We start from the raw sequence: 144,179 nt of genomic DNA, 5'->3' as shown, positions 1-144,179 counted from the left end.
TGCCTGACGTTGTAAGATATCCATTTTTTGGAGCCAGCGATTAGGCATCCCTCCCAATACGGGCGCCGAATAGTCAAAAAGTGAGCGAAAGCAATTCTTATAAAATAATAGCATAATGGAGGGGTGGCCCCCCCATTTGGTAGTGGCAAGCCCTTTCAAAATGTTGATCAATTTTTTCCCTCTTGTGAGCAAATATGTAAGATGTGGTTGCCAAGTTAATTTACGGTCGAAATGAATACCTAAGTATTTACAGGTTTGGACCACCGGAATGTGATGTAAATGAGTTAATGTATTGGGATAGCGAGTAAGCATATACGGATTGAAAATAATAATCTGTGATTTCTCCGGGGAAAATGATAAGCCGCGGAGCGCTAATTGATCACGTAATTGAATGATAAATTTGCGTAGGTCTAAGATGCCTCGAGTGGCATCTGATGTGCTATTGTAAAAACAAAAATCGTCAGCATATTGAAGGATATGATGATTAGAATTTAGTGTTTGATGCAAGTATTGTGTATATATATTGAAAAGAATTGGGCTGAGTGGGGAGCCTTGGGGGACACCACTCCGGATTAATCGTGGTCCCGTAACGTTATGGGGGAACCAAAAAACCAATATTCGTTCGTGATATAAATGCCATATTAAGTGAGCTACCACCGGATGAATGTGGAGATTAGCAAGAATTTGGTATAATATGGGAATTTGGACCGAATCGTAGGCGTGAGCAACATCTATGAATAAACTAAAGCAATATTGTCGCAAGAGTTGGCTATTCTGAAGTGCCACTGTAAGGGTACATATAGCGTCTTGGCTGCCAAGCCCGGTACGGAATCCCATTTGAGAGGGAGGAAAAAAATTTCGTTTCTCTAAATTCCAAGTTATTCGGTGTTGTAAAGTTTTTTCGAATAATTTAGCCATTACTGGTATAAGAACAATAGGGCGGTAAGACGTGGCATGGGTAGCTGGTTTAGTCGGTTTTAATATTGGAATGACAACATGTTGAGTCCAACCTCGCGGGATTTTACCCCTACGATAAACAGAGTTGAAGATTGCCGTGAGGATATTAAGTCCTTGTTCTGGGAGGTGTTTGAGGGTGTCGTAAGTGATGCCATCATATCCTGGGGCAGTAGAGGGGGTATTCTCTAGGATATGTTGAAGTTCCGATATTGTAACAGCAGGGAAATCTGCTGTGAATGAAATGTTTGTCTGGGCTAGGGATAGGGGAGGTAGGGTAACCGTAGGAGGTGTGAGGAGATCCATAAATTCAACTTCCCAGGCATTATTAATCGGTCGGGGGCGAGGAACATGGGGGTGTCGTAGAGAGTTGAATTTGCGCCAAATGACTCCGATGGGGAGAGTCACATCAAGGGACTGACAGAAAAGTTTCCATGCCAGTCGTTTGGCTTTGGTATATGTATTTTTTGCGAGCGTCTGAAGTTTGTGGAGCTCCAGCCATGTTTCGGGCGTGGGGTGTTTGGCATAAAGTTTTGTGAGTGCTGTTTTTTTTTTTTTTTTATGGCGGCACACTGATTGTTCCACCAATGAATCTTAGGAAATCGGTCGTTGGAAAAGAATTTTTGGCGCGTACCGCTCCGATCAAGAGCTAACGTAATCATGTGGAGGAATTTGGTATATGTCATAGTCCGGTGGGAGGGTATATCATCCGTATAGTATAATTTAAGAAAATAAGAGCGAAAGGTATTCCAATTAATAGACTCACGTGTCCATCGACGGACAGGAATGTCAGTCACGCCTGTTTTCGAAAAGGTATTGGGTAAACAAATAAATATCGGCGTGTGATCACTCCCTCGTAAGTCAAAATCATTGGTCCAGTTGATATGAGAAAAAAGGTTTGGAGACACTAATGTTAAATCGATTGCAGTCGGACGGGAACCATTGTGTGGATAGTGGGTGGGGGTACCGTCATTCATTATAATAAAGTCGTTCTCAAGGATCCAATTTTCAATGGTGTAACCTAATCTATCGGTCATGACATTGCCCCACAGCTGGTGATGGCTATTGAAATCTCCGGTTATGAGATAGGGTCCTGAGAGTAAGGCGAGAAGGTCAGTGAGGGTGGATAAAGGGATGTTCTGCGAAAAGTGATGGGGAGGAATATAAAGGGAGAGGAGTGTGAATAGGTGTTGATGAAAATGAATACGGACAGCAACAATTTCGACGTTATACTGGTGAATTAAAGGATGAGAGGGGGGAGAGAGAGGGGGGAATGTGGAAGATTTTCATGTACGTAAATAGCAACACCTCGTTGTGTTGCGGGGAAAGGGGGACCATAAGAGATGAAATGTGGTAATCTGTAGTTCTCATATCGAGTTCCTTTCACCTCTTGTAAACTGAGGAGATGCGGTTTATAATCCGCCACAAGTTTCTGTAATTCGCATTTTCTGGCCGAAAAGCTGCGGACGTTCCATTGAATAAGAACAGGAAATGACATGGAGGGGGAGGGAAAAAAGATAAATAAAGAAGAGAGAAAGACTCATGGAGGCGGTCTATGCCGGAATAGGCGAGCGTCCGTTGTAATACATTCATTTTGTTGAGAGGATAAGAAAACAAAAAAAGGAAAAAGGAAAAAAAAAGAAGAAAATCGAAAAAGGGTTGAAGGTAAAAGTTTGTTGTAAGGCTATAGTTGTTAGGAACACCTGGGTGGCGAAGGATAGGTAATCAGCCTGCTATGATTGATAACAGTTGGGTCGTGAGTGCTTGTATTTGCTGGATGAGAATCTTTTGTTCGCGTATATTTGATATTTGGGGCACTGATGCCCATAAGGTCGTTATGAGGTCCAAGAGTGATTTGTAGATCGTTTGTTGTTCGGAATGGTGGACTTGCAGTGGTTCCGAAGGCGGCGATGATACCGGGTCCGGGGGGGCCCTCCGGGCCGGATGAGCGTTACGCCCGATGGGGGGAGAGGGGGTAAATTCATCTTCCGATGTCGATGAACTAGAAATGGTTCTTGTTTTTTCAACGTTGGTGCTGGATGCCTTGACTTGTAGATCTGCATGTTGTTCCTTCGAGGAGGAATGGGGCACGGGATTATTATGCTTGCCAGTCCAGCGGCGGGGAGGAATTTTGTTTTTTGAACGAACTGTCTCCACTGCCTGCGGCGTGGCGGTCTGTCGACCACTTGGGGCGGAAGGGTCAGAAACAAAATGCTTCTGTAATGTATGGAAGGGGTTATCCCAAGCGCCGAGTTGACGTGTTCCGGTCGAGAAGGTCGAGGTGGGTGTGGGAGACAATTTGGGAAAGTCACGCTTGTTTAGCATGGGATTCAAAATATCTTCCCGAGTTAGGGGTGGGTGGAAGGTGCCCAGAAGTTTGGCCTTTGCTTCATAATAGGAAATATTTTCTTCCGCCATACGAGTTTGAATGGTTTGTTCTCTTTGCCAGAAATCGCATTGGCGGTCACGTGCCCCATGGGGGCCCTTGCAATTGCTACAGTGAGGGGGGTTGGAGCATCCTTCCCCGTGTCTTTCTTGGCCACAGTTAGCACATTGTGGTTTAGACCGGCATTGAACCTGGGAATGATTATATCGAAAACAGCCAGAGCATTGTAAAACCGATCGAACTCGCGGTTTGACTGTGAAGATTTCCTTATTTATCAGCACTTTTTCGGGCAGGTGTTTGCCGTGGAAGGTGAGGCAAATCAACTTTGTGTCCACGAGTTGGAAAGTGCCATCCTCTCGCCAGATTTTTTCTTTAGGCGTTTAGCGCAAGTAACCCGAAAGGGAGAATCGATGCCATCGAGGATGTCCTGTTCTGTCACGTCAAATTCTATCCCATACACTAGCCCTTCCCGTTGAATCAAGCTATGTGGTATTTTGGCTCGGACCCCCAGGGAGTCCAAAAAGGTCCCGTTCCTGACGAAAGCGTTTGCTTGTTCTGCTGTTTTGAAAGTGGCCCGTACCCTGTTTTTGCCACATTGTTCCACTAGGCACACTGGAATGTTGGCCTTCCGGAATTTATTACCTAGGCTGCCACTAGAAAGTTTACCGATGTTTTGGTTCTGTCCTTCTAAGAGGACCACAAATGGGCCGGTGGTGTCGGCCGAATACCAAAGAGTGGGGGGTCGGTGATCCATTTGAGTGGGGCGAAACATTTTCTCTTGATTGCGATCGGCTTCACTCACCTCGTCCAGTGTCCTTTTACCTGAGCGTTGTACAGAGTCGGTCATGGAAACGTCATCATCAGGTTGGATTAATGTAAACTCCGTTGTGGCCAGGTTGACTAATCCTTCCGCTGCCGTCTTCTCCCTCGAGTCCAACATTTCGGCATCCTGGGTGGGAACCGGCTGCCCGCCGGAAGCCACGGTGATCTAATGGGGCGCTGTCTAGTTTGAACACCAAAGGAAAAAATACACTGAATCGGTGCACTACACACTATAAGCAATTAACGTTGACAATAAAGTCGACGAAATTGATCCAATCACTCGCGAATTGCTGCTCCTTCGGATATGTACCGCTTTTTGCTAGTGAACCTATCGCCACGAGCGCTCGTACCGAGAGAGAACTATGAAACGCCAAAAGTGTCTCTTGGCACAGACTGTTCTTATCCAAGATGGTGAAGTAAACCGTGTCTTGGCTAGTATCTTGAGATACGTTTATGAAACAGCATGGCGTCTTAAGAGAGGTCTCAAGACGCTTTCCTTTCTTGAGAAACGACTATGAATACGGGCCAATAGTGTGTTGTAAAAATGTGACTGGTCTTATGAGTAAACTTAACATAGAACATAATCCCGATGAATGGCGGCTGTTCACAGATGCATCAAAACTAAGTCTGAAAGCTGTGTTAGTGAACAATGGAAATGTGTTGCCATCAATCCCAATCGGTTATGCAGTGCACTTGAAGGAGACATATGCCAACATGGAAGAACTGCTGAAAGCCATAAATTATAACGAATACAATTGGAATATTTGTGGCGACTTCAAAGTTCTAGCCATACTTCTTGGCCTGCAGCTCAGCTACACAAAATACTGCTGCTTTTTATGCAAGTGGGATAGCCGTAATAAGACTTCCCACTACTTAAGGGAAGACTGGCCACTCCATAAATCTTTGGAGCCAGGAACAAAGAACATTCAATATGTTCTTTTGATTGCTCCCAGCAGGGTTTAACTTCCTCCCTTACATATTAAACTAAGTTTAATCAAGATCTTCGTTAAACGTATGAACCAAGCCAGTGATGCATTCAAGTACATTCTGCGTAAATTTTACGAATTAGTGAAACTAAAATCAGGGAGGGAATATTTATTGGCCCTCAGACTCGAGAACTCCTCAATGATCCTGAATTTGACGCACTGTTAGAAGATATGGAGAAGATTGCATGGGACTCTTTCCGAAACGTAGTGACAATTTTTTTGGGAAACGTGTGGACTCAGAATTATAAGGAACTAGTGGAGCACCTAATATCTTCCTACCAAGCAATGGGGTGTCATATGTCACTAAAAATACATATGTTACACTCCCACATAAACTTCTTCCCAGGAATGAACATGAGGAACAATTTCCATCAAGTTATATCTACGATGGAGAAACAATATTAGGGCCAATGGAGCAAGTCTATGCTTGCTGATTATTGTTGGACAATCGCCAGAGATGTTCCAGAACCACAATACAAGCGACAGGCAAAGAGGCACCGTTTTTAATATCCATGTAAGTAATGTTTTTATAACTTCCATTTTGTACACGTGTTAATTTCCTATTAACACCACATAACACATATTTCTTTCGATTACACTTAAACTCGAACCAATCCAGCATTTTTATTATTATTTTCGTATTCAGCATCCTCAATTCCATAAAGAAATGTACTTTTAATTTCCGAAGCATGAAAAAAGTTAAAATTTGTTGTCCAGTGTTATCGTTGCGTTTAATCTAACTTTATAAATATGTGACGTTAGGGATAACTTTTCAAAACTGTCATGAATTTTCAAGAATCTCACTTACTATTGTCAATTATAATCAACTTTATATGCTATTTCGAGCGGGATACATAGTTCCGAAGCACTGAAATTGTCCCCTCTCCCTAGGAATCGAACCCTGTCTCTTTAATGATAAGACGACTGCATTAGCTACTACACTCGTATCATCGGTGAACAGCCAGTTTTTGTAATGTTAAGTTATTCTCGGAATCATAACTAAATGATAGCAAAAAACAGTTAAAAAATCATACAAGCCATTAAAAATATTCTTAATGCCCATTAGAACAATTTTTGTTTTCAGAATTTAAAATAGCGAAATGATTTTTGGAAAGGCAGGCAAAGAAAATATTATAACATCCTAAAACATGACAGTTGGGAGAGGGGGGGCACTTGAGCCCCTTTCCCCCTCCCCGTGGATCCGCGCCTGATGTGTGTGTGTGTGTGTGTGTATGTGTGTGTGTGTGTGTGTGTGTGTGTGTGTGTGTGTGTGTATGTGTGTGTGTGTGTGTGTGTGTGTGTGTGTGTGTGTGTGTGTGTGTGTGTGTGTGTGTACATATACATATAAGTATAATGATGCATGCTTTTCATCGATCCACTCTTGGACCCCCCCCCCGAAAATAAACTCAGGAGTTACGCCTATGGATACCACTGAGAATACTATACTCTCTGGTCAGGCACGTATCCAGGGGAGGGGGCTTAGGGGGCTCAAGCCCCCCCCATGAAAGTTTTCGGTTTCTTGTAGTGTGAAATAAAATAATGTGACGATAATTTAAGGTAATGGTAAAGTTCTCCCCTGTGCTTAGCACCACGCCATGAAGGCGTATAGGGGGTGTGGGGATAACGTCCCACACTTTCTTCATCCAGTTGTGAGAGGGGGTGATGTGATCAGCATCACGCCCCTGACCGCCTTTACATCCCAGGGTTTCCCCCAGGTAGCCATGTTATTCGACACTGGGTGGGCGCCGGGGCCACTTCCAACAATTATCGATGCAAGACAGAGAATGTTCTGTAACCCTGTTATTGATAATAGCATGTATTCAAAGTTGGGTGACAGGGAGCCAACCCCATTTCAAGATTATTTTTTTTCAGTTTACACTAGATAAAATTAGGTTTTTGGCTTCTTGAATAATGTTACAATAATTTAAGGAGAGAAATAATTATCGAGCCAAGGCGGAGAATGTTCTATAACCCTGTTATTGTTAATAGCAAGTATCCAAGGTGGTGATCAGGGGGCTCGAGCCCAGCCCCCAGGAAATTTTTCTGTTTACACTAGATAAAATTAGGTTTTTTGGCTTCTTGAATAATGTGATGATAATTTGAGAGAAATACTTATCAAGGGAAGACTGAGAATGTTCTATAATCCTCTTATTGTTAAATGCGTATCCAAGGTGGGGATCGGGGGCTGCAGGCTCCCCCAGGAAATATTTCAGTTTACACTAGATAAAATTAGGTTTTTGGCTTCTTGAATAATGTGACGATAATTTAAGGAGATAAATAATTATTGAGGTAAGACTGAGAATGTTCTATAATCCTGTTATTGTTAATAGCACGTATCCAAGGTGGGGATCAAGAGCTGGAGCCCTCGACCCAACCCAAAAAAAAAATTTGGTTACACTAGATAAAATTAGGATTTTTGGCTTCTTGAATAATATGATGATAATTTGAGAGAAATACTTATCAAGGCAAGACGGAGAATGTTCTATAACCCTGTTGTTGATAATATTGCACGTCCACTTTTATTGTGCTTTCGGTGTTGTCACAGCGAACTTGAGCACTATGTTGAGACTTGTCAGCATTTGGAAGCTACACAACAAAAGTAGTGCCACACGTAGTACGGTTTTTTAATCTCTGGAAAGCGCGCGAATAAGGGGAGTCGAACTACTGGCAATATTAACGAATAGTTTTTATCTGCGGAACGTTCTAGAATATAATGCGGATATAAATACGCGGCTCCAATTTCCCGGTTGATCTGTACCACAGAATCTGTTATTGAGACTTCAGAGGTAAGTGTGACAATTCATACACAGTCTATTAGTGAGTGATCAGTCAGTGTTTGTTTGTTTGTTTGTTTGAGTTGGTGTTTTAAGTCCACTTTATGCACAGTAAGGCTAATCGGGACTGGACCTACAGTTTAAAGTGGGATCCGAACCACTTGTGCCTCCACCGGGTATTGAACCCGGGACCCCTTGAGTACAAGGCTGCGACGGTCAGTCAGTGTCCATTGGTTGCTTTATAAGATCTAGTGATTCGAAAAAAAAAGGACTAAATACCGTATAGTAACTAAGTATACTACTAGTTCCAGTTCGGGTCCAAAGCTGAAGACATAGACGACAGCTGAACTTTCGGAGCCTCGATGTAGTGCAGTAGCGTGCCCAAAGGGGGGGGGGGGGGTTGGTGAGTGTTTTAACCCCCCCCCTTTGGCTCATAAAAAAAAGAACGTCAAAGGTAGGGAAATATGACAAAATGAGGTCTGACTACCAAGAAAAAATGGGGCCTCCCCGATGGCGCAGTGGTAGCGTCCTCGCCTTGTAATCAAGGGGTCCCAGGTTCGATACCCGGTGGAGGCACATAGTGGTTCGGATCCCACTTTAAGCTGTAGGTCCAGTCCCAATTAGCCTTACTGTGCATAAAGTGGACTTAAATCACCAAATCAATCAATCAAATCAATCAAACCAAGAAAAAATGTACGTAACCCATCCCTTTCGAAAATCCTGGGAACGCCACTGATGTAGTACTATTTTGGCTCGAGGGCCGAAGAGATCAAAGATCTCTCTCTCTCTCTAAAGTGAATATTTCAGCAGTGCCAGGTATTGGAGCGGTTTATTAAAAAAAAAAAAAAGGTAAGCTGCACAGATCAACTGAAAATCAAAATTTTGAGAGATGATTTAGTTGTGCCAGGACCAAATTTCGTGTATGCAATCCGAGAATTTAATGGCATAAAAAATGGCCGAGTCTGCTGACACGTGCATGGCAGCAGTAAGAATAAGCGTCAAATTTGCTGCTGCCACGTAATTCGTCTGCTAAGAGGATGTTACAAATCTTAAGAACAGATTAAGACGAGAGAAATGCAAGTTAATGATTAGTGGGAATGAATGTACAAGTAATTTAGAACCTTTTTCTTTAGAAAGCATTTAGCGATATTATTTTAATGCGAACAGAACTTAACCTAACTACGAGAGCATTTAGGTTTATTATTAGAAGAATGCTGAGGGACCTAATCTTAAAACATTTTTTGTGAAAGTAATCGCTACAACTTCACAGTATGCGTTACAGACGTAATTGCATACATAGCATGATGAAATCACGATAAAACAAAGACCGAGTCTACTGCCACGCGCATCTTTTTGAGGTCCCAGCAGAAAAAAAACGTGGCAGCAGACACTGCCTAAAAAAATACTTTTGTTTAAGCCTACTGGGTTTGACACACCCTCAAACACTTAACTAGCATATAGAGACAGCCCAAAATTTTATGTTTATGTCGAGAAGAGAAAGCAAGAAGATGTTGCATATGTAGACATTTTAGCGCCGAATCAGGGCTCTACCAAATGAGCCACCGAGCCACCCTTGATTCGACTGATTTTCCGTTAAAATGTCTACATAGTACATGCCCTGTGTATGCCAAATTGTAAGTTGTTGCCTGTATAGTGAACAAGCACAGAAAATAAAGGAGAAAGAAAAAACTGAGGGACATTACCATCGGTTGAGGATAAATTTTTCTTCTGTGGTCAACTAGAGCTACCACTTCGAGGGGACGATGACAGTGCCAGTGGCCTACTAAGGGAGATTTCACACCGTGTCGCCTGAGGATTTCACAAGTCGAATGTAGGTTTGTGCGGCCATTTGTGTCGCTACGGTGTGAAACGTTGCTGTTGATTGGCTCATGCCAAACGACATATATTACTTGTCCCTTCCGTTTGAAATCTTCCTAAGTCGTGAAGATCCAAGTCACAAGGATAGGCAGCGGCGGCGCCATGATTAATCATCTAGGGGTGCTGAGGGGTGCGGAAAGAAATTTAGGGGGTGCGATGCTGAAAAATAAAACATGAGACACGGATGCAACCTTTCAAAACTGGGCGAGCAAGGTGCCTAAACGGGGGGGGGGGCTTTCCCCTGGACATCCATGATGATATGTATTAAGTCTTACACTCCAAGAAAGTGATCGTACAGTGTAAACATTCAGATACACGTTGCAGTCTTATTGAACTATGTGAAATACAAAATGAAATTACCCTTGCATTTAAAAATACAAGTTTTGAACCTTATCAATGTAACCAATGGAGGTACAAAATACATAGTACATGGAATGGACGTGCACACAAAGGAAAGAGGGTCAATCCCTGCCCCTAATCATGGATCATCCCAGTAGATTTTTCCACAGAGGGGCAGAACATAACTTACATTAAGCTATAGGCAATTATCGAAAACCACAAGCAGACGACTTGAAGAAACAAAAGAAGAAAAATTCATAACAACAATGCTGACGAAAGAAAAAAACGGCCATTGATTTTTAGAGAGTCTACCGCCAGTACAGGAAAGTATTTATATCGTATCGGCATCTCTTTCAGTACTTACCTGTTGCATACAATAATAACCTTCTTACTTCAGTACCTAACATTCGGCGCTCAATATGACATGACATAATATGACACTCTAAGGGTTAGTGTTTTCAGTTGAACGTAGGGGGTGCCGAAGAAAATTAAGGGGTGCCCAAGCACCCCTTCGCGCCCTCCTGGCGCCGCCCCTGAGGATAGGAAATTAGGGCTTTGTTAAGGTTAGTTGCGAAGGCAGACGACAGCACCCTAAAGGATAATATCCAAACCTGCATGAAGATCGCATCTTACTTCAGTCTTCAATACGAAATGATAAGAACTTCTGGTGAGTTGATTTTAAAAAATGTATTCGAGATAAAGAGTGACGAGCCCAGGATTGTCGGAAGTGAGAGGGGTTACGCATACAATTTTTGGTGGTCAGTCCTCATTTTGCCATCTTTTCCTGTCTTTGACGTTCTCACATGAAATATTGTATCAAAATTAGGATTTTTGAAGACATTGAAATGGGGTAATGACCAGGGCCGGATTAACCTATGGGCAACTGGGGCAATTGCCCCGGGGCCCCCACCAAAAGGAAGCTGTGAAGGGCCTCCACCAAAGAAATCTTTTAACCAGCTGGCTATGCTTGTGAAAAATTACGTAAAAAGTTGTATCTAAAAAAAAACAGCTCTGTATACTTTATACCATGGATTGATTTGGCTGTGGTGTGGCAATAAGGCGCACTTATTCAAACAATCAATTCTCAGATACGATTAAGATAATACATAATCCTAGGAAGTACATAACTTTCTTTCGTCAATAACATCGTATTAGAATTGTGAGTTTTCTAGGGAAAGAAATTGTAGAGATACTAGCCCGCTCTCTCGGTGCATCAGTGAACTACGGGACACCTAACTTTAAGCAGCGGTTTTGTGAACCGCGCTAACATAAGCTAACGGACGGCGGAATGAGTCGCTTGTTTCCTTAAGACTCTGTGACTCACCCAATTTTGGTACTACTTTACTATACCGGAGACACCTATCAATGATTTATTTCGCAATTTTTTACATTGGTAACGTACTATTCTGCATTGCGGAACATTTTTTTAGGTGAAATAATGAATTTTAATTAAGAATACCTAAATTTAAAAAAAAATTAAAAACATTTCACAAATTTTTTTAACCAAAAAAAGTTGAATTTTTTATATAAAGAGTAATTATTAAACCATTGACGTAAGCCCAAAAATTCACGATAGCCCCACGTACCATCACGGGGACGAAGTATGCCTACTAGGTTAGGTTAGGCCTGTTAGGTTAGGTTCCATCCTTTCGTCCAATTTAGTATATACGGACAACATCGGTTTTTCTCGATGACGTGCAGAAAGCAAATGGCAGCAGCAACAATAGCGCGTCGGAAATAGATTTTCGTAGAAAACCACATGCATTCGCATTAAAATGGATCAAAACTACATTCCCGAACATCAACAATGCTACAGAAAATGATTTGCGTAAGTACTTTCTCCTGTAAATTTGAAGAAATCCGTCTCCGGTATAGTAAAGTGTTAGAGTGCATCACACATAAATTTGCCGTTGCGTAGAAACGAATTTTCGTTTCGTCTCCCTCTCTCTTAGCATCACGTGTTCTACTCTGCTCGAAAACCTTCGCTATTGTTGCCATATTGTCATTCCATTCCTGGACACACTCGCGCAAACATCATTGAAAACAATTGAATAGCGCTCCAGCTCGCGGTTCCCACCGTTCGGCAGGGACGGTAATGTGGCAATATAGCACGGCGTAGTGGTTGCTTCTTTTATGCAGTGCATGTTCATTGGATAGCTAGTAACTAGTGTTGCCAACTGTAATAATGAAGCACTATTTCTGTCACGGAAGGGGAAAGGCAGGTAAAGTGGCGGTGAGTTTTGTTGGATTGGAAGCACCATATTTTTATTTTATACTAAGTATTTGACCGGTTTGACGTTGTGTGCGTGTATTGCGTGTGTGTATGTAAAAGTGTGTGTTTGCTAATGAACGTTAAATTCGATAATGCCTCCAGTTCTGTCGAAGTTGAAATCAAAAACCTTGCATAGCCAAGCTCGGGAAATTCTAAGCAACGTGCACGAGTTCATGAAGGAGGAAGCCAGTCATGGTGTTAGCATCCCAATAACTTTAATAAATACTTACTTTTACATATTTCAACAGGTTTAATTCACAAATTGTTCATATTTCATAATTTTGTAATTATTCAAAATAAATAAATTATGTGGCACCAACATCATTTCAACTCTGGCTCCGGCACGTGTTCTTGTAGAAATTGCATAGAGGAGGCTGTCATTTTTGCTGCTTAATGCGATACATATTGTTTTCTGTGTTAAAATTGCCATGCTTTGATGGGTGACCAAGTTCATAGCAGGGCCGGCGGAAGGGGAGGGCGAACCGTGCCATCGCCCAGAGCGGCAAAATTTGAAGAGAAGAAAAAAATAAGCCTATTGAAAACTGTGATCGAGCGAGATATTCTTTTGCGCTGAATAGTATTGAAATAGCATAAGAAGTCTCATTATTTATTTTATATTTTGATGTTTTAGTTAGGAATATATTGATTTTCAATTTTCCGTTGCTGCGTAATGACCGGGGGGGGGTCGAAATAGAGCGGCATCTGCCGCCACCTCCCAGAAAGGCAAAATGACTAGCGCCGGCCCTGGTTCATAACAAAAGAAAAAGCCGCGCAGCTTATCGTCTAGTGGCAGTATATGTACTTGTTATTGTTGTGGAAGCCGGCATCCTTTGTAAATGTACAACAAAGGCAACCGACTGTCGCCGATATCAGAGAGGAAATAATAATACTGCTTGAGGAGGAGTGTTATCGTGCAATTGTAGCGGTTTAACACGTTGGCATGTTATTATCTGCCGTTGCAGTTCCATACCAGTGTATACGGGTTTTGGGAGTGAAAAGTTAGAACGCCACCAGTGCATTAATGCAATGAAAAATAATATTTTTTTTATTTTGTTTGAAATCACTCAAATAAGGAATCGTATGAAGAAGTCTTCTTTGCAGCATTTTTGGTAATTTTACTTATGTGTTAGTTCATATTTTGCGAATTTTTAGTCCATATGTATGTAACTACATACAAAGCCACTTGTTAGTATATATTAATCCTAGTCCTGGTATAATGCATGACGTTTAAAACTCAACGTTAGATAGACCTGAATTCTCTAATTTTATTGTTGTACGTAACAGCTGTGCATCGGCGCACTGCAGCGATTTTTCTATCTGCTCCATTAGCAACACTGCTTCTTTAGTTGTTTCGCGCATCGCACGGCAGAAATATCTGCGCTGGACTCTACCCCAATTTTTAACAATCAATCAATAAGTTAAGACTCAGTGATCGGATTTCTTTTAAAGAAATACCACATAATGTTGGTAGCCAGGGATGTGCTGCAGCACAGCAGGCTCGGAAAGGCTTGTGCGAGCCGTTTGTTCAATCAATATTGTTGTTCTGAAACAGTAATTCAATTTGCATGTATGTGTGTATTTATTTATGTATAAGCACCAGTTAAACTAGGTTCTCATAAAGTAACAATCATACGATATGTATTCTGAATACATGGATATTTGAATATGTCCTTTCGTTTCATTCATAATCAATCATCTTCTCATTCTCATCATCGCGATTAACTTCAATAGGAAGAAAAGTGACGTTGAATAACGGAAATAACAAATAATCGTAAAAAGTTGGCAATGCTGTTCCAGTTCCTAACAATAATGAAACGTACTACTACTCTATCAATTAAATATTTTGGTTATTGTGTTTTAGTTAACTTGCTGTTGAAATGTCGTGGATTGTCAGTGGCGACGTGTGAACGTTTTACTTGAAATTCACTTAGCTTCAGGGTACCTATATGTTGAAATGTTGCATGGGAATTTTGCATAAACGTTGATACCTCTTGCTCTTGTAGTTCGGTAAGAGATTTTGTGATTTTAAAGTGTTTTATGGGGAAGTTCGAGGAAAGAGATCAGTATTACAATTTTACATGTACCTATCGCTCAGTAGATATGAGTACAAGGGCTCGAATGGAAGAGTAGGCTTAAGCACACGAACGACAAACAGCCACACAGCCACATTTAGATGCATAATTTTACTGCTGCTACAGTGCTACAATTTTCGTCCTGTAACTTTATTTCACTGCGCTATTCTCCCTGCAAACCTATCTGCAATATGTTCGATTGTGAATGACTACTGATTCTAAAATCAGGTCTACCATTTCAACTGCTTAAAATTGGTGTTTAACATATTGAGCTAATAAAGCTCCAAGTAAAAAATAATAAAAAATGGGGGCCTCCACAAAACATTTTGCCCAGGGGCCTCCACAAGCCTTGATACGGTCCTGGTTATGACCCACCAACCGTCCCTTGGGCACGTCACTGGAGATAAATGAGCAAGCATTTGATCATATTGGGAGACGAAACATTAGATGTGTTTAGAACGGAAGGGTTTCCGCTATGCATTAATTGTTTCGCGATTCAGCTGTATTCGAGAAGATTTCCTTTGTTTCGTGCCGATATATTATGACAAGCTGGGATAGACAATTTTGAACACTTGCGAGTGCTTAGACCTGAATATGAACAATTTAGGGGATAGGCTTTTTTTAAGAGCTGCATACATGGAAGGACAAGACACAGTAGTGGTGTTCAGGTTCGAATCACAGAGAAATATTCTAAAACTGTCTGCGTCCAGTTCGCAGCCCACAGTTTGAATCTCGCGTTCTCGAGTGGATTGTCCATCCCACGCATGTGTAACAGCTTCATAAAAACACTCAAAGACACCATAGATGTTTTGATGCCTGATGAGAAGAAATGGACAAACATACATAGTGAGATGTTTCCGGCACACAATGCAAATGCATGGAAACAGAGGAGTTTTGTAGTAAAAAATGTTCCGATTTCACGTTCTGATTAAAATGACAGCTTTAAACAGTGGCGACGATTTAGGGGATAGTTGCTCCCCATTTCTTTTGCCTCCACACTATGGCCTCTTAATGTCTACCAAGAGAAAGTAAACTTTCCTTGCACCTTCCCCCTCCCCCATTTTGGGACCCAATTGCCACCACTGTCCTTAAACATACAAATGTGAGGTTCTATCTATACCCCTTAAAAATGGTGTTCAACCCCCCCCCCACCCCCGAAAGGAATTCCTGGATACGTGCCTGTTTCTGGTGATACATATCGTATCACGCCGAAAGCGTGACTCGATAGCCTAATCACTTCATAAAGGGGCCCGGTTGAAGAAGCTGAAAGAGCTTCTTACAAGCACATAATACCAGCAGTCTTCAGCGGATGAAAATTTAGACAGACGCGGACTGGCCAACGGCTTTAACGATCGGCCCGTTAGATATAGTCGTTTTTACGTTCAGAAGACACAACGGCGCTTATGGAGAAACCGCACAGTGTTGCCAATACAGCGCTAGCTCATGTCGCCGGGAAATGATGACCTTCCTTCACAATGAAGGTGTTACGTATTTTGTATATATAATGATAATTATATGTAATATTAATATTATACTGTGAACGTTACAGTTACCCTTTTTACTATGATCCATTGCGATCACTACACACGCGAGTGTAATGCACGAATATGACACTTCAGAAATCACTTTAAAAAGTAAAAATCACTGAGCGCTCACACAACTGAAAACACTTTTTCGAGAGAGGAAAAAAGTCTAAACAGACCAAAACAGATCTCTCACTCAAGTAAGGGGAACCTGGCACATGGGTTAGATTCAAGTTGCAACCCAAACAAACAAATGAGTTATGGCCCACGTGAACTGATAAGACGTGAATGACTCAAGCAAGGCATGTCATATTTCTATCTTGAAGCCCCATATTTTGTCCCGTGTTGGAAAGCCTTTCAAAGGTTAATATGGTGTCTATGAATTTATGTGTACGTTGGAAACTGAAAGGTGATCTTCATTTCAGTATTAATGTCGACAGTAATGTAAACAAAAACAACGTGTATTTGCGACAGCACTAATGTTGCTCACAACAGCAGCATTGGAAATAATTGTCAATTATTAAATTTAAGTAATTTCAATTCTATTATAACAAACTGCATGAGTTCATATTTTTACTGAATGGAAATAAAATAACAACTGGAAAACTTGGTGGTGATTAGCCGGAATGCTGCGGTGAGTCAGCTCAAGATGGCCAGACAACGTCTCCTTACTTCGCGCGCGGTTCGGGTTAAAAAGAAACTACAAATGCATGGAAGTAATATTTCTGGGAACCTTTGAGTGGTTATAAAAAATAATTTCATTATTTTCTCCACAACTTTGTCGCTGGAAGTTTTTACTTGGAATTACAGAACAAAAAATGGCCAGCGACGACATTTTCTACTGCACGAATATAAAAAATCTCCACATACTTTATTTGAATATTTTTTAAATCAAATATGATTTAAAGTATTGATAAATTCTGAGTACCACCGTCACCTATGACAATTAAAAAACAGTGTCAATTTTTTAATAATGAATGCTTCAATTTTACGGCATGTTTCAACGTTAGGAATGAAAACAATGTAAAAATTGTGTTTTCACATAAAATTTGCGTTTTTAATTTATCTAAAATTATGTAAGCAAGTTCCAGTTTTTTGTGTTCACCATCGTATTCTATACAAAATTTCCTGCAAAACTGCCGATTTTACTTAAGCTAAATTTGTAAATCCAGAAATTTCACAACAGCGCGCTCGTATTTCCCATAAGAAAAGCATTGCCCATAAGAGCCCATTGTGTCTTCTGAACGTGAAAACGACTTTTAGATACCGTAGCTCCGAAGTAGTAATCGCGATAGAGCTCTGTTGTTGTTGTAAAGAGAAAGAAAAGATTGTCGTCGGAAAGTTACAGTTAGAATACAGAGACTACGCAAGTGTTAGGAGCACGGAGTGACGCTCCCTTGAACGTTTTTTTTTTTTTCAGGATAGGATCTCATCTACTAAGACCAGCGGAGAAGAGCATCTCTACGGAACCTTCAGGTACGAACATTACTTTACCAAGTTCTCGCCCAGCCTGTCCAGTCTGTAGAAAAGTTTTATATTAAATGTTGTTAGTGTTTAATCATATATCTCGGGTGTCACCCCATCCATCGCCTTTGTGTCCCTCTTGCTAAGCAAGCGAGTTGCTTCCTTAGATTTTGTACGATATATGGTGCTGATTGTTGTTATTGATGGTGGTACTACCGTCCTGCACCCCGATTTCGAACACTGTTTATCGTCATTCATCTTCATCGTCGCAATTATCCAAATGAGGCAAGAAAAGTGACGCAAATGTAATAGAAGAGCATTCTAAATTAACTATGTGTTTTCGTAGTTACGATTACAGAAAAGCAACGTAAAAGTAGGATTTGATTTTTTTATTTGTTATTTTAAGTCCACTTTATGCACAGTAAGGCTAATCGTGACTGGACCTACAGTTTAAAGTGGGATCCGAACCACTTGTGCCTCCACCGGGTATCGAACCCGGGACCCCTTGATTACTAGGCGAAGATGCTACCACTGCGCCATCGGGCTTTCTTCTCTTGTTTCCTTCTTTCTTTCGATGCCCTAAAAGTAGGATAAATACACAATTTTGCAAAATATATATTTACTGAAGAAAACTGTAGTTTACTGCAGGAAATTAAAAACTCCGCGTACTTCCACGTAGTACACCCAATTGTCAACCTCACTTCCACGTAGTACACCCTGCAGACGAACGAAGCTCTGGCGACTTGCAGTATGGCCAGTATAATTTTGTGTGTGCTGTCCTGTTTTTTGTCCTTGTGTGTGCTGAGTGCCCCTTTACAGCCTCAGCTTTTAACGAGAGTCAGAATATTTTAATATTTTAGTAACACGGCACTGCAATTATGCTAATTTAGTTATGGTTAGTGTTGCCCACGAGACGAGACTTTGGCCTGTCTCGTCTCGTGGAATTGCTGTGAAATGCTGTCTCGTCTCGAAAATATTCGTTTGTCTCGGGACACATGATCAATCTCGTCTCGTCTCGAATTTTTAAAAGCCTGTCCCGTCTCGTCCCGTGGGCAACACTAGTTATGGTAATGGGCTGGACCCCGTATTTGTTAATATGTGACGGGTGCTGACACCAAAAATTTTAAATTCAAATTTCAAAATTAATTTTGATGGAAAAACCTTCCATCGAGTGGCTGCAAGAAATGGAGCACTCGTTTATGTACTGGAATTTTAAGATACTTGAGCTTTTACACAGTAACTATTAACTAATGACTTTTTTGTTGTCGCTTCCAAGGCCTACGCTAAGTCTTGTGGCTAGCAGAAAGCCCTGCCTGCACGCCTTGATGATAGATGACGCCACCGTACGTCAGAGGCCGTGTTCACTTCAGTCATAGTATATGCTTCAGCATAGGCGCCGACTCTATGGGGCTTGGGGGGGGGGCTCGAGCCCCCCCTCTCAATGTTAACGATGTAGGGACAGAGCCCCCCCAAATAATTTGCTTAAGAGGATCTAATGTATTACTTTGCTTCTCTTGTAAAGTTTACTCTGAATTGTGCCACATGAATTTAACTTTAAATACACATTTGAAATATTCTAGATCTAGACCATCAACGCTGGGGGGCTGAGACCGCTAAATCATCAACTTTGGGGGGCGGGCTATGACCAGACACAGCAAAACACATGAGGGAGGTTATCTAAGTGTCCCCCTCCGATTTCCATGAAACGTGGCAGGTCTATAGAGTGGCCCAAAAGAAGAAATACGTGTTTTTTTTAGTTTCGGCTAAAAAACGGGTTTAGGGGGCAAACCCCCTCAAATGTCAAGATGAGGACAAATTGAAGTGGGGATCTGACACCTGTGTCCCCCTCCGATTCCCATGAAACTTGGCAGGTGTATAGACCCATACAGCACACAAAGTTTCAGACATATTTCAGAAATATTACAATCTCTCATTTATGTTTCTAACATTCTGGTTTCGCGTTGACGTTACAGAAAGCATCACATGCAGTCCCAGTTTTGTTTCTGAAACATTGCAATGTTATAGTTTCATTGTCTAGTTTCTGCAACGTCTCATTTTTCTTACATATCTGAGAAATGTTTCAGAGACATTTCCGCAACGTTGGATTCAGTCATCATGCATGCGTGGCGGCCATCCAGGACATTTTCTGCGGCGGCCATGTTGTTACCTTCAACGCTGACCGGGAGTCGTTCACATCTTATGAAGAATAATGTTGTTTATTGCGTGGTAAGTTGAATATTATTAATGCCAAAGTGTGTTTAATTGTGTTATACTTATGCACGCTATATATTTAATCCGTGTTGTGTAACGTGTGTGAAAAAGTGAGTGGAAACAAGGCAGTTCAAGCCAGTGTTTAAAGAAGTATTTTGTTTTGTTTGTTTAATTAAAATATGTGGACGTAAAGAAGCACTGAACTTCTCCACTTCATGAAACTATAATCGCGAGAAATAAGTTGCCTGCGTTGTGTGTAGTGAGAAAGTGAATGGTCGAGACGCAAAGTATTTCCCTGCATGTTTTTACTGTTAAAAATAGCTATATAGTTCTCGTTTACGGTATATGACCCCCCCCCCCCCCGTAAATTTTGCACAAAGTTTGTCCTCTTCTTTTTAAAAAATGTTGTTTCTCACTTCCCTGTGCGTAGTGAAGAGGCGTAGAATACCACGTAAGTTGTTGCGTTCAGAGCCTCTATCTAATACAAATTACGAATCAACTGATTTGTTCTGTGACATCGTTACGTAATGTAAGTCTACGGCAGCACCACAGCCACGGTCATACTTGTTAGATCAGCTCTCGATTGGTTGCACAAGCTATCAAGAATAAAATTATCCTATGAAAAAACCTTTAATAATAGCTCAAATGAAGGGTGTTAGGTTACTCATGTTAATAATCTCTCTCTTTCCCTCTCATGTAGTCTTGCATAGTTTTGTTTCTCATGAGGCTTGTGATGCCCTCCATATATTATTTTCATATTTTTTTCGTAATTAGGTAGGTAGAATTATAGATTATTGACAAGAATAAAATAAAAGGTTAAAATGTAATTATGATGCTGCACGATTGCACAAGTTGCAGATGTTGTATTTAACTAGACATGCTAAAAGAAAGATGAAACATGAATTTTTTTCTGCGGAATGCAGAGGAATTTTTAAAAAAGTAGATGGAAACACTGATTTTCACTAATATTAACGATTTGGATGTTACATGACATATTGAGCATTCACTAAAAACCTTTATGCTAGTTCTGAGCAAATAATATGAAGTAAAAGTAATTTTTCTTGCCAAAATTCAATCTGTTTTACGGCATTCTCCGAGGTTACATTTATAAAAAAAACTGATTGGTGCTGACATGAAGAATGTAAATTCTTGATGTTGCTTTGCAATTTTCTTCAAGGCTATGATGTTTATGACTCCCACAGTTAGTTTTTATGCAGATTTAGCAGTAATTGAGTATTTTATGGCTGATTTAAGATTAGTTTCTTTTGCAAGAATGATCATTTTTTGACAAAATTTGGATTTCAAGTTACAGTAATACAAAACTATGAAACAATACAAGTTTAATATACTAGATTTGGGTCATTTGTGGTTCAATTGTTATTATTAAGTTTGAAGAGGTAAAAAATGGGTAATATTTAGTTGTTTTATGCTAAAAATCCATTCAATCATCATTTCTTTGTAATTAGGTAAGTAGAATTATGGATTATTGACAGAAATAAAATAAAAGGTTAAAAACAAATTATGATACTGCACGATTGCACAAGTTGCAGATGTAATATTTAACTTGGCATGCTAAAAGAAAGATGAAACATGAAATTTTTTTTCTGCGGAATGCCGAGGAGTTTTCTAAAAAAGTAGATGGAAACACTGATTTTCACTAATATCAACGACTTGGATGTTACATAACATATTGAGCATTCACAAAAATCTTTATGCTGGTTCTGAGCAAATAATATGAAGTAAAAGCAATTTTTCTTGCCAAAATTCAATCTGTTTTACGGCATTCTCCGAGGGGACCTTTATTAAAAAATTGATTGGTGCTGACATGAAGAATGTAAATTCTTGATGTTGCTTTGCAGTTTTCTTCAAGGCTAAGATGTGTATTTTACTTGTGCAAAATATTGTTTTTTGAAATGAAAATTCTGACCAGAATTGATATTTATGACATTATTTCCTTTCAGGAAAAAATGAATGTTACTGCACTCCAACAAGAGGTTATAGCGGAGAACCTGCAATGAAATACTTCTTAACAGAACAGAAGCAATTGTATTTTGACAAATTTAGACAAATAAAGAATATATTTTATGAAAAAATATTATTTTTACGTATAATAATAATGCATGTCCAATTTTTAGAGTTCAATGGTGACATGGATAGTGTCTGATCACTAGCTGGTGTAAAAAAAATGTATCAAAGTATGCTTATTTATATTTATTTGGTTCTTTGAATTGATGTTTTAAGTCCACTTTATGCATAAATAGGGTAATCGGGACTGGACCTACAATTCAAAATGGGATCCGTATCACTGCAATGTGCCTCTACCAGAGTTTCGAACCAGAAATCCCTTCATTACAAGGAGCTTAATTCAATTTCTCAGTGTATTCTGAAACTGACCAACCCATCTTAACCACTATAAGAACGTTGAAAGTCAAACATGGGTGAAATATAAATGATTAAAAAATAATAGAAATGAGAACATATAATTATATCTTTGAAGTAATAATTCAATGGAAATTGCTCACAAGTAACATTAAGAGAATTAATTTCTCTAACTAGGAACCACAACCTCTGATACACACTGCACATTTAATATTATAGAGAATGTCAAAACGTTTCATTGATTTATAAATTTTTAGTTATTATTCAATTATATTATTCGTATTGTTACTGCCTAAAAATTGCTAAAGTTTAGCTTGTCTCCATATTGCACTTGTGAATTGCTATTTATTTCCCAGTTGTGGTTACTGGTTCATTTACTGAATTTATTTTGTGGTCAAAGTGTATCTACATTTCTCCCATTATGTAAGTGTATAGGATATTATTACATTCATTTTGAATTTTTATTTGAGATACGTAAAAGGTGAGAATGTCACATAGTAAATTTTAGTATCCGAAAGTTATATTTGAAGACATGTGCTCAATTGTGATGTTTGAAATTAATTTGGAATATTGCTGTGTAATTCTGAAAGTTCGAACACCATATAGGTTGAAAACCATACATGTGGAACATGTATTCTGTCCAGGAAAAATGTTTTTATTCATACAGACACATTAGAGTAGAATTTTCAGATGACCGTGACTCATAGAATCATGAATGGATTTCATACAACACTAAAATGCTTCCAGCTTCTCATCTATTAGTAGAGGGGACGGGAGCATTATGCTGATCACAGCACTCAAATCCCACCTTCTTTGTTGGTTGGTGCTTTAAGTCCACTTTATGCACAGTAAGGCTAGTCGGGACAGGACCTACAGTTTAAAGTGGGATCCGAACCACTTGTGCCTCCACCGGGTATCGAACCCGGGACCCCTTGATTACAAGGCAATGACGCTACAACTGCGCCATGGGAGAGGCCCCACCTTCTTTGTAACAGGGTGCAACAAACCACGGAGAGCTTATTATTACATGTAAAACTTTACACACATTTGAAGGTAGTTTAGGATTTGGTGGCGAATACGAGTATTTTTCTTTCTTTTTTAGTTGTAACTGTTGTCTGGTTTGAATGAATGTGTATTTCGTAATTTTATGCACCCCCCCCCCTCGAGAATAATTGTAGCAATTGAGATACGTATTCATTTGAGGAGAGGTAAAATAAATATAATTAAATATCATTCCTAATTAGGTATCAAACATTGTGAATTTTATTTTCAGGAAATGATTTACAAATAAATATTGAAATAAAGGGGCTTAACACCAATAGGCCCCCTTAAATATTTCACTCGTGAATACAGTACTGATTCCATTCAATATAACCGTAATGTAAAATTATATCACTGTAATGTAGCTGAAATATCACAAAACCTTACGGAAATGTATTTGTAATGTTACACTGACATGTTTCTGCAATGTTACATTGACACGTTTCTGTAATGTTGCACTGATATGTTTCTGTAACATTACGAATGTTATGTTAGATTCGCGGACATTTTTACATTGCTGAAACATACCTGAAACATCACAGTAATGTTTCGCAATGTTGCTGCAATGTTACAATGTTTCACGAGTTACGTATCCGTAACATATCTGAAACCATGTATGACATTCAGAACGAGATCATTGATATATTAGGGAAATCTGTTTTGCGCTCCGTGGTAGCAGATATTAAAAGTCGCGAATGTGAACAATGGACATCTCCACTTTGACATGAAAAACGTTTTAAATCCATTCATTTTACAGATAATGACACAAACATGAGATGTGCAAAATATCTCGGCGATATTTGTTTTGGTTCTCGAGAAACACGCCTTCAAACACCGCTGAAATTCACCTCCTACGTCACGGATTTGAAAACGTCCTCTCCACAGACACGAGGTCCCCTGACGTCATCACATAGAAATGCGTGCAGGCAGAGCTTCTGCTCGCCCCGTCAACGTAGCATGAGCCTCGGAAGCGACGGCAAACCCACTTGTTATTGTGTAAAAACAAGTATCTTGCAACTTCCAGTGCAAAAATCTGAGCTCCATTTCTTGGAGATGAATTATGCCCTAGCAGTACAGCAGTATTTACTATAATTCAGCCACTCGGTAGAGGGTTTTCCCATTAGGGTGACAAAGCAAGCCTTGTAACAGTCAATGGCTGAACACGTGAACAGCCTTGTTCATTGCGAATAGATAGATTGGTTCTGACTGGCAAGAACTTAATGTTATAGGAATGCCTTTTCTGGAATTACAATTATTTTCGTCATAATATTTTCTTCGCAAATTTTAAGATAATACTTTTAGAACACTGGTTTACACGCCAATTTATGCAATATAAGAGGTGATACGGTATAAAAAGGTACGGTGTTTTTTAATTTCCTGCAGTAAATGACAGTTTTCTTCAGTTAATATATATCTATTGCAAATTTTTGTATTTAGCCTACTTTTACGTCGCTTTTCCGTTCACTTAGTTTAACCGCAACGATGAGAACGCATGGTTAATTTAGTATGTATCTTCTCTAACATCACATTTCTTCCCACTTTTGGCTAATCACTACAATGAAGATGAATGACTACAAGCAGTATTCGAAGTCGGGGTGCAGGAGTTCACCCCCACCACACACACACACTACCACCAACTGTACAATCTAAGTATCACCCAAACTGCCACGATACGAGACGAACTTTTTCTTCTGTCCCATCTCATTTCGAAAACATTCACTTGTCCCATCTCCTTTTATGAGACAAGACGGAAAATGTCTCGTCTCGTGAGCAACACTAACATTAACAATAGAAGCATCCCCTTAGCTGTCCCCAAAGTCTCGAGCAAACATCCTCCCATGTAACAATTTCCAGTTCAATGAAATGTCACTCACAAGGAAACAGTCATGCCCAGGTCGAGAGTCAAACCTGGAACATGGTTTGCATATAAAAGCAGGATAATAGACTATTCAGTTTTCGAGGGCTCGTACCGTCGAAACCAGGAGTAAAAAAAAATATATATTAAGAAAGTTTTTTTTTGTATTTATAATGATAAGTCTTTGCATACGTTGTTAATTCTATATTTTTCTAGACTTGAGACGAGAACGAGAATTGCCCTCCCAAACCGAGACGGATGTTTATAAATTGAGACGAGACTGTCAATGAGACATTTACAAATAAACACAAAACAGACATTTACAACTCTAAACGAGAACGAGACCAAGGCTGCCATGTCTCGTCTCGATAGGATCCTTAGTGGTGAAGTTGTGAACCAACCAATTAATGCGTTTCGGGGTAACGAGATGAGGCGACTTTTTTCGCAGTACAAAATTCAAAATATATCGTACCATTTCAGTATGGGATATTGTTATACACATGGGCCTATATATAGTTCACGGAGTAGGGGGGATGGATCAACTTTTGGTATGATTAGGGTTGCTTTATTTCGTAAGTGAAAATCCAGGACACAGCTGGCTGGAAGCTTGTTGGGGAGCAGGGGGTGCTGGACCCGACAAAGTTGTGTGTATGTAGTCACGAAGTCACGCTAGTATTGATACTTTTCTGTTCATCTTGTGTCACTGCGTTTTTAAAAACCAAATATCTTTAAGATGACTCGAGGGGGAAAAAAATACTGATTTGACAGTCTCAATGCAATTTCTTATCGCAGAAATTACGAAACTATCAGGAAATTGCAGACATTGGTCTGCAGTCCCATCTGGTGTGTGCATGGACGTTCGCAGGATTTTTTCCAGGGAGGGGCAAAGAAGGTATTTTTTCCAGGGGGGGCCAACATGGCATATTTTCCCCAAGTGTTCATCCTTCAAAAAACATTCCTTAAATTTGAATTTATCATGTTCGTGAAATAATTAACACATTATTGTGGCTGAAATTAAATTATATGTGTGAAATATGTAATTTTTTGTTGACTTTCGTTTTCCAGGGGGGGCCACGGCCCCCCCTTCCTGACGCCCATGGGTGTGTGGAATTACGAAATTTCCTTCCCATCCGTATCCCGTCCTATTCGTCTCTAATTTAAGAGAATGAAATAAGTCCGAATAAATTTTTATGAACAAGCGGATAGAACAGGTAACTCTGGCAATTTTATTGAACCAAAAAAAGAGGGGGGTTGGACCCGTTGAATCTCCCTTAAATACGCCCTTGGTTATACATATTATTTCCTTGTAATAATTATACATAAACTAAGTATAGATATGTACTGTGCATCTAACGAAATCTTCTCAGTGTATTTTCTCTTATCTGCACAAAAATATTTGATCATAATTTGCGCAACAGAAATGGAACACAAACTGAAATTGCTTTATGGAAAAGAAAGTAAAATAGGCTTTATAAATAAAGTGAAGAATGTGAAAATTCTTATTTTGCACTACATAGGTCACGGTAAATTTCGATAAATATAAATTTAAAAAATATTTTTGAGTGTCTGGTCATCAACCAATTTTATAAGCAATATTTTTCGCATAGCCTGAGAACACACACGCAGCTGAACCATTTCATTTATCTTGCACGTGAGCAGCACTGATATTTCATAGAAGAATGATCATTACAAAGCATAGCTTTCCTATCTCCTATCGCTCCTTCTTCCATTATTTAAATCGGTACAGATTTGTAAAACTGCTGCACGTGTTCGCTCACCGTGGGCTACCCATCCGGAACTGGATGCTCGAAGCAGACGACAAACGAGCTCTCTCTAAGGCGTGACGTATTAACATGGCGGCGGCGTGTTTTCAGCGCAACGCTAGCCTCGCAACTTTGGAAGTCTCGTTTCTGCCTTAAACTGGACGCAGAGAAGCGCGAGAACTTGCAGGGGTCATTTTTCCAGGGTGTAGTTTTTAAAATTGTTGTAAAAAAAATTGAGTGGAAATGTCCATTGATATTTTTGAGGAATTCATGGGCTTTTACGAGATTCCGAACACTGAGGCCAAAATTTAAAAAAAGGGAGAGAGTGAGTCATTCAATAATTTATTTCAGTGATCAGAGCCCACCCAATAATTTTGACAAGTGCGCCCCTGTGCTTCAGTGACGTAGGAGGTGTAATTTCAGCGATGTTTGAAGGCACAGACTAGATATGTAATAGAAGGCATATTTCTCAAGAACCAAAACAAATACCGCGGAGATATTTTGCTCACCTCATTTTTGTGGTTAAAATGAATGGATTTAAAATGTTTTTTATGTCGTAGTGGAAAAGTCCATTCTACACAACACAAAAATTCAGAGTCTTGTTTTGTGTTATCTTTTATTAATTCCGAATGTTTAAATAAAATGTGATGAAATACTACATACATATAAAAATTTAAATTGCAAATTATACCAAGAGTGCAATGGTCTGTGACTGAACAGCTGACGTTCTTCAGGTTTTTCAGCCATTGCCAATCTATGTCGTGACGTCACGTCTTGGTGCCAACTGCCGAGATCTGGCGGTAGTTATTGGCAAAAAGTATACCTCTTTGGTTATTGGTTCTACCTTTCATTTAATATACCTTGCTTATAACTACCTCTGCAAAATGGCAGCCGTTGCGAGGTCGGAAGATGAGTTGGGTCGCAAGTGGGACCGGTGTGTAACAGATGCAATAATAAAAACAGGCAAGTAGATTAAATACTAGTGTCGTGTAAGTTTCTATAAACACGTATGTATAAGAATCCAAATACCGAAACTTGAACTCAAGATACAGTAGCAGATTTGTAGACACTGGCAATTAATATTTGCATTTGTAATGTACATCGCTTTGCTGCCACTTTAGCTACTCGCTATGGTGATAATGAGTAATGATTAGGTGAAATTGATGAAATAACATTTACGAAGTGCATCTGTGCCTGGACCGAACCCAGGAATTTCGATAGCGAGATCGAAAGACTACCCAGCGTGCACGGCCACCGAGGCGGCTTACACCTTCTGAAATAAACATAGCATCATACATTTCAAGTAGTGTAAAAAAAAAGGTAAAGTGCTCCACTGTGCTTAGCACCACGCCATGAAGGCGTATAGGGGTGTGGGGGTAACGCCCCACACTTTCTTGATCCGGTCGTGAGTTGGGGTGATGTGATCAGCATCACGTCCCTGACCACCTTTACCCCCCTGGTACCCATGTTATTCGACGCTGGGTGGGCGCCGGGTCCACTTGCAACGTTAGAAAAGTTCCCGGATTTGAACAGGCCGTTTATCGAACCCTTTAGCATGACAGTCAGATGCGTTACCGACTGAGCCACCTAGTAGTGTTTCAAAATAAAATTTAAACCAATTTAAAATATTTTTGTGGATCATCCAGTGTGCATTTATGAAAGAAGGGTAAAAGTTGACTTTCCGTCGGACACCTATAACTTCTGAGTTTCGTCAATTTTTGATATTCATACTTACCTATCTGCTTCGCGGAACATTCCGTGAATTGTTTTGGTGGGCTATCCATCCCGGAATCGGTGCGAAATGTAAACAAAAGAAAAATTTCGTTCGAAATTTTTGACTCCAATTTCCCACCAAATCCAGGCTCTGCCCCTGACCGCTAGCGCGGCCCCGCCTCCGCTTCGGCTCCCCGGCTTTTTCTATAGACTTCTTGTTAAAGGTATGTTAGAAATTGGCCACCTGCCCCCAAATGAGACCCAAACTTTTAAATTTGAAGAAATCCATTTCCAGGATACGGAAAACTTACCTGAATTATACACAAAACACCTTCCCGATGTTAGACAATACTATAGGAACTTATTACGGTAAGTAGTTTCAGTAACATTTAGCGGTTGGGGAACGGTAGGTCAATTACCCCAGGGGCGGAGCCCGGAATCGGTGGGAAATTTGAGTCAAAAATTTCAAACTAAAATAATTTTTTTGTTTAAATTTCGTACCGATTCCGGATGGATAGTCCCAAAAACCATTCACGGAATGTTCCTTGAAGCAGATAGGTAAGTACGAATGTCAAAAATTGACGAAACTCAGAAGTTATAGGTGTCCAAAGGATAGTAAACAATTACCGCATTTTTTGCTTCATATGTTTGGAAACACTGCATATCAGCTGACGATTGACAACGTGAGTCAAGATTTGCCCGCCATATTGTGTAACGAAAGCGAATAAGCAACGACCAATAAATGCTTGTAATGTGAAAAATTACGTTTTTTTCAGTGAAAAAAACATAATCCCAAGTTGAAAAATGTTCCGCTATGCATATAAGGTAAGTACAAATGTAAATAATTCAGAAATAAAAGAGTTAAATGTGTTTTTACTATATCTAACTGGTACCGTGGTTTCTTCTGTAGAAATCTGTCTGAAGGATAGTAAACTAGCACAAGATGAACATTAGGTGGTGCCGGTGAACCCCCCTAGAACCGCAACGCATATCATGGAATGAATTTTTTGCAACTTCAGGTCAACCAACTTTTACGCATGTGAAATATGGACCTATTTATTGGTAAAACTTCGATAGTGTCCCAATGGATTTCTTCATTTTTACACAAGAAACTATTTACCGAAATGAGTTTCTGTAGCATTTAGAAGTTCTTGTTGGTATTTTGTTTCATCGGGAAAAATCGATGTTGTCCGTATATGCTAAATTAAACGAAATGAGTGCTAATGGAACCTAACCTTGTAGGCATACCTCGTCCCCGTGATGGTTCATGGGGCTAACGTCAGTGGTTTTTGGGGCTACCTGTGGATGGTTTTTGGGGCTAACGTCAGTGGTTTAATAATTACTCTCCATGTCAAAAATTGAACTTTTTTTTCGTGAAAAAAGCAAAATAGCACCATGTAGAATCTTTTGCAATGCAGAATAGGTAAGTACGAATGTTAAAAATGATGAAATAAATAAATTAGTGTGTTGTGACACTATGGAAGTTTTACATTGAATTTTGACAGTTTTAGTTTTGTGTGTTTTCGGGATTAAATATCTCAGATGGGTCCTATTCAAAAATTCTGAAAGTTGGCACAAAGGAAGCCCTGCATGAACAAAAGAAAATCAAGATTTAGACTAAACCCCTTCATTGAAGAAATCGGGTTTAAGAATCCAATTTTTTAACTATTGTTTCCACCATAATTTTTGTACTTAGGATACAATTTTAAGCAAAACGTACATGAATATCATAGAAAGTATACTTCATTAGCTACAAAATTAATTTTGTTGCAGATCTCTAGCTCTTATGGTTTTTGAGGGTACTAATCTGATAGTCCCCGGACAGATTTCTTAATTTTTACAGAAGAAACTATTTACGGTAATAAGTTCGTGTAGCATTGTCTAACATCTGCAAGGTGTTTTGTGTGATGTGGGAATGTTTCATAGCGGAAACTCATGTTGTTTGTTGACAATTAATTCTTCGACGGAGAATAGCCTTTGCCACGCATACACTTTTCTCGTACACCTTCCTACATCATCACGCGTTGTGATTGTGTTTTGTTCATGTTCATTGGGTATCCGGTGTTTCGACGCAGTGTTTCTACCCGTCTGTATTTGAAACAAAAGTCAGAAACATGACGTGTCGTGGATGCGTGGTGAAATTTGTACCGGGTGTGGAAGATCCAGTGGATTTTGTAATTGAACATGGGATCGTGAAGGAAGGAATTGAATGTTCAAAGTGTGGCAGTGAATGTAAGCTACTCATTAGAAGGAATGGGCTATGGGTATATGCGGTATTTTTTAGTATGTTTACGTAATCTAACCTGCTGAAATGTGCATGATTATATTGTAACTATGTTTGCCTAATATGACGTGTCGTGTATGTGTGGTGAAATTTGGGGGCAGGTAACTGCCAATTTCTAACATGCCTTTAACAGGAAGTCTATAGAAAAAGCTGGAGCAGAGGCGGGGCCATGGTAGCGGTTGGGGCGGTAGGTCAATTACCCCAGGGGCGGAGCCCGGAATCTGTGGGAAATTTGGACTCAAAAATTTGAAACTATTTTTTTTTTTTCATTTTTTTCATTTCACACAGATTCCGTTACGGATAACCCCAAAATTCATTCACGGATAGCCCAATGCGAAAAACTTTAAAAAAAAATTGTCACGAGCTTTGTTCACGGCCATTACTTGGGTTCCGAAGGTTGAAACACTGCATTGCAAATGAAAATCGGCAAAACATGAGCACAACGCGCGATTACCTAGAAAGGTGTATGAACCATATTGTGTCTCAGGCAAGTGGAAAGACTACGAGGAAAAAGTACTCGTAATGTGCAAAATTGCAATAACTTTCATCAAAAAAACGTGAATAAACCTTCAAGAATGTTCCGCGAAGCAGATAGGTAAGCACGAATGTCAAAAATTGACAAAACGAAAAAGTTATAGGTGTCTGGTACTATCAGATTTTTACGTACTAAAATGATTTTTTTCTGAAATGGTCATGCAACCAATTATTTTAAAATTGGTTGATTTGACATGGAATGACCCTACAGCCTAAGTCCCCAGCATATAAGTGTGTAAAATACATGTCAATATGAACTTTGTACAGTAAAATCAAAGCTTTCATGTGAATTCGTAAACCTATCATAAACCTCTTGAGATGGGAGGTTTTCAACCATGTGCTTTTAAAATGTGCAGTACTTCACAAATAAAATCATGCTAGGAAAACTATTTACTGTAGACAGTAATTAGAAGAAAATTTAAGTTTTACACAAAAATTCCTGTTTGGAGATTAGCCTGTAATAAACCAAACTGAACATTTGATATGAATTTCAAAAGCCCACACTTTGAAGTTAATATGAAATATAAAGTAAAACCAGCTTTTTAACAAACATCCAATACTTGTATTATGTTTTATTTTAATTCATGTACATATAAATGACCAGAAAAGACAAATTAATATTAGTTTTGGAGAAATGATGTGTTAATTGCCATCATGGGGTGCAGGGTGTAAGGGTTGCTCCTTCCATGTAGTGCATCCAATAGTCAACCTCACTTCCACATAGTACGCCTTGGACTGCAGACTAACGAGGCTCTGGCCCCTTAGCCAGTATAATTCTGTTTGTGTTGTCCTGTGTTTTGTCCTTATTTGTGCTGAGTGCTCCTTTACAGCCTCAGCTTTTAACGAAAGTCAGGAGATTTTAATATTTTATGATTTTAGTTATGCAACGTTAGAGTTATGTGTAATGATAAGGGGCTGGACCCCGTATAATGTGACTGGTGCACAATCGCCTTAGTGCTGACGCACCCAAAATTTTAAATTCAAATCAAATCAAACCATCATGAGGTGCATATACATACACTATATTGCCAATAATGTCCAGACACCCCCTGAACTGTAAGAAGGATTACCCATACGTCATCAATACACGTCATGAGCCACTGGAATGAGTCATTCAGGACAGTGAGTGCACTGTAGACATGTATACCGTAGCTGAGAGAGGCTGAGTGGAATATGGTTACCAGCACCCACTGATTTGGTCATTCCATCTGTGAAATTTTGGACAGGTTCCAGATAATATGCACAAGATACGGTGCCCTCTAGAGGACTGTTCCATTTTCTCACTAGGCGTGCTCTTATGGGACTCATCTAATGAAAATTGAAAATAGAGATAATGATCTTTGTACTGCATGTCACATCTAGAGGGACACACCATCCAGCAAGAGGTGGTGGCACTGGGATTCTTTGGGAGAACTGCAACACACAAGCCAGTGATTACTAACCAGAACGTGCTATGTCTTTTACAGTGGTGCAAAGAACCATTTAAATTCAGAGCAACTGATCCTGGTTTATTTACAGGTACCAGGACACTAAGGACACACCCTCAAATGTATGCGGATGGAGGCAGGCTTAATTCGGGGGTTTAAGCCTCCCCCCCTTTTTTTGGCAAAATAAGAAAGTCAGTGGTAAAATGGAAACTTGAGGGTGTGATAAAACACATCCGCAACCCTGGAAGCTCCCCCCCCCCCCAAATGATTGATAGTAATTAATGAGGTACAAGCAGGCCACAGATTTTCAAATGGTTTTGGGAAGTGACACCAGTACTCATACCATCCGATGAGAGGTGGCACTATGATTCCATGGGAAAGCTGCAGCACATAAGCGAATGATTACTACGCGGAACGTGACATGTTGATTACAGTGATACAAAACAATGGAAAAACATCCCGTGGAGTGATGAATCATGCCACGTGTTGTGGCGATCTGATGGATGTGTGTGGACACAGAAAATGCCCAGGGAGTGGTTCTTACCAAATCTATTGTCCCGACTGTGAAATTTGGCAGGGATGGACTCATGGTATGTGGTTGTTTTTTATGGTATGGTGTTGGTTCCCTTGTTTCAATGCCTGGAAACAATTCTGATGCCTATCATGCAGTATTACACAACTCTGTGCTCCCCACCTTTTGGCAACGGTTCGGATTTGGCCCTTTTCATTTCCAGCTGTAATCTAGTGGTTTGATGACATGGGAGTGAATGAACTTGACTAGCTACCTCAGAGCAATGATCTCAACCTCATTGAACATGTGTGGAATGAGGTAGAGCATTGGTTGCGATCCAGGCCAAACAGCTCAAACACCACCTCCGAGCTGTTCGCCATTTGGCAGGAAGAATGAAAACGACTACTGGCTAATGTTTTCCGCAACCTGATTGTAAAGTTTTACTCAAAGGGTAGAGACAGTGATAGCAGCGACAGCAGATCAGCTTCAGGTAAGCACATTCCTACAGGAGTCTGATCATTATTGGCAATATAGTGTATATAGACCAGCTGTCTGTTAAGAGGTTATTTTTACTTAGCCCTTTTGGCCCTCTTTGCTTTTATCCAATATATATTGTTGTGCCAATCAGCTGGCATTTGTTATTAGTTGATCATTCTAATTGCCTATTTTTTTGCTTACAGGAGCAGGATTTGGTCTTGGCGTGGTTTTTTCGTTGGTACTTTTTCGACGTAAGTAAATATTACATTTGTAATATAATACATGTAAGTACAAGGTAACCAAAAATGTTCTTGCCGTTAGAGCAGTGATAAACAAAGAGCAATACAGTGGAGGGTACGTACCTTTATGTTTCGAAGTAATCTCCATCAGCATCCAACACCTTTTGCCAATGTTCCTGCAGCTGCACAATACCCTGGTGATAAAACTCGGCGGGCTTGGATGCAAAGAAGTCCGTGAGTGTGTTCCGCAGGGCTCCCTCATTTGCGAAGGATCTCCCAGAGGTGGTTGTCGAGGGAATGAAACAGATGGTAATCTGTTGGTGCAAGGTCCCGTAAATATGGTGGATGGCACAGTGTCTCCTAGCCAAGTTGCTGAAGGCTCTCCCGGGTCCTCTTTGCCACATGTGGCTTGGCATTGTCGTGCAGGAACAGCACCACCCTTGTGATTCACCAATGCCGGCTCCTTCTGCCGCAATGCACGGTGCACCCTTTGCAACTGCTGAGAGTAGAGGTCAGCAGTGATGGTCTGACCAGGTAGAAGGAGCTCGTAATGCACCACTTGCCGACAATTCCACCATACTGAGAGCATAACCTTTCGTGGGTGCAGAAGTGGTCTTGAGGTGTGAGGAACAGGGTCACGTGCCGACAACCAATGTCTGGTACGCTTGGGAGTGTCATAGAGGACCAACTTTTCGTCACCAGTGAGCAAGCAATCAAATATGGGTGTTTTCAGGTGCTGAGTCAACAAGGACAAACAGGCTGTCACTCGTTCCTTGTTGGCTGCAGACAATGTGTGGGGTACCCACTTGTTTAACTTGTATGACTTCCCTATCCCATGCAGGTGCAGTCTGACTGTTTCAGCGGAAACATGGAACCTTTCTGCAAGTTCATCGCACGTTAGACCATTGTCCTCCTCGATGGCTGCTTTCAGGGCCTCGTCATCCAACACATGTGGTCGTCCACTGCGAGGTTCATCCGAAAGGCTTACATCTCCCAAACGGAATTTCTGGAACCAATGCCTGGCAGTGCGTTTGTTCACAGCATTCTCCCCAAATGTCTGGCAAATGCGGCGACTTGATGTGGCAGCTGACAGGCCCACTTTATAATCATACACCAAACACACGCGAACAAGCTGCTTCGATACCTCCATTTCTCTTCGACACTGGACGAGGTATGACTGCTGTGTGTGCGCAACATGCCTGTATTACTGACAGTCGATGGTCAGATTAACTCCCGATCGCTTGGCAGGCACGTTTTTGGTTACCTTGTAGCATGTATGTGTGATGAAATCTTAAGTGGCCTGCATATCCTGAATATTTCTGTAAGTTATAAATCAAATACTTTCAACTGACTGATGCCTCTGATACATTCCAAAATAACCCCACAAGTTGTGTAGTGTCCCTTGTTAAAACCAGTGCTTTTTTTTCTGGGAAGGAAAGTTCCGGTACTCTTCACTCTGTCCATTATAATAATTACTCAAAATATTGTGCTATTTGTTTGTAAATGATCATGCATCTATGTAATTGCACACACATTTCTTTCGTTACAATAAAATATCATTAGTTTTTTCTCACCTACTAAAAGGTGCCAGTATGGTATGCCTGTGCGTACTACCAGAAAAAAAAGCACTGGTTAAGATACGTGTAAATGTGACTTATGGTGTACAAAGGAAGGAAAGTTGAGCACTTTGTGAAGTAAGAAAACATCTTTCTAATTGCCTGATTCCTCTAATCTGCTATAATGCTCACCTGATCCAGCCATTCACTGCAGATTTAAGTTCATTGTTGTCTCCACCAAACTCAGCCTGGTGAAAAATATAAATCCACTTCATGCCCAGATAAGCTAATTGGGACGTGACCTACAGTTTAAAGTGGGGTCCAAAGCACTATGTGCCACCAATGGAAATTGAGCTCGAGAGAACCATTCTTTGGCTTCATCAATATTTACACAACTTAGATATTTCTCTGTGTGTCTTTTTGTCCTTTGCCGGTACGTTGCTATATCCTCATTTAGAGACTGCTCAGGCCATATTTTTATAATAACCTCTCATTATATTACACAGTTTTAATCTTCTGTGTGCCATAAGGTATTTAGGTTATAAACTACATATTTTAAGAAAAATAATTGTGATTTATTTATTTTTATTATTTCCTGATCAGGACGTGCATGGCCCATCCATTTTGGAATAGGGTTTGGTGTTGGAACTGCGTACGCTAATTGTGAGCGGGATTTGAACGACTCATTTGTAGCCAGTAAGGTAAGTGTATGAACTTTTTACATGATATTTAACTCTTAGGAAGCCCCAATATAGTGTACTAGACATAATTTTCACTGTGCTCAGAAAGAAACTTGTCACATGTAACATCAGGATTATAAGTTCAATATGTGTTATTTCACAAACTCGTATTATGTTGCATGGAAGTGGTGGTGGTGTTTCATTATTACGGTCAGACATGAGGCAGCAGGTAGTGCCGAGTTCAATCTGTTATCACAAGAGGGTTGATTTATATGCACTATACATTTTATAAACTTGTGTGTTATGGTTTATATATCATTTATCACCATCAGTACCTTGCGAATGCCTGGGGAGAATTCCATTGCCCACATAATTCCAAGAATTGAAGCAAATCCCACCTACAGACCCATATTTCTAGCATCGTTGGCTAGTACAGGGTGTCCAAAAGTCATGCAACTGATAATTTGAATGTACGTAACTTTCGTACAAAAAGTGATAGACACATGAAACTTACATGGGGTATTAACTTTGTCTGTGTAACATAAAACAAGAAAATCATTCTCTACATGAACGTTGAGTATGTGGGAAAAGTTAGCAAACTGTAAAAAAGATTTTGTATGGATAGAAGACAGCTGTGGAGTTACTTGCAGTTTTCGATGGTATCTGGGGTTTTTTATCGAATTGTTAAAAGAGAGATTTTTTTTTTTCATTTTATGCATTACAAATTATTTATGGGGTTAATTTTAGCATATTCATTAAAAATTATGTTTTTTAAAAAAATATTACAAGGTGTACTGGCAACATTTGTCTTGTCAGAGGTCAGTACCTGGTGTGCCTGACATTTGGCTACGTTATTCAGTCATACCCAGATGAAAGAAAAGTGTTGACATTTATTGTAGCAAAAACTAACCTACTTATCATTTTGTGTCAAGAGGACAGTAAAGTCCCAGTCCACATCGGACACCACTTTACTTCAAAGAAAGTTCTGAAAGATCAGTTTCCCTTCTACCAACCATATGTCAAGTCAATGTGGAGCCCAGTAAGTCCTCCCCTCAAACCTTTCCCACCAATAGTGTCCGTCCAAGAACGGAGAGTAGGGACAATCCATGTTGCTCGACAATTTTTAAAAAATCTATTTTTTTTTTTTGTGTGCAGTTACTGTACCATGTTGTTAGTTGAAAACAGTCATTATTTTAGTTTTAGTGGTTGTAGGTTTTGAGTGGCAGCCATATTTGTTTTCAAAGATCTGCCATTTAGTGGTGTCGTAAGGGGTTACCGAATCTGAAATATCTCCGTCCCTAATTATCCTATTGGTGAGGAACAAAAACCAAAATGATCAGCAAACTGTAAGCCACAAGACTGTGTATTAGCCATTGTTATATATGAATTATGAAAGGGTGAAATTTATGTTTGAAAAAGTAGGTCATTAACGCTAAAAGTCTTGATTTTAGCAGATAATATTTGCAAGAAGGGGAATGGTCCGGAAGTTGAGCTTTACTGGATAAAGAGCTCTGATATAGATGTGCTCATTCACCAAGTTTCAACCCTTAGACATGCCCCCCTTTTTTTCTAGAAATGATTAAAATGTTAGAAAAGTGAAAAAAGTGCACTTACAATGAAATCTGAAAATCCTAATTTTGGTACATAATATATTCATACCGAACTGTTATGGGGAGGGATTGTATATTTTTTATCAGGTCCCCCACCAGAGAAAGGTGCACTTTTTTCACTTTTCTAACTTTTTAATCATTTCTCGAAAAAAGGGGGGCATGTCTAAGGGTTGAAACTTGGTGAATGAGCACATCTATATCAGAGCTCTTTATCCAGTAAAGCTCAACTTCCGGACCATTTCCCTTGCAAATATTATCCCGCTAAAATCAGGACTTTTAGCGTCAATGACCTACTTTTTCAAATGTAAATTTCACCCTTTCATAATTCATATATATCAATGGCTAATACACAATCTTGTAGCTTACAGTTTGCTGATCATTTTGGTTTTTGTTCCACATCGATAGGATAATTAGGGGCGGAGATATTTCAGATTCGGTAACCCCTTACGACACCACCAAATGGCGGATCTTGGAAAACAAATATGGCTGCCACTCAAAACCTACAGCCACTAAAATTAAAATAATGACTGTTTTCAGCTAACAACATGGTACAGTAACTGCACAGAGAAAATTAGATTTTTTAGAAATTGTCGAGCAACGATTTTCTCATATCCTGGACAACTTGACATGGATTGACCCAGTATGCTGTCAAGTGCATGTGGAGTAAATGAGATGTTGCCAATTATTTTTCTTTACAGATTTCTTAACATGAGGTTGCAGTTGCGTTATCTTTGCTAGGTTGTGTTATTGTGTTGTGCTGTTTTTTACACAATGTGGAGACCTTGGAAGTCTAACGTCACTGAATGAAGAACTTCCCATTAATCTATCCCAACCAACTACCCCTCTCAACTGGATCAATATCTTACCAACAATGCCCCTGCTAATATTCGTAATGGCACCTGAACCCTGAGTAAGCAGAGTCAGAAAATGATTTGCAATTTACATGAATATGTGGTTAAAAATAATTTATGGAGAGTAGCAGTTGTTGAAACAGCAAAAATTCTTAAGCTGAACAGGTCTACAGTTATGAAAGTGGTGAAAAGGGAGCCAAGAGAACCAAGAAATAAAAAACAAAGATTTGCAAAAGTTGATAGTTTTTGCTGTGAAATTATTAATCGTGAACGGTATGAATTTTATTTGCAAAGCAAATCACCCACGGTAAAGAAACTATTAATGTGTGTAAAAGAAGTGTGAGAGTTCCCTTACCAAGAGAGACATTTGTGTTGACTGCTGTTTCAAGTTCCGTGTTTTAAACAAAAGGCAGATATTCATAAAATCTGTACGAATAGTGGCTTGGCGATATGAGTATTTGGCAAGACTGTTCAGAGTGATGAGACATGGTATGACACTCATGATGTCAGCAAAAGGGGATGGGATGATGGTTCTTGTGCACTCAATGCTCCTGTATCACGTGGCAAGCATATTATGGTACTGCATGCCAGAGGCAAAGAAGGTTGGGTACCAAATTGTTTATTTTTATCAGCCAAAAACATTGGAGACACAAAGGTTGTTGCCAGTACACCTCCTAATATCAAAATAATGTAATTTTTAATGAATATGTTAAATAACCCCATAAATCATCTGAAATGCATAAAATGTGGAAACATTTATCGCTCTTTTAAATATTCGATAAATATCCATACAGACCATCGATACACATCGAAAATTATTGCAAGCAACTTCACAGCTGTATGTTATAAATGTTTGTTTTTAATACATTCCAAAACACTTTCCACCTTCAGTAACTTATTTTCTTCATACTGAACGCTCATATAGAGTATGATTTTCTTCTTTAATGTTTAACCAGTGGACCAAGCCTTGTGAGCCTGTAAAGCCTCTCAGGATGGGACCTATTCACATGCACGTGCTTAGCAAGCTTCCCCCACAGTACAAAAATAATTGTTGGTCGAGAACTGATTGTAATAGAGAGATTAAATCAGTTTGCTTTTTGTGCAGGTAAAATTGATATTGATACATTGAGCCTCTCAATAATTTGTGTTAACAGAAGAAGAAGAAAATTGAACTTTTTTTAAAAAAAAATGCTGCTCCGATGGATAGAAGTAAAAAGAAAAATGTAGTATGTAGCAGTGTAATATTCCTACAACCACGCAAAGTTTTGTTGAAAACAGATTGATACTACTCTGCCAAAATAATAATAATAATAATAACAATGTATAAGAGTGGCAGTGTTGCCAGCTTACGAAACAATATCCGTAATTTCGCTTCTATAGTTGGCCCTGTGAACACTGAAAGCACAACAAAAGACCACTGTTTGAGGATATGTAATGCCCGTCCCCCCTAACTTTGGGAGAAAACAACATCAACAACAATAATAATTATGGCATTTGGAAATTTTGCACAATTTCAGAATATTTCAAAGTTTGGGTATTTGCCTCTGAATCCCCATTCAACCCTTAATTGTTGCATGTTCCTTAAAGTCTCTGTTTACTCTTTATTTCATGTAACATTTAACCTTTTGGAGTGTGGATGGTCGAATTTCGAACGACACTTGTATTTCCATTAGAGACGAATGGTGCGATATTTCGACCAGCAGCACATGGCAGTAATTAATGTGCATTCTTTGAAAACTACAAATGATATTTCTATTCTCTCTTTTTTGATCTTTAGTATACATATGAAGGTATGAAATACAAATTACAAAACAATATATGCATAGTTACTGTTATTACCGTCATTTGGAAAAGTTCTTTGTTACCCCTGTAATATTATGGGACAGATTTATGCAGTACGTTTCTCTGTCCTTTGTGCACATAACGGCGGCAGGCCAGACAGCAACTCCCGTCAAATCACGTGTGATATCTCCGCTATGAAAACCGCTAGCTTCGAAATGACTTCAAGTTCTCAGAATTACAGGTACAATTACATTCAAAATAAGCACGTTAATTGTCGCAGGGGATCTTGGAAATGTTATCGTCATGCATCCACACATTTCTGGAATGGTTTTTAGGAAATTTGTGGGCCGATCCCGGAGATTTGTTTTAAATTTTATACAATAATAGGCTAAAGATTTGCCATAATGCCTTTTCTTTTGTTCCTTGGCCAGATAATGTAGGTGTTTATGTTTAAAAACCATCTTGTGCTATTTCTGAGTGGTATTCATGTTTTATAGTGTTCTTTTGTGCCAGTTTTATGTTACAAGTGTTCTTTCGAGCATAACTGCTTTTTCAGTGCCTAATCCATGAAAATGATGAAAATTGTTCAGAATGTTTAGTGCCTATCAATCCTCATCCTGTTTATAAGCCCTTATTTATCCTCCCTTAGTTTTCTAATAGCGATGTGACCATGGATGGTGTAAATAATATAGGACACTGAAAAGTATCATACAAAAATTATGTAACATTTTGAAAACAGTTGGTAATTAAACTTGCGAGAATTCTTTCAGTCTGTAATGATGAAAACTTCTGTTTTCTTAATTGCAGAGACTTTATTTCTAATAAAAAATATAACAGTCAAATTATTGTGTGGGCTCAAGCCCCACAGACTCATTTAAGTTGGCACAACTGGCAGCGTCCCCTATTTTTGTTTCACTAAACTACAATAATTTCTTTACGCTGAGTGTACTTCTGGCTTCATGGCAACACTGGCGTCGAAAGCGTAAGATGGGAGGGCACGGCCTTTAATAATTGAGAAAAATTAATTTGGAAGGTGGCAGATCGGACTCAGAGATGCCAAATTCATTCCTGCAACAAATACAGTTATACAATCATTAAAGTGTTAATTACAATTACAATCAAAATAAGCACGTACCTTGTCACAAGAAATACTGGAAATGGTGTCCTCCTGCATCCACACATTTCTTGGCATCTTCTCAGGAAATTTACATTAACACGCAACAGTTCAGCTTCTGAAATTGCTTCGGTTTCTCTCCCAATATTCTCCTTCAGTTCTAATTTGTGGGGATTTGTTGCACAGACTTTATTTTTCAGTTTCCCCCATAGATAAGAATCACATACAGTGAGATCAGGGGACCTTGGGGTCCACAATTCTTTGCTAATAACCTGGTCTTCAAAAGTGTACTGGATGAGATCCAACAACTCTTCAGCTGTGTGTGAGATGGCAGGGTCTTGTTGGAAAAACCCTGACTGGCATTCAATATCAGTTAGTTGTTCGAAGAATGGTGCGAGTATGTCATCCCTGTATCTCTGTGCATTTATGGTATTTTCATAAAATATTGGCCCTATAACTCTGTATTGATTTACTGAGCACCAAACACTGATTTTCTGGTCATGCAAAGGAGTTTCGTGTATAAAATTGGGTTTATCTGAGCTCCAATACCTGTTATTCTCTGACACAACATGGCCTCTTAAATGGAACCATGCTTCATCAGAGAAGAATATTAAATGTGGATCAATTACCCCACCATTAACATTCCCCAAAATCCAATTACAGAAATTTACCAGACTGTCGTTATCGCATGGTAGCAGTTTCTGGACAACAGTGACCTTGTACGGTTTTAGTTTTAAAAATTTGGTAGCTCGCAATGCTGTTGTTACGGAAATTTCTGTTTCCTGTGCAAGTCGTCAGAGCGATTTTTGAGGAGAATGTTCTAATCTTTCTCCGACTTCGTCCAATTTCTCCTCGGTAAGTACATGCCATTTTACCATTCCCTTCGTATCGAGAATAGATCCTGTTTCCCTGAATTTGTTCACAAGGTTTTGCACAGTATTTCTGTATGGAACAGGCACACCTGGAAATTCTGTTGAAAATCGTCTACGAACATCCCAGCAAGAATTTGTAATCGCATACGAATCGTACATGAAAACTTTTTTGTTGTAATGTGTATGTATGTGCCATTATTAAAACTATAACAAAACACACATAAAACTTGGAACACTACACACTTAACAAACACTACAAAACAATAGAAAATCGCAAGAACACTTGTAACACGTAATCACTTTAAAAATACGACTGAACTGAGATGGAATGGGATTAAGAAAGAAATTCACAAGTTATGTGCAAAGCCATGTGTTTCAGTGGCCGTGAGCTGTTAGGAAACTAAGTGCCCTTTTAGCATGTCTTGTTACCAGAGCTCTCCGAAATTTCCTAAAACCATGCCAGAAATGTGTGGATGCACGAGGACATTTCCAACATCCTACGTGGCAATTAACATGCTTATTTTGAATGTAATTGTAACTGTAATTCTGAGAACTTGAAGTCATTTCGAATCTAGCGGTTTTCATAGTGGGGATATCACACATGATTTGACAGAAGTTGCCGTCTGGCAGGCTGCTAAGCGGGCCACCATCAGGTGCACAAAGGACAGAGAAACGCATTGTATAAATGGCTCTTAACTGCTAAACTACTGCATCTATTTTAAAAATTTAAATTCTACTTATAAGAATGGGCAATAAGCAACATTTTAAGCAACGTCTGATAATTATGGGTGCCGGGGAGAAGCAGGGGAAAAAGCCCGATGTTCAAAATTTGCCTGGATCGTGGGGCAGAATTAAAATGCCATTTCTTGGAAACTATACACTATAGTTCAGTTCTGTCTTTTTGTTCATTAGTGTACGTCCAGAGGTATTACATACATTGTTACTATTATTTACAAGCAGCACTTGCAAAGGCCCTTTGTTTTCTTTCCTTTTCTTACTGTGGAATGAATTGAGGATTAAGGGCTATAGCTCCGAAACCAGGGTTCCCACACACCTGGAAAACCTGGAAATCTCAGGGAATTTGAGAAAAATAAAAATCTCGGGGAAAGTCATCTATCAACAAGTCCTACTGAAGCACATCTGAAGGGCTAAAATATACTCTTGTACTAATAATTACAATTTCAGTAACTTGCTTTATACAAACTATTTTGAAGATATATTCAGTAGATATGTTTATTTTGTATCACAGATTAATATTATAAGCTTCTGTATACACATCCAGTCGTACCATAGTTAGTCACAATGTTTGGATTTAGGGATGGGACAGATTAATTGGTACTCTATTGGTATCGGCCAATATAGGCATATCACTTTATGGGTAAAATTGCCGATTATTTTACCGATCTGATACATGTGTAAATATCTTATTATTTTGTTCAAAATTCTACCATTTTGTTGTAATTTTTATGGAATTTATAATTGAATTGAATTAGAATTTTTGGATACATTGGAATCACACGGACCCTTTATATTGTTAGTATTTTTGTGTGTGGGTGGTGAGAGGGTGTTAATACCTATGGTTGAAATGAGAAAACATCTTTCTGTACCCTTGAATTTTAGGAAAGTTCGCCTTGAAAACTGGGAATTATATTTCAATTTTATCATGGTCCTAAAGTGGCCACCCTGCGTTGCTTTTCTGTATATTTGTAGATAAGTGTGTAACTCCATACAGTGCCCCACACAAATAATAAATTATATGAGTCAAATATTGTAGACCTTCTCAAGTAGGGTGGGGGAAACTCCTTAGGCTTGAGGGACTGAATACGTATGAAAAATATCAATGAGAAAGACTGGACACAACAGATTCAGATGTTTTACAGAACTGTGTTAGTGAGGAAGGAGACACATAGTGATGGAAGTAACCAAATGACCGAGAGTGAACATGACACTGCTTCGGTTGTTATGTATTTAGACAGACAGGGGACAACTGTCTCGCAAGCATGTGACAGACGTTAACTTTAAAATACGTATTATGTCATTTAGAAACTGCAGAAGTAAATTGCAGCTTATCTTAGAAGAAACACAAAGAAAGAACATTCAGCATTGCAAGCATATGAAAAAGGAAAGGAAAAAGCATTCAAATATGCCAAAATCTGCCTCCTTGTTATTGCTAGTGAGTGCTATTGTAACTGGTTCAGTACTTCTTTAGTTGACAATAGTGATCATGTTTTGGACCAAGTTTTCTACACTATAGGCTCATTCCATGTCAAATCAACTATTTTTGAACCTTAAGGATTCAGATTTTTAATTTTTTTTGTTTATACATTGTACCTATCAAGAGGACAAAAACTACCAAATTTCAAATTTTTTTTGGGTCTTAGTTTTTGAGTTATTGACTTTCAAAAAATCAAATCTCCCAAAATTTGATGACATACTGAAATCTTTAAACAGTTGTAGATCAAAAACTATTTGACCTAGAGAGCTCAAATTGGTGTCATTCTCTTCAGCTTTTAATGAACTTTAATTTAAAATGCAACGTGAATGTGGTATTTGGGGCAAGAGGGGCAGTTCTCCCCTCTAATACAGAGGTTGTTTCCGATCTATGGTGACGATTTCAAATTGCACCTACTTTAAGAGAAACCATGTCGCCACCTGCGAGAGTGCTCTATTTGGTGGACCTGCATCTTGGTAATTGCCCGGCAGCGAAGTTTCCACTCTAGGAGACTGGCACGAAGTGTAGTCATGCCCAGCCTCAACGACTCCTCCTGACAGGCTTTCCATAGCCCTTCAATGGTGTGGGGCTCCTGTGAGACAAGGCTCATTTCAGTAGGCTGAAGGTGCAAAAGTCCATCGGTGAGGCATCAGGTGACTTCACTAGAATGTCTGTGAAAGGAACAGTACGAATTCCAGTTTCATCTGCCATTTTGTTTAGAGGAAGAGGCAGGTTGAGCGAGATGTGTGACTTGACACCTTGTTTTGAGCTTATGAACATGCCCTTTACGTCGCTTTTCCAAACCCAAATTGCAGTGAATGATGGTGTGCATTGTCTTCAGTGATTTTGTAGCCGGTTCGCGATACTTCTCTGTGTGGCTGGATTCTCCCTGATGACCAGCGTCCGGACGTCCCGAATTGTAGCTGGAGTGCAGCAAGTAGCAGGCCGGGAGTTGGCATGTTTCTGCCCCACAGGAATCATCCCACGCCTCGCCTTACCTGCCCCTTCCAACACCCGTGATATGCCATTTTTGGACACAGTGAATCCACCCTCCTTGCACAGTTTTATAATGGCACTATCACTGTAGTTTAATTCGGAAAGTGCAGGTATGTAACCCTCCCAACATGCACTGATTTTCGGCGGCATTCTTCCCGATACGCACTCACCACACCTGTCACGCACAGTCAAAGGTCCAACGTGCCCACACGACTGGCAGCTTCGTTCTCTTCCCATTTGGTGGTACTGCAAGAGGTGTGCAATTTCGTCACCATAGATCGGAAACAACCTCTGTACTCTTGCTTAGGAATTTAGTAGGAATCTTATCACCGCTATTAAATGATATTATGCTCTTTACATAATTAAGTATTTTCAAGCTGACGAAAGTACCAAGCAACTACGTAAGATGTATGATTTCCTATGTGATTGAACTATCCAACTTCATTGTGTAGCAAATTTCTTGTTATTCACACTCCCATACAGTTTACTTGTTAGTTTTGTTACCTATGAGTTTGCAAGATAAGTTGCCCCTACATTAGACATCAGTAGCAGTGATTGGGTGACAAAAGTGGGAGGGGCAAGAAGTTTATTTTTTCTTTGTAGACAAGGCTTGGCATTGAGAGGCTGTATAGTTTAGGGGCAAAAAGTCAGGGAGAAAGAGCTCCCCTAATGGCCATCACTGTTGGAAATGAATAAATTATGTGCAGTTGTTTTGAGTCTGCTGTATGAAACCATGTTCATATGTAAAAGAGGGGAGCAAAGAACATTGGTGCCGCAGAAGTTTGCATTCTTCTAATACGGTGATTTTCAGTGGGTCCGGACACACACTATATACATCTGTTCCATACCAATCAATACAATAAAAGAATGAGATGAAATGAGGTTTATCTTTCTCTAAATGAACTTTCATCAAGGCTTCCCCCTTCCTAATCAGAGGGTCTGCGCATGCTATGCTGAAATCTAAAGCAGAATGAAGGGTTAGTACAGAGACAATTGTTTTAAGTCCGGGGAGAGTGTACTATATTAACCAATTTGCTGATCGATCTGCTGTTTCAATGCCCCAGTTGCCACGCAAGCTGTCCTCCCACTTCGGTGTTCATCACTGGCATTTCATGTTCAGTCTTTAAATATTTCCACCCATTCATACTCTCTCTCCCCTGACTTAAACAGTTGTCTCAGTACTGAACTTTCATTCTACTGTAGGTTTAAGAAGGTGTCACTTTCTCTGGCCACAATAAAAGAATAACCCTTTGTTGCTGTTCTGCAGTGCAAGTCAACAGTGTAGCGGCCATGCTGTAAGAGCTACTGCACAGGCGCATACTGCTCGATCGTCATGGCACCTTTATGGCGTGTTCCTAAGGAACCTTTTTGAGTGCCGAAACACAAATTTTCTTTGTGCATAAATCTCAATGAAGTTTAGAATCAGATTCCTGTTATTTAATGATTTTCCCTCGTACATTTTCAATTTGTTTACCTGATATTAGAATGATAAATTATAGTTATTTTCATGTTATTTATACTCCAAAAATTATAAAATAGACTAATATGAAGACTTCAACATCAATCACTCAACATATAGTTGTGGTTTTAACATGGAAGCCAACAAATTTAGTAAATTTTGCACACATTACAATACAAAAATATATTGCCATCCCATTATGAAATTTTGTGCACAAATAGTCAACTGATGTCTTCAAAACATACATTTTTCTCAAAAAAATTTAATATGGTGTTTTTGGGATATTAAAAAATAAACATTTTTTCAATTTTTTTAAAAAAACAAAATTCAAATACCACATTCACATTGCATTTCAAATTAAAGTTCATTAAAAGCTGGAGAGAATAACACCAATTTGAGCTCTTTAGGTCAAATAGTTTTTGATCTACAGCTGTTTAAAGAATTCAATATGTCGTCAAATTTTGGGATTTTTTGCTTTTTTTGAAAAGTCAATAACTCAAAAACTAAGACCCGAAAAAATCTGAAATTTGGCAGTTTTCATAAACTTTACTGGTACTACCACTGCACCAAAAATTATCAATTTCTGAGATGGCAAGGTTCAGACCCCGTTTGATTTGGCATGGAATGACTTCAAATCCGGGAACTTTTCTAATGATGGAAGCGGCCCCGGCGCCTACCCAGCGTCGAATAACATGGGTACCTGGGGGAAACCCTGGGGGGTAAAGGCGGTCAGGGGCGTGATGCTGATCACATCACCCCCACTCACGACCGGATCAAGAAAGTGTGGGGCGTTACCCCTGCACCCCCTATATGCCTTCATGGCGTGGTGCTATGCACAGGGGAACACTTTACCTTTTTTATGACTTTGACTTTGTCAGTAGGTTCTGTGTGCCAGGTTTCCGGCACCTGTGTAGTTCTGCATGTTGGGTTGCCGGTGTCGGTTGGCTTATGCCTATTGGGTTGTGTTCTGGGTTGCCAGTGTAGGTCAGATTCTGCAGACCAGGTTCTTGGTGCCAGTCTGGTTGCCTGTGCGGTCTGGTTTTGTGTGTGGCGTGATGTTGCTGGTTGGCACTTTGTACCAGGTTGACAGTACCGGTCCGGTTCTGTGTACCGGATTGTCTGTGTTGGTGTGATTCTGCATGCTGGGTTGCCAGTGCAGGCTTGCACTGCATACTGGGTTGACTGCAAAATTGTGCCTATTTCAGAAAAGTTTTTTAGTAATATTATAATTTCCAAGTTTTCAATAGGCATATTTTTTCTCTTACAATTTTGCAGCTCTGAGTGGCGGCAGGGTTTGCCCCCCTCCTTCTGCTGATCCTGGTCATACCAGATCCCCCCCCCCTTATGGCCCAGTATTCCTAAAAAAAAGAAAATTAGGAGGCAGGGAAAATGGCAAAATGAGGGCACACCACTGACCGTGTACACCATCAATAAACCCCTGCTCATGAAGTTGGCTCAAATTTATTTTGTGATCAAGATTTTGTGAGTTGGTTAGTATTGGTTGCCTTTGGTTGATAACTATAAACTACAACTCCATATTACATGGAATACAAGTAAAATTCACCCATCAATCTCAAATATGTGATAAACTACATTTCAAGATAAAAAAGCAAATCAATTAAATTTGAGCATTCCGAATCTGTGCACTTCAAAAAGCTGCCTTTGTTTGAACACAATGTGATAACTAATATTTTGCCTGAAATAATTTGTAGCAATGTACTACACATTTATGCATGTTCAATGTGGGTTTCTGTTTCCAGTTTTTCTAAACTTTAAACTTGACTTTTCTTCTAGGCTGTTCAGGGTGGTTCCCTTGCATCATCAGTTCCGTCGTCATAGCATGAGACTTCTTAGCAGCCAAATTTTACAGTGTACTGTAATTTTTGTTTTGGAGTTTTGGATTGTAAATTTCTGTTTGTAAAGATGCCATGATGGTGTGATTATATACAGAATGCTTGTAAAATAAAATTGTAGTTGTTTATGTTCATAAACTTATTTGTACAACATGAGTTTTATTTTTGGAAAAGATAAGGTGAGCATATTCTTACCTACATACTTAAATGCATTTTGCCGTACTGGCACTTTTTTATGTAATTATTTAACAACGTACCACAATGTTTTGAATAGTGCTTACGATGAACACAAGAGCAAACCAACTTCAAGAGTACTGGGACCTTATTCATAAACATACACTGAAGTTATATTTCATGGATATGTAGATCTGCTGTTCTGATATTCAATGCTCAATGGGAGAATATGCTTGTAAAAACACAGACATAAACATAATACACTACCCTGAAAATGGAGATAGAAGTCTGAAATGTTGGTAATAATAATAATACTGTGGTTAGAAGTCCAAGCAATTCACACATTACAGAATTTCTTGTGCTGGCAGAATTCAAATTGTGAAATATTTACAGTTAAGGATTGTGTGTGCTCTCCAGGCTTTGAACAAGGGTAAGTGTACCAGCTGAATTGAAATGTGATGCAAGCCCAACTAAGAAATCCATTTCATTTACCAAGAACAAGATCATACTACAATTTATTTATAAGATGTAAAAAATAAATGTAATAAACTGAACTCTGTGGTTCTAGTCCTCATAGCGGTTTTGTTTGCTTACTAGACCAGAATCCACTTTCTTCTTTTAAGCAGTTCAAATTATCATTTCAATGCTGAGTCACCTTAGAAATTTTGGAACTCCCACTGGAATTGGTTTGATTTCATTTTTTTTTTTTTTTTTTGTTTAGTATCATTTTTGTTAATTGTGATGGACTAGTGATATGAAATTGATGAAGGGACACAACAAACTAACATGCATAGGCTGGGATTCAAACCTGGAACCCCTGTCACCATAGCTGATTTAACCACTCTGTCACGGAGGTTAGCCTGTTGGGAATGCAACTGAAGACCGAACATGTGAATGTTTCCCGTACTGGAAAAGTAATGTCACATTTAAAATTATATCTTTCACACGTTCTCATTTCAGTCACGTTAATTATTATGAATCCATTATTCCCAGACTGCAAAGGTGGCTGCAGGAATCCAATAACTTCACTTTGAGGCAGTGCCTTTTTTGTGTGGGGGGTAAGGTATTGTCTTGCTTATTCATCTCCCCCAGGAAAAACTCCTTTGAATGTTAATGGCAGATATATCATTGAATACACGAAAACACATATTTGCTCGTGAGTAAGAGTTTATCCTGAAACATTATTAACTACATGGCAATTCTGTAGTTCTGAAATGCAGGTGGTTACAGACAAGTGACAGCGTACACTAACTTTATCATTGAAGTGGGTTAAATATTGGGAATTAATGGGGATAGGTGGAGGAGGGTAGTGCGACGTCAAAACACAAAATTTCATCACAAATTTAAATCTGCAACTAGTTTTGGCCCAAGTGCAACAGTTAACAAATTACACTGTGCGACAATGAAAATTGCCGCAGAACAAAAACATGTGAATCCTATGGAGTTCAGTGCCCTGATGATGATGATAGTGAAAACAGTTTTCCACTATCACCTAAACTTTTCTCTGGAAACACGGTTTTATCAGCACACGACTGCATGTCGTTGTTGTTGCGGCGCGTATCAGCCCAGCCTGTTCCTAGGGCTCGACATTGCATAGGAGAGGGAAGGGATAGATAGCCACTTGATTGTGGTATAATTTAGTTGCAGTTATTTGCATCAGTCAGTTGCTAGTGGGATCAAGCAGTGTGTGTCATGCAAATCCCCTAACGTGAAGAATACTGTTTATGCGTGTTCTTGTGTTCAGCAATGTCTAGCATGTGTGTTAATTCATCAAACCTTTTCTGTTATGTGTGTGGTGAGTTTACAACGAAGCAGCAAAGCCATCCCATTTCTCTGCTCATCAAAAAGGCATACGAGTTGTATTTTGAATCAAAGGTAGATGAGGGTAAGTGTTGGACACCACAGAACTGTTGCTCACGTTGCTCCCGCTATTTAAGGGGCTGGTTGCATGGAACCCACCCATCTATGCCATTTGCCGTACCACAGTTGTAAAAGAAACCTAGACCACATAACAGATTGCTAATTTTGTTTAATCAAAGTAACAGGAATATCAAGTAAATCAAAACACACAGTTTCATATCCAAATTTGGAATCTGCAATGCACCCAGTTCTGCATTCAGATTCTCTTCCAGTTCCAAAACCACCAGTGGAATGGACACTGGAAGATGAAACAGACGATAGTAGTGATCACGAAGATCTTGATTACACGCCATCTACATCACAGCCCCAACCACAATCATTGTCACAGGCAGAATTGAATGATCTTGTGAGAGATCGGAATCTTTCAAAAAGGCAAGCAGAATTACTTGGGTCTCGTCTTCAACAAGAAAAAAACCCTGCTACAACCAAACACTAGTATATCATTCTGTACAAGACAGCTTGGTCTTTCCACTTTTTTCTCAATGCAGAGAGGGCAGTTACAGAATGTGTAATGCTTCACAATCCGGAAAAATGGACCTATTCATAATTCCTCCAAAACTAGTCTCAAAGCTGTTCTCTTGCATAACGGAAACGATAAACCTTAGATACCAGTGGCTCATTCCGTTCAGTTAAAAGAAACCTACGAGAACATGAGACTACTTCTGAAGTATATTCGCTATTCGAATCACAAATGGAAAATCTGTGGTGATCACAAAGTTCTGGGGCTTGTGCTGGGAAACATTGCTGTTTCTTGTGTCACTGGGACAGTAGGGCAAGAAAAGACCATTATGTAGTGAAACAGTGGCCATTAAGAGAAAGCTTCAATCAGGGTGAAAAAATGTTTCTCATGAACCCCTTGTTGACAAAGACAGTGTGCTGTTACCACCGCTCCATCTGAAATTGGGCTTCATGAAGAATTTTGTGAAAGCAATGGACAAACATGGCAGGGGTTTTCAATTTTTACTGTCCAAATTTCCTGCGATTAGTACTGCAAAAATTAAAGAAGGTGTTTCAATTGGGCCTCAGATTCCTGACTTCATGAAAGACATAACCTTTGAAGAGTTGCTGACAGATACTGAGAACGCAGCTTGTCTTGTCATCAAAGATGTATGCACAATTTCTTGGGTAATGTCAGGTCTGACAATTACAGGGAACTGACGGAACACATGCTGGACTGTACAAGGCTATGGGGTGCAACATGTCTTTGAAAATACGTACATTTCCTGCATTCTCATTTGGATTTTTTTCCCCGCCTAATCTCGAAGATGTGAGTGACCAACATGGTGAGCGATTTCACCAAGATATCGCTGACATGGAAAGATGGTCACCAAACCTTTTGGCAGATTAATGCTGGACACTCCTACAAAAAGTTTCACCATCCACCCACAAACGGACACGTTTCTAACTTGTAGGTACATTTCAAGCTTTTTGCAGCTTTCTCGTACCTTTTTTTATGTTTTGTAATACAAACAATTAATTTTATTCCATATCTGTATTTAATCCAGCTACAGGATCCTCCTGTACTGTAATGGAGTAGTTTCCAAGTGTCTGGAAAGTTGCTACTTTATTTTTCATGAATTACAATATATTGCTAACTACATGAAATATAGGCTAAGTGGTACATGTGGCATATCTTTTCCAGAAAAATTGGTACGTGATTGAACATTTCTGATTTAATTTTTGTAATCAGCGTATTTGATTTAGTAAATAACACCTTCTTTCATCTCGCGGCAAGACACAAAGTTCAAATTTCTTGCACTGTGTTATCAGTTGTCAAAGTTACAAATATGCCTTGTTTTGCAGGTAACCAAAGATTGCATTAACAAAGCAGAACTCAGAATTATAATGGTGGTTTATTTCTTAGTCACTAGTCATTACAGTAAACAGCACTATATAAGAACAAAAGAACACTTTTCTTTCCTTTTGAAAACCTTCCAAAGGCTTTGGCATGGCAGTCCTACTTTGTTCAAGCATTAGGAAGAAAATTTACTGTATTAACTAAAGGTACACATTTTTCAGTTCCATCTCAAATTGTAAAAGGAAAAATTTAATCAGTCCACTGGAATATACACATGCATACAAATCATACATAATGAAAGTAAAAATATTTATGATACTCGGTTCTAAAGAATATAAAATTGTGGGGAAAATATTTTAAAATTAGAACCAAACTGATACCATCCACACACAGCAATATAATTAACATGAAAATAAGAACACAGGGAAACAACTCAAGATTGTAATCTAATATTACTAAGGATGCCCAAGATATAGCATTTTAAATTTCTAACAACACTTACAGAATATTCATGGGATCTTCTTAAATTTTAAAAAAAAGCAACATATTCAGAAATGTACGTTTTATGTGCAAGAATTTTGCTTGTGTTCACACGAACAACTGTAAAAATACTGAATTCTCCACATGGTTGTGCAAAAGGGTGTTACGTTGTCCAAAAAAAAAAAAAAAAAAGACTTATTTGCACAAATATGTTTGTGAGTTCTACGATAATCTTGGTCTGTGTGCATCAGGTATAATGTCTACAGATAGATTGTATGATTTGTCATCTATACACAAGTTAGGAATTTATATCTGTTTTGCAATATGAATAACTTGATATAATTACTCGAAATTTTTCTGATTACTTATCAACTGATTATGATTCCTACCTACTCCCTCTGTCCCATAATTATTGTCCGGTACACTTTTGTTTGTGGTCACAAAATACTTGTCCGATATTCAAACTGTGACACTTGTGTATACAGAAGAAAATGAAACACAGGAATGAGTCATACAACGTTATTACTCAAGGATCAGTACAAATTGGCCGATCAAGTATCCAAAAGAACATAAATAAAAAGTTACCATTTTGGCATACCGGACTATAATTATGGGACAGAGGGAGTACTAAGCTTTTCCCAGACTAAAAAATATCCAAAATAAGGTATCTGTTATACTCTAATTTCTTTACAAAATAAACCCCATAAAATCATATTGTGGTAAGAAGAATAAATATTCCAACACACGCACAAACAAAAAAACAACAACTTGTATACAGATTCTATTCTTGAAATATAGAGATCATGCCCTCAACATTACACAAAGACTTCTGAGTAATTCTCACCTTGATAAATAAAACAGGATGTTTCTGCAAACATTTCTCATCCCTTAAATCAAAACTGAGAGCGGGAGTACACTAGCTTAACGTATGAGATACAGAAGTGGCTAAAAAATGTATTAAATACTTGCACTAATGCAGCTCTAAGAATTTTAGTGAATATTTATTTGTGGAAAGGGGGGGGGAGGGGGTTCAGTACTAAATTCTTTTCTGCAAACTTCTAGCACTAAGTAAAGCCTGTTTGAGAGTTTTTTATTAGGTCTGAGCCACTAGAGCTCATTTATATCAAGTTTCGTATGCAAAATTTAGTGAAAAATTAATTATTTCAATTTCTTTTCTTTCAATATGATGATCACATAAATGATTCCGTATATTTCAGAGAACATGTGGTTGCAGTTTTAATATAATTTTACATTATAATGCCTCAAAATAGGCTTCAATTGATAAGATCCCCATAAGTACTGGTTGGTATATGTGCACTCATGTTCAAATCTACCAAGTGGGCCAGTTTATCTGAAAATATTGGCTCAGACCTACATTTTCATTTATCTTTATGAATAATACAAAAAAGACAAAATTCATCAAAGTTTGGCACAAATCATTTTGCAATAATTATTTTTATAAGTAATATTACGGATTTAAGCAGAAGAAATCCTTGTCTTTATTAAGATCATTGTATCCAATAGTTTCTGGAATAATTTTAAAAAATGTTTTGCAATGAATCTATATAGAATACTTTATTCAACTTGATTTCCATTAAAACATTCTAGATTAACCTTGGAAAATAAAATCTGATACAATGGAGGCACTCAGAATAATAACGGCAGATCCCAACCAAAGTTCATTTTGAGAAAAATGACATTTTCTGTTTAATTTCAAAACTCGAGATTTTTAACATTACCACGCAATTTTTTTAGGTTCTTTTAAATATGGTTTTTCAAGTTCATCTGCAAATTCTTGAACCATTGTGGTTAATAGTTTCACAGATTTTGTGCCGTTTACTAGGAAAAAATATACACAAGTGAAAAAATGAGGTAAGACTTATTTATCGAGTTTACCTTTAACGTGTTGTATTAATCCAGCTCCATTCCCAGATTTTCACATTCTTCTTCAACATCAGCACTATCATGAACATTTTTATAAAAATCATGATAGACAGGTAGTATATATTTCAATAGTTGCATCAGGTCATTGTATTTAGCTTTCTTTTAATTTTTCTCTGTTCACTGTACTTCTGCTGTAACTTAAAACAATGAAACATCTAAAGTTTTACCTCTTTTCCTAAAATTAACTGTTTGATGCATGTCAATGTCAGAATAAGATAAACTCATTTTACAATAATGGAAGTTGATTGATTGATTTGCTTTATTTTACTTCACTTCTTGTGCCACTTTTGGCAAATTTGCGAAGATGGGGATGAGTGATGATATGATGAATGGACACTTGCAAACATCCGTGCCCAGGCCAGGATTCAAACCCGGGACCCTTGGCATCATAGCACATGTGCTAACCACTCTGCCACGGGGACTGTCAAGGGACCCTTGGCATCATAGCGCATGTGCTAACCACTCTGCCACGGGGACTGTCAATGGAGTAACCTTACGTAAAAGCAGAGGAGCACCATGAACATCTTCTTTTCTGATGACAAAGTTTGAACTAATACTGTTTTAACTGTTTCTGCATAACTCATAACTTCCGTTTGTTTATTACCCATTCACTTGAGTTTTTTTACTCTTTTGTTACCTTTTTTTTTTCGGAGATTCTGGCATAACAACACACTCAGTCATGGACGCTGCCATATTCTACAACACCACCAAACTCGTAGCAGACAAACAAAAGCACACACAGTTGGGATGTCATTTTTTCACTGATAATTTTCATTTTCCTTACGGATTAATTTTAAAGGTGGAATATGAGAGTTTTGGCATATCCCAATTATTTTGATACTTCAGCATATGAAAGGTAGGTGGCAGCAGTATAGTCATACTTGTATTTCAAAATTCAAGGTCGGTTGGGATCTGATGATGTTATTCTGAGCGCCTCAATTGTATTCCAGTGTCTAATAATGATTAAATTTAACTGATATTTTTAATCAGTATAAATTGTAGCATGTTAATTTGGAGCAATGAATGTCTAATCTAGAAGGACTTTTTTGTTTTTAGTTGTACTCCTATAAGGCATTTATAAAAATATATGAATTAAAAAGTACAGGAGCTTACTCTCAAATTCATTATCATGGATTTAATATCTTTATTTTCATAATTAATACAATGAGTGGCAGAAAAGTACAGACTTTCATGCTGCTGGGAATTTTTGATTATGTTTGGTAATTAGTACTAACAAAACGCTAAGAATCAGAGTTGCGATGTTGTACAAGTAAACTAGAAGATGTATATGAAATAGAAGAAAAAGCTATAAAAGTAGGTACAAAATTCTCACTTCCAGTATAAGATATTTCTACCGTGAGAATTAAGTGTTTTCGGCTTATGACAAATTTTAAAACTGCACTGGAATTTTGAAACCTACTCCCATCAACAGGTTTTTTTAAAATTTTTTAGAAAAGTTCCCCCTTCTTTTTGATAATTTAAAATGTACTATGTCAAAAACACTAGCCTTTCTTGCGCTCATGATAGTGTGCCTATTTTTTTTTGTTCTCCATGCACAAATCTATCCTGAATGCAGAGACTTTACAATGATCAAGAAATATAATTATGTACATGAAACAACTATTTACTTACCCTGCATTAATTCATCTCGTGTTATCTATTATCATCACTCACCGCTAAGCAGCAAGCTAAACCAAGTCTTACCTGGTTCTTGTAAATAGGTAATTACATGGTAATTTATTTATCATTAACAACTATGTAATATATTCTGCAGATCAATGCAGATATTTGTATGTACATATGCATTTCATCAAATACACTACCTTCAATGTATGGATAACAAATTACATCATAGTATTTTTTTCTCAAATGTAGAAAAACACATTCCAAGTGATGGAACTATACAATGAAACATCAAACTATACTATTGTAATTCTATGTTTACAACAACACTTTTATGAGAGTTTTTAATACCCAATGGCATAAACAAGCCATATGTATAGGTTTCTTTTCGCATTAATGTAGAATTATGCTGTACATAAAAGCCATGCTAAGAGAGAAATTCAGCTGCACATAATTGCATTACACACACACAAATTTTCCTTTTTCTATGCATTCTTAAGTTACCTATAAATATCTTACTTCAAAAGAAATTACCACGAAAACACTTTTTTTTTATTAAAGAAATCCTCACAAGCACATTCAAAAGTGTCGACAAACAACCCAAGAATTCAAGAAAAGTATTACAACACTTACAAGCCATAATAAAAAAGTTCCTAAATACAAACTTCAATCACATCTTGAACACTATTTCATTGGCATTACTTGCAAGATTATATGCTTTGCATATAATTTTTCTTTTAGGGAGGGGATGTAAAGCTATATAATAGCATGCAATGTTAGCACAGAGGTGTGCAGAGGTGATGTGAGCAGCACCAAACTCAAGCTGCCTTTACCCCAAGGTACCCATTAATGAGAGGCTGGATGAGTGCCAGAGCTACTTAATGCAGGGACATTGAATCGTCCCAGAGATCACCTGCCCTCTGAGTTGAACCAAGAATCTCCAACAAGGCAGTCAGGTTGGGAAGGGAATAAATATGCATACACATACAAAAGAAAATATAGAAATCTAAACAACTTTAAACACTCTCCTCTTAGCTGTATTTTCACTAAATAAGCTATCTTGAAATGCTATTTACATTCAGCAACATTATGGCCTGTTAGGGGTGAGCTTACATTTTTAGATACTTCAAATCTGACACTACATTTTGCGTCTATTTTATGGGTGCTGCAACAGTTCATACAAATTAAATGCCAGCTTTAATAGTAACCAACAGAATTTTAAAATATTAACAATAATTTTCAGTTTCCTAGAAGAGAACTAATATATCAATGTCCACGGATTTCCTTTTAGAAGTAAAAAAAAAACCAACTAAATAATGTGGAAGGAAAAATGCTAGTTTGGGTAAAGGGGGAAATTTTGCAAACATTACTCTGTTGCAGCCATTTTGAAGAAAGCATGTGCATCTTTACCTCTTATGTGAGTTTTATAATTTAAAAGATTAATCACCAGAACCATTGTTCAGATAATATATAACTCTTCAATTTGGGCAAATGTGATAGGTAAGGATATTGCCCCCTTCAGACTCTGCTTTCTACTTTCATTTCTGCATGCTTTGTAACATGTTTCCAGTTAACTGTACATGTTGTGGACAACAATGAACAACAGCCAATAAATTAGTATATTTTAATCTTGTGCTCCATAATATTACCTTTATCAGTCTTCCATTCCACATCAATTAACAGATTACAAAAATGTACTAGAATTACTTTTCCATTGGAATGGAAACGCTTAATAGTATAACAACAGAGAGCTCTAGAGAAAATACTGCAGTTTAAAGCAATACAATTAAATGACACGATTACCAAGTGTCACGGAACAACATTTTAATTTCATTCAGGTAGTTTGTTGTATTAGTCACATTAACAACACATTAACTTCTACCTAGTTACAAGTTCGCATGTTGTTCCTTCATAATTATTTTTATACTTTAATGTCAATAAGAATAAGAAGAAAGTGGAATGTGTGATATGCAATTATTTAAAAGAAAACTGAGAGGACACAATATTTTATTAGTCATGATAATACATACTGTTAACTTAAAAAGAAAATTTTCTCATGAAATATGAAACTAACATGATAACGATTGTGCACAATGGTTAAATAGTGTAATTTATCAAAGTTCTGAATTCTGAATAGAGAATGTAGCCTGCCTCCCAAGTGTGGTCCTCAAAATGGTATAGTTATTTTTTAGTGTAGGATTTTCACAAAATGAAAGCAACTTTCATGGCACAATTGGAAAAGATTAATACAGTACACTAAAACTAAATGGAAAAATTAAAATAAATTGTGCAAAAAACTGGCCGCAACACTGAATTAATATTCATTCCACTATCTTTTTACTCTAACATGCAATGCAAACTGATATTTACTATTAACAACATTCACTGCAAAAAAATGCATGTTTACATTAAGTATTCTGAGTAAAACAGCACTTGATCATATTTTTTTTTCTAAAAATATGCCCAACGTAAAAAAATTAAAATATCCACACAGGACAATTAACGTTCTGTCTTTAAAGCTTTTTTGTCACACATAATCTATATTTTTTAAAATCAACAGACAAATAAAACATGCAAGATGTACACTCCAACAACAAAAATGTAAAAAAAGAAATAATATGGTAGTATTTACAAGTATGATATTTACACATAAAATTTATCAAGTAACAACCGTCTTTGGTTTAGAAACAATCGCAGTCTTGTTGGTAGCATATGGCACCAGTTTATATCACTTGAAATAATCATTCTAATACAGGCACATTTTCTAAGATCTCTGTGGTGGAAAATCAGAAACAAAAGTCGCCTCTGAATTAAGAGGAGGGGGAGGAATCGTGCACTTTACAATGGGATGAATCGTGTGTTTAGTCGACTTAGGATAGCACTTGTAGCACACATATTATTAGCCAACCCTGAATGTACCATCTCAGAGTCAATGCTATAGAGACTTCATTCTTCTTCAAGTTAACTTACTTTAGGGGAAAATCTGGCCAATAATTGATGTGATATCGATGAGTTGTACCTTCAAACAGACGATCAAGCCAGTTTGGTAGGCCATCCAATAGATTTTCCTGAAATACAACATTACTATACTTATCCAATAGTGGTTCCTGCAATAAAATGGGTGGATATGTGTTAACGTTTCACGAAAATAAAAAAAATGTGTTGCAATACTACACATGCTCAAAATATGTCAAGCACCAAGTTAACATTTCTGTGGAGGTTCGACATTTGAAAAATAACATCATCCACGTTACAGCTGAAGGCATGCAATTTCAGTTTAAAAACATGCATTTGTCGCAATATAGTGTTTCAGACTTTCATGCTATTACAAATTACAAAGTGAAGAAATATTTCATCATGTAGGCCAGTACACCAATTATTTTTTTTATATAATTTTCAATTTTACTACATAAAAAAATATGTATTATGGAAAGGTGGCCAAGGAATCCAGATAAGATATCCAGGCAATGCTAATTTCTGGGATATTCAGAATAATAAGTTTATTCAGATAAAACTTTTATCTGGATTTGAATATCTCGACTATCGTGTAAATAACCAAATTACTGTTTGAAGTTTTTGAATGATAACACACTATAAAAAAATTTAGTCAATGGTGAATATTGAGCCAATTATTTCACCTCTATGAACACCAATATTATAGTATATCCAGTCTTGGTTCATCATGCACAAATCAAAACGTAACACATACCAATGGAGCTACAATATGCAATAGATAATAGATTTTTTTCTTACAAATTCACTTTATACATTTCTAGTACACATCATTGAATTAGCAGCAGAATAACTGTCAAAACACCTGCATATTTTTTTTTTCAACAAGCTCTTACTTGAAGGGCTCGGGAGTAAAACATGGGAAGTGACATCGTAAGTGGAGTCAAACCGTACTCGTTTTGTTTTGTTTCATCAACAGATAACAGAGTTAGACATGTTTTAAGTTATGGTATCTACAAGTTGTTTCGTGTAAAGTATAGATGGTGGAAAAACAGGGGTTGCTGAATTAAGTGTCTCGGAAAGTTCCAGAGTATTTAGGCCACAGCGAAGATGAGAACGCCATAAAGACCCGGAATATGTACCACCAAAAAAGAATAAGGAGAATGAAGAGGCTACACATGCAGAGCTGAGTAAAACTGTGCATGGCCACGTATATTCTATTTCACGTAAAATGTGGTATCTACTGTAGATACCATTGTGTACATGCAGCAGTGCTCATAATGGCAGTTTCAAAATAAATTTTACTCTCGTACCTGGATGTGAACTGTGATCTAGTAGAGAAGCCTATACTTTCCTTCTACTAAATATAAATAACTGTAGTCACATAGAAATTGGTTTGATTTTCAATTGGGTATCCGCATTTAAGATACCATGCTTTACATGCAACGTCAAAAATTTATTGCACTTGAGGAACCATGTGATATGTTCCTCTGAATCATATCAATGACTTGGAACTGTTTAGTTTCTTTATCAAATATTTCTTTCATAAATCTGTAATGCACATTTTAAAAGTTATATGTTTATAGTTGACCTAATTACCTATTTGTAATTTAATTAACTTTGATATTTATATTTGTCACTTTGGTGAAAGCAAATTCTTTTATTGTTGATATTTAATTGCAAATATGTGTTCTTCTTAGTTCGAAATTATAACTATTTTAATCTATAAACTAAATTTGAGTGAAATTTATTTAAAAAAACATAAGCCCTATGGATATTTGAAATCATTCTTTACAATTATCTTGAGTTAAAGAAAAATATAACAGAAAGCTACAAGGGGCATACTTGTTGTCTTTAAAATAGAGAAATCAACCTTATGTATAAATTGCTTATTGAACCACAGAAACCTAATATTGCCAATGTACACAATTTGGATAGTCTACGTAACACAGCTATGTTTCTCTTTTGTATCAAGATATGCATTTGTGGATCGAATTCTGGGGTAATAAATAGAGCCTCGATCTCTCTGTGTGTGAGGTAATGTGAAGCTGAAGAACTGTTCATTTTTTTTTTTACAAAAATTGATCTCCGTATAGAGATAAGGAAGTTATTTTTAATCACAACCATTCACAAGGTGGCCACTCTAGGACCATAGTAAAATTCAAGTATAATTCCAGGTTTTCAAGGCGAACTTTCAAAAAATTCAAGGGCACAACAGGTGTTTTCTATAATTTCAAACTACGGTTTTACCGTCTCTCATCACTCACCCACATATACCTATATTAACAGTATAACTGCGGTTCCAATAAATCGAAAAATTATAATTCAATTCAATTGAACGATACATGTATTTCATTTAAGGTGTGGAATTTACACTTGCCATTTCACATACTCAAGACTAGAAATACATCTACAACCCCAAGTCACAAATGTTAGGGGAAATAGTAATCTACGAAAAATTGTTAATTCTATAAGAATTTCAAATTTACATAATCAACTTCAAGATATTTTATCTTGCAATAATCTTCCGTCTGTCAGATAGATTGTTCTGCAGGGACACTAACAAAGCAAACGAATTGAGAGAATTCTGTTTTATTTTACACGCAGCTTTCTTTTCCTTCCTCGAAAAAAAAGTAAAACCTAAACTGTGAAAAACTTGTCTCAGGTCATTAATAAATATGTACAAATTCAATGGAATTGGTATTTTAATAAGTTGAAATTTTTCACATCTACAGAGAAAAATTCAAGCAGAATTCATGCATAATTCCTGGAATTCAAGAAATACCCGGTAAGTAGCCACCCTGATTCAGAACTTATTTTTTGAAATAATAATAATCCGTCGCGCAACCGCCCATGAAGGGCCTAGGCATACCTACCGACTGCCGGTCTCCCTCCCACGCTTTCATTCGTCACCTCTAAGCGTGGAGATCTTCAACCGGTATTGGAATAGTCGGGGGGTCGGCCCGACGTATCCCCAGCCGTTATAGTAGGTCTCCGTGACCGGATTACGCTCACTCACTCGGAGCTCCCCAATTTCCTCACGATGGTGGGTTGCCACCGGCCCTATACGTAGGCCGAATAAATTCCGACCAGAGCCGGATTCGAACCTACGCCGTCCCGCAGCGAACGATCTCAAGACGAGTGAACGCCTTAACCCGCTCGGCTACGGAGGAGGACATTTTGAAATACTAATGCAATAAAATGAAGTAATATGTTTATATACTTTTCTAATGGTGTTCATTTCGGTCATAGGCAAAACAAAAAATCGTGACATAGGAAAACAAAAACTTGTTACAACAAGTAGCTCATGTTATTGTTTATTGAAAAAAATATTAAAGGATTTCATATTTGTTTTACAAATTGTTATGGTTGCTATAAAAAGTCTAATGTCAAAATATTATTGAAGTAACTTCATAAGTCAGATTGAATAAAGCGATATCTGATCGCTCATTTTGATATTATCATTGCATGAAAAGTATGGGAACTACAACAATTCCTCGAATAACCCTGAAACGAAGCACCTGAGAAAAAATAATTAGTACGAAATATCATGTTTGTATGACAGTAAACATACAACTGAATCACATTTGCTGTAAATAGATTAGAAATGTATTTTAACTTGTAACTCAGATTTTTTTGAAACATCAATTGCCATGTTTTACTCCCAAGCCCTTGAGTTGTAAGTGAAAAAGGGCATTTACAATATAGCTCTCAAACATTTCATACAGGACATATTATTGTTTTTAAAAAGTTATTAATAGTCGCTTGGTATTGCTTCATGGTATTTACATAAAACAGTAAGAAACAAGCATACATATAAAATCTAAATCCACTTTGGACTGGATATGCTCACAGTTGAAACAAAAATGGCTTCCTTTACTCAAGAGGACAAATTATTAGGGCTGAGCCAATACCGATGTATCGGTATCGGAAAGTATCGGTTGAAATTCATCTACCAATACCAGCCGATACTTTTCTGGCACATTGGTCTTTCACAGGATCTGCAAAAATGCTGCGTGACACTTTCGTGAAGTCTAATAATCCAGGAAATTATGCAAAAGTCAAACTTTATTTTTATTTTGCACCAATTTTGGACGAAAAACTGTATTTTGTGATTACATACCAAATTTCTTTGTAAGTTGATGATGCATAAATAATTGGAGAAGAATATTAACTCACCAATATTGATCAATATTTTGAACAAATTTTAATTACTGCAATTAACAAGTATCGGTATCAGTGGGAATCAGTAAGAGTATCAGCATCGGTATTGGTTCAAAGTGGTATCGGCTCAGCCCTACAAATTATATTAAGTAGGTATTCAAGACTTGGGAAAAACATTTACTTTTTAGTCTTACTTAAAGAACATACCAAAAGCCAGGTCAATAATAAGTTTTGCATTAAGTAAGTTGCGAAATCTTCATAGTACACCATGTTTCAAAAGTCCCTCCAGGATTTTGCAGTAGCAAACGCACATAAGATAGACAAAAGCAGGTCAACCGGTAGGGCAAAATATACAACTTTGTTTCATGACAGATGCCAGTCAGGCTTAGTCATGTGTCACCTGTTTCTCCATTAAGAGGCAGGAGTGTGCAAACATGGCCTTTTCAGGTAAACAAAGCATTTTGTCTCCTTCAATTTGTTAAAACTGACTCAATTGTTATAGTGTAACGCAATTTTTGGAACCAAGTATTGTACAGAACCACCAACGAACAATACAATAAAAGACTAGTATGGAAAATTCGAGGAAACTAGCCTGTTTGTGTGTCTCAAAACAAACAGGTAGGCCACGGCCATTACACACAGGATTACCATTGCTTGGACCGTGTTCAAGAATCACTTACCAGGAGTCCTAAAAAATCAACACCTTATGCAAGTCGAGAATTACAAATATCTCACGTTGACTGGTGTATCCTACGCAAAAGACTTGTTTAAACCATACCAGTTGCAACTACTGCAGTCTCTCATTCCCAAGATTACAATCTCTGTTACAAATTGTTGTTGATTTGTTGTTTTAAGTCCACTTTATGCTCAGTAAGGCTAATCAGACTGGACCTACAGTTTAAAGTGGGATCCGAACCACTATGTGCCTCCACCAGGTTTCGAACCCGGGACCCCTTGATTACAGGCAATGACGCTACCACTGTGCCATCGGGAAGGCCCTGTTACAAATTGTGTTTAAAACTGAAAGAACATCTAGAGGAGGATGGGTTTGCAGGCAAGTTTGGGTTCAGTGATGAGGCATCCTTCAATCTATGTGGAAAGGTCAACTGTAATTATGTGCATATTTTTGGAACACAAATCCTAATGCAACAGTGGAACACATCCGTAATTCTCCTAAGGATACTGTATTTTGTGAAGTGTCATCCACCAAAATTTATGGACCATTTTTCTTTGCCAAGAAACCTGTTGCCAGGATTGTGTACTTTGGCATGTTGCAGCAATGGCTAATGCCTAGAGGCATGCATATTTCGTTTTTGCCGAAAATACGAAATGTGAAATAACACATTGAAATGTTAATATTTCATGATTTGAAAGGTGTGAGGTGCATTTTCCTACCTTGTTTTGTCACGAAATCAACTGCAAAATGTGAAATAGACTCTTAAGAGGCCATATCATGGGCAGCGGAAAAACAGACCTTCGTTCAGAACACTTTTACTCGAAAACTATGTGAGGCATTTGAATGAGCTTTGTGGTGAATTGATCAGAAAGGATGAATCTTAACAGTGATTATCGAAATTTTTTTATCACTTCCATATTTTAATAGATATTAGCTGTCAAATATCTCAGTTTTTGGATCGGCGTATAGAGCCCGATTCTAAGTTACTGTAAAAATTTAACCTTGCAAGCCTTTCTTGCATCCTTCCTGAGTAAACTGATTTTTTTTATTTTTCAAATTGAGAGGCCCATTGTGACAATATGCCATTGCAAACATTGATATGCATTTTCAAACACCTTTGAGAATGGCTTTATTCGAGCCATAGCGGGCTGGCCATCGGCTGGCGGGGTTATGTTCAAGTCCTACAAGTTCAGCCGTCTGCCGATAGATGACTCTGACCAGGTTTTACTACTGTGGGCGTGGCTTGGATTACTTCTTCTTCTACCCTTGGCATTGTATTTTCCCTTGGGGGCAGCTTTTGACCGTGCTCCGATCATTTCGGAAAATCCAAAGTTGATTTCCTTCACCCGGCTGTTTTTTCATTGTGTTTCATTTGTCTTATTTCTATTTTCCAAAAGAATAAATACATTAATACAGAGACTGTCCCAATTGAATCTTACATAAATTATAGCAAAATTAAATTTGTTTTAAGTCAATTACATGCTCAAATAGGGTAATCGGGACTGGGGCTACAGGATACAGTGGGATCCAGACCACTGTGTAGTTCTACCGGGGATCGAACCTGAGACCCCTTGAATACAAGGCGAGATAATTACTACTAATTTCATCGAGGAAACTCAAGGACTTATTTGGGGAGGGGTCCGGACCCCTCCCCAAGAAAGACTTACCAAGTGAAAAAATTAAATAATGAAAATATATTTGTGTAGCATTTATTTATAATCGATGGTTATAATTTCCTTTGAACTTATTGATTGATTTGTTATTTCTAAGTCCACTTTTTGCACAGAAAGGCTAATCGGGACTGGACTTGCAGCTTAAAGTGAGATTCGAACCACTACACGCATCCACCGGGTATCCAACCCGGGATTCCTTGATTACAAGGCAACGCGCCATCGAGGAGGCCCACTCTTTGAACTTATTGGAAGAAAGATTGGAAGTAGGGGGCTTAGAAGGACAGTACCAATTACCAAAGATTTATGCTTGCACGCTACTATTTATAACAATATGCATAAAATATTAATCAGGAACTTTACTTTTCGCTAACCGGATCTAACATTCTCTTTTATTCAATAAATATTCAATTCTTCATCAATTTGAAATGAATTTCTTTGCCAGGGCACTTGTTTTTTATGCAAATTATGCCGATCTTAACTACAGGTAAGCTAGATAATGAATACTTGCTGTTATCCGATCTTTTTACCTATTTATGTGATAATAATATAATTTTAACTTAAACATCATATTATTATTATTATTATTATTCCTGACACACTTGGTTCGGTGTATTTCTAGATACGTGCCTTGGGAGGCCCTACAGAAAGTACAGCGAAAGGAAGTGAGACAGTCTGGTCCTCTTTCAAACTCTAAATCTTGTTCTTGTCCCAAGTTATGTAAACGCTCTCTCGTTTTCGTCTCGATCTCTGAATATAATTTCAATTATAGTCACATTAACTTCAACGCATTTTAAAAATACAATTTGTGTCTATACAAAGAACACGCTTCGGCAATACATTCACATTTAGAGAACACCGATGTATTTCATAAAGAGGTAAGACAATTATGCTGAAGGTAGATATTTAAATTTTAAATATAATTCACTGCACATTCAATTAGTACTATGTGTAATGTTATGTTATAATAATGGAACCTACATCTTGGAATTTTTTTAATTCTGGTTTCATTAATATTTTACTTTGGATATTATGTGAATACATTAGCTAATCGTGATGGAGGGAGAAAACACACCGGAACGACAAGTGACCGGCGACACGTGTCGCTTGAGAATTTCACCAATCGAGCGTAGGCATGTGCTGCCTGTCATGCCGCTACGGTGTGAAACGTTGCTGCTGATTGGCTCGTTCCTAAGCGACATATGTTGCTTGTCGCTTCGGTGTGAGTTCTCCCTAAGAGGGCGAGTGACAATGAATTCAATTACATCTTCATAGCTTGTTCATGACTGAAAGAAGCTACTCGTGTCGCATGTCGCTCGGACTGGGACTTTCTCTCAATATCGTGTATCATGTCGACCAGTGGCGATTTCTTTGGGTGTGTAAGTCGTGTGTCAACGGCCAAAGGAAAATGAAATAAAGAAGAAAGTATGTGTACTTTTATAAATTACGATTTTGAGCATTTTTCTTTAATTGTCAGTTTCGAGCGCCCGGTAGTTTGCGCAGCGCGCAGTTGTTGTCAGGCAGGCAGATTGGTCCCGCACTGCCAGGGCGTTGGAGAGGAAATACAACGTCTTACCACTACCAAAACATAGGATGACCGCGCATGCGCACCCTGCCACCCACCACCATGGTTAGCTTCTCAAGGCATTGTATTTCTTTCCAACGGTTTGGCTTTCATTCACCCCGCGATCCGCGTTGTTTTGCTCGTGATTGTTGTGCATTATTTTTTAAACGTGTGGTGTGAAGTGATGTGATTATTTTAAGATGGAGAATAGTGAAAGTGTTGTGCAAAACTATTTAAATGATTCCTTTTCTTCGCTTTCGTATTGAGAGAAGAAACCAGTGATTGACAATGGTCGACCATGTCCGAATCTCACGATGTCAACATATGTTAAAGGAAAAAGTGGTGCTGGAGAAGGTTTTGAGAGACATTTTCGAAAAGAACTCTATGAAATTTCAGACTGGCTTTGCGAGTGTGATGTGGTGAATAAATTTTACTGTTGAACATGTTTATTATTCTTACGGGAGTGCCCGACCCTGTGGCCGAGTGGTTAGCACATCGCGCTGCGACGCCAAGGGTCCCAGGTTCGAATCCCGGTCGGGCTTGGTTGTTTGTGAATGTCCTTTCATCAATTTCATCATTTCATCACTCATCCCCATCTTCGCAAATTAGCCAAGAGGCACAAAACGCGAAGTAAAATAAACTAAATCAATCAATCAATCAAATCTTACGGGAGTGCGGGATCCCGAAAAGTTGGGATCGGGAAAAAAATATCCTGTCCCGATCCCGACTTCGGGAAATGACTTCCCGACTTTTTCGGGATCCCGAGCAGTCGGGAAATACCGATTGGTCATTGTAAAAAGTTGTTAATTCTCGATGTTTTCGGCATTGCAAATGTCTGGAACTTATCGGAAATTCTTAGTTTTTGTATCAGAAATGCAAAAACAATCGCTTAAGGTGAAAATGACGTGTAGAATTCGATGTTTCAAGAGCTTCGGAAAATTTCGAACATTTCCCGTCCCGAAAATTTCCCGACTTTGTCGGGAAATTGAGAATTTTTCCCGTCCCGAATGTCGGGATTTAAAAAATATCCCGTCCCGACTTTCGACTAAAAAGGTGTTTGGAATTATCAAGGATATGCGGATTTGAATCATCTTAATACTGCAGTGAAAAAACACAGTGAGTCTGAATTGCATCTTTCTAGTTTCTTTAAATTTAGTAGTTTTGTTACCACCCCTACTAGAATTGACTGTCTTTTGGATACACAATGAAAAAGTAAAAAAGAGAAGGAAAATATTAAAGAGGTTGATTAACGCCGTCTACTATTTAACAAAGCAAGAACTGCCGAGGCCATGAGGAAAATGCAGCATCTCTAAATAATGGCAATTACATGGAATTCCTTATTGCCAGTGCCGAGTTCGATCCCTCATTAAAAGAACATTTATTAAATTCTACAGTTTTTCGCGGTACTTCGGCAGGCATTCAAAATTATTTAATAAATTCAGTTTCGATGTTCTGAGAGATGAAATCTACAATGAAATTCAAAACACAGACTTTGTGGCTATCATGGTCGATGAAACATCAGACATTAGCAATAAATCTTCGGTGTCAACGATGTTACGTTTTCTTTCGGACTCACAGAAAAAAGTCATTGAAAGATTTCTTGGGTTTCATGACATGAGCACCGATAAAACTGCAGGAGCTCTTTTTAGTCACGTGACTGAAATAATGGATAAATATAAGTGTGGGGATAAATTAATTGCCCAGGCATACAATGGATCTTCTGTAATGAGTGGTCAGTTGAATTATCTCCATCGCGAAAGAATTACTTTCTATGCTGGGAGAAGGGGATAAATCCAAATTTTATGAGGCGGTGATCAGCGCATTTCTCTTTAAAGAAAGAAGAATAGAGTTGGAATTCAAGTAACTGTAAGTAATGAGCAGTTGATTTTTCAAAATTTACTTTTTGGACGGATAAATGAAGGGTAAGGGGAAAAACCGGGAATGTGCATTTTAGCGATTTTTCAATGAACGGGTCATTCTTATGTCCACCGTGATTTTTGTAGGGGTGATGGGAGTTCCACCAACCCCTCTGGTTGCAAACTGCTGCTTTAAAAATTAATTGTATGGCGAAGTATTGAACATTAATTTTCTCCTTTAAACATTCCTTGCTTATCCTTGCCCTTCAAAAATATTAATATTTTAAATGAAGTATTTACTTCATTTAAAATAATTTGTAATTTAATGTTTTTCTAAATATTTCTAAATTTACACCAAAAATGTTTGGAGAAAATGAGTAATATTGGGTCACAGAAATGAGAGGGGGAGGGGTTAACATTCCTTCTTTGACAACGCCTTAAGTTCAGGATCAGGAGACGCCACTGATGTCGACTCTGTTTGTTGTTCGTGCATGTTTTGCTTTAAACTGTATAGGCTCTTGTTGCTTGATGTGAATGTTCCGTGTCGCTTGGGAACGAGCCAGTCAACAGCAACATTTCTCAATGTAGCTGCAGACCGAAGTGACAAGCGACACATACCTCTAGAGAACAATCCAATCAATAGCAATGTCTCACACAGCTGTAGAATAACATGTCACACAAGCCTGCGTTCAATTGGTGAAATCCTCAAGCGACACAGATATTTCACACCATCTAAAACAAAATATTCACTGTGCATGCGCGAACAACAGGCCAGGGCGACACGATGGACGGTATGAAAAAGAACTCAGTCCTCAGTCGCGTGTTGCTTCGATATCAAATATCCCTAAAAGTAAGCAGCTTTTGAAGCACAGTATGAATAGTTAGTAGGTAAACAGCAGTGACAAAACATATGATTGATTGATAGATAGATAGATAGATAGAAAAACTTGCCTATAAATCCGCACCCTAATCATAACTTATTAAACACATCAAAACATATTTTTCATTCATCAATTTTTTACGCTTACAATAACCTCTAATTATTACTAAATCAATTTTTATATTTTCCATCTAATATCTTATTATATTTAGCTCTTGCCAGTAGGCACTTTATCTTCTTATGTATATATTTTTTTTGGCCTCCCTCATCAGACTTATCATTCATTAACTTCCTCAATTATCTCATCCAACTCGTTTGTATTTCCACCCTTCTACATAAGAGTTGTAGCTTTCCTGGCGACGTCAATCGACGTTAGCTTCCATCGTATACATTGCTCTCGTCTTCAGGTAGGAGATGTTGTTGCTATGTATGTGCTCGAAACGTTGGAAGATAACGCCGATTTAATCTGGCTGGTACACCTGTTCAAACCTTTCTACATGCTAAACTGAAACAACAATCTTTCGTAATCATTAAACAGGATGGAATAAATAGCGGGGAGGCTTTTGTAATATTAATAATTTGAATTACTTCCCCATTAAAAACTAAGCATCCTCGATGGCGCAGTGGTAGCGTCGTCGCCTAGTAATCAAGGGATCCCGGGTTCCATGCCTGGCTCAGTCCCCATTAGCCTTACTGTGCATAAAGTGGACTTAAAACACTAAATCAATAAATCATTAAGAATTCATTTTAAAATTTTATAATGAATTTCGGGTGAAAGATTCAATATACTAACCTCCATTATTAATTCAATGCCTAGAGAATTATAAAAAATGGGGGGGGGGGGGTTGTATTTATATACACGAACGCTCGGGAGCCAATATAAGTTTACAACCTGCAAATCAGGTTTTCTCTACCGATTCAACCAATTCAATATCTTCAATGTTGTTTGTGTTGCACCTGATTCAAAATCGGTCATAATTTATTTCGGAAATTAGTTTTGGGAGGCTAAAGACCATCGATAGGAGAGCTTGACTGCCGTTCGATACCCGGAGGAGAGGGTGAGGAAAGTGGCCTCTCCCACTGCATGAGGTGCATCTACGTACAATGACTCTACTATATAACTACGTGGGAGCATAGAGACGATTTGCATCGCCTCTATAAATAAGCGAGACTGTGAATATGTAAAGAGCCACCACCACCCACCCACCAATATGCCTTCAAAACACATTGCATAATGCAGGTTGGTGGCTTTACCAATTTCTTTCAAATACAAGTAGTTAATTATAGTAACAAAACATATTTTTATATATAATTGGATTTTTCAAAATTACAATAAAATAACAAAGCAACCAATTTTGTTGTAATTCTATAAAGAATAAGTTAACATAGGCCACAATCGGTAAACTTCCCGTTCGGACAAATGTCGCAGTTGAAGTAGTGGTCTAAACAGGTAAAAAAAACTGCTTACTGACACGTAATCTGACTTAAATTTGGCATAAAGCAGTCTATTTTTTAGTTTGAAAGACCTTGTGACATTTGTCGAGCCGGGATGAAGTTCTTCATAACTAATGGGATAAAGAAGAAGGAAAATTTAATTCGTAACACTACTAACGGACTTATTACGCCATTTGCATGATGTAATTAATAAACACAATAATTCTAATTACATGATTATTAAAAAGCAAACATTTCTTTGTAAATAATAATGTAAAATGCCTATTTTTGACCAATCCCTCCCCTGTTGTAGGTTTGTTATCCATGAAATATCAATCTGGAATTTTTTGTTTCACAGGTACCTGTCATAGAGTAATCTTTACGCTGTAAATATTAATTTTTTTAGCTCCCCGATCGGAGACATCTGGGCTCAAAATTTTGAAAAAGAGAATCAAGAAACGATCAAAGAGCTATAACAGTAATTCAGCCGAAATACTCTGATATTACATAACTTCCCTAACAAAAATATCCTAAACTTTGAATTTTGGTCAAAATCAATATGTTGAAAAAATACGCGAAACATACAATGTAGCTTGAAATGTGCTGAAAACAATGTTTTTTACCCAAGCTATCATTTTTTCTTAGATGAGTTATCATAATTACCGGAACTGTCTACAAAGGCTAAAAATGCCGCAAATCATAAGTCAAACAGGGCCGCAATTTTTAAACGAAGTCATGTAAAGGAAAATACTATCCTTGGATAGGGGTTACAACAACAAAAATATAGGCTATATAAATAGAAAAAGTTGACCATTTTCTCAATTATTATCTTTTTGGACCACATGGTATTAAATGGCCATATTTTGCTTTAGACCTAATATTAATTAAAATATGCAAGTTTGATTAAATTAGTGCATATATTGTGTATCAGTGAAAGTTTTATAAAAATAGATCAAATACATTCACAGAGTTGGTTTTATGCAAGGATAATGTTGGAACATTTTCTGCTTGAAATCAAACACACTGAGAATCGAACCTGGGTTTACTACGTGGCAGTCCGATGTCATATTTTCTCTGCTTTCTCATATATCAGTATTTACTCAGTTCCATATTTTTTAACATTCACATTCAGAACATAAACATCCATGTCTTACTCGGGATTCGAACCCGGGACCCCTGCTGTCGTAGCGCGCTGTGCTAACTACCTCGCCCCGGAGGTCAAATAGTAAACTATTGGGACTCCTTATTCGTTGAAGAGAAGCTTCCACAATTATGTATGTTACAAGCCACATATTGTTGCTGCAGGACTCTATATTATCGTCTGGAATTTTGACACGAAATGGTAAGATCAGCTTTTGGCAATGAAGACCTGAACAGCAAAACCTAGGACATGTCTGAAAAAAGAAATGCCAAGGGTTTTACGACCTGTCAATCACTAACTGCCCGTGTACCGGAGGAGGCGTGTTCTTGAGGGCCTCGTGAAGCGGGCCTGGACAAAACATCTGGTGGTGTAAACGCTGTGCGCGCTCTATCGGCAGAAGGAAGGCGAATTCGGAAAAGGCCTTTCCATGATATACAGTCTTAAACATGAAATTTAGAGTTTATTTACCAATGCGACAATTTCTGAAGTCAGAATTATGCAATTTACGGAAAATTGATTAATTCTGCTGTAAATATTTGAGAGGCAAAAATGAACCTTTTTATACAGGAATAAACTTAATATTCTGGTAAGGACATAAATGTGCTATTAGAAGGGGTATGTTTATTTTGCGTAGTAAGTGCAGTTTTTAAATCAAATTTTGGATTATATTCACATTTTTAAAACCAAAATGTCATTTTATATACTGCTTTTTCACCGCTATAACATCGAAATTTTATTTTGCTTACCGCTTTTGAACCTGAAATTGACTCTTTTTGTACCAAAATTTTGCTTTTTTATTTACCAATAATATGTGCCTCTACTAATGCCTCAGTTACAGGAGGATAGTGAAAACTTCATTTTGCAACAGTAGGGAGCTGCTACGCATTTTCACTTGGAAATTCTTAATTACCTGAATGCCATTTTACCTCAGCTTTGGATTGGATGACAACTCAACATTTATTCAAGACCTCTGACAAATAATCACGGATGCAGTTGCTACAATTGACGTGGACATGTTGGAATGTGTTTGGCTGGAGCTAGATTATAGGATTCATATCTGTAGATTCACCAAGGGTGGGTATGTCGGAACATTTGTAAGATAGGTTAAAAACTTTGATATTTTGCTCTTTTCACTGACATGCTCTCATACCCATGGGTGAGTTCCAAAATCCTAAAGGAACTGTATTAATGTAATGATTATTTTTTTTCTTTTTGTGGTATGGTTGTGTCATATGGAATAGTACCTTGAATCTTGGTAACATCAAAGCCATTAAGAACTTACACAATACGTTTTCCACAGATTTAAGCATTTTTAATTTAGCCTCAAGCATTTTTTTACTATGAGTATAAAAATTATGGATGGGACCGATTAATCGGTACTCTTATCGGTATCGGCTGATATAGGCATATCGTTGTATCGGTTTATGGGTAAAATTACCGATTATTTTACCGATCCGATATATCGATAAATATCTTATAATTTAGTGCAAAATTCTGCCATTTAGTTGTAATTTTTATGGATAATCTCGATGCCTACTTTTTAAAAAAGTAATTGTCTAAATATTCACCTTCTTTTGCACTGCAGTCACCTCGAAACACACATTTATTAAGGAGATCACTGAACATTTCAGGTTCTTCAAGGACCATTTCTAATTTTATATCGGATCGGTAGAATATCGGTATCGGTAAATTTTATATCGGTACTTTATTGGTATCGGCAAAAATTTCAAAATTTCCATCCCTAATAAAAATATATTATGGAAAATGCATCTTTCTGCCATTTGGAAAAATTAATGTTTTGAATCACTATTTATTACTCTGATAACAATTTATTGTCTAAAATAATCCACAGGGTTCACAAGCATAATGCCCAAAACTTCAAATTGTGCACTATCAGTGCTTTCAGTATTAAAAAATTGAATAAGCAAAATAATGGTCAATGTAGTTTACAGGTACATTGATGTGAGCTGTAGGTTTGTCTCTTTAATAACCTTTAGGTTAACTACAACCAGGAAAGGATTAAGGATGGAAGAAAGGGGATGTTAAAGGTTCCATCCAAGAATTTTCCTGGAGTGGATGAAGTAAACAAAAAAAACACCCAAGTCAAGATAGAGATTTGAACCTACAACCTCTCAAGAATGCCCACACAATTAGTTTCTGACACTGAAGTTGCCACAACCAACTTAAAGATGACATGCATTCAATATGCCTGTAATAGTCCTGGTAAAAAATTGACAATTTCACTTAGCTGTACAGTGAAACATGTTTCCCCAGTTTTGCCTTAATGCCGGGAGCATTTTCAAGTGGGAAATTTGAAATTCACCAGATTTTAATAATATTTTTTATCTTTGAAACCATGAATGCTTAAGTTACATATGATCACTCATTTTGTTCAGTGAAGATTAGGCTATAACCCTATAGTCCAAAAAACCTAATTTTGCTTCACCAAATAATAGAAGAAAATTTAAAAAAATATATTTTTTTAAAGAAATTTGAATATCATCGGGCCCCGTGTAGGCAATGCCAGGATGTGAGGGTTCAAAACCATACTTGCATATTGCCCAATGTATGTTGCATTCTCATGGTAAGAATTGCACAGTTGATGGTGAAAATTTTGGAGGAAAAAATATTTTCTAATGTGAAGGCCATGCTTTTTTCTTTCAGTGGGAAATTTAAAATTCTCAAGATTTTCAATAAATAAAATATTTAGGTAACTACGAATGCTACAGTTAGAAATTTTAGCTTATTTTCTTCAGGACATTGTAGGCTACAAGCCTATGTAAAAAAAACTTATTTTCATTTAGCAAATGTGAAGAAATTTTAAGAAATCATTTCTTTTTTACAAAATTTTATACTCCATGTAGGCAATACAGAGACACGAGGGTTCAAAACATACCTGAATATTGCCTGATGTGTGTTCCATTCTTGTGGCAGGAACTGCACACTTACTGGTATTTCTGTATTTATTCCATTGTAAAAGCCATGCTTTTTCTTGTTTGGCAGGAAATTCAAAATTCCATTTTTTTTATATATCTCAGATAGTATGAATGTCAGAGTTAAAAATTATATCTCTATTTCTTCAGTACAGATTAGGATATATACCTGTGGTGTGGTTGAAGATGCCTAATTTAATGTACCAAATAGAAAAAGAGGATGACAATTTTTTAAAAAAATGCTTTTTACGCAATTTGAACCATGTAGGAAACACCAGGACGTGATTGTTCAAAACCGTACCTGCATATTTCCCGATATGTGTTACATTCTCATCGCAAGAATTGTGCACTTGCTGCTGATACTTTCAGAGAAAAAAATATTTTAATGTAAAATCCATGCTTGTTTTCGGTAGGAAATTAAAAATTCCCTCAAATTTTGAAAAAATATACATATATCTCTGAAACAGAGTTTAGTAGTTACAAATTATACCACGTTTTCTTCAGTACAGACTAGGTTATAAGTATGTGGTCGAAAAACCCAATTTTTATTTATTAAGTAGTAGAAGAATTGGAACTTCATCAGGCCACCATGTAAGCAACGGCATCATGTGAGGTTACAAAGGGGTACCTGCATATTGCCTTATTTGTGTTCCATTCTTGTGGCAAGAATTGCGCACTTGATGCAAAAAATAATTTCTATGAAGGCAGTGATTTATTTTTTGTTGGTAAATTGAACCTCCTCCCTCCCCCAAATACAGTCAGAATGAAATTAAACTTTACTAACTGCTAATGACATAAATCAAGTCTCACATGACACTCAAAACATCTATCACAGAACTTTATCTGATACACAGGGTGTTCCAATGTCACAGAACAATTCTTGGGACACTGGTGTACCAGCTTGCATTAGCAACCATACCTGTGAGGACATGGGTGTCCTGCCAGCATTTAAAAGTTAAATATCAGATCAGGACAATCTGGCATTTATGTCAACACCAGATTGGGACAATTACATATGTGCAATTTGGGTCCACACTGTGAATGATAATGTTCTAGACATTCATGTTTGTATTGATTCATACACTTTAAGAGGTTTCATGACTAATTTTATTGCTTGCATAACCATTTGATGTAATTCCTTGAAACATCCATTTTTGGCTATGGACAAGGCATGCCCCCCCCCCCCATTTTTCACACATTCATTTTTTTCTCAGAAAGTAATTTCAGTATGTAATTTTTGTACACTCATGGACACTTCAGAGGTGTAACGATCACATTGAAAGTTAATGGGATTGTTACAGTCAGAAGTGTCCGTGACTGTACATTGATTTATTCATTTGCTTTATTTTACTCCGCTTTTGTGCCACTTTTGGCTAATTTGCGAAGATGGGGATGAGTGATGATATGATGAAATTGATGAATGGACACTCACAAACATCCATGCCCAGAGGCCGGGATTCGAAAATGGTACCCCTGGCATCATAGCGTGATGTGCCCCCCTGGACTGGCAGTGTCCAAGGAGGCAGAGTAAACTTAATTATTACTGCAGAAAAAAAAAATCTTCTAATTACTAATACATACATGTTTTGCATTAGCATGATTTTATAGTCTGATCTCCAGTAAACAAAACAAGATATCATTCATGACTCTGCTATAATTAGTTTCCCAAATAAAAAAAAATATTTAGAGTAGCACATAATTTCAAATTTCATGCTGAAATGAACCTCTTGAGTTGAAACAAAAAATGTGAAAAACATCCCAGCACCTAAGGGTTTTATAACTTTGCAGACTATGATTTAATACAAATAACTAAGTGTTATTCAACACTGTTGAAATTAATGATACAATAAAATTGATTGATTTGGTTTATTTTACTTCGCATTTCTTTCATTTTTGGCTAATCGCAAAGACTATGAATTTCATGTAGGGACAATTACAAACACCACCCATGCTCAGGCTGGAATTCGAACCTGGGATCCCTGGCATCGTAGCGCAGCCTGCTAAGCAGTCCACCACATATTCTGCAATGCAGCAGTGGTCTGAACCATGTCATGACAAAAGTGATTTTGTTCACATATAAACTACTCAAGATGAATTTATGGTTTATAAGATTGGACCCAATTCACTAAAGCAAACTGTCTACTCACAATCTTGTCACTGAAGGCTGTAGGTTCAAATCCTGGCCTGAGTAGTGAGTATGGGTATTATCTTTTGAGTATGCCATTATCAATTTCATTTAATCATTACCAGTCCTCATCGTTGTGAGTAACCAAACAGGTATAAAAGTGCTTTGATTATGAAGGTGACAACATTAATCACAATGCTATCCATATTATGAGCAAACCATTCCTGTGTAGTAAAACTCAGCAAATAACGACTGATTGTCCTGGCAAATTCCCAACTCCTGAGACCTGATATACTGTAAAGTATTCAAAATGTCATTTTTAAAAAATTCTGCACCAAATTATTGGACAAAAATGTATTATATAATAATAGTGATTTTTCTGTAGTATGAACATCACATACAAGAATCACAAACCAACTGATATTTTCCTGAATCTGAGTATCCTGTAAATAATGTTAAATGTTCAAATTTTATGAATTCCAGCCTAAAATTATGACAAATGTTGAAGCATTAGCATCAATAACAATTTGTACAGTATTCTTATTGGCTCAAAGCAAGACTGGCTTAGTACTAGTTGGATTTTAATTAACAATCTCAGCTTTTACTTTCCCAGCATTTTGGTTTTCATGGGGTCCACAAAAATGCAGAATGATACTTTCAGCGAGGCTGCAAAATTGCTGATTCACACTTTGCATGGTCTACAAAAATGCTACGTGACACACTCATTATGAAAAATTTAAAGTTACCATTTATTTTGGCATGAATATTGTTAAAAACTGAATTTTGTGATTACATAACACATATTTAACATTTTGATGTAATTCTTGAATATTTTGAAGCAAAACAATTAATATAAATGAGTGAAATACTCACCTATTAATATTAATCAATATTATGAACAACTTTTTCATTACAATTTTCAATTTAAATTACTGGTGGGAAATGATAAGAATATTGTCATTGTTATCCGTTCCAAGTGGTATCAGCTGAGTCCTACTCTTAACACTAAGAAATTTCAAAATGTATTTAAAGAAATCTAATCGATATAGAGGGTAATGGTGCAACTTTACACAGTTATTATGATGTTACTATTTATCATAGAAAATCAAACAAGGCCTCAATATAAAGAAAAAATCTGGAAGTTTTCTTCTCACTAAGTGGGCTTATGCTGCTTTGCTGCTGTTCCACCAGGATCGCCAGAGTTGCCAAATGGCTAGTGACCAGTACGAGGGCCACTATTTATATTTTGAGCCTTGGCAACACTGATTGAAGTTAGGTGCGATTTGACGTTTGCACGGAATCGTCTGGCATTATTGACCATAACGTACTTCAAATGTTTTGTCAATAGCTTCATTTGTGTTGTTTATGTTGCCTTGGAGATTGCGCGACAACAATAAAATGGAATTAACTCGTGAACATTTTTGTGTGATGATTTTATACGATTTTCGACGTGGATTATCAAGGCAAAGAGTGCATCGATCAACTTACTTCCACATTTGGCGATGAAGCCCCATCCTTTGCCACTGTGAAACGCTGGTATAACGAATTTAATCGTGGCCGCCATTCGCTCACCGACGAGATTCGCGAAGGTCGTCCAAAATCAGTTGTTGTTCAAGAAAACATTGATGCTGTGCAAAACCTAATACTGCAAGATCGTCATGTGACATACTGTGAGATTGAGGCAACCATAGGCATTAGTTCCACCAGCATATATAAAATATTACATGATCATTTAGCTGTGAGAAAGGTATGTTCTCGTTGGATCCCACACAATTTGACAAAAACTCAAAAAGACGCTCGCGTCAATTGTTGCAAACAAATGCTCAATAAATACAATCGTGGTGCTTCAAAAGACGTATATAAGATTGTAACAGGTGACGAATCATGGATATATGCATATGAGCCGGAACGTAAACAGCAGTCGACTATATGGGTGTTTCATGATGAACCCAATCCAACAAAAGTTGTTCGCGCTCGAAGCACATCGAAACAAATGGTCGCCTGTTTTTTCGGGAAAACTGGTCATGTGGCAACTGTGCCTTTAGAGGAACGTAGAACGGTCAACTCTGAATGGTACACAACAATTTGTTTGCCAGATGTCTTCGGTCAAATACGGAAAACAAACAAACGCCGTCGGATCATTCTTCATCAAGACAATGCCAGCTGTCACACATCTCGTCTAACAACCGACTTTATGAACAGTCAAAAAATCGAATTGATGGGTCATCCGCCATACAGTCCTGATTTGGCACCCAATGACTTCTTCTTGATCCCGAATGTCAAGAATAAATTGCGTGGACAACGATTTTCGTTGGCGGAAGATGCCGTTGCTGCGTTCAGAAACCATATTATGGAGGTGTCTCAAGAAGATTGGAAAAACTGCTTTGACAAATGGTTCGAATGAATGCAAAAGTGTATTGACCATAAAGGAGAATACTTCGACAAACAATAAAGCAGTTTTCAATGCCAAATTCCTGTTTTTTCATTGTTAGGCTCAAAATATAAATAGTGACCCTCGTAGAAGGTGTATTGTGTGTTGGAGCTATCAAGAGCTCATTCACTCACAGTGGTGCAAAGACATTTCCACTTGCATTTTGATGGTAATGCACATGTTTTACCCTTCCAAAAGATTTGCCAAAGTTGAATTGTTAGTGTCTTCGAAACCATGGACAATGACTTGCTGTTTCGTGCATAGCATGAACTTGATTATCGTTTGGATATTTACCGCATTACACGTGGTTCCCATGTTGAATCTTTGTAATGTGAGTATAACTTCCACAGTTTTTCTTCCTGTTGATACCTTGTCTGATTTTCTATCATAAATAGTAACATAATAATAACTGTGTAAAGTTGCACCATACATTTTTAATTATCCTGTATATTTACGAGTGGTCATGGGCTATAATACAATTTATAATGAGGAAAACTTAAAATTCAAGAAAGCTTTTGAATAAATGGTTTGACAATTAAGTAACGAGACTGTTGTTATCAAATAAAGAGGAAATAAAATATTTGAACACTATCAGTTTATTACTCAAAGTATATCCCTCACACATCAATACCACAACTGCCATGGTCGTGATTGATGTGACCTCTGTAATCCATGTGGTGTAACCTGAAAACTCTACATCACAACCTATTGGATGTTCAAGTTCATCAAAAGTACATCACTTCAGCAGCAATTTTACTTTTTGGAACAGAAAATAATTGCAAGAGGATAAGTGTGGGAAATGGGAGGGAAGCACATCCACTTCTTTTGGGCTGGAAATACTTGGACGACCACTGCCTGGTGGAGCAGGAACCAACTCCCTGGTTCAGAGTGCAGTCATGGACACTCCATTTTAAATCAATAGAACCTTTACAACTCAGAAGTATCCATGACTACATAATGTTAATTATCTTCCACAATCATTCAGAACACTACAGTAGCAACTGGTGAGAGTAACGATAGTCTCACAACTTAATACTCATACTGTGATACTGTATTATTTCAAATGGGAAGTGTATTATGCTGGGAAAAAGTTAACCCTACGAATGCCGAATTCTGTACAATACTTGGATCAAAATGGACAATAAATTTTAAACCCTACAATTTTCTGTTTCATGGAACAGCTCCTGTTGTGGTGGCAATATATTCAAGATGAAGACAATGCTATGTAAAAAGTCATTCTGTCACCACTCTCGTCCAAATTTTCATTTCTATGGTATAATCTTTCTTCACAAAAGAAAGCATAAGATAAAAGCATCAACTTAAATTAGACAATAAGCAAAACAGCTTATTTACTGCTTATCAAAATTAGTGGCGAAATGAGCTACTCATACTAAATTACTCACAGATAGAAGTGATCAAAAGAAATTGCTTTTGGGGGGAGGGTTTGTTTTTTTATGAGGTGGAATATTATTGGATGGGTATGTAATTTAGTTATATGTATAAAAAAAACAAATATACTAGATAATTACCTCCTCCATTTGCTTATCACCCTGCTCTATATCAGACGTTTCTGTATCCTCCGATTCACTAGTGTCAAATCCCATAAACGCACCACTCGTTGCTGGGACATTGTTGCTAATATGCTTTGTCATTTTGACCATTCGCTGAAAGAAAATCATTTTATAGGAAAAATTTACCACAGTGATACTTTAAGAGTATCTTGCTATTGTTGCTCTAAGTCCTCTTTTTCTTAGTTCTTCAAAAGGTCAATTATAATGACATTTCCAGGAAATTTGTGTGTCTCAAAATGTGACATTTTTTTTTCTTTTTTCAGAAATATAATCCCACAATAACATGCATAACTCGTTTTCGTACAAAAAATGACAAACCAATAACCAATTGTGCACTGATTAAAAAAAGAAAAAAAAAAAACATTGGAGAGACTTAATTCAAATTTTTGATGTTGCATTTTCCTTCTTAATAAATTGTATAGCAGCAGTTCTTGTTATTAAATATTATTTAGTTAAGAATGTAATACAGAAAAAATAGAATTATAGAGGCAAATTATAGGCTCACAAAATACAATATATATATATATATGCCATTATTGACCTATAATCATTTAACAATTTTGTTGAATTTTTTGTGCATTTTACATGTTTTAACATGGCACCTATCATATTGGTCACAAGATACTAGCAATAAGCATTACTCTTGATCAGCTAAATTTTAATTTAAGAAGGCCTTGGCCTTATTTTTAATATTTATTACACCAAGGCATTACTAAAACAAAAATCTCAACACATATACACAAAACTGGGAAATATTGGAAGAATTTCTACATGTACACCATGGGCCAAAAGTCACGATTGGATATAATGCAAGAATGTATTATTCATAAGTGAAATTGACATAAAAAGTTGTTGTGGGTTTAGGGGAATAATTACCCTCCTCACAGAAGTTTAGCAGTAATAATGGTCAGTCTATCCCAATACAGTGGTTAGGAGTCCGGTAAAGGTCCATCTGAATGCTAAAGTTAAAACCCATGTTGTGGCAGCGTGTGTTACTCAAGTGTTTCCGAGGTGGCTGTTGCTTTGACAATAATAATATTATATCAATATCTGATCATGACTTTTGGTCCACCCACTAATATATCATAAAGAGACAAAAGAAACTCTGATACAATAATCTCTTGTTGGCTGATTACAAATTTTCTGGCTTTGTTCCTTCCTTTTAGAACTGATTATTGCGCTTCTCTCATCATAAGGAAACGTTGAGTTATTGTTCTACCTACCATTCTGAACCATCTGACTCAATACACTGAAACATTTTCCCCTTATATGCACATTATTTCTGAAACAATTCACAATGTTTTATTAGGAATACTAACAAAATATACAGATTCAGTTTACACTTTCATAATTTTGCATGTAATGTTTATAGGCACATGCACCATGTAGCCTTCATTAGAAAGACTTCAGTATGCTTTTACAATTTTCCCCTTGTGCAACCATAGTTACAATAATCACAACCAGTAGCAGTAGTGTTCACATACAAGTTGAAAAAAGAGAGAAAAACTGGCCTACATAATGAAAATACTTTTCATGCCACCTTCTACCATTATGGAAACAATCTTTCTTTAAGCCTCGGCTGGATGTTTCTCTCAACAGCTGAAAACTGCTTCTCTTTCTATTGACAAAATCTCCTAACATATGCTTCCAATTTCGATGATACTCTGCAAGGCTTTTCTAGAAGGATACACGAAGTGATGTAATGAATAAAAAATCAATTTGGGATTCTAGTTTGGCGTACAAAAAATTGGAAATTCAGCATTAATTGGATTGAAAGCAGCTTTAAATGGGGCGTTTGAAGAGTTTTAAACCATTTTAGCATTTAAGTTCAATATTGTACATCTTAGTGTCGTGAATTTATATAGATAATTCCAAGCGTTTGCACAATATCTTCAACAGAAATTACATAATTTTATTTTAAAAAAAAGACAAGTATTTAGTTCCCACGCCTTCTGCAAGTTCGAGGATTTTCCGCTTATGGCGCTGCTGTCGCTTCTGGGCAAGCAACCCTCTGAATGTGTATTCTCCCATCTGCGGCACCGGTCATGTGCCGCTCGGAGCGGAGGAGGGGGAGGGATTCACACAGCAATTTGTAAACTTATCTTGCTTTGACATCTGGTTTATGTTTTGTCCGCGCAAAGACCTTGGAAACTCAGGGAAGTGCATTCATTCCTTCAGTGGGTGGCTACTTTCAAAATATAAGACAGACAGTCTTGGAAGTCGAGGAAGTGAATCGCCATCACTTAGTTTACACAAATTACGTTGGTTCGTACAAGTCTGATCCGAAACAAGAAAGCCAGTTACTTCGTTGACTTACTCTGTGATGCTCTCCGATTTTTTTTACATATCTAGGTTATATGCATCATAATGGGAATTGAAGAAAATGTAGGATGGAAGAGGGTGGTTCAGAGATTCCCATTTTCGCATTCTGACTTTTGTTTTTACCTAATACAATAATTATACTTATACTAAATCTTTTGCGCCACGCTGAGACCCAAGAGCTGACTTATTTTAATTTATTGAGGCTCAAAGTAAATAATAAAATAAACATTTAAATTAACGTTCATCATATTATTATTATTATTATAAAACGTAAAGCGCAAAATTTAATAGGACGACAATGCTCTGTGTGAGTTTGGTGTGGAGTAACAAAATTTTAATAAATTTATTTCCAAACCATGAATTTCATCTGAAATTAATGATCTCCCCGATCGCATAGTGGTAACGTTATCACCTTGTAATCAAGGGTCCCACTTTAAACTGTAGGTCCAATACCAATTAGCCTATCTGTGCATAACATAGGACTTAATACAAAAATTAATGTAAGGTTATGTAAAAATTGACAATTTTGACTGACGTGTTGGCATTAAATGAACCTAAAAATTAAAAGACAAATTATACAAAAATAACAGAAAATTTATGTTACTGGTTGGAAGATGTAGAGGCTGGGGAAAATGAGACAGGAGACACTTTCCTGGAATCCCCTTGAATATGAACAGTGACTTGACATTGGTAACATTAACTAAGGAAGCATTTATTCATTAACTGACATTCATGCCTATAGGACTTATGACCTTGCGGTGCATCACAGTCAGAAATCTGGTGAAATCTTAATATTTAGTTTCAAGTGGGATCCAAACCACTCCTTCGGGAGCGGCATGCCTTCACCGGCTATTGAACCCGGGGCCCTCTGATTACAAGGTGTTACCATTAAGCCACCTGGTAGGCCCTCCTTAGTAATGCATAATATTTGAATACAATTGAATTGTATTCCTATTCCAGCAGTTTAGCGAGTAAAATTTTAAAATTTCGCTTACACTCGAAACTAGGGCGACTTTTTTTTCGCCTCATTTGAGCTGGAATGAGACTTGGGAGAGTCTAGAACTTGTAATACAGAAAACTAACTTTTATTTATAACTCTTTTATCTCTCTGTGTGTGTAAAACCACAGTATCTTTTTCACGATTAGGTCTTGTTCCATTTTCCCTCCTGCGTTCTTTGCTCTCTCTCTCCCTGGCTCTTCAGATATAGAGCTTCCTTCATTTCTTGCCCTTCTCTTTCTCTCTCTCCCTCCACTTGCTCGTTCTCTATTTCGCTTTCTACCTTTTGCTTCTGTTTCTCATTCTCTCTTTCTATAGTTTTTTCTATATGCCTATCTTTTTGTTTCTCTTCCTTCCTTTATCTCTTTATCGTTTTGTACTGTTTCTTTTCTTTGTTCCTTTTCTCACTCGATCGTGAGAAATGTTTATCTTCATTTCTCTCAATCCACCCCTCACTCTGTTATTATAGTCTGTTTTGGTTGGTTTTCCTCTTCCTTTTCCTCTCGTTCAGTCTGTGTTGCCTCTTTATTTCCACTGGAGGCACATGGCACAGTGGTTCGGATCCCACTTTAAACTGTAGGTCCACTCCCGATTAGCCTTTCTGTGCATAAAGTGGACTTAAAACCACAAATCAATCAATCAATCTTTATTTTCACTTACATTCTCTATCCTTTGGTTTTTAAGCATCACGCTCCAGCCTCCTTTAGCCTCCCCCGCCCCTGGGGGTGTCGTCCTCCACTGGTACCTATTTATTTGAGAATGGGTTAACCCCAGAGCCACTTTATGAAGAGAGAAGGCCGCAAAAATCCGACCTCACAAAACACGCCCAGGAATCTAATCTTAGTCTCCTGCAGGCCAGTGAGACGCCCAGCCGACTTTACAAAGGGAAAACTTCCCTGTTATTGTCCTTCAATACTACTACTTCTTTTTTTTTTTTTTTTTTTTTTTTGGAAATCAACTTTAATCTCTATTTTTTCATTCCAAAAAGAATAGTTTCGGAGAATTAGAGATTATAAAAAGGAATTCACCTTGGCTTTTTTGTCACTTTTGTTTGAGCCGAGGACTATTTACGGGAGGGAGATCCAGAGGGCACTGCCATACGCAGAGCGGGTGCTAAAGGAGCTACAGCCCCCCCCCCCGAAATTTTTAGAAAATGAAAAATTCAAATGAAGGTAGTAATAAAGTCGAAAAAATTCAAAATGACCCCCAATAACCATTTTTGTGTTTGAATTACTTTTAAAACGAAGGATTAAAATAATAATTTGAGCTCATACCAAATGAAAATAAAACACCAACACTGAAATTGATTTACGGCAATGTATTCTATGATTCAACCAAATATTTAATCTGCCTCTGTTCAGTAAAGGTTAGATTCATGACACGGAACCCGCATTCACATTCAGTTGTAGATATTGGTACAATTTCAATTGAATTGACATAATCCTTGACCTTGAGTGAGGTGAAAATGTGTCTTGGCTGACAGGATTCCATAAAACACACGTTCTTAATCGTCTAAATGCAATGTGTGTGCATTTAATAGGACCATATTCATATTCAATAAATATTCGATCCTTGATCTATTTGACATTCATTTCTCATTTCATTTTTTTGCGATATTAACTACACCTAAGCTACATAAACAATATGTGTTGTTATATCCCTGTTCTTACACCGTCTTTTTGCCTATTCAAGTAATAATAATAATAATACATTATTAATTAATTTACATATTTAATTAATGTCATTAATCTAATGTGAATACTTTAATTTCATCATTTATATTATTATTCTTTTCTGAGACTTGGTTCGGACTCCCCCCCCCCCCCCCCCCCGAAATATATTTCTTGATACGTGCCCGCTTTTGACTAATCTTGATTGATTGATTGATTTGTTGTTTGAAGTCCACTTTATACACAGGAAGTCTAATCGGGACTGGACCTACAGTTGAAAGTGGGATCCGAACCACTGTGCCATTTGCCTCCACCGGGTATCGGACAGACTAATCTTGAGTAATAGAGGTCTCGAGTTCGGCGGTTATGTACAGAATGGTATTTGAAAGGGAAGGGGAAGTCCTCCATCTGCTTGCTAATATTTGGTTATTGTGGGGAGACTATATATGTACAATTTATAATATATCGATGCTTCAAGAGTAGTTGCCAAAAATTTTGCAAATACCTCACTCTTTACGTGCATCTATCCATTTTGGACACTTATCAATATCTCCAACTATTTGAGCACAGCCAATTATGATTGTGAACTGATAGCAAAAAGTTTGTTTGTTAAACTTGTTTTAAGACCAATTTATGCACAGAAAGGCAAATCGGGACTGGACGTATAGTTTAAAGTGGGATCCGAGCCACTCAGTGGGGTAGCGCAGATTTTTGGCCCCATCTTGCAAGTAAAATATTGAGGGGCCCCCTTAGTGTCAAAAAAAAATTATGATGCCAGAGTGGGACGGAGGTACAATAGTTAGATAGTTATCCGCCCTCCCCCCTTCGTTGTACAAGAAATTAACTTTTACCTCAAATATTATGCCTTCCCATTTTTTTGTTATCGACTTATATCACTGTAGTACCTTCTTGAAACTAAATCAGGATGGTCTGAATCTCTGAAAAATAACTGGAAGAAGAATCTGGAAATATTTTCTCTACTTCAACGCAGGGACATAGACAGGAATCACTTTTGGAGGAGGGGAAAGCTTCCCGCTGCTAAATATTTTGTTCGTGATGCTTTGTATTTTTGCTTGAAATATTTTTTTAATGAAGTTACACATATTACACAGATATTAAAAAATACTGTTTTGGTGGAATTGTAAAAAGATAGTAAACACTCCTCTTTTGGACTTTGAGGTGGATGTGCCTTCAGCCCCTAAGCCATCCCCTGGTTCCTCCAGGCCAAGATTCAACGTAAGAGTCGCTCATATTAGCCTTCTAATACTGAGTGAGTAATATACTAAGCAACAAACGTATCCTTCAGTAATGGGGCTTGAACCGGACATCTAGATTGTCGGTAGTAACCTATCACAAGGTACATTTCAATCTGCTACGAAGAAATAACTGCGGACTCTAGTATTGAGTGATAGATAATAAAGCTGCGAAGGAACTCTATTCACTGAAAATTTGTCACTCCATGAAATGCAGCTTGGAAGGACTGAAACCTCCCCCCCCCCCCCAACAAAATAAAAGAAGGTTGCCACAGGTTAGTAAACCTCAACATCATTATTCATAATTTTAATGCTGCCATTATTTTTTCGATAGACCAGTGATCATACTTTCTTAAATACTTTTTCATGAAACAAGAACCTTTTTATTAATAGACCATCAGTGCTCGAATTTTCCTTACTTCTATCCCCAACGCGAACAAGGAAATTTGCAGCTAGGAATTTTCCCTTCGAACACTGCAGATCAAAAAATCGTAACACATTGGAAAATAAGAACTAGTTCGACAGAAATGTCCACAGAATGCCAAATTGTAAGAAAAATGAACTTACAAAATTACACAAAATAATGGTCACATTTAACTCATACGTTGTATACCCTGCGTGGCAGAGGATGGGATAATGGTCTTTACAGCAAAGGGATAATTTACTATGGGTCCCACCTTTAACTGAGGTTTTCGGCCCCTTTGAAGTGAAACGTAACAAGTGTAGACAATATGGAAAATTCATTTCAGTTCTTATTTCAATATGAAAAGAATTGGGACCCCCCTTGAAAATATTAGGTGGGAAGTTACATTTTAAATATCACGTGTAAAACTAAAAGGTTACGAATTAACAATTTTGATGTTTATTGTAAAATAAGGATAGACTGGTTGAGCAACTGAAAATTTCTACTGGATTCATAACTATAGACAATTGACACGCTACACTACGTTTACGACAAACTGCGTAGATACAAAGGTATGAGATGAGGGATATTTTCCTATCGATGGACATCTGCGAGCAAGTAAGTTAATTCTGCATTTCGGAGGGGGACCCATATGACAAGTTAATGGGGCCCCTCTGGCTGAGATAATACGTCACTTCTTGTTATCGCAGACGTCGTATATGATGTTACTGGGAACCAGATTTCTGTTTCGTAAATCGATTTTTTTATAAGCGACACTATATGTGGAATTTCTGCGATTATATAAAAAATTCAAGAGCGCATTGTGGGGCTCCTACACCTCGCCCCCCCCCCCCCTGCATTGCGGGGATTGCGGGGGTGGCTGCTATGCCACTGGAGCCACTACGCCTCCACCGAGTATTGAATCCGGGGTCCCTTGATTACAAGGCGACGACGTCACCACTACGCCATCGGAGAGGCCCTGATAACACAAAGTGTGTAGCTTCTTGTACGAGAACAGTAACAACAGAATCCTGATTCCAAAGCGGAGAATTTATATTTTAGGTATTTTACTACATAATCTATGTTAGTTGGCCATTTTACTGTAACGAAATGAATGTACCGACGGAAACAAAAAGAAACATGCAGCTTCACAGTGCATAGGCTGGTAATCTGAAAGGACGATGTGTAAGGTTTTTTTCAACTAAGGAAAGGAAAACAGTTATTCTTCAGGGTTTCGGCACATCTGTCAATGGCCAGTGGGAAGGACCATTCATTCTCCCCCTCTCCCTGCCAGATCGTAAAAGCAGCGAGGTCGGGTTGCTGAAACTGGGTAACGATGGTAAGAATATGGGAGATTTGTGACTGGGAAAAAGGAAAATTTCTTGAAAGCGACATCAGCGCCTCCCTCGTGTTCCCTTGGTACTGTTGTTAGAACGGAACTAACGACACCCTCGAAATTTGGATTTCTTTCAACATCCAGCCGAGGCTTAACTGAGTGTATCAAAAACACTATACAACCTACAAACTAATTGAAAGAAATGCTCAAGCCTGCATTTCTATCCTACATGGTTTCAGACTCTTGGTTAAAGGTACATTTGAGATAGTATCAACTAATTCTACACACAATTCTACACAAGACTGGTACACCACTTATTTTTGCAGCTAATTGTTACGTAATCACGACTTTACTATCAGTTGATGATACACATTTCCCTACAAATTTTCTGTTTTCAAGTACAAGTTATTACATTTTCTTCATCCACAATACTTAAAGCAAAAACCAAAAGAAAAATACATCTTCGGATAGATCAAAACTTACACCCATGCAACATTGCTTTTGAAACGTACCCCTATTTTTTCTTCTAGCTTTCACCAAAATGGGCTTCATCAGAATGTTGAAGATTTAAACTTTTTGTATTCTTATAATTCAGTGTCACTTTTGGCCAATTGCAATGATGAGGATGGGTGATAATATGATGAAATTGATGAACGGCGAGGTACAAAGAACACTCACGCCCAGACTGGGATTTGAACCTGGAAACTTCAGTGGCAAGATCAAAAGCTAACCACTTAACATGCTTGACCACAGAGTCAGCTTCTAAACTGTTGCTGAAAATTTGCAAGTCAGCCATGGAAGAAACAACATTATGACATGGAACCTTCTTTCTCGTCTTTTACCTTTGTGCAACTTTACCTTTATTAACCATATATATTATGGTTTAATAATCTTTTCCAGCCATCTGATATGGTGAAGGGAGGGAACGATGTGCATGCCAAAAGTGAATAAATCTTCAGTTCTAACTTTTTTAGAAATATCTAAGATTCATCATAAAAAAAATAGATACATGATTTAGCTGCACGATTTAAAGAAAAAGTTGAAGTCAGCTTATGCACCAACAGTACATAGAATTACACTGACCACTCCCAGGAAAATTGCACGTTAAGAGAATGGTCAAAATTATTTCACTCACTGCTACATTAATCATGTGTGAAGCATCATTCTCTCTCTGCTCCTAATTTCATTTAACCTTTAGCAGGAGTCTCACATGCCTAGACAACCTCTCAGAACGAGACCTTTTCAAGCACGTGCTTTTCAAACTTCCAGCAAAGTACAAAAAAAACTGTAGCTCAAGAACTAATTGTCGTAGAGAGATGAAATCACTTTTGTTTTCTTTCTTAAGGACAGAGTTTTTTTGCAGAGGGAAAATTTATACATTGAAATCAGACCGACACTACTTGGCTATTAAAAAAAAACATTGTATAAGAACGGCAGTGTTGCAAGCTTACCAAACAATGTCTGGAATTTCACTTCTAGCATCAACACTATGGACGCTTGATGGACCAAATTTGGAGGAAAGCACAACAAAAGACCACTCTTTTAAAGATCTGTAATAATCATGCCACAACTTTGAAAAACCCAAAAAACTGAAATTACTACGGCGTTCGGAAATCTTGGGAAATTTAAAACTTTTGAGCCTTTGGCTCTGCATCCTGCCCTGGAACCTTATTGTCACATGTTGCTTAAAGTGTTGGTTTTTGCTCATTATTACATGTGAAAGTTTTCAAAAGAATGCAGTGGTTGAGAAGTTACAGACATTTTTCTAATATTTATCCCACAGTAACAAAAGAGAAACAAACTTCTTTTTTCAAACCCCGCTTGTTAATAATAGTACATAATAACTTTAGATATATACAAAAAAAAAACAAAAAAAAAAAAAAAAAAAAAAAAACTGACATACTGTGTGTAGTTTTCAAGAAATTGCACGTTAATTCTACCACGTGGTCAAGGCAAATTTTGAAGATCAGGCTTTTGTTGTCCCCACGGCCCCCTTAATTGTCGCACATTGCTACAAGTGTTGCCTTTTACTCATTATTACATACATGTAATATTTATTTTTTAAAAAAATGCAATGGTTTAGGAGTTATAGCCATTCTCAAAAGTCTATTAATATTATATGGGGTAACAAATAACTTTTTCAATATCTGTTAGTTAATAAAAGTAACAATGGATATATTGTTTCGTAATGCCAGTATGTCATACATTCTTCATATGTATATTAATAAACAAAAAAGTCAGAACTAAAATATTGTGTAGTTTTCAAGAAATGGCACATTAATTGCTGCCTTGCGGTGCTGACCATCCGTCCTCAACAGAAATTCCGGCACGGTTGTCCACTAAAGGTTAATATTCAATGGCTGATACATACATTGCACACATTAGAAAATAAGATTAATAAAAATATATAGATACTGGTTATCATTAGGGAGCGGAAGTTGATGAAATGTCATCTTTTTTCTGACATCTCTGACACGATGCCCATTAAATATACACAATATTACACTTCATCTAGAACTCCACAAAGGTTATTTTAAAGTGATTTTTTTTTGCATTTTTTGCCAATTTTCAGGTTTTAGGTCATTTTTCCCAATTTTCGGCATTTTTCCGTCATTTTTTTCGCAATATTCGTTGTACTGTTTCATCATGTTTTATCACTTACTTCATTTTGGTAATATTCTTGAGTCTTTTCACGAAGGTGAACATAGGCCTATATATATATATCTCGCAGGATTGCAATTTATATGTAGAAAGTGCTTGTATGCGAGATATTTCATACAATTTCTGAAGTTAAAAATGACTTTTCCGACGTACTTTTTCCTGGGGAGGGGGGGGGGGGTTGTCTATGAACCCTTTCCCGGATGCGTCCCTGATTTTGGTTTCCCTATTTTTTATAAAATTTGTTAAATTTCTAAACAAAAATTGTCTCACGTGGATCGTGATAATTTCTTTTTCTTTACAGTGCCACAGAAACACACCACACTACATCACCAGGCAAAGATGCAGGAAATTAATGCATTTTACACCAATTCATTCAGTGTATACATTTTCATTAAATTGTTTTAAAATTATTCGGTTGTTTCCATTGGAAATCCTCGTTGCATATTTTAATTGAATGTGCATGTGGTATCATTTGGTGCCCTTTTTTTTTAAAGTAAGATTGCATTTTCTGTAATTTCCTTTTCATTTCAATTTTTAACCTGAACTATCAAATTTAATGGTCATTTTTTGCATTTTTTACGTCATTTTCCCCATTTTTTAGGACATTCTATAGGTCTTATATCTACAGGGTGTTTCCGGGCTGATGATACAAACTTTCAGGGATGATGGAGAAGGGCACATATATCAATTGAGATAAGGAACCCTGGTCCGGAAACGACTTAGTTGAAAGTTATAAGCGAAAAAAAAGGTGTATGAAGATGTAATACTTTTATTACCTGCACAAGTTTCACAACCTGCTACATTCGCAACAGTTGTTCCAAGTGGCATCCCTCCAGCTTCGCTGCAGGCATGACATCGTCGCACAAAGGTCTGACGTATCCATTGGAACAACCCCGGGGTCGTTCAAACAACGTCACAGGCAGCGAGAATTCTTGTCAGGAGATCCTCTTCAGTCTAGACAGGTGTCTCGTACACTAGACTATTCACATGACCCCACAAAAAGAAATCAAGTGGGTCAGATCAGGTGACCGAGCTGGCAATGGAACAGCTTGTGAAACTTGTGCAGGTAATAAAAGTATTACATCTTCATACACCGATTCTCACTTATACCTTTCGACTAAGTCGTTTCCGGACCAGGGTTCCTTATCTCAAATTGATATATGTGCCCTTCTCCATCATCCCTGAAAGTTTGTATCATCAGCCTGGAAACACCCTGTATATTTTTTAGGTCATCAACTTCCGCTCCCTAGTTATCATATATAATGCAATGGCCGGTAGTGAAGAAACATGATTTGCTCCTCCTCTTCATCTTGCAGGGTTTTCATGTTCATTTCATTTACATTATATGCTACACACAACTTCCATACTAACACTACTGCTGTGGCTGTTCATGATTTTTTTAGCTTGAAAAGCATTAGTGCATGGGAACAGAGCCAGAAAAAGCGCAATTGGTGGCCAACACAAAAGCACATTTCAACACACAAAAGCCCCATTTTACAAACACTTATGAAGTAACTGTATAGGAATGATTGTGTATGAACCATGTCTTTCACAAATAACTGAATATTTTTATTAAAGATTTAATATCAAAATTGAATACCAACATGACTGCACAGATTGAGCTGTACAATATTAGCAGCAGGAAATAAACACTTATTAAGGTGTGTTTAAATAACATTAGGGATGAATCAATTTTAAATTTTGAATGATGCTAATAATAAACACAAAAATGTACACATTCTAAGTCCCCTACAATTAGTTATTTTGATATTTTTACCAGGCATCTTAGCTTGGAAATGAGAATAACTCTCAAAACAGCATATCTTTTCTTCCGTATTGATGACAGCTTTCTGAAATCTTGTCAATAAATTGATATGCCATCTGATTGATTTTGTGTTTTAAGTTCACTTTATACACAGTAAGGCTAATCAGGATTGAACCTACAGTTTAAAGTTGAATCCAAACCACTATGTGCCTCCACCGGGTATCAAACCCCTTGATTACAAGCCAACAACGTTACCACTATGTCATCAGTATTGGCAAGTAATTGTTACCAACAATTAATTCATCTCATCCCTAATCAATATGTCACAATCAAGGTAATCAATCTGCCTCAGACTATGTAAATTATTTTTGAAAAGAATTAAGTATCAAGATTTCTAGAGACATGCTTTGACTTCATGCATATTCAACAGACTTCCCCAGATAGTCAAGTCTAGCAAGTTTGACACAGACATAAGCAGCCGGCTTTCAGTTCACTATAATCAGCTTAAGCATCCTGATTATTATATAATTCTAAAATTCATCTGCAAGCATTTTCTTGCACTTTTAATTCCTTATACAGTCAGCAAGACTTCTACGTTGCAACGACTGTAATGATTTTCAATATGGTGATTGCAACACAGTAGTGTCCGTGACTGTACTAAAATTTACATATGCCGAAAACAATGCTTACCTTGGAACCTTTTCCTTTCATACATTCTGGGTGCTTTGCATGATACATGCAGAAGTATTTGCGATGCCCATTCAGAGACAGCACAGTTCCGATACAGTTTTTTGGATTGATGTTGAGCTCTCTTGGTTCAGGAAGGCTCAATGTTAAAAGCCTTTTATACCACTCTAAGCCCTTCTCCAAGGACAGGTATCCAAACATAAGGGTTTTGTTCCTGCAAGAACAAAGGGAAATGATTATAGAAGCATGCATATTTCATTTTTGATGGAAACAAAATCTGAAATAACACACAGTAATGTTAATTTTGTGTTTTCCTACCATGCTATGTCTCAAAATGATGCGAAATGAACTGCAAAATAAGAAATAAACTCTTATACACAAAATTTAGAGTTTATTAACCGCACCAGGTATTTTCGCTAAAACCGGGCTAGTCCATTTACGGACAAAGCAGCACGATCACATAGTATGTGCCTTAGATAATATTCGGAAATACAGGTTTTGGTTACCACACGAACCTTGAAGTATGTCATTAGTAATTAGTGAACTGTAATTTGATTCTGACTATATTTGGAGGGAAGTCCTACATAAGATGCATACTTCTTTGTATTTTTTTCCATGGATTTTCATGTTTCTGTCATTACCATAGAAAAGTCAACAAATAATGTTTTCATAGGCACCAATTGTCAGCAAATTGGAGAGAGAGAGAGAGACAAAGGATTAAAGAGCAGAAAAGATAGGGGGGGGGGGGTGCTGAATGATCCATGCTATTTTTTATCATCCGACAACAAAGAAGTCCACATACAGGTGCACTCCCGTTTTGTGTCCGAGGTCATGGACCTAAAGAGGAACTGTGTTCCTGACAATATTTCTTGAGAATTGGTTTTCATTGAGGTTAGATGCATGTTGTATTCATTGCTCGATTTGTGTGTTTTGTACTGGATCAATGGTACGCATACCGAAAAGTTACATATACAAGGCATGTTGCTTTACTTTGGGGATAAAAAAAATTACTAGACCATGCACTAACAGCCTAATCTGAACTGAACAAAAATGAGACACTTTGTAACTACCATTCATAGTTTCCAGAATATTATTTTTTATTTAAAACATTGTGAAATTTTAAATTTCCCACTGAAAATGCCCTGAGCACAAATAACAGGAAAAATAGCCTCAGCAATTAAAGGTTAAACATGACATTTTTGGTTTTTCTGACAACCCAATACTTTTCTGCAACTGGATTATTTGTGCAAGTTCCACAAAATATAGAATATACGTGCAACATACAGACTACTAATTTTTTCCATGCAAAAATTTAGGTTGAAAAATGCAAAGCTACATTGTATTTTATAGTGAGACCTAGTCATGGGCATGGTGGCACCAGTAGTGGAACTATAGGTGAGTACTCTATTCCTGATGCTCTGAAAAACCCAGTGTTGATATTAACTATAAATTGTCTGTCAAAGAAGGAAAATCAAGAAAAATGGAAAGCTCCCAACCAGTTATCCTGCTCTAGGAATTCAAGAATAGCATCCTGCCACAGATTGTTTTCAGAAGTTGTGTATTGCATTGGGTGATGGGAACATCTCTCAACCTTTTGCCGCCCAAGCACCTCGAACGAGATACCCAAATGTAACCCTCACTGTCCCAAGCGTCTCGATCGAGACGCTGTGTCAAGGTCGTAGTTTTTACGTTATAACTATTCTATCTTTGGCTAGAATTTCGATTTTTTTTTATATTGTTCCTAACACATGTATTTAACAGAAATGTTTTTTTTTGCATTTTTTTTCTGTCTTCATGAAAGTGGAGGGGGAAATGCGGGGAAAGGGACTTCTCTTTTGAGTCTGCATTTTGAAGCTTGAATCAGTGGCCATTCCTTTTGGGGGTACAACTCAAGTTACATTGGTCATACGACAATGATGCAAATATTTTTCTGTTTCTTACATGCCAGCGATAATTTCTATGTACATTTTGAACTTTTCATATCCTTTTTTTCGGGGGGGCGGGGGGGGGGGGGTCGAAACCCCATTTTTAAATAAAAATTATTTTCAGGGGATTTCCCCCCTTTCCCCTCCATATATACGCCGAATGTGCATAAATTATATATCGTCTAAATCTGTGATTCATTCTGCATACAACGGTATATCTTTCATATCTCTAGGGCATTTAGTTTCTGAGCTATAGTCATTTCAAGGTACCGCTGCATTTTGAAGCTTGAATCAGTGGCGTGCCGACCATTCCTTTTGGGGGTACAACTCAAGTTACATTGGTCATATGATAATAATGCAAATATTTTTGTGTTCCTTACATGTCAGCGATCATTTCCATGTGCATGTCCACACTGTCATGTACTTTTTTCTTGGGGGGAGGGTGGGGGAACCAATTTTTTTTTTTCCGAAATTTTGGAATTTTGAGAGTTAGCCCCCCCCCCCCGCCATATATATGCCGAATTTGCATAATTCCATATAGTCTGAATCTCTGGTTCATTCCGCATACAACGGTATATCACTCATCTCTCTAGGGCAATTAGTCTCCGATCAACACTCAGTTAATTGAAACTCTGCATTTTGCTCAAAATCGGCTCGGGACAGAGAGGCTTACATGTGAAAAAGGCCTTGGGTCTCAAAAGGTTAACAGATATGCTACACATGAAATGGAAAAGTTTGGCACAGTTGGTGGTAACTTTAATCAGCCACAAAGTGGGCATTTTGCAGAATTGAATGACGAGCAGTTGAAGCACTTGTTGCATGAAAATGGGGGAAAGGGCTCCCATCAAATGGCACACCCCACAGTGCTTACATGCCTACAGCAACTTGGACACTTGTATAAAGTGGACAAATGGCTCACTGACATCCAAAAGCTGTAAATCTTTGTGTAAAAAGTAGAAGTAATTTTATGTACAAAATCTGAACCACAAATGTAGCCAAATTTTGTAGTAAACTTTGTAGGGGAATTCCACGATAAGTGGTCCAACTCTATGCAAATAACAATGAATCAATCTGAAAATTATTATTGTGTTTAATTGCATTATGGTTTAAATGTTTGTAAATGCACATATTTTGCATATTTCACTAACAAAAATTACTAGGATCTGTAGCCTATATGCTTCACAGACAATTGAAGTCTGTAACGTTCCTAGATTTTTAAAGCGTCACACACATAATACATTTTCGTTAATGCTTTCCATGCATTCATGCCATCACATTCAAGTTTTTTTTTGTTTTTTTTTTAAAAAATTTGTTAGGAGACACCACAAAGAACTTCATAATTCTGTGAAATCAGTTCATTATGAATATTTGAATTCAATCTCATGTCTAGAACCTTACATTTTGTGTGTAAAAACATCACACATGTCCCTATATTTACCACAAATAAGTGAATAGAAATTACCTATCAAACCTAAACTCATTCTAAGCAATAAAAAAATACAGTGAAAATCTTAATATTGTGTCTTTCAAGAAACCAAGATGAAAAACTTAAAATATAGGAAAATGTAAAATCTCAAAACATAAAATTAGGGTTCTATTGTATTTCCTGATTTGAATATTTTGCAAAGAGTTAAATAAAATAACTGAAAAAAAGCAAAACAAAGAAATATTACGCAACAATACTCACTTTCTATATGGCCAAATAATTTTATAAAATTTTGTCAATAGCTTTTTCTTGCACTCATTGTCTACCAGAATAATAATAGTCCTACAGCCAGGCTTCAGCAACCTAACCATGCCATTGTACGTTTCACCACGAAGCTCATGGAGTTTTAGTTGCTGTGACGTGGTGGTTCCTTTGATCACTGGATTGTTCACTTCCACACCAGTTTTTGCACACTTATCTCTTATACTCTCTTCTTCAAGCTTCCTGTGTGGAGAAAAATCATTATATTGCATTTTCGGGCCTCATACTCTGTTTCTTAGGATAAAAAGTAGAAAATGTAAGCATCGTAAGTCAGTGATTAGACATATGCTACAAGCAATAACATAATAACCAGAAATGCATCGTGATACAGAGGTTGATCGGGTTATATCCGACCGATATGTACAGTGTACTTACACTATGAAAAACCATGCCGCCACCACCGGTTGTATTCTATGGGACCACCAGCATTATGGACTATCGCTCGACATCGCAATTTACACTGCAACAAACTACGTTGGAGCACAGGCATAGGAATTCCATCCCATTCCTTCTTACAGGTTTTCCATAGGCCCGTGAATGTGCGGGGATGGCGATGTTGTAGACAATGTTTTAACAACCCAAATGCACAGCAATCCATTGGACTGGCATCAGGGCTTTTGACAGGAATGTCATGAAAGGGAATAACACAGATTCCTGTTTCCTGCTCCATGTCCTGATAAAACCGGAGGGATGATCTTGCAGTGTGGCTGGATGCTTTATCCATGTGGATCCGCACCTGGTTCTTGTTGGCTCCATACAAACGAGGGACATCTGTCCGATAGATTGGGGCCATAATTGATTCCTGGAAGTAAGCTGCATTCACCTTTATGTTTTTCTCCACCTCACGTATCTTCAACTTCCCTTCGTAACAGTATCCAGAGACAATCATGATTCCCTGCAGGAAACTTTCTCGGCACTGGCGGTAAAACTCGGTATGTCCCTTGCCAGAGGTGTCAATGGTACGTAATTGCCCTAATGTTACCATTACGCGTTAAGATAGATGTAGGCCTCATCCAATGTGACAACTGTCTTCCATTTTTACCCTGCCAAGTGTCTTTTGTACAGTTTGCAGCAGTTGGTCTTTCGTTCTGCAATGTGGTGCTAGCAACCTTAAACGGGCCCCTTTTGTTGGCGAATGTTTCTGCATGAGCACCAATTGTGATTGCCTGGCCATGATATGTTTAGCTGTGGTCACTCCGATGGTTAAACCATTTCCCGGACACTGTTTCACTATTCGGTTGAAAGAAAAATGTGTGTGGAAAGACCCATGATGTACCCTTCCCAATAATGGTTAATTTTCGGAGGCATTTCACTAGCACGAACACGACGCTCTGGCAACTGCAAGCTCAGACACAACACTGGTTTCAAGTTTCTGGCGCAAACTACACACGTGGCAGCAGCATTGCCAAATCGGTCAGATATAGGCCGATCAGCTTTCTGTATACATAATAGGTATGCATGAAGATGGAAGTCACACTACCTATCTCTAAATCACAATCTCTATTAGCATGCAATACTTCCATCTTTAGAAGAAAAAAAAATAGCTGGTGGTGGGAATCAAACCTACAATAGACCAGTAATTCGTTAGCATGCAATGTTAATTGTACCATTGTCTAGTGCTTTTACCTATTCTAACACTATTTTTTTCGAGTGCACTACTTCTCTCATTTTCAGGTGAGCCGGTTTCTTTTTCCGGTGGTGTGGATCAAACCACAAGGGACCTGCAATTTTACTACAAATCCAGTGTGCTACCCAACTACTCAACAGTATCTACCAGAAATATGTATTACTTTCTGCTTCACCTTTGCTATTACAGGGGACCATACTTGTTTGAAGTCTACACTGGGTTGAATTATAGGGTTTTGAGCATGCCCATAGCCAGAATCTTATTTCGGGGTTGGGGGTCATCCCTCATTAGCAGCCACCATCCAAAGATGAAAAAATGGGAGGTTATAAACCAATGAAATATTTGAAGCATATTGGGTGTCCTTGAAGGTCACCCTTACACCCAAGGATAAAAACAAAAACAAACAAAATGAGAACTCAATGTTAAAACAACCCGATCATTAGTTCAGCAATGAACAAAGATGACATGGGATAGTGATGAACATTGTTCACGCTACTAATGCCCCTCACCACAAAAAGGTTGACCTACATGGAAGAAGAGTAGTTGAATGTATCAGTGAAGTTCTTTAAAAAATAATTCTTATTTGATATTTGATCCTTACACTGTCAAGTATCAATGCATCTCTCAATATCAATAAATATTTCCATAGAATGATTGAGGAAACTAGATGTGGAAAAACTATACATTCTGAAATATAGTCTTAAATTAAAATATTTTAACCGATAAGGGTGTGAGTATGGGTCAAAAATTACCCAGCAGATTTTGAAAAATATTTTTTCAACACTTCTGATGAGTGCACAAGGAGTGGGAATAAGGCCAAGGGGGGGGGACCAACATGTCAGTGGAAAGAGAGAAGTGGTGGAAGACCAGGAAAAAATAAAAAGGCTTGACTTCTATGCCAACCCAGCCAGAGGCAGGAATTAGTGAAGAATAATGATGAGTGTCTGGGGCCACCTTTCTCAGTACCTTTCCAGTGAACCCTTCGAAATGTCATGGCCTTGAATCAGCTGTGAGGCTTTGTTAGTTCCATTCACAGGGCCGTAGAGACACTGCCTGGGTAAATTTCACCCAACGCACGCTAATACATTTCCTAGTGGAGAGTACACATCCTGCCAGGTTAAATTCAAAATTAGTCAACTGAGAAATTTTACAATGGATAATTTCTTAATCTTCAGAGCTACAAAAATCATTTAAATACTATCAACTTACACCAGGTATGACATGATGTAGCCTCCAGCAATAATGGAAAGGACCGTCACAATGATAGACAATGCTGGCAGCAGCTGATCCTTTGTTACATTATCTTTCAAAAATTCTGCTGTCAGAAGTAATTTGCTCACTATCCGAGAAACTATTCCCTGAGCATGTTCGTCGATGAGCTCCTGAAAAAGAAAACTTATGATGAAGTTGAATGTACATTCTACTATAGTAAGGATGTGTCCAATGTACGAGCATCGGATGAAATTGGCATGTTGGAACCAGTAATAATGTGACACTTAAACTGATTACAATCCTATACATTTTAAAGTTTAATAAAACAATTCACATTTTTAATACAGTACAAGGGAATAATCCTCACCCGTAAGGGAAAGCCTAATTGAGATTTCACATCAAAGCGACAAGCTTCACATGTTGTGGAGAATTTCACCAATCGAGTGCAGCAAGTTTGTGTAGCACAATCATGCCACTATGGTGTGAAATGTGTTGACTGGTTAGTTTACAAGTGAAATGTGTTGTATGATGCTTGTCACTTGTATGAGAAATCTCTAGGTGGTATTGGTTATTTACTAAAATGCTTTCATGTCTTTCATAATTTAGTCTCTTGTCCTCTACGAGATATTGTCGCTAGCTAGACACGTGGAGAACATGTTCGTTTCCAGCCTTCAGCTTCGCTCTCACCTATTATCTCAGGACAATCTAGACCATACTGGAGATAGTTAAACCATTACAGAAAAGGCCAATGTCTCGTTCCACTCATTTTTAATGATGTGCAGGATAAAGATGAGGGATTGCAGAAATTGGGGAGCCAATTTCACCATTCACTCACCTTGCTCAGACTTTGGTTCCATGAGACAATGCAATCCTCCTGCCAACTGACATATATTGTGCTAAGAAAGGATTGTGGTTTGTTACTCTTGCCCTACTGTCTACAATATTTTATGCCCATCTCGTATACACAAATAATTGCTTCTGTACCAATGTAAAGTAAAAAATAAAATAAATGAATAATCAACCTTCATGATCTGGAGTATTCGTCATAACATGTTACAAAACCAAGGGTCCTGTGTTGGAATCCTAGTTAAAACATGGGCTTTCTATTCTGCTTGTTCCTGCATCTATACATCAATCATCATATGATGTACCTCAAGAGGTAGAAAAGTGATGTACAAGGTAACCAAAAAAGTTCTTGCGTTTTTGACGTCCCATTAATCATGCGCTCACAGAGAGGAAACGATCGGGAGTTAGTCTGACAACCGACTGTCAGTAATATAGGCATGTTGCGCACACACAGCAGTCATAGCTCATCCAGTGTTGAAGAGAAATGGAGGTATCAAAGCAGCTTGTTCGCGTGTGTTTGTTGTATGACTTTAAAGTAGGCCTGTCAGCTGCCGCATCAAGTCCACCCATTTGCCAGGCATTTGGGGAGAATGCCGTGAACGAATGCACTGCCAGGCATTGGTTCCAGAAATTCCGTTCAGGAGATGTGAGCCTTTCAGACGAACCTCGCACAGGGACGACCACATGTGTTGGATGACGAGGCCCTGAAAGCAGCCATCGAGGAGGACAGTGGTCTAACGTGTGATGAACTTGCAGAAAGGTTCCATGTTTCCGCTGAAACAGTCAGACTGCACAGGCATGGGATAGGGAAGTCATACAAGTTAAACAAGTGGTTACCCCACACATTGTCGGCAGCCAACAAGGAACAACGAGTGACAGCCTGTTTGTCCTTGCTCACTCGGTACCTGAACACACCCATATTTGATTGCTTGCTCACTGGTGACGAAAAGTGTGTCCTCTATGACACTCCCAAGCGTACCAGACATTGGTTGTCGCCACGTGACCCTGTTCCTCAGACCTCAAGACCACCTCTGCACCCACGAAAGGTTATGCTCTCTGTATGGTGGAATTGTCGGTAAGTGGTACATTACGAGCTCCTTCCACCTGGTCAGTCAGACCATCACTGCTGACCTCTACTCTCAGCAGTTGCAAAGGGTGCACCGTGCATTGCGGCAGAAGGAGCCAGCTTTGGTGAATCACAAGGGTGTGCTGTTCCTGCATGACAATGCCAAACCACATGTGGCAAAGAGGACCCAGGACACCCTTCAGCAACTTGGCTGGGAGACACTGTGCCATCCACCATATTCACCGGACCTTGCACCAACAGATTACCACCTGTTTCATTCCCTCGACAACCACCTACGTGGGAGATCCTTCGCAAATGAGGGAGACCTGCGGAACGCACTCATGGACTTCTTTGCATCCAAGCCCGCCGAGTTTTATCACCAGGGTATTGTGCAGCTGCAGGAACGTTGGCAAAAGGTGTTGGATGCTGATGGAGATTACTTCGAAACCTAAAGGCACGTACCGTCCACTGTATTGCTCTTTGTTTATCACTGCTCTAGAACGACAAGAACTTTTTTGGTTACCTTGTAATATCTACAAAAATATGAGTGCAAAATTTCTGAGGACTATTTACAATACAAAAACAGAACGTTTTTATACCACAGACATTGAAAATGCTGGAATTCACTAATAAATGTTGGTATCAGAATCCATTCAAAAAAATATTGACGAGTACACAGGAATCAGTAATGTCAAGCAATGTCATCACATTATAATACTGTAGCATTTAGAACATAAGGTAAAGTATAGCTACAATCCTTGATTGGAAATAACCATTGCAGTGTGGTTTTCATGTGCATGTTAAACAGCACCAGAATAATGAAAGTATGTTTGCCCACTTCTTCCATTCAAGAGTTATATCAACAGCAACTTTACTCTTTTGTGCTTAAATTTGGCTAAAATGACAGTAAAATTAATAAGAATTACTATTATTATTATTATTTAGATATTTCAGATAACCTCCATATTAAAGCTGTTGTTATCCCCTTGCAACTATATAATTGCCCATGTCATGAGTTAGATAGAATTTTAATTATAAATTTTTGTTTCTTGAAAACCAGGCTTACTTTGGGGTGTTCACAAAAGATGAAAAAGATCAAAAACAGGATCGATTTGTGCTAATACATTTACATTTTCATCAAAACAATGATCTGCATACTTTATTTTTGTAAAAACTTAAAATTACTCCTACGTCTGAAATACACTACTGTCCCAAACTTTTTTCTTCAACAACACTGTATATTACAATTCATTCGTGATTATGGGAATTACTTCTCAGTATGCATACAAATACTGGTGGAGGAAGAGAGTTGCGGTTTTGTAGGTATACTTTAAATTCTACCAGCTTGGACAGACTGATATGTCCATTTGTTAACTACATGACCATTATGTATAGAAAACTACCGTTCTGTCTATAGATGATTCCAATACTGATGCCAGTGTTATCTGTATCAAAAAGTATAACTTTTCCAGAATCTCCGTATCTTTCAAGCTCTATAAAATGTCACATGACATTTTGGCAAAGTCTATACATCTAGAAAAACATGTAAAATGCATAAGTTACATGAATCTTGCATCAATATTGTGAGAAAAATGTACTTTTGTGATTAAATGAGGCTAATATTCTAATTTTTTAGTATTTGGTCTAGGAATTAATTCGTGCACCTGGACAAGAGATGGCGTAACGAGCGTATCGTCCCACAGTTCCGTGTAGCCACACATGCGTTGAAAACTCCTGTCAGCGTGCATCGTTCGTAGTATAGGGCAGTTGATTGACGCGTCAACAACAGCATTTTGTAGTCAACTGAACATGGCGCAGTTCTTGCCACATAAAGTGTTTTTGCGGGGTGTTCTGCTTCATTACTTTAACATGCAGAAAAGTGCTACCGAAAGTCATCGTATTTTGGTGGAAGTGTATGGTGACCATGCGCTAGCTGAGCGAACGTGTCAGAAGTGGTTTGCATGGTTTAGAAGTGGTGATTTCGGCCTGGAAGACCAAGAGCGACCTGGACAGCCAAAAAAATTTGAAGACGAAGAATTGAGAGCATTGCTCGATCAGGATTCGTGTCAAACGCAGGAAGAACTTGCAGAAGCATTAGGCGTTGATCAAACAACAGTTTCCAAACGCCTCAAAGCCATGGGAATGATTCAAAAGATGTCACATTGGGTTCCACATGAATTGAAAGACAGAGACGTTGAAAGACGAAAAACCATTTGCGAATTGCTGCTTCAAAGACAGAAAAGAAAGGGGTTTTTGCATTGCATTGTTACTGGCGATGAGAAGTGGATCCATTACGAGAACCCGAAATGAAAAAAGGTCTGGGTGAAGCCAGGTGAACCAGGTCCATCACAACCGAAACGAGATATTCACTGTGCAAAGGTGGGATATGAAAGGTGTGGTGTACTATGAGCTGCTGCAACCGGGTGAAACTATTAATGGAGAATGTTATCGACGACAATTAATGTGTTTGAAGCAAGCTCTGGCCAGGAAACGACCAGAATGGGAGAACAGACATGATAAACTTATTTTTCAACATGATAACGCTCGCCCACATGTCGCAAAACTGTCAAAACCTATTTAGAAAATGTCTGATGGGAAGTTTTACCCCACCCGCCATATTTACCAGACGTTGCTCCTTCGTACTACTACTTGTTTGATTGCATGAATAACGATTTGATTGGACAGCGGTTCACTTCTTCAGAAGATATCGAAAAATGGGTCTCTGACTGAATCGCTTCAAAGGATGAGGACTTCTTTCGCCACGGAATCCGTAACTTGCCTGACAGATGGGCGAAAGTGGTGGCTCGCGATGGACAATATTTTTCTTAAGGTATTTATGTATTTTGTGTTTGAACTACAGCTTCAATGTGTGCGTAACAACCGCACGAATTAATTCCTAGACCAAATACAACAACTTCAAAATAAAATTCTGGTGGACGGATATATTTACAATGAAGTACTTATACAGGGTGTTTCCAAAGTTCGTTTCCAACACGTAGGAGGTGATTCTAGAAGTGAAAATAAACATAGAAGTTCATTTGACGAAATGACGAAAACAGCACCCATTCGGATTTATTGAAGTGGGAAAAAGTGCGAAAATTATGTTTACAAGGAAATAGGTGCAGAACAGCCAACCATATGACCGCGGCAAAGGGCGTTCCACAAAGAAATACAGCATGCTCTATTCAAAAGAGCACATGGCAGATGTGTGAAGTTGATGCGCAAGGGATTCCCCAAAGGAAGTGAATAGGTCTGTTGAAGTCATGGGGGTAGGGAAGGGTTTTATGGAGTGATTAGCATGGGCAACCCGGGCAATGTTTTTGGTCAAAATCTTGTGTTGTCGATATTCGTACGTACCCACATGCAAAAAGGCCGAAGCGTGACCTTGACTTTGGAGTTTCCCGCTAGGGGCGCTAACAGAGTAGTTTTCTTCCGGCAGGATAGCACAAGTTGCTGCCATTCGTGCTTCACATACTGTGATATCAGCATCAACGTGCATCAGGTTACCTTCACACATTTGTGGTTGAATACGTACGAGTGGAAGGACGTAAATTTGGCAAACCTCGCAATAGGTACTGCTAGGTGTTATCGATAGGCACGGCTCATCGTGTACAGTGCACTAGTGTTCGTCGTCTACGGGTCGGCAGATATCCACCAATTGGGAGCTGCATACACGGCAAAGGAGCTGGCAGACATGCATCTCATTTATGGCGAGACAGGAAGTAATAGCCATGCAGCACGGTGTATGTATGGGGAAAGTTTTCCAAATAGGAGGCTGCCGTCATACACATTCTTTCAAAGAGTGCATACTCGACTTTGGGAAACAGGATCAGTTGCTATCACCCCGTCGAGAAATTGGAATACCACGAAGTGTGCGCACAGCTCAGTTTGTGGATGCGGTGTTAAATGCTATCAGGGATCGACCTGGCACCAGTACGCACGCTATAGCCAGTGCACACAACACCTCCCATGTTAACGTGTGGCGTATCCTGTCCGAAGAGGGGATGTACTCTTTCAAACTCCAAAAAGTACAAGACCTTTTACCTCAGGACTTTGGCCCACGTGTGGTGTTTTTCCAATGGTTTTTGCATCAGATGGAAACTATCCCGAATTTTGCAAACAGGGTGTTGTAGACCGATGAAGCAACGTTCACCAAAATGGGCATGTTCAATAGTAAAAACTGTCACGTTTGGGATTTTGCAAATCCACATGCAATTCTTGTGGCACACCATCAGCACAGGTTTGTGGTCAATGTGTGGTGTGGGATAGTGCATGACCATTTGATTGGGATGTAAAAAATTTACCTCTTCGCCTGTGTGGTGGTATATATATATCATGCATTCTTCGTGATGTTTTGCCTGAACTGTTGGAGGACATACCCTTGGCACTGAGGCAAGGACTATGGTTCCAACACGATTTTGCACCACCACATTTCGACCACAATGTGCGTTACTTCCTCAATGGCTTGTTCTACAATCTGTGTATTGGTAGGGGTGGGCCTGTGCCGTGGCCAGCAAGATCGCCGGACATCACTCCCCTGGACTTCTTTCCTTGGGGAGAGATGAAACGCCTTGTATACGAAACACCTGCCGTGCCAGCCGAGGATCTCGTTGCATGCATTAAAGTCACCACAGCGACGATAGCAGACACCGCAGGGTTGTTTGCTCGCGCTAGACAATCGTTGATTCGGCAATGTCATCTCTGTGTGGAACTTAATGGCAGACAGTTTGAAAATCGTCTGTGATGTGGTTCCCTCGGCACCTCCACTCTGCCCACAGTGAACATGTCGACACATATGCAACCTAGCGCAGCACCACCACCATCTTTGTTTTTCTACGTAATGGTGATGTCCACTACGGATATTCGCTTACTTCTTGGTTGTCAGTGGATAACACATCTCGGTAAACCGTTCCCTACCCCCATGACTTCAACAGACACATTCACTTCCTTTGGGGAATCCCTTGCACATCAACTTCACACATCTGCCAGCTAGTATTTCCATGTAAACATACTTTTTGCACTTTTTCCCACTTCAATAAATCCGAATGGGTGTCCTTTTCGGCATTTCGTCACATGAACTAAATTTTGTGTTTATTTTCACTCGCAGAATCACCTTCTATGCATTTGAAACAAACTTTAGAAACACCCTGTATATAGTATTAGTATCATTGGGAATCAAGCAGTAAGAACCTCAGCACTGATATTAGTTCAAGTGGTTATAAGCCAGGTCTTGGTTTCATCATTTGGAGTAAATTATACATTGGTTATGTCATAAGTCATGGCAATATTTTTTTTTCTCGCGAACAGGGTACAACATGAAAAACCTAAGATATACGTCTGAAAGTGTATGGAATGTACTTTTGAAGAAGCCACCAGATGGTGTATGTGAACAACGGTGAGGTAGTAAGCATGCACCCAAGTTTAGTCGGTGAGTGACAGCATTAAAAAATGGAGGTCATGAAGCAGGAGCAACCTTCGTACGTTAAAATAGCAGTTTTCCACAGCAGAAATGCACAGGAATGGCATACAGAGCTAAGGGAAGCACTGGGTGTGCATGCCATGCCCTATCAATGGCGGCAAGGTGGGTGGAGGCCTTCAAATGGGGCAGTGTGTCAACTGCCGATCTGCCTCGCAGTGGGTGTCCAAGGACAAAGATGTATGGGTGATGGTGATTGAACAGTGTTTACGTGAGGACAGGCGCTGGACTGTGGCGGAATTACAACTGCATACAGGAATACCGGCATCGATAGTGCATCGCATTTCACACAAGAACCTACAGATGCGGAAACGTTGTGCCAAGTGGGTGCCACATCACTTAACGGAGATACAGAAGTGGAATCACTATGAAACATGTCGCATCAATCTGGTGAGGTTCAGAATGAAGGACATGCCATGTTGAATCGCATCATTGTAGTCGTTGAAACATGGGCACGTGCATATGAACCCAAACTCAAGCGACAGTCAAGTGAATGGCATCATCCTGGGTCACCACGGAAACATAAGGTTCAACAAAATCTGTCGCGCACAAAAGTTATGGTTATTCTGGCATACAACTGTCAAGGTGTTCTTGTGTGCCATTCAGTGCTTTAGGGGCACACTGTGAATGCAAACATAAAGAACTTTTGGACAACGCCATTATCCTACACGATAACGTAACAGCTCACACAGCAGACATTGTTAGGCATTGCTTACAGTGGTGGGGATGGGAGGTTCTTCCACACCCAACTTATTCTCCTGATCTAAGACCATATGACTATGATCTCATCCCTAAAGTGAAGAAGCCATTGCTGGGAAACGGTTTGCCAACAAAGAAGAGATCATAAGAGTATTTCGGCAAGAGGTGGCACACGTTAGCACTGCACATGCAGCGGATGGTATTCAGCACCTGCCCCATCGCTGGCAACAAACAGTGGATAAATTCTGTGAATACTTTGAAGGTTGTCAAACAGTGTAGTCTTGTGTACTTGTTGTTCATGCCATAATAAAACACTGTTGTCCAATGTCCTGTGTTCTGCCTCTTCCCAACGAGAGTCTCCTGCATCCAGACTTCATCTGTCGGCTTCATTCGAAGGTACATTCCATACACTTTCAAACATATATCTTAGATTTTTCGTGTTGTCCCCTGTTCGCGAGAAAAAAAATAGTTGCCATGACTTATGACTTAACCCTTGTAATACACAAATTGAATGTCGAGGTATTATGAGGTCATTCTGCACTGGTTTTCAACATTTCCTTCTTCTACTAACAAAACTTAGGCTTACTTTTACAACAGCCTCATAACTTAGTGCTTCTGAAGCATGTAAAAGTCTCTGAATGGTTGATTCAAGATGGTTTCGGGTTTCATTCCAATTCTGACTTCTTACATCCCACCCTTCAGGCAACCATTCATACTTGATATGACTTGAGTCACGTCGCCAGATGATCACGACATGCAGAACAGGTTCAGCAGGACTTCCTTTACCTACAAAATAAGCATACTGTAATTGGTTTGTGAAGAAAAAAAGTGAGAGCATGAAAACAAACATTTAAAACATCTTAAAACAAAAAGAAAACTGGAAATTCTTCCTATCAAAATACAAGTGGGATTAAAAAAATAAGTTACACCTGATTATTGTAGGTCAACAAATTCTTATCGATGTATACAGGATACAACAATAGAATGCACAAACCTTGCATTATTTTTCTATGTAGTTGCCTAGTCGCTGTAAACAATTGTCCGAACAATGGTAAATCCTTTTCTGGCCAGATATTCTGAAAGTTGAAAATCACATGGTGCAAGATCGGTGCTGTATGGTGGGTGCCACCATACCTCCCACCCAAAACTCTGTAGCAAGTACTGTATTGTGCATGCTGCATGGCATTGTCATGAATGATGACAACACCTTGGCTTAATTTTCCATGCATCTTGTCACAGCTTTACGCAGACTTTAATGAACAATTGAGATGTTTTGTCAACAGAAATCATGCAGTTCCTGTTATCTCTAGCTTGGAGTAACTTTCCAGCTGAAAAATCATTGTTCACCATCACTACGACGAAACTGCTAGCATGATGCCAATGAAACGGATTCATTAGCGAGACACAAATGTGAACTCCTTCCCTCACATGCACCCAACTAATTGCATAATTCTACCATGACAGGGTACTTTTTTAAAAAATCTTGCTCACGTGTATTAAATTAGAGTGACAATCTACAGGCAGGAAATATTGCCACTTGTTAACTACTGATTTATGCCTATATACAGACTGTTTGAAACTTAGTTGAAAAACAATGGGATTTCTTATTACAAGTAGTACCTGAAGATAGGTTTCTTAGTATCCACATTGTTATTGGAGATATACGGATGGGAAAAACAATACTGTCAGTGAGTATGGACAGTCACCTGCCCCCAATGTGCAATGTTTAGCCTTCAGTGAGTATGCCTTGCATGGTCAACATCACAGCAGAAGCAAGAAACTATCATGGAAAACATGCCCACTTGATTTTAGACATGAAACGTGCTGTTTATTAAACTTGATTAACTTTAGTGGCCATTGTCATCAACCACGATGGAATTTCATATCTTACCATGTCTAAAGTCCTGTAACATGAATGCCCACTTTATTACAGCAGAAATCATTAAGGCCAACAAGACTCTGTTACAGGTATGAACGGAAGAGGAAAAGTTTCTACTTTTAAACTTTCTGGGTGTGTGATGATGCAGACAGGTACTGGCATGGTGAAAAGCTGCCATCTGTTCTCTTGATAACAACACAGCAAGAGCTCATCTGGCAAAATCTATACATCCCCCACTCCCTTCCATTCCTGTCCTGGCATCCAGACACATCATTTATGTTCCCAGGTTTGAAGAAGGTTTTGGCTGGCCATCATTACACCAGCTACAATGACATGAAAAGTGCTGTTTGCAACTTCATATTCAATGCGAGCAGGGGCTACATCGAAAAAAGTAAAGCCACTCCATACCTTCGTGTTAATAATGCTATTTGTCATCAGAATTGGCATTTCTTCAAATAACAGGACAATGCTTATTTTTTGGGGGGAATGACACCAATCCACACACACTCAACCACCCCTGTCTCTTCCATTACTAGATTTATTTTTTTAAAATGACAACCCAGTACACAGTACAGTAGACAGAACAAACACACATACACCTAATATATGAGTCCTACTTCTTTATTTTGAATGTACCCCTTACTTAATGATGTAGTAAATGTTATGAAATTAAATCTTAAATTAAAAACTTAAATGTTATAATACTAGTCTTCAAACGTTATAAAAATAGTAGTAAATGTTATAAAATTAAATTAACAGGAAATCAAACAAAAATGATTTTAAATGAGAATGTTTTATCTCTGTATCTAAAATCCTGCAGTTTTAAAATGCTTCTTGCTCATTTCATTTGAAATTTGTCTATTACAATCAGGTTGACAGGCTACAAATTGCATGAAAGAAATGTAAACAGTTTGGCTACATTTCAACACCTTTGACTAAGCTCAATATTTAAAACAGATAAAGTCATACACAAAAATATTTTTACCAAAGTTCCTTTTAGCAAATATTTCAATAAAATATAGGACTTTTTAATATTTGAATAATAGTATTTAAAACTCATTCATCCTAATAATAATAGTGAATAAAAGACTAAAAACAACTAAGTGGAGGTAAAGCTGAAATAATTACCATTAGTTAGTGTGCTCACAAACTCAGTTTGGCGCTCCTCAAAGACATAAGTAAACCGCACTCTATCAGCACTATAAGATGCTTCCTGAGCAAACTGCCTGAGTGCCTGCCTCGGTTCATCATGGAAGGGTGTGTTTTGGGAGATGAGGATCACACACAGACGCTTCCTGGGACGTGCAGACTCTGGTGGGCACAATGCATCAAACATACCCTAAAAATACAAATTTGGAGATATGGGTAAAGATACATTATTCGAAGTATACATCCATAGTGCACCATTGTATTTGAGTACCAGTGTGAAGAGTTAAGTCTGTCACAAGTCACAAAATGCAACTGTAAGTTTTAGTATGGCACCTACCCAAATTTATGAGGCTGCCATGATAGAATATTTCAATTCAGATTGTACAGGGTGATCGAAAAGTCCCCAAACCCAAAGTTCAATTTTTTTTTTTTCGCCGGTCATTATTATGATAATGTCAAAATTTCTGTGGAAGCTGGTTTGCGAGGGTCTTGGCTGTACACGACACAAGAGATGGTGCTGGGGAGTGGCGCTAGCAGTCGTGGCGAGGTAATGAACAACGAGCAGTGCTGGTAACAAAATAATCAGGTAAACCAAACCAACAGTTAACCTAAACTGTGAAAGCAAGGAACAAGTGGACCTTACCTGTGTGATAGTGTAGATCTTTTTCATTGGATATCTGGGTGGATGTAGGCACATCACAAGAGATGCTGAAAGTGTCCCCCATGCTGCAGCATGCATAAACGTATGCGACGGCACATGTTTCGTGCTACACGATGCAGAATAGGCACATTAATTGAAGTAATGCACTGGGCAATTTTGGTTTTCAGGGTATCTAAATCGTGGGGATTATTTTCGTACACTTTCCCCTTCAAATAACCCCACAAGAAAAAATCGGGTGAGGTTAAATCAGGTGATCTTGCCAGCCAAAGCCCTGATGAAATCAGGTGGTCATCAAAAAATTCACGCAGAAATGCCATGGTGGCATTGGACGTATGGCATGTTGCCCTGTCTTGTTGTAACCACACATCTCGTTCATCGGTGTCCAAAAGCACGATAAACTGCTGTATAATGTCCTGGTACACAATAGAGTTCACTCTGTTTTCGAAAAAAATCGGTCCAATAATTCGTGATCTGGACACGGCACACCAGACACCAATTTTCTGCGAGTGGAGGGGGACCTCGTGTAAGATGTGTGGATTTTCTGTGGACCAGTAGCGAGTGTTCTGTGCATTAACATGACCTGACAAATGGAAGCAGGCCTCGTCCGTGAAGTATACCTTATCAAAGACAGCAATATTGTTGCGAGTGAATTGTTGAAACCACCGACAGTACTTAATTCGATCACCATTGTCACCTGGTCGCAGTTCCTGAACCACTTTCACATGGTATAGCCGTAATTTTAACTGTTTTGTTGCCTTGTGTACTGAGCCATATGATACGCCCACCTGTTGTGATAACTGCCGCAGTCCTTTCTGTGGTGATTATTGTAATCGTGCGGCGACGTCTTCCAAAACATCATTCGTCACAACTAAAGGGTGCCCACTACGCGGCTTATCGTGCACACTACCATGTTCACGAAATCTCTTGATTAATGCATGAAGAGTTGATTTACTCACAGAACGATCGAAACGCCTCTCAAATTTCTCGTTCGCAGCACTGTATGATGTCGTTTTCAAATACTCCTCTAACAAAAACACAAGGTCCTCCACCGACAAACTCATCCTTGCAACTGGCGTACTTAATTTGTTACCAGCACTGCTCGTAGTTCATTTCCTCGCCACGACCGCTAACGCCACTCCCCAGCGCCATCTCTTGTGTCGTGTACAACCAAGACCCTCGCAAACCAGCTTCCACAGAAATTAATACAATATCATCATAACGACCAGCGAAAAACAATTTTGAAGTTTGGGTTCGGGGACTTTTCGATCACACTGTATTAGTTGTACTCTTTGTTGTGTGGTTCTAAAGATTGGATTGGATTGATTTGTTGTTTTAAGTCCACTTTATGCACAGTAAGGCTAATTGGGACTAGACCTACAGTTTAAAGTAGGATCCAAACCACTATGTGTCTCCACAGGGAATCGAACCTAGGACCCCTTGATTACAAGGTGACGACACTACCACTATGCCATCAGGGAGGCCATGTGGTTCTAAAGAAATGTAGGTTTCACCCAAATATGCTATTTTTGGAGTCTTTAATTTTTGCTATCATTTTGCATTTTGGTAATTATCTACTAAATGTTTTTTTTTTATTAGTTGCCAAATGGCACTTAAATATCAGTCTAGTTTTAAACCAGGGGGCAATAATATAATAGAAGATAATATGATCATGTTTAAGTATGTAATTAACCTTTTCACCTACATGGCATATACTACACATTATCTACCTTGTTACGGTTAGGATATTTTATTACTAGTACAAGGGTTGTCCCAGAAGTAATGAGACTGATGTAGACCCAGTGATCTGATCATAAAATAATTTATAATACATTCCATTCTGTGCGTGATAATTTTAGTCTGTTTCTGTAATACAGAGCCTGAAGTGTTGCTAAGTGCATGCTGTACAGGAAAATGGAGAAGCAAGAATGCAACTAGTGATGAAGTATCTGCACAAAAAGGGGTTACAACCTGTGGATATGCTTGAGAACATGGTTAAGACAATGTGGGAGAACGCTCTATGTTCTCTCCAATGAAAAGATGGTCTATTGAGTGACTGATTTGCTTTATTTTACTTCGCCTTTTGTGCCACTTTTGGCTAATTTGCGAAGATGGGGATGAGTGATGATATTATGAAATTGATGAATGAACACTCACAAAACTCAAACCCGGGACCCTGGCATCATAGCACGATGTGCTATCACTCCACCATGGGGGCCGGAAGTGAAGAGATGGATAGCCGAATATAAACATAGAAGAACAAGCATGGAAGATGACCCTGTGTACCATGCTGCACTGTTTATTGATTGACTGATTGATTTGGTTTAGGTTACTTTGCATTTCTGCTAATCATGAAGATGAGGATAAGTGATGATTCAATGAAATTGATGAAGAGACACTTACAAAGAACAGCCCATGCCCAGGTTGGGATTCGAATCTGGGACCCCTGGCATCATAGCATGCTGTGCTAAACACAAAACTATTGAGTATGTTACGAGAGACTTTAAGGTCTCTAGAGGGGTAACAATATTTCCGTCCACATGTACCTTGTTGCCATAAAATTGAAAATTCAAATTGTTGAAAGACCCACTATATTCACTCGATTTTACACCATCTGACTACCATCTCTTCCTCAAACTGAATGAAGCATTGGTGGGAAGGATTCTAACTGTTATGACTTCATCAATGCTATGGGTAACTATTTTGACTCTTGAGAAAAGATTTTTAAGAGATGGGAATCAGAGCATTTCAGCAGCACTGTTGAAAGTGCGTAGGCCTGCAAGAAGACTATGTCAAAAAATATTCTAGACCAGGTTTCCTTCTGGATGAGACTCAGGACTTATGGGACGCCCCTCACAGACAGCTACCATTACACAACATTTCTGGTATGGTTTGAGGGCCAAACAATGTGTTTATGAGGAACGTAAAGGAGAGAATAGTCATCAACATTTAGAACTTAGTCTGCAGCTACTGCCATTGATTGAAATGGTATGAGTAGTGAAATATTTGCTTCTTTATATATTTCAACACATTCTGTAAATATGTGAAATATTTTTGAAAAGCACAACAATCATTTTTAGTATCCATGTTCTCTTTTGTAATGATTGGAAATTAATATAATAATAAAAACTTTAATCTGGAAATTGTAAAACTGTGTTGACATTCCACTTTTTAGAAATTCAACAAATGCTTCTTCAAAAAGGTTAGTACTGTACAAAACACTACAACTCTGACAATGTGTTAACGCTTGAATGATATGGAAAATAATTAAATGCTCTGCAAAAAAATTCTGTATTTAAATTATTCCAACAAATTATCTAAATGACCATTTGTGACTTTATTCTTATTCTAGCAAATGTTATTGTGATCCTCAAGCACAAGCTATGAAAACAAATTTTTCACTTACTTGAGAGGAGAGCCTGGGAAGTACAAGATACTTATTATTGTCGATTATGTCCTGCATTGTTTTGACTGGAATATCTGACATGCTAAGACTGGCTACTGGCCGATTAATATTCTCATTAAACAAGAGAAGAGTGTCCGTGTTCAAAGGCACTCCATATTTCTTCCGTATGAATTCAGTGTCATGGTTCTCAAGATGTACAAATCTGGAAAAAAATTCAAATTGTCACTGTGAAGAACAAATATTAACAAATCCATATTTCCAATCTTATTAAGCAGACTATCAAATTAATAAAACTCTGAAGTTTAACAAGACAATTAAGACAAGAATATTACAAGAAAAAAACATTCAAATGGAAAAAAAAACTAATTTCTTGAAGCATATTGCAAACAACCTTAAAACTTACCCAAAAGCCACTCTGTCTCTGTAATAGTATGCCATCAGCAAGTAACGCAATCTAATCTGATCGTGCTTTTCAAATATCAACACTCTGACTCTGTTGTCGGTCCAGCCATTCAAGAAGTTCTCTATGCTGTCATCCTTAATAGATTGGACTAGCTTGTACGGGAACTTACCCCTAACAAATTCTGCAAGAGAAAAGGTAACCTTCAGCTAATATGTAAAAAGAATCAAAACATGCACAAACAAAAAAGTATTTCATTATATTCATTATGGAACACACACAAATCAGAAAACCATGAACAACTGGAAATGTTACTCTTCAGGTATGATAATTCAAAGTACATGCTGACTGCAGTAAAGTGAGTAGCTGAAATTTATAAATTTAGAATATTACTACCATATTCTATAAAAATTTTAAAAATATCCTTGGTCAAACTGTAGACATATGCATCTGCATGTCTTCCTTGCACTTCTCACCCAACATGGGAAATTACCACTATTATGAACACGATAGATTGTGTCTGGTGGTAAGAATAAAAGATACCTTGTCAAGAATTCTAAAAGTTAATGATATTAAAGATTAAGGACTCCACTTTAAACTAGGGAAAAGACTAAAAACAACACAAATGAATATTCCAACTAGAACTCAAATCCAAATGAACAATTAAATAAATTTAACACACTCTTGTCATCATACTGCCACTCGAAGAACTTAGTCGAACCATTGTCTTGCAATAAGGGAGGAGGGAGCTGAAACTGATACAGGGAGCAAGAAGTCATGAGAATGAGAAACACTACTGTTGGATTAAAAAAAAAAGTTATATCAAAATTTAGCTTATTCAATTCTGCGTTAAGCTGTGGTAAACAATTTTTTCTTTCGAGTATGCCTTCGATTTTTTATCGCCATGACAACAAAAAAGTGCAGGTATTTTGGTGTTTTCCAAACGACCGCTTTCTTTGAAATTCTATAAATAAAAAATAAAAAAACTTGTGGTCCGATTGCGATGAAATTTAAATACAGTGCAAAGGTTTAAACACAATTATTAATTTTCAATTTTTTTAAATTGGCCCAAAAAAGGCACTTATCAATTTTGTGAAACAACTTTTTCTTGGTATTGGGTAGTACTACAAATACGATCTTGTCTTGTTTGGAAGCTCTTTGCATCTGTTTTTAAATTCCATTATAGTTGTCAATTCACAATACGAAACAAACTTTATGCAGATTTTATTTCAATGGAGTAAAGATGTGTATTGAACATGGCAACACTGCATGTTCAGTCACTACCGTGATAATGCAGTTTCTGGAACTTACCACACCCCTGGCATATTCTTCTGACACTGAATGGCTTCCAAATCAAGCACGAAAGTGCTATTGTAATATCAAAGTACAAAACACGTACATAAATATGTAACAATAACTGATAAAATATGTGCCTAAATATGTATTTGGTCTAGGAATTAATTCGTGCACCTGGACAAGAGATGGCGTAACGAGCGTATCGTCCCACAGTTCCGTGTATCCACACATGCGTTGAAAACTCCTGTCAGCGCACATGGTTCGTAGTATAGGGCAGTTGATTGACGCGTCAACAACAGCATTTTGTAGTCAACTGAACATGGTGCAGTTCGTGCCAGATAAAGTGTTTTTGCGGGGTGTTCTGCTTCATTACTTTAACATTCAGAAAAGTGCTACCGTAAGTCATCGTATTTTGGTGGAAGTGTATGGTGACCATGAGCTAGCTGAGCGAACATGTCAGAAGTGGTTTGCACGGTTTAAAAGTGGTGATTTCAGCCTGGAAGACCAAGAGCGACCTGGACAGCCAAAAAAATTTGAAGACTAAGAATTGAGAGCATTGCTCGATCAGGATTCGTGTCAAACGTAGGAAGAACTTGCAGAAGCATTAGGCATTGATCAAACAACAGTTTCCAAATGCCTCAAAGCCATGGGAATGATTCAAAAGATGTCACATTGGGTTCCACATGAATTGAAATACAGAGACGTTGAAAGACAAAAAAACATTTGTGAATTGCTGCTTCAAAGACAGAAAAGAAAGGGGTTTTTGAATCGCATTGTTACTGGCGATGAGAAGTGGATCAATTACGAGAACCCGAAATGAAAAATGCCTGGGTGAAGTCAGGTGAACCAGGTCCATCACAACCGAAACGAGATATTCACTGTGCAAAGGTGGGATATGAAAGGTGTGGTGTACTATGAGCTGCTGCAATTGGGTGAAACTATTAATGGAGAACGTTATCGATGACAATTAATGCGTTTGAAGCAAGCTCTGGCCAGGAAACGACCAGAATGGGAGAACAGACATGATAAACTTATTTTTCAACATGATAACGCTTGCCCACATGTCGCAAAACCGGTCAAAACCTATTTAGAAAATGTCGGATGGGAAATTTTACTCCACCCTACGTATTCACCAGACGTTGCTCCTTCGGACTACTACTTGTTCGATTGCATGAATAACGATTTGATTGGACAGTGGTTCACTTCTTCAGATGATATCGAAAAATGGGTCTCTGACTGGATCGCTTCAAGGGATGAGGACTTCTTTCGCCACGGAATCCGTAACTTGCCTGACAGATGGGCGAAAGTGGTGGCTCGCGATGGACAATATTTTTCTTAAGGTATTTATGTATTTTGTGTTTGAACTACAGCTTCAATGAGTGCCTAACAACCGCACTAATTAATTCCTAGACCAAATATTATCAAAAGAATATGTAGCTAAATATGTAGTATCAAAAAATATGTAACAATAATAATATGTAGTATCAAAAAATATGTAACAATAATCGAGTGTCCAAACAATTTCAAGAATTCTGCTAGATATTTCTTTTTATTTGAACATATTGAACATAATTTTAATGACATAAGTTGTTCAGATTAAAATTTGTATCAAATTTATAAACTCAAAAAAGCAAAGGATCGTGTACATATTTAAGAAACCGATTTTGTCAACTATTAATGACTTTCCACATCGCAAATAATTGTAGACTATGTAAATATGTACGAGAACTCTTTGTAACTTTCGAAACAAATTGTAAAAAACAAAATTCTACAGAAAGAACAATCGAATGAAAACACACAGAAACTTTTGTACTTTTTGTACAAGGAAACATATTGTGTAACTCGCTACGTACAGGAAAGTAGCTTTCTTGTCAACCTTTCTTTAGCTGCTTTACCTAAACCTAAAAGTGAAATGAAAATAAATAACCAGAAGGACAGAGGGAGAGAAACTCCAGCATCTTTCGATAAATAACAGTTTCCGTATTATTATTATTATTTGTGTTCAGCCTGTATTTCGACTTGGCAGTCAATTTAAGGTGACTGTAAGCAACTCACTGATTAGAAAATGTGACATCACATGAGCTACAAATTTTGTTCATGTTTCAGAGATTGAAAACATAGGAAAATGAATCAAGATAGTAACAAATACCGAAATATGTTATTTAATGTAAAGTTACTTAGCAAATATGTAAAAATATGTAACAAAACTTATGCTATATCATGCCAGTTATATAATTCATTGACATTTTCCTGTGTAAGGTATGTATCTAGAAAGGAATAGAATATGCAATTACATACAAATCCGAGCTCTAATGATAAAATGTTTTATGTATACTCCAAAACACAAGATACTCTTCACTGAATTGACTAATATGAAATCCCTTGCCAGCCAAAGACATGCAGTTTTCCTTATAAACATATACAAACAGAACTTGGGAGACTTTCTCTTTCTATGATCATACACTGTGTTACTATATCCCTTTCTGCTATGGTGTAGTGGTACATTTAATTCTCTGTACTTTCTACAATTTCCACTCATCATTCATACCTGACTAGCCACCCAAACCAATGTACAGAGTATTTTCTCTTTTTCCTCCGTAGTGATGATGTAGCCAGCACTGCAAAGTATTTCAAATTTCTTATTGTCTAGTAGGTATACTTAACGATATCATTCAATATAGGTATATTACAATCTGATATTTCTATAAATAGCCAGTAACTTAATGCAAAATTCTCCTATTTTATCATTATTGTTGTGTGTGTGTCAAGATACAATCAATGTACCCTGGTTTTGTAAAGGTCAAGAGAGGCGGTTTCTATCGTAACCATCAGGATACATACATTACTTATGTGGATGAAGAGAGTTTGGATTCTTCATGGAATATTCATATATCAGATCAGTGGAATATCTGCAAATTTTTTATCACTTCCTTATCAGTATCAGTCCCTCCATACAGTTTTTCATATTTTTATATGAGAGGTTCAGAGCACAAGGCAGTTTTGAGAAAAGGGTACATTTAAATAACTTAGTACAATGTTTAGCTGTTGGAGCACACACACACAGTGGTGCCTCGATGAGCAAGAATTTGAAACTTGGGAGATACCTACTTCTAACACTGAAATGTTGATACTTCACATTTCTAAATTATGCATGTAACTTCATTTCCACGAAAAGTGGAGTTACGCCACTTACGCCCTCATATATAAAACAACACGCCAGCTAAACTTACCACATATTTTTGCAATGCTGAACAAACTCTCCTTGTAATGCATGGCCTTGCCTTCCATTAACATGACAAGGAAAGGCAATCCCGACACTCCAACTTTCCTTGCAAGCAGCTGTTCGTGCTCCGAGTGGACAGTTGCTATTCCCATACCAATGGGCTCCAGTTCTTCTATCACCCTTTTCCATATCGGCTCAACTTGGAGGCAGCTGAAACACCAGTCTGAGTAGAAAAGTATTAAGTATGGAGTTTTGAAGCTTTTTGGAACAAGCGTGTTTTCATAAGCCCTGGAAAGAAAGGTTGCAGTTACCAGCTACATAAAATATACTACTATGTACAAAATGCACATTGCAACTAAAAACATTGTTCATTCAAATTTTTATGGTATGTTGCATATCCATAAATACTCCTGACAACTAAACCCACACTCCATGGTACAATACCTCTTCGAGGGCCAAGGGCTGCAAAATGTATTTTTGTATGGGTCATGTGTGATCAGCATCCAAAGTACAACCAATTCTGTTTTCCAGCTTCTGAGGCTAGGGTCCGCCACTATTGCTTCCAAATAATTCCCTAACTGTCCTTACAATGCTGGATCAGCACCAAACATTTGGACCTTCCATGGATGATTGAACCCACGACCATTTGCACCAGTCACTAGGGAGCAGTTGGGGATCACTCCTGATATTATTTACATCATTTCCCTGTACAGTACAGTGTGTCCGGCTTAAATGTCCAATAAAAGAAAAATTCATAACTTGAGATATATTTGAGATATTTCTACAGAGTTTCGTTCTACAAAGAGAGTAACTCAAAACGTTTTTTTCTGTGTAGTTGCTCTGCACATAACTGCATTGTTTGAGTTGTTTGCAAAATCCCGCCAATGCATTGTTTGCAGCGAGCACAAACGTGCCAGTAGCAGTGTGGACTCCACAACAGAAGATTTTCTGGGTGCTTGCTTTCGCCAAGCTGAAGTCTGTAACACTTGTACAACGTCATTTTCAACATATCAATTAAGACCAACTGACAATGTTCCCACGTATAAAGCCATCAAGAAATGGGAGAAACGCCTTCGGGGAAAAGGCAGTGTGCAGTCATGCAGTTTCAAAGGCTAGTGTTGAAGAAATCCACATGTCCTTCCAACGAAGCCCTAGGAAGTCCGTCCGACAAGCAAGTAGAGAATTACAGGTACCTAAGTCGAACAGTACATGATGTTCTGATGTTCTCCATATGCCTACGAGCATACAAATTGCAGCTTTGTCAGAAACTCAAACCTCAGGACAAGCCGCTGAGGAAAGCATTCGCGGAAGAAATTCTTGCTAAAATTGATGAAAACGAGGCATACCTCGATTCACTTTGTTTTTCAGATGAGTGTACGTTCCACACTTCCGGGAAGGTGAATAAGCAGAACTGTCGCATCTGGGGAACAGAACCACCCCGTGTAGTGAGATAACACGAACGTGACTCTTTAAAAGTGAATGTCTGGTGTGGATTGTTGAAGAAGGGGTAGCCATCCAATTTCTTGGGCCCCTAGAAACCCAGAGATTACACGACTTGATTTTCTCCTTTGGGGATTTGTAAAAAATCAAGTGCATCAAACACCAGTTCATGATCTATGTGATCTGTGCCATCGCATTCATGCAGCTATCAACAATGTTATGCCTGCAATGCTGAACAACATATATATATAGAGAGAATAAAGATTAGACATTTGTCACGCCACAAACGGGGCACATAATGAAACATACTAGGTATGTAAAATGAGTTACTCTATTTGTAGAACTAAACTCTGTAGAAATATCTCAAATACATCTCAAGTTAAGAATTTCTCTTTTATTGGACATTTAAGCCGGACACCCTGTATTATCAGAACTCCTCTTTTAACTTAATATTTTTAAATGCACATGAACACCACCTTGCCAAGACCCTGAGAGAATTTGACATCAAACTAGCACAGAAACCACTGACCACAATAGTCAGTGCTCTAAACAAGCACAAACAATATTTCCTCCCATCCCTGGACAACCCAATGTGAGTGCATTACATTGGCAGATCAATCAGTGCCATCCATCAATGACCGTATACAACAGCACTTGTCAGATGCTAAAAAATCCCAGCCAACTACAGGACTAGCAAAGTACCTCAAATACAACAAACACATGGTCAAGAAAGTTTCAGTCAGGTATACATCACACACTCTAATTGACACCAAACTCAAAGAAGCGCATGCAATTATGTACTTTTCGCATGAACTACACCAAGTTCCTAAGTGGGTGGTGGCAGGGGCCACCAAATTCATAGCAAGGTTGTTAAAGATTCTAATGGGTTCTGTTGCAGGACTGAAACATTCTTTCTTGCACAATTTAAATTCGGTACAAGTTGTGTATTTTTTCATTGAAAAAAAGGTTCATGGTCTGTATTTGAATTGATCTGGAAAAAAGCTTCCTGGACCATATTAAATTAATCTGAAAAAAATGTTCCTGGACAGTATTTAAATTATTATTTTTAGTAAAAGGTTTCTGGACCAAATTTAAATCGATTCGGAACGTTATGATGGTCCTCCTTGGATTGGTGACTAGAGAAAAAGAAAAATGAGGGGAGGGATCTCTCGTGGGAGGGGAAGTACCCCACCACTCCATAGTGCGGCACCAGCTGCTCGCATGCTTCACCTTGGCAGGGAACTAGGGCTTTCAAAGGCCACTCAAGTACACCGTAGTGGTGGTTTTAACATGTTTTATCGAGAGTTTTAAGGGTTTTTTAACAAAGGTAGTTTTAATTCTGTATATGTCGAGCACTATGAAGAGTTTTTAACCCAAACCTTTCACCTAGTATCCTCGCATGACACTTCTCCGACGTGGCTTGATGTTCCGAGCCTAAAATATGACCACCTGAAGAAGGAAGCAGTAAAGCTTCCAAAACGTAGTTTACATACGAATACATACTCACTTACGTAAGTAGACCAATTTCAATACTCTAACGTATTTTTGTTTGTTTATAGATAGTGAGTAACACGCACGTCACCAATATGCCAACAACATAAATGATGTGTGTTTGTGATTCCAATGTATCCAAAAAATTCTAATTCAATTAAACAATGTGTGTGTGTGTGTGTGTGTGTGTGTGTGTGTGTGTATAGCCCGGCATATACATTGTAGCTGATCAGTAATTTTGAGGAATGTAAACCATTTTAAGTTTTTTGAACCTACTTCATGATTTTCCAAGCCTATAGAACCTATTTTAGGATTTTTAGAGCCAATTTTAGGAAGCTAAAAGCACACTTTTTAGAACCTAAAAATCCGAGGTGCAATTATAACTAAATTACTATTTTTACAGAATAATTCATCTCTTAAGATATAATGCCCTGTCAAGTCCTCAACATGTCTGATCTCACCTAGGTTGCCTTATATGATGGATGATGGCCTTCAGGCACAAGGCAAACACTGCTGAAGAGAGGTTAGGGATGTTGCCATGCCTTTTGCTAGAAGCAGTTTCAATACAAGTTATGCAGATTGCCCGTTACAGTCACGTGACTCTCCACTGCATGCCTTACATGACAAGCTGTATAGAGCAGGGCACTGCTTGTGGAATGGAAAGTCTAACGTGCTACAGAGCCACATATAGGTTCGAACCCTGGTTAAGGCATGGATGTATCACTGTGTTTCTATCATCAGCCATTACATCATGTATCGCCATCACAGTTAACCTATAACGTAGAATTGTAACTTAAAATAACTGAAAAAAAAGGAAAGAAAGCTCAAGGAGATAGTCGATGCGCTGAAAAAAAAACATTTCTGCCACATTTTGGCTAATCACGGCGGTACAGCGCCTTGAATATGTAGTGTGGAAAACGACCCAAGAAACTGGTTCCCGAAGCAGATGACAACATAGATGGCAGTGCAATCAGTATCATAACTAATTTTCTTATGAAAGTAATGCAGCTTAGTTCGTTTTTGGAATATGCTGTGTCAGTGGCGTACGCAAGGGGGGGGGGTTACCGGGTTTAAACCCCCCCCTTGAGCTTTTGATATATTATGGAAAATGCTGTAGAAAAAATTAAGAATGGCTAATTTATCACAGTCAAAGATCTGCGACAGTAATAATAATAATAATAATTTGAATTATTATTCCCATGCAGCATGAAGAAAAACACAACAGTCTTAACACAATCTAAGCGGCCGCAAAGTTCAATTTTGCATTTTTTTTGCAAAAAGTCGCGCAGTGACTCTCGCGAGAATTGTAAAAATTCCTTGCTTTGTCCTTATTGCAAACGTTCTTCCCGGTACTGATTTCACATCCCCTTGTGAACTCTCAAGTGATGCTGAGTCTACATCCACATCATTAAATAATGTTGAAGAAGTCCTTTGTGAATCACCTAGAAGTGATAAATATGTTGGAATGTCCATAAACTTACTTTTCAACGAAAACATAGACTCAGTTGAATTTAGCAACATGTATTCTCGCGCTTCATCATCATCCTGGGTGAGTTCCTTAGGTAAAGGTAATGTAAATTCCCCCGCGCCATGAAGGCACACATAGTGGTGTGGTGGGCACCAAAGATTCTCGATCTCGATGTGATCAGCACCATGCTCCGGCTGCATTCATCCCCCAAGGTTGCTCTCAGGTACCCATTGCTATGAGGCTGGGTGCGGAGACAAGGCTGGATAAATTCCAACCAATTCCGGGAATCGAACCCGGATATCCCACGAAGTTGTCAGACTAGACCAGCGTGGCTCCTTGAATGAGTTTCATATTTCGATTATTTCAATAAATTTAATATATTTGCTTGTTTTTATGGATTTTCTTCACACTTAAAATGTCTCACTTATCATATACAAATAACCGTTGACTAGACAATTATTTTGAAACAAAAGAAATGTAATTTTGTTTTATTTCTTTCATAAATAGCAGCTGCATTAGTAGTAATTATTAGTAGTAATTAAACTAATTAATTAATTAATTATAAGAATTATTAATTAATTATTATTAATTAATTAAAGTATAATAAAACAATGGTAATGTGAATTTGTAGAAAGTTTTCGAAATAACACCCCCCTTCATGAAATCCTGCGTACGCTACTGTGCTGTGTAGATTTGTATGTCTTGAAAGGCAGTTTCAGTTATATTTGTGGAGTGATTTACAGTAACGAAATGGCATTAATTCAGAAAGAAAAGTAAAATAAAATAAATAAATAGTTGTGTAATACAAGAAACATCGCAATGTGATTCCGGACGTAAGTTGTTGGATTGTGTACTAGTTAGATTTCATACCGAAGCGACACGCGACACATGTTGCTTGGAAACGAGACAATCAAGAGCAATGTTTCACACTGTAGCGGCATGAAGGGCAGCACAGGCCAACCTTCGGTTGGTGAAATCCTCAAGCGGTAAGTGTTGCGTGGCACTTGTCGCTTTGGTGTGCAATCTCCCGAAAGCAAGACACTCATTGCATCGTGCATGTACGAACAACAAACCACGGCAACACGTTGCAAGCTATTGAGGAAATGGCCCAGTTTGAGCGACATGTGTGGCTTATCGTGTTGCCTAGATCTGTTGTAATGAGCGGTTTATCATGTTGCCTAGATCTGTTGTTGAAACATGCAGTTTATGTTGCCTAGATCTGTTGTTCGCACAATTAGCAGCAAACATTTGCTAATAGAATGAAGGCACCATGTCGCTTGTCACTTCATTGGGAAGCAACCCTGTGGCATGTTGCTTCGGTCTGAGTACCCTTCCTTTAAGCAGCTTTCCGACTGAAATAACAAGTAGCACGTAAATACGACACATGAACATGTGCTGAACGTGTCACTTTCTGAATGGTTTATTGTTGGAACCCTTGTGTACAATGAATGCTATTTTACAGTCTGGAAGTGTCTGTGTCACTAGTCACATCAGTGTGAACATCCTGTGTCGCTTGTCCCATTGGTCTGAAAGTTTCCTTACACTCATGCCAATGGCACTAATGATTATGTGGGTTTCTCCTCGTCATTTCATGCAATCATCAGTTATCATCATCGCCGCGATTAGTTTCAAGTGAAGAAAAGAGACAGTAAATATCAAAAATATTCAAGTGTAAATCTTTAAAAGAAATGATGATGATAATAATAATAATAATGAACCTAATTCATACACAAGAATTTAGTTACCAAGAGCATTCCATGCATATATTTTTTCCCGTATTATTAATGAAAGTCACAATAACAGGATGTGGTCAACTGTCTAGAATGTCCGTTAATATCTTCACGACCACTGTACCAAATATCATAGCAATTATCACATTAATAGAAATGCTTCATGTAAAAGAATTATTAGACGTTGCAGCGAAAACTCCCTTTACTTTCATTATAAGCAGACGAATACCAAGCACCGGGTCCAACACCAGCGCCTCTAGCGGTATCATATTCGAGTGGAACCTGCCAGAGAGCCTAGAACAGTGCCATTTTCCACACTACAGGTGTTTTAAACGTGACCCACGGGTATTCATCACTAAGGTGTGGATTTATGACTATTTGCCTTTTTTATTCCTTTGTAGTAAAATATAGGCTTTAATGTTTTAAGTTCATTTCATGGTGTTTCTAGTGTAAAAATGCATTTTAATAGTGCCTATAAATGCCTAGTTTGAGTGTTAGTGCCTATTTTGCTTAATCATACCTAAAAATGCCTATTCTGCAATTTTTGCTTACTTCAGCTATTTTTATGCACCTTTCACTTTCCTACATTGCAGAAGGTAAAACTTTTTTGATGTTAAACTATCTGAAATTTGGTATTTGCCAGATTTGAGGGTCACAAGTGATGTCAGATCTTTGGAAATACCAAATGTCGCTTCATCGGGGTTTTCCACACTACGTACTCAAGGCACTGTAACAACGATGAAGATGAGTGATGATATGATGAAATCGATGAAGGAACACTCACAAAGAGCACCCATGCTCAGGTCGGAATTCAAATCCAGGACCGCTGGTGTTGCAGCGTGCTGTGCTAACCACTCTGCCATGGAATGTAAGTACGGAATCGCTCTTTTATATTTTTCTTGTCTGTAACTTTCCTACGAAATATTTACCTTGTAGTAACACTCAGCTTATGAAAAATTGTAATGTCCCTGTCCTGAAAATGAAATTTGAATCCACTTCCTGAGAAGCCAAAGAGATCATCAAAGGGATCAAATCTTCTATACTGGCTGTAGTCAGGCTTCTGTCTGAAAGCTGGGGCATCTTCTGTGATCCCAAAGCTGTCAAACTGTTTCCTTCGCTCGGGATCTGACAAGAGCTGCAACAAAATGCAATGCGTTATTACTGGTACACTCACATACAAAGATACAAGTACATAAATTATTCATCACCTTATTCAAATACACATTGTTTTGAACAATACGAGGCTGAAGAACTGAAACAAATCCCTAACTAATAAAGATTATTGTCGAAATAAAAATTATAGACACCTGAGTTTGGACTCTAATTAAAAAAATAACCAGTGAACCTACATAAAAACGAGTTACATCAAAATTTAGCTTATTGAATTCTGAGTTATCCTATGCTAACCAAGATGTATGTGGAACGTGGCAACATAGCACGCATTGTCTCGCTGGAGCAGGCTGAATTTTCCACACTGTGTGCACACCGCTGTGTGCAGTGTTGCCACGATCCGCGTGTGGCTTTACTCCCCTAAATAAAAAAAACCAGTATAACATTGGTTTTGCAATGTGAATTGACAACGTTAATGGATTTTGAGAACAGATGCAAATAGCTTCAAAACAAGATCAATATTGTACTTATACGACTAACCAATACCAAGAAAAAGTGGTTTCGCAAAATTGAAAATAACCGTTTTTTGACAAATTTTAAAAATCTGAAAATCACGATCGGACCACCCATTTTATTATTTATAGAATTTCAAAAAGAGCGACCGCTTGCAAAACCCGAAAAAAGCAGCACTTTTTTGTTCTCACAATGATAAAAAATAGAAGGCATTCTCCAAAAAGAAAAAAAATGGTTTGCAGAATTGAATAAGCTAAATTTTGATGTAACTTGCTTTTATGTAGATTTACTGGCTAATTTTTAATTGGAGTCCAAACTCAAGTATCTATAATTTTTAATCCGATAATAGTATTGGCATGTACTTACTTTGTTGTCAAGCTTTCACCACATCATGTGGCTTCCTCAGGAGATAGGACAAATATAGTAAAGATTAAGACATTGGAAGGTAAGTTTAAAGGTTAATAAGATGATAAAAGGTAAAAGACAAAGCAGTGCAGTCACTCCTTCCTACTCCAACTCTGGCTGACATAGGTGGAGCTAGAGTTGGTGTAGGAAGGAATGACAGAGCACTGCTGCCAGCCAGAGTTGGAGTAGGAAGGAGTGACTCTTACCTTTTATCATCTTTTTAAACTTTAAACTTTCCTTCCAATGTTTTAATCTTTAATATACTTCTCCTATCTCCTGAGGAAGCCACATGATGTGGTGAAAGCTTGAGAACAAAGCAAGTGCATGCCAAAACTAGTCTAGGGTATAAGGGGTGATCCTTCCACGTTACATCTTGGACTGCATTTCGTAGACTAGTGAGGCTCTGGTATCTGGACCTTCGGCCAGTATAATCTTTGTAGGACTGTGTGTGTGTGTGTTATCCTGTGTTTATATGTGCTGAGTGCCTCTTTACAGTCTCAGCTTTTAACCAAGGTGGGACTGGACCCCGTATAATGTCATGGGTGCAAAATAGCCTAAGCGCTGATGCACCCAAAATATTAATTTCAATCAATCGATCAAACCAAAAATAGTCTTTATTACTTAGTGAAATGATGGCATGTGGTGTAAGTTATGCCTTATCTGAAACAAAGCCAGCCCCCGTGGTGAAGTGGTTAGCACATTGTGGTACGGTGCCAGGGGTCCCGGGTTCGAATCTCGGCCTGGGCATGGATGTCTACGAGTGTCCATTCATCAATTTCATCATATCATCACTCATCGCCATCTTCGCAAATTAGCTAAAAATGGCACAACAAGCGAAGTAAAATACATCAAATGAAATTATCTGAAAAAAAAAAATCCATTAGCAAAGCACAAGGGTGCCCGCAGGATCTTTTATCAAAGATGGCAGAGTAAGATTTCATATCTTGCCCTTCAGCCATAGAAACTTTTTTATAATTATTATTATTGCTATTATATTATTATTATACTTACAAATCATAAAATTGAATTGACAATTGTATACAAGTTCAGACTCCAGTCTCCTATCTAGCAGTGGTATAGCGTTATAGTACGCCCATATGCCCGGCATTCCCGGATTTTAAATTTCAACAATACGTAAATGCTGTAAATATAAAGTAAATCTTTACTAATTTCATATATGTTTGATCTTCATGACATTATAATAGCTATTTTTCACGATCCGCTTGCAATGCTCCACTAACACCACGCGTTCCAGCATTTTGTTTTTAATGCCTTTCCTGCCTGGAAGCCGGGCAGGTTCGGCGTAAAGAACTCTATATTCCTTGCTGCCTTTCTGGAGCAAAAGCTTGGATCTCTACAGCACGCGTGCAAATGCTCTCTTGTACGCCAGCGTATGGAGCAGATGGCTACGTGATTGGTTCATGTGACCCTTCCTGCCTTCTGAAGCAGACAAGCAGTAGAATTCCTAACCGGTTCTTCGCGCTCATGCCACTCATGCTATGTGATGCTACAATACGCAATATTGACTGACGTAACTTTACCAAACTCAAATATACCATTTATTAATGACCATTGCATTGTATAATTTAGCGCACGAACAGCGATGTGTATTAAAAACTAAAAGATCAACATAGTTTTTGTCAAATAAGTTGGTGAAGTCCTCGTGGTAGAAGTTCAGTCTGTGCCTGCTCTACCACTTAACGTGCAAAACTATTCTTTTTTTATTAATATTATTTTTTCGTTAGTATCTAACTGCTTAATATTGTGTCAATGGATAAGTTAGCATTCACTTGAAAACTCTTAACATCAAATGGTCTGTGGACAAAATTATTTTAAAATGTTCATCACCATTCCAAGATGCAATAAACAGTGGTCTGAATTACTAATCGGCACTGTTACGTCAGTAGAGTGTACGATAGTTGGATCATCCACCCACCTACATGTCAGAGTGTTTTGCACAGCATGCCAAGATGGCAGAGATCCCTGGTTCGAATCCCGGCGTTAGCATGGGTGTTCTTTATGAGTGTCCCTTCATCAACTTCATAAATATCACTCATATTCATATTCGCGATTAACCAAAAGTGGTAGAAAAACTAAGTAAAATAAACCAAATCAATCAGTAGTTGGATCGCCCACAGCAATGACTTCTATTGTTGTTCAGAGGCGCTTGTGATTCAAGTAGGTTTTCTAATGACTTGCATCATACCAAAAAGTATAAAACACCAGAGTTCAAAAAATTTGTGTCATAGTGAGGCATCTCATTTTCTAGCTAAAACATGCATGGATGATGTTTTATTGAAAACGCAGCTGACTTCAGGCAAATAAACAATACCTGTGGCAACTAATACCATGTAAATTATTAAGCAAAAAAGGGCCGACCCTTCCTTCGGACTTGGCGTTCCCACCCGAAATGTCCAAGCTACGCCACTGCTATCTAGATAGAAACTGGATTCACCTTACTTCCTCTCCATAATTATCTATCACTTTGTTGATGAACGTTTATTTGTGTTTTTGTACTTTTTCACAAAATACATATCAAACAGAGACCACTTAATCTACTTTTCTTCATTGCACCTCTAATCCAAGTTTTTTTTACATGTCAAAGGGTACTGCAAAAAAAGAAATAATTCAAAATGATGAGGGTGTGAATTATCAAGGTCAGATCCTGACCTCATGAAATTATTTCCAGACTATTTGTAATCCAGAACAGACAAGAAAATCCAAAGGATCTTATTTAAAAGAGATTAATTCTTGATATTTTCTCCGCTATAATTGTCAGAAATTTCTTGAAATTAACAGTTTATATTCCAGACGAGTAAAAACAGTGAACTTTAGGGTATCGGGAAATTTTGAAAATTTCCCATCCTGGTCAGGAAATTGAGAATTTGTTTTCAGTAAACTCCCTATGCCACCACAAGTGCAAAAGCATTCAGGTTACATGCTTAAGTTAAAAACATAATGTGAAGAACAATAGAGACAATTAAATATCAAACTACAATTTAAATTTTAACATACCATACGAGTTGGTGTTTTAAGTCCACTTTATGCACAGTAAGGCTAATCGGGACTGGACCTACAGTTTAAAGTGGGATCCGAACCACTTGTGCCTCCACCGGGTATCGAACCCGGGACCCCTTGATTACAAGGCGGCGACGCTACCACTGCGCCATCGGGGAGGCCCAACATACCATACGAGACACTTCATTTTTTTTTCTCTTCAAGTATAGACACTTTTAAGTGATTTGTGTACAATCAAACTTTCATTATGCTATTTTTGTGCATATGTAATTTGCTGTGAAATTAGTACTCATTTGGTAAAAAAAATCAAATCTATCTTCTTCATAGCATTATTCCAAAACTTAAAGCCCTGTTAACTATCTACAGATCTAATCCCTTTTGTACAGCAACTGCATATAAGTACTCACCTCATATGCCTGAGTAATTTCAACAAACTTAGTTTCTGCTTCTGGATCTTTGTTTTTGTCTGGGTGCCTGAAACAATTGTAAATAAACATTTATTACTACAAGAAAATATTAATCACAAAATTAAGTCATTTTTTAATATTATTTATGCAACTTCTCTGGTTGGGAGCTACTTGTAGACATTTTTCTGTTTCTTCAACCATGATATGTTCCAGGGGACCGACCTTTTGTTTCCAGTTTTAAATAATGGTCTCAACAAAACTAGTTTAACATATCTAAAAAGTGGGTCCACCCATGCCTTTAAAATACTATGGGGATGGAGTAAAAGTTTAAGCGAAGTACAGCATATAACCACAGTACCTCGTCATTTTATCTATCCTCATGTAAAGATTTATTGATTTGAAAGGAACGTAAGATTTTAAAATGCAACATGTATTTGCGCAGTAATGCATATTTAGATGTGGAATAGGTGATATAGGTAATAATAAAAATTTATTTATTGATACCAACTCATTTGAATCAGTCTCCAAATTCAGGAGTAATACTAACAAATGAATGATATTAAAGAAAAAATAAAAAGCGGACTTCATTCAGTAAATGTGTGTTACATTTCTTTTCATATTTTTTTTATCTTCTCGTATAATATCTAAGAAACTAAAAGTTAAAATATACGAAACAGTAATTTTCCCTGTAGTATTGTATGCATTTGAAAATGAAATCCTTAGAAAAATATTTGGACCTAAAAGGGATGAGGAGACATGTGAATGGAAAAGGTTACATAATTTAGAACTACATAATTTGTATTCATGTCCAGATATCATTAGAATTATTAAATCAAGAAGACTTAGGTGAGCAGGCCATGTAGAATGAATGGGAGAGGAAAGAAGAGTTCACAGGATTCTTGTTGGAAAACCTGATGGTAAGAGACCTGTAGGAAGACGAAGATCGAGGGATAACGTTGAGATGGACCTAAAGGAAATCAGTAAGGATGGAAAAGATTGAATTGATTTTGCTCAGGATAGGGACAGATGAAAGGCTTGTGTTGCTGCAGCCATAAACCTTCATGTTTAAGAAGGCTAGAGAGTTAGTTAGATAGATAGTTATAGGTGATGTACTCATTTTGTAAAGAAATTTCAGTGTTCCTTCACAACCACCTTCCTACCAGAACCACAAATGGATACCCTAATAACAATTTTGAAATCATGCCAAGAAGAGAAACCCTAGCTAACTAAAGTGAACATTTAATTGTTTAGTCCTAGTGTAGCCACTGTAGATGAAAACGTTCCTTTTCACTTGTGCAGGAGTGTCCCCAAGCTGCCATATTTATAATTTCCTTCACTTGCTTTGCTTAAAAAAATCAACAACAACTCAGTACCCTGTTGAGAAAGTGGAATATTTTGCATGCTTTATGAAGATTATGTTGTTTATGTATGAACTTTTCTGTTGTTTTTAGCTTGCAGTGATCTGTTATTGTGAAGTAAAGTACCTCTGTTGACTTAGCATCAAGCAGAACAGCCCGAAGGCTTTGCACAAGTCAATATAGCACCCAACATGACTTTCCACAATAACATTATAATTCTACATCATTAGGTTAGGAGTGTTAGCTGTTTCCAACATGTTCTTTCATTATTTTAGTGTGCATACAAACAATTTTACTAATAAAAATGGCAAAAGTTCTCAGAGATGACAAGTTTGTAATTACACAGTCCATACTTTGGTATCAAATATCTCCGTTACGTGTGTTTTCAATGCTCTATTAAAAAAAAAACATTCAACATAATTCTCCAGGGGGTACAGTGGCCCCTGTTAAATATTGTATCTGTTTTTGCTGTGTATGGTTTTCCTTCATAATGATAAAAATACTCTGAAATGAATAAAGGTGATGGCCATGTGTTGAATGCTGCACATTTTTGCAATGCAGGGACAGGATTGCATGGCAAGCAGCTAACTGCATCATCTGCACTTACTGATGGTTGAAAATTCAACCACAGCACCAATGTTTTCTCTTCCTCGTAAAACATAATTATCATCAAACAGGAGAGACTTCTTAAATTTTCGCTGTTATCTGTGTAGTCATATTCACAATGGACCTACTTGTAGCCACTGAACATTTTAATTATCAAACTTTTATATATATATTTTGCATTTAACTTTCTCAAGAACCATAAATAGAATCAAATGTAATATCAACAAACAAACAAACAATTGGTTTAATTTCTTCTTATGTCACTTATCAAAGAATACAAAACCTGGTAACGGTTCAGATTGTTTTATGATTTTTTCAAATTATCCTAGAAGAAAAACTAATTATCGTAGAATTTTGGCAATCATCGTCACACGAAATTTGAACCTTCCTTAAAAGTAATGAGAACTGTTTGGATTTCAAAAAAGTTATCTATGTTGAAAAAAAAAACTGTGCCATTTACCCACTGCACCCCCTCGATAATTATGTTGAATTACTTTTTAATCTACAAAATCCTATGTTTTATGTAATATAAAATTGTTTCCAGCAAGCAGAAAATACAAATAACGGAGATATTTGATCCCAAATGTTGGCCCACGTAAGTAAAAACCTGCAATTTTGAAGTACTTTCGCAGCTTCTTGTTAGTAAAAATTGCTTGTATGCACACTAAAATAGTGAAAGAACACGTCGAAAATAACTACCAGTACCAAACCTAACCACGTAAAATTATAGCTGCCATTGTGAAATGTCATTTCAGATGCTATATTCACTTGTGCGAAGCCTTCGGGCTGTTCTGCTTCACGGTAAAGTAACTCACTAAGGAAACTGACGTACTTTACTTCACAATAGCACGTTTCCTTGAGCTTAAAATCAACTGAAAAATGTTCATGAACAACAAACTCTTCATAAACCATGCAAGATATTTCACTATCTCAAGGGGGTACAGAAGGTTAGGGGTACCAAAAAAGCTTGAAAATTACCTTACCATGCATCCTACCCATGGACAAGGTATTCTCCATTGATAGAAGGAAGTGAGTATCAGAGACTAGTGGAAATGAATGTAGAAATAAATTTAAACCTTAGTAGAATGCATTTAGGGACTTTATTTTAATGCTAACCTGGCCTGACCCAACGAACCTAACTATGAACAAAATCTTCAAGTAATCGCTAAAAGTTAGCAGTATGTGTTAACAGGCTTAAATCAAAATCGAACCATGTAAAAATTGCATTCGTAGCATGATGAAATCGGAATAAATAAAAAAAAAAAGGAATTTAGGCTGTTGCAAATATACAACAACTATTGGAAAAGAAGGTTAGGTTTTGTAGTTTACAGAGGAAAGAATATTTTAAGCACATTATCATCATCCCACATACTTTCAGCTTCTTCTGTCAATTCTGAGATCTCTACACAGGTGGTGTGTATGGTATGACCGTTTAGGTTATGCCTTCTATTTTCAGGAATGTTGCGCTAAATGTGTGGTTACTCCCTCCCCCACCCTTATTGGGCACACCACTGTGTGTAAGCATGTGTGCAACTTTGATGCTCATTCTTCACAGAAAAAAAAACATAGGCTATAGGGGAAAATATGGAGTACTCTTTGCACATTTGAATTTGATATTCATCTATCTCAGAACCCCTGCTGTGTCCATGAATTTCATAAGAGTACATGACCGACCACTAGTTGAGTTTAATTTTTTCTAAATTTCTGCATACAACTCGCTAATTTTACAGTGAAAATAGTTCTATCACCCACTAATTCTCATGATCACATTAGGGCCTCGAGTTCCTTTTGTTTTATTGCAATTTCATCATGCTAGGAATGCAATTTTGATATGGTTCGATTTTGATTTACATTTGTTAACACATACTGTGGAGTTTTAGCAATCTTGTTCAAAATATGCTTTCATGGTTAGGTTAAGCAGGTCAGGTTTGGTTCTCTTAGCATTAAAATACATTCTACCAAGATTCCAATTTACTTCTACATTCATTCCCACTAGTCTAGGATACTTAATGTCACTTGTCAACAGAGAATACCTTATCCATGGGAAGCATGCTTGTGTAAGGTAACTTATAAGTAATTTTTCAACATAACTGTTTTTATTCGAATTCAAAAGTGCTCACTATTTTAAGGAAGGTTCAAATTTCGTGTGACAATGATTTCCAAAATTCTACGATAATTAGTCTCTCTTCTACGAGACTTTGAAAAAAATCATAAAACAATTTGAACCGTTACCCACATTAGTACAGAGAATGTTCTTTCCTTTCGTATTTCATGAGTGTAACTGCTTGCCGTAATTTCGTGCAAAACTGGGTTCGGTAACACTTTACTATACCGGAGACGGATTTCTTCAAATTTACAAGAGAAAGTAGTTACGCAAATCATTTTCTGTAGCGTTGTTGATGTTCGGGAATGTAGTTTTGATCCATTTTAATGCGAATGCATGTGGTTTTCTACGAAAATCTACTTCCGACGTGCTATTGCTGCTGCCGCCATTTGCTTTCTGCACGAGAGCACAATATGCGATATTGCTGCTGCTACAAGCCGATGTTGTCCGTATATGCTAAATTGAACGAAAGGAGTGCTAATGGAACCTAACCTAACAGGCCTAACCTAGTAGACATACCTCATCCCAGTGATGGTTCGTGGGGCTATCGTGAATTTTTGGGCTAACGTCAATGGTTTGTGGGAAATACGGACGGACAACAGTAAGTACTTGTTAATGTAAGAAATATACATTATTTTCGTTAGAAATTCATTATTTCACCTAAAGAAATGTTCCGCAAAGCAGAATAGTACGTTAGCAATGTATAAAATTGCGAAATAAATCATTGATAGGTGTCTCCTGTATAGTAAAGTAGTACCCTGGGTTCTTCCCTTCGATATTTTATGAAACTATACATAGTAACACCAGGTTCATGTAAATTCCCTTCAAATAGATGGTATTTATTGCATAATCTGACAACTAATGTATATTAATATTTACACTACCTTATGTATTAACATTTCGGTAACCACCAAACGTCTCTAATTCCCTTATTTTCGTATTTTTCACATTGATACTTACATATTCTGCATTCGTAAGGATTCTTCTATTTCGCGTTTCGTTTTTTGCAGGCAAATAATCTCAATTTTCGAAATATGGAGTATTTTTATTTTCTTCGCTTTTGCTTGCGTTACACGCGATATGGCGGAGAAATCTTGACTAGCGTAGTCCATGATCAGTGGTTATGCAGTGTTGCGACCTTCTTCATAGCAAAATATCTAGGTACTAGTATGGAGAATACGTAAGTATGAATGTGGAAAATACGAAAATAAGGGAATTAGAGACGTTTGGTGGTTACTGAAATTTTAATGATATGGATAACAACATAGGCCTTTAGCCTAAAAATAAACTTCAGTCTGCTGACGTCAGAACGCAAGGTAGCAAGAGTGTTGTGCGATAAGTGATTGAAATAAAACAAAGCAACTGAAACCATTGGCGCGTGGATAGGTTAGTAGGGCCACGCAAAGGTTTCAATAGTGAAAAAGATAGCCCCACGAACCATTGGCGCGTGGATAGGTTAGTAGGGCCACGCAAAGGTTTCAATAGTGAAAAAGATAGCCCCACGAACCATTGGCGCTAGTCCCACGAACCATTGGCGCGTGGATAGGTTAGTAGGGCCACGCAAAGGTTTCAATAGTTAAAAATATAGCCCCACGAACCATTGGCGCGTGGATAGGTTAGTAGGGCCACGCAAAGGTTTCAATAGTGAAAAAGATAGCCCCACGAACCATTGGCGCTAGTCCCACGAACCATTGGCGCGTGGATAGGTTAGTAGGGCCACGCAAAGGTTTCAATAGTTAAAAATATAGCCCCACGAACCATTGGCGCGTGGATAGGTTAGTAGGGCCACGCAAAGGTTTCAATAGTTAAAAATATAGCCCCACGAACGATTGGCGCGTGGATAGGTTAGTAGGGCCACGCAAAGGTTTCAATAGTGAAAAAGATAGCCCCACGAACCATTCGCGCTAGCCCCACGAACCATTGGCGCTAGCCCCACGAACGATTGGCGCGTGGATAGGTTAGTAGGGCCACGCAAAGGTTTCAATAGTTAAAAATATAGCCCCACGAACCATTGGCGCGTGGATAGGTTAGTAGGGCCACGCAAAGGTTTCAATAGTTAAAAATATAGCCCCACGAACCATTGGCGCGTGGATAGGTTAGTAGGGCCACGCAAAGGTTTCAATAGTTAAAAATATAGCCCCACGAACCATTGGCGCGTGGATAGGTTAGTAGGGCCACGCAAAGGTTTCAATAGTTAATAATATAGCCCCACGAACCATTGGCGCTAGCCCCACAAACCACTGGCGCGTGGATAGGTTAGTAGGGCCACGCAAAGGTTTCAATAGTGAAAAAGATAGCCCCACGAACCATTGGCGCTAGTCCCACGAACCATTGGCGCGTGGATAGGTTACTAGGGCCACGCAAAGGTTTCAATAGTTAAAAATATAGCCCCACGAACCATTGGCGCGTGGATAGGTTAGTAGGGCCACGCAAAGGTTTCAATAGTGAAAAAGATAGCCCCACGAACCATTGGCGCTAGTCCCACGAACCATTGGCACGTGGATAGGTTAGTAGGGCCACGCAAAGGTTTCAATAGTTAAAAATATAGCCCCACGAACCATTACCGCGTGGATAGGTTAGTAGGGCCACGCAAAGGTTTCAATAGTTAAAAATATAGCCCCACGAACGATTGGCGCGTGGATAGGTTAGTAGGGCCACGCAAAGGTTTCAATAGTGAAAAAGAGCCCCATGAACCATTCACAGATAGCCCCACAAACCATTCACGGATAGCCCCACGAACCATACATAAATAGCCCACGAACCATTCATAAATAGCCTTAGAGATACTGGGCGAAAGGGGGGGGGTTATCACCCCCATCAACCTCACATTGAGCACGCCACTGATCCTGTGCACGTTATGTTGTCGCAAGTTCGTAATCAGAAATGATGAACAGTAACTCGCGTTTATTTACGTTCTAGAACTGTTACACAGTTACAAAACCGCGCGTTTGGAAACACTGACCGGTTGTTACGTCATGAGACGCTCGCAAATATTTGGTTCACGTAGTAGATGGACATCAAGGGAACAGCTTTCATGCATCGGAGCGACATTAATGTCGAAAATTACATGATTTATCGGCAAAAAAAATTCAACGAGTTGAAAGCAAACTTCCAAGACCTTCCTAAAGTATAAATAAACGCATTTCGGTAAGTAATTTCTCCTGTAAAATTGAAAAAAGACGTTTTGGGGAAACGTAAATTTTACCCATTATGTCCCTAAAAATGGAAATCAGATATTGAAAATTATTGGAGTGGAGCATTAACATTATATTGTATTTTATTATAGACAGTAGTACAACCATAAAACCATTGCAGCAAATATATCACAACGTTATTGAATGAGTGAAAGGATTACAGAGAGACATTGAGCAGAGGTAGCCGGCAAATTTAACAAAGTTTACACTTTAGATTCGCTGTCAACTTCTCAAATCATGATAACATGCATTTCGTTAACATATGTAACTATCGTGATGCAGTATTACAAAAGTGTCTTACCATTCTTTCGCTAATTGCTTATATGCCTTCCGTATTTCAAGTGTAGTTGCAGTTTTTCTTACACCCAGAATTTGGTATGGATCACCTAATCCCCGTACACCAAGAAATACCAGAAACAAGCAGAGGAAATGTTTGTTCCATTTCATTGCTTGCTTCTCACTGGATTCCCTGCGTTCTCTAACTTCTAAACTAACATCACTACAATAGCGATGCGGCTATAATATTGATCCTTTCTTGCTTTCCTTCCTCCACTTCCTTCATTGGAACGAAGCTAGAGCCATCTAGGGATGATTAAACAAAACACGACCTAAGTAGGTCGGCTTGCAAGAGCGAACTTCAATCCGTAATTCCGAGAACAATCAATCAACTATTCACAAACCAACCGAATCAGTTAGAAAGTTCACTTCACTGACAAAATAGTAATAATAAATAACACACTTCTATTCGAAATTGAAGTCTGGGATCAGAGTAGGCCCTCAGGGGGTGCGGCGCCAGATAAAAATTGTTTGAGTACAATTAATTACGAGTTTATACAGTATGTAACATTCTTATTCGTACACAGGGATTTTCAAAGAAAATGCTAAAGGAAATACACTCTTTTGAAATTGTTTCTTTACAATTCAACAACTAATATCATTAGGAACATAAAATATTATCCAAATTCTGTATAACCAATGACAATAATAAATTAAATGAAACTGAAAGAGAAACATGCCATTTTTTGTACAACTTTTCTATTCGTACACTTAATAATATAAAAGAAAAAAGTATATTCAGAGCAAATTGACTGACAGTTCTAATACTTTGATGCGTATCCTTTGGCTTTAATTACTGCTTGACACCTGTTCTTCATAGAATTAACCAGTTTCCGACATGTTTCAGAGCTTATTTTATTCCACTCGGCTTGCACAACAGTTTTCAACTCTTGTTTGGACTTGACGTCTGCTTTATGGACTCGCCTCTTCAAAATTGCCCATAAATGCTCAATGGGATTTAAGTCTGGACTTTGAGCTGGTGTTTGTAGTAGTTTGGGCATATTCCATATTACATTAGCCAATTCATGTTAACTCGCGCCTTATGCTTACTGTCATTGTCTTGTTGGAATCTGTAGATAGGCGGCATGTCCACTTTTTGGGCACTCTGCTTTACATTGTTCTTCAATATGTCCAAATAGACATATGCATCCATGATACCATCAATAAACTGGATGGTACCAACACCTTTGGACGACATACAGCCAGTGGCGGATTACCAAATAGGCCCACTAGGCACGTGCCTAGGGGCGGCAACTCTTGGGCGGCAAATCTTTCTTCCAGAATATCAAGAACAAGAATAATAAAAAGTGTCTTACGTACACAGTGACAATTTAGACCTATGAAACCAATGTTTCAAATCAACGGTTTGCAACACTTTCGCTTCATTCGAAAGAAACCTTGATGTATCGGATTTATGTGTTATCAAGAAATGTTTCGTCTGCTCTGCCTCCTTCAGGCGCCAATCAATTTGTTTTTAACCCGTGCTGTGGCTTTTATGGCTTACAATGACAATGCAAGCCGCCCAGCCTTTGTTGGTTTGTTTTTGTAAATACATACCCCTCGATGCCAGTCTTAAAAAAAACAAAAATAGTAATAATAAACACATAAGCACTGCTGATAAGTGAGTGAGTGAGTGCAGCTTTCGCGTGGACCGCAACTAGTTTTTGTCTTACTGTATTCTCTGGCTGGTGCATTCAGTTTGTTGCTAGTGCGTTTGCGATTTGGTGGGTTGTTGTGGGTTTTATGCAGCAGACAGCATGAAGCGAACGAAGTTAAGTGGGGCGGCTTATCGTAAACTTGCAAACGAAAAGCGTGAAAGAGAAGCAACCTTACAGAAAAAGCTTGGTACAGTGGACACGTTTTTTAGGCGAAAGGAACAAGTGATCTCCGAAAGCAGTTCAAAAATTGAAGTGGAAGCGGCTACATCGTGTGAACTCTGTGAAACGCAAAACGTCGAAAATATTGTGGGTTTAGTGGAGGAAGAAAGTGCACCTGAGGTAGTGTCCCCTCAGTTCGTAGGAGTTCCTGATTGTGACAGTGAGAGTGCAAATTTCGTTAGTGACGATCCTGCCGAATGGTGTCTGAATGAGTCTACAATTGACATTCTTCTAAGAAGTGGAATTAATCAGAATGCTGAAAACGATTTTTCTAAATCGCAAAGACTCATAGGAGATAAGACAAGATTTTTAAATAATAGTGTTTTTTTTCGTAAACTTGTAAATGGCGAATCAATTTTGCGGAATTATTTGGTATATTCGTGCAGCACTGGTGCCGTTTACCGTTTATTGTGCATCATGCAGGTTGTTGAAGGGCAAGACAAACATCGCAACTCACGGCATTTCAGACTGGAAGAACATTTCAAATATTCTAGCATCGCACGAAAATTCTGAAGAACACAAAAACTGCGAGTTGGCAGTCTTAACAAGGCAGAAATCTGTTGGGACCTTGGAGAACCATTTTCAATCACATATTCAGACGGAACTTACGTACTGGGCCAGTGTCTTAAGAAGAATTTTTGCTGTCGTAAAGAAGTTGACAAGTCGCGGGCTTACCTTACGTGGTCACGAAGAAAAATTCCATTCTCTGCACAACGGACAATACATGATGTCTCTAGATCTTATTGCCGAGTTTGATCCATTTCTTGCAGAACACATTGAACGGTATGGAAATCCGGGGAAAGGTCATACAAGCTACTTGTCTTCTACAATTTGTTATGAAGTTATTGAACTGCTTGCTGATGGAGTGAGAAAAGAAATTATTAATGAAATAAAACAAAGCAAATATTTCTCCATAATTGTTGATTCAACTCCAGATATTTCGCATACTGATCAGTTAGCATTTGTGTTAAGATATGTGAATGAAGATCGTAAACCTGTTGAAAGGTTTCTTTCATTTCTGTCAAATCCAGGTCACAAGTCTGAAAATCTAGCCGAAGCTGTAATAGATATTTTGACCAGACATTCTATTGTCCTTACTAATTGCAGAGGTCAGTCGTACGACAATGCCAACAATATGTCGGGGGCATAGGTATACAGGTTTACAGGCTCGAATTAAAGGAATAAATTCTAAAG

General features: G+C 38.1%; 2 protein-coding genes across 3 annotated transcripts; one reads left to right on the top strand and one right to left on the bottom strand.

Annotated features, from left to right (window-relative positions):
- The first annotated feature begins 27,569 nt into the window (after positions 1 to 27,569).
- On the top strand, positions 27,570 to 49,040 carry LOC145987160 (MICOS complex subunit MIC10-like). The gene is made up of 4 exons (XM_083121669.1): positions 27,570 to 27,682; positions 33,869 to 33,916; positions 36,064 to 36,161; positions 48,831 to 49,040. The coding sequence occupies exons 1-4, from the start codon at positions 27,604 to 27,606 to the stop codon at positions 48,873 to 48,875; spliced, it is 270 nt and encodes an 89-aa protein (XP_082977795.1). The 5' UTR covers positions 27,570 to 27,603; the 3' UTR covers positions 48,876 to 49,040.
- Positions 49,041 to 58,765: 9,725 nt separating this feature from the next.
- l(3)80Fg (dnaJ homolog subfamily C member 16 l(3)80Fg) lies at positions 58,766 to 141,340 on the bottom strand. 2 transcript variants are annotated; one of them, XM_083120534.1, is made up of 13 exons: positions 141,074 to 141,340; positions 133,511 to 133,577; positions 128,987 to 129,192; positions 121,936 to 122,216; positions 117,413 to 117,593; positions 117,010 to 117,211; positions 112,925 to 113,135; positions 110,504 to 110,703; positions 101,828 to 102,000; positions 98,932 to 99,174; positions 95,323 to 95,533; positions 82,184 to 82,318; positions 58,766 to 59,935 (listed from the first exon to the last, which is right to left on the bottom strand). In XM_083120534.1, the coding sequence occupies exons 1-13, from the start codon at positions 141,217 to 141,219 to the stop codon at positions 59,795 to 59,797; spliced, it is 2,397 nt and encodes a 798-aa protein (XP_082976660.1). In that variant the 5' UTR covers positions 141,220 to 141,340; the 3' UTR covers positions 58,766 to 59,794. The 2 variants fall into 2 exon arrangements, with proteins under 2 accessions (XP_082976660.1, XP_082976661.1); XM_083120535.1 differs by having other exon boundaries at positions 58,766 to 59,896.
- Positions 141,341 to 144,179: the final 2,839 nt, after the last annotated feature.

Source organism: Lepisma saccharinum, chromosome 4, assembly GCF_977018435.1.
Source record: "Lepisma saccharinum chromosome 4, izLepSacc3.1, whole genome shotgun sequence".
NCBI lineage: Eukaryota > Metazoa > Arthropoda > Insecta > Zygentoma > Lepismatidae > Lepisma > Lepisma saccharinum.
This window is presented reverse-complemented; position numbering and strand designations above follow the sequence as displayed.

Excerpts from the sequence above, each read along its gene's own strand:
- LOC145987160 (XM_083121669.1), top strand. The coding sequence starts at position 27,604 with ATGGCAGCCGTTGCGAGGTCGGAAGATGAGTTGGGTCGCAAGTGGGAC. Across the intron at positions 27,683-33,868 it reads AGATGCAATAATAAAAACAG|GAGCAGGATTTGGTCTTGGC; the intron begins GCAAGTAGATTA and ends TTTTGCTTACAG. Across the intron at positions 36,162-48,830 it reads ACTCATTTGTAGCCAGTAAG|GCTGTTCAGGGTGGTTCCCT; the intron begins GTAAGTGTATGA and ends CTTTTCTTCTAG.